Source organism: Ptychodera flava, chromosome 18, assembly GCF_041260155.1.
Source record: "Ptychodera flava strain L36383 chromosome 18, AS_Pfla_20210202, whole genome shotgun sequence".
Taxonomy (NCBI): domain Eukaryota; kingdom Metazoa; phylum Hemichordata; class Enteropneusta; family Ptychoderidae; genus Ptychodera; species Ptychodera flava.
In genome coordinates this window covers 12728974-12855100 of record NC_091945.1, presented here as the reverse complement: position 1 = coordinate 12855100, position 126127 = coordinate 12728974, and the positions used below count along the sequence as shown (strand labels likewise).

Genomic DNA, 126127 nt, shown 5'->3' with positions numbered 1-126127 from the left:
AGGTCGCAAGTCGCGTTGCATGTGAATAAAAATGCAATGTTGATGAACGTAATGCGAATGTTATTATAGAAATAACGGGCGACGCGCTAGAGCGAGAGGAAAGCCAAAAATTAACGGGGTCGGCAAGCCTCGCTCGTTAATTTGGCTTTCCTCGAGCCCACGCCCATAAATAAACGTTAATGGTCAGAGCGGAGCCTGTTATTTCCATTATATTATCAACGAACCGAAGAAAACCGTCAAAATTTGCGAAAATTTCCGGAGCGAACGACAACTGGGCCCCAGAACTGAGCAATACGCGACAAAATGTCACGCGCGCTGTAAAAAATTGGCAAATCCGGAGATATTTTCAGAAAAAAGTATCTCCACTTGGCCCACAAGTGCTTCATTTTATTTTGTGATTGATTATGATTTACGTTTGAGCTGTAAAGTTGCGATACTTTGAGTTGTTAATCTTATTATTCATATTCACGGGCATGTAAACAGACCATTACTGTGTATTTGTGGTCAGTCACGTGGTTCAACTCGACCAATCAAAATGCGACAGCCAGGGCATGGTAATATAACGTAGGATACTGTGTGCGTCTGTTGTCAACGTAATCCAAACTTATAAAAATGCTCGGTCTCGGGCGCTGAATTTCCGACGTTCGATCTCTCATACGTCCGTTTTCTGCATTTGGGACTTAAAGTGACAAAAATACCCAAGCAAGACAACAAAGACACACAAGTTGATATAATATAATAGCAATAACCCCGTCGCAGTCGGGTATACATTCGATTTTGGTACAATTCGCTCCATATAGCACTCGCCTATCGGCTCGTGCTATATGTCGCGCATTATACCAAAATATCGTGTACCCCTGCGGCGGGGGGTTATTGCTTAATTTTAGCCGTAAGGCGAGCATATATAATTTATAATTTGTAAATGAATAAAGGGATTGGAATTTAATAACGAGGTAAAGTAGGGACTAAACCCTGTTTTACATATTAAAAATATAAATTTGATAACAGTGCACAATTAATAATGCCTTCTGTACTTATCAAAATTTTTAAGTCATCCGGATTTATTTTTAATCCATAATAAAATTTGTCGTCAGCTCAGTCTGGCTTGCGCTCACAGTCCCTGTCCGATATGCTGCCGTGTCCAGTACTGCGTTGTCAACAATATGACTCCCTTCGTTGATGTAGGTGAAACAGAACTCAGTACTTGCAAATAGATGATGCTGGGTTTGACACACGGCCTATTATGTACGTCAGCGGCCATGTAAACGAGGCACGAGGCAAGCGTGAAAGCTACTCAAATTAGTCATCAACGGGTCAAAACAGCAGCTGTCATCAACCTTGTCGGTAGCGTCGACGGAAACTTTAGTGACTCCTGAGTAATTCGAATCTCGGTCCTAAGGTCAGCTACCACCAACAATCATTACGATGTTGGCTCTCCGTTGATATGATATCTCGGCTACCTATTTCTGATGCATCGGTTGTAAATCGCGACCACTTTATTTTTCCCGACATAGCCTCACCAGTATGTTTGTCAACTGTACCTTCAAGCACCCGTTTACGTCGAGTTGTCCATCTCGTTAAATTACAATCGCTCTTCTCAAGAAGCCATCGAAAATTGACTTTATAGACGCAATTTTTAATGAACTTTAGACATTACGCAATTTTTAATGAACTTTAGACATTTGAATGACATTGTTTAACTCTATTAATATTGTTCGTAATTGAATGTTGTACTACCAGCAACATATACTGATTGTATCGCTCAGCTGATGCCTAACTCACTGCAATCGGCGTTAAAGGCGATGCATGAACATTCGTTTATGCTTGGCATTTCGTGTTTTACCTTTTGAATGTTGTGATATTGAAAGTTCTTGTTTCAAGTTTGATATAACTGTAGGGATGCAATTACTTCTGAATTCTTTTGTTTCTTATTTCCCAATCGAACAAAATGCTTCGCAGAACCCTGTTGAATTAAATAGTTCCCGATTATGTATTGGCGGTGTTTGTGTAAGAGGTTTGTGAGCTGTCAAAATGATTGACTAGCGTCAGATCCAAAATTACTGAAGTGCCTTGACATGATGGGATAAAAGGTGAAATTCATCGCGAACATCGATATCCGAAAAGAAAATGGACATACTTTCACAGTTTCTTCTTGTAAATTGTAAAGTTGGTTCGCAAGTCATTTTATCAGCAACATATCACACATACTGGATATCCAGCCCGAAATAAGCTTGTATATACAGTAAATTGACTGCAAAGTTGCAGATTCCCAAAACAGCAATATAAGGATAAATCGTTTTGCAGAATTGGCGAGGCAATGACATGATTAAGCCATTTATGATTGTTGTGCATTATTAATATTTTGCTTTTAATTTACAGAAATAGACAATTCAATTTTCCCCGCGCGGCATCTTGTGTCTGATGTGTCTGTGGTCATGGGTGGAGCTCATATTAACCGCACCCCGATTTTATTCATTCTTCTGCACCAGTTTTGCAATAAACATACTTATATCTAGGTACTCTAAATATTCAAGTAGATGAAAAATTTATTTACACTATATATGTAAACTTGGTATTTCTGGATACACTAGCATATTCAAAAAACTGATTTCTTGGAAGCCGTTTCTTTCTTTCTTTCGTACATATCGTACTTCTTCGACAGATTACGGTCCCTCAGGACAGATGCAGCTGGCAATGTGCGATTTTCACGCACGCTTTTGCGAAAGTTCTTTGACCTTAATGGGAGGATGTCGTCGGAACTGCGCGTGAGCGACTTTCTTGTTTACCGACAATGTATTTCATGCATGACATCTAGATGCATCACGTCAACATAGCGGCAACATTATATTTAAATTTACGATATTCATTGTTAACAAACATGTTTTAGCTTTCATAAATCGCGAATGTGTTCCACGAGAGTTGCATTGAGGTTGGCTCAGGGCAAATGTATTTCACTCAGAATATTAGGTGCTAATTTTTCGCTGATAACTGCGTCTCACGTGACGAGCGAAGCAGCACGTATTAAGACGCAGATACAGGCAAACCGCCATTTCGAAATGTGCTAGTTTTGGTCTCCCGGAAGTTGTTAATTGCGCATGTCCGCACATATTGCATCATTTTTTGTCGCGTACTTTTTAGTCTAGTCTGGTAGCTGCCTATATTTCAAAACTTGTATGGTTATTAAATCCTTGGTCGAATTCTAGCAACGTTCGCATCATGAAACTGTGATAATTTTAGCTTTACTTCAAAATAAAATGAACAGCCAATGACAGCGCCCCATGGTTCAACCAATAAGATTTCGTCATTCGATATATGGTGGTTTCCCATTACCTGCCTCTTTTGCTTGTCACTGAGGCGGGGACCAGCCTAGTGCTAATTTTGGACTATGAACCATAGTGCGTGCACCAATGCTATGTGGAGCATGTGGAATGTGTGTAAATGTATATAGTATACAGATTCAGGGCCAGTCATGCCGGATAACGATCACCTTCTTCATAATCAGTTTACATTTTCTTTTATATTCGTTTTCTACATCTACAAAGTCAATTGCATTGCCAAACTATATAGTAATGGCAATTATGTACCCCTTCTGGCCTATAATGGGACTCAAGCAAACTTTGCACTCCATAATGTAAATATGACGTGCAAAGTTTGCTTGAATTCATTATGGGCCTATGAGCATATTATTGCTTAAATATCCGATACATTCATCAATATCGGCTTACTTCCAGGCTTTAGTCTTATATGAGAAGGGAAGATGTGACAGATGTTGGACACGTATTTTATCTGATAATTATATATAATCCCATGGTATTTTTCTCTGTTTGACGTCATCGTATACGAGTGTTTTTCGCAGAACCATACAACTTCGAGCCGAAGGTAAATGCAACGACACGATCAAAACAGAAACAGGAATTCTCATTCTCAGAGATGCCGTCGCTTTTGAAAATACCACACATGTTTACGACCTTGGCGAGTGCGAAATATTCCGTTCGATGACACACAGAGTGTACCTCATTGCATGTTTACGTTTGTGCCCACAACCGTGCCGTCACCGGTCTCTGCTAGTGTCAACTCGTCAATCCCGATCTCGATCGTCATTGTTTTCGTCTTACGGACTTTGATGTTTGCAGTGACATATATTACTGATACATACTAATTTAATTGACGGAAACTCTGTTTTGAGTGTTTGTCTAGAGTCGACTTTCGAAGTACATCGGATTCCACAGCGCTGCACTGCATATACCGCTCAACAGCTGATGTCTTCGCTACAGCCTTACGCCGCGCTGTAGGTTTGATTCCGAGCGAGAATCGAATTTACAGAATTTTTTGTGTGATATAGGGAAATTTATCGTTGTTAGTCAAATGACTTTATGCTTGTGCCTCCTATGTCGCTTTTCCAAGATTATACTGTACTCATTTATTCAGTTGAACTGTGACGTTGAGGTGTAGATTTTGGGTTTATAGCCAACCGGGATCGCCAGGTACGACGTCCACATTGAGCCTCAGGCCACAGACAAATAGAAGAAACAGACTAGCAACGCGGCATGGCTTTTGTTCCATTGTCGTCTCGGTAGACTATGGCCTTTTCATATTAAAATGAGCTTCACAGGTGTTAGATTTTTTTGAGACCTTTGTTCGTGGTTGATAATTGCACGAGATTATGCAAAAAGTACGACGAGATGGCATCGTGCCGCCAGTCGCGTAGCAACCATACTTACTTTGTGAGCTCTCAGGGCAGAAACACTGCTTCACGCCAATCAAAACATAACACGCCCGCAGTTTCATAAACACGTCCTTCAATGACCAACTTTTAATAGACGATATGACTGAAAACCAGACAGTATCGATAGAAAATTTTCAAATTTGGTTGAAACACACTCATTATATATTCATAAAAATGTGAGAGGAATTTTTAAAATAGTAAAATTCACTTTCCCGAAGCTCAAAACTTTCCCGTGTTCGCCAGCATGCCGATGCCACTCAGCACCACATGACAACAATAACACAAACTTTGCCGAACATACTTTCGCTGAAACATTGGCGAAAATCCGGAAACTACCGAAGTGCATGGTCGACACTCTTCGGAAAGCGAGGCGAGAGCTACCTGAGGCAAGGCGAACATGGATGACTTAGGTAACCGCTTCACGCCTTGAACAATACCCGTTGCCAGTCTGTTTCTATTTGTCTATGCTAAGGCCTACTACTCGTCTGGCGCCGCGACGTTACTGAGCCATTAAAATAAAACGATCGACGGTATCCCCATTCGATTCTTGGGAAAAGCTATAGTTTTAGCGACTCGAAATTTCGTTGGACATGCCTTCTATTTTTCCATGTCTGGATTTATCGAGTCACCTTTTTGTAAAAATGTCATGAGAGCTAGCACGGCATCGATCACGACAAATCGGTCTGTGTCGCGACGTGCATGTATGAACGGTACCATGCAGGAAAAAAGTTCCGGTTGATGACGTACAACAGGGGTAATTCGGATTTCTTATCCGTCCTGTTCTACGTTACACGGTGGCGATTCGGTCCAGTTCATGTGATACTACACGATATTATCCTATAAATCGATAATATTGTCCTTGTTAGACTGCAAGAATCTTATGCTACTGACACTCCAGTTCGTACAACTTAAACGAAATTATTCTGTATTAAATATATTGCGAATAAACACTCTTCATACCCTTGCAAACCTCAGATAGGCTAGTTCCATGCATGGTTTCATTGAATATGTCAAACTGAGCTCAACATAGAATTTGTTTGCAAAAATACACATTAAGGCAAGAAAGGAAAAATAAATTTTTTATCGGAATCACCGCTTCTGCTTTGCCCGGTTTGGATTTTTTCGATTTCGGCAAATTTATACTTCTGCATTGCAAATACTTTAGTATCGCCACTGGCGGCGCCCTACACTTCGTCGGGTTTTCGGCAGGCATGTGGGATTCTGAATGTGACTTCCGACGTGCGTGCTCTGAGCTCTGTCAACTGTTGAACAGGTTGTTGCGATGTCTGACTTTTGGAAATCATGACACAAACTGGGTCAATTTTTGGTTGAAATTTCTCCGTTTTGTCAAATTTAGTACATGATTAAAACAAAATTCGCTCGCCGCTCCTGATTCTTGATCCAAAAAATCCGATTAACACTTGAGATTTTTCTCTGGCCTAAGTGTTAAAGGGGTTAATCTCTGTAATAATAAAAGAAGTTCCTGAGTTTTACCTAACTTTTGATCTGAAAAAAAAATCATGATCAAAGATTCACCTAAATGTATTATTTCCAAGAATGTGCATTAAACATCGCATTTAATTCTTTACGATAAAAAGGGAAATTCGAGGAAACTAAATAGCATGACATTATTATAACTGAGCGAACTTGTGTGGTCTCATTCACTATTTTGACATACGAAGTCCAGTACAAACGTATTGCACAATGACAGATTCTATCATTGCTACACAATCACAAAGGAAAGTTATAGGTTGCCAAACAGCATTCATCTGTTGGAACATAACGGCTTGTTTGGGCACCAGTTGGTTTTTGACATATGGAGCAAGTAAGTTATGGTATTCATGCAACGTGAGGAGGGATTGAGTGTTAATAATTAAGAAAAGCAAATTTCTTTGCTTCGAATTCACAATTAAAACAATTGAGGCCAAACAAACCAACCAAAAGTTTAAACCAGTCGAGTTACGAGAGGGGCCCGACACGTAATTCCAGAACAAAAACGTCCAAAATCACTTCAAAAAGGAACCGGTTTATTTCGCTCCACTTTGCTTCATTCTATATATTATAGGCAAATTATTAGGCTATTCAGAAATCAAAAAATATTGCAAGAAAGGAGCTACCTTTACTTTTCATAAAAAATCAGTAATTTTAGTGTTTCTTCATGCTGTAGTGAACAGACTAGAAAGATGTGAGACATAAAATTAAAAAAAACAAAGCTGCTGTAGACAGTTTTCTGAGATGAATGATCAGGCAGATATCAAATTTCCTAGATACGTCTGCGAGCAGGTATACAGTTGTAAACACGATTGGAACTAATTTGGGATAATTGGATGGAGAAATACGGCCATTTTAACCTGTAATGTAAGCTCATCTGCTTTTCTTTTAAGTTACACACTTGTTTTATGAGGAATTTGTAACATTGCAACATTCAGCTATTGGCACCTAATAATTTTGAGAAATTTGAAAAATATGAAGATCCAATTATCCCAAATTAGTTCCAATCTTGTTATTACTACAATGGCGAATTTCACGAACCACATTATAGCATCTACGAAAGGTGCTACACGTGTGCGATAACAGGATCTACAGGCAAACATCTTACACAAAACGATCAATGGGAGATTAATTGATGCAAGATGGCAAATCTCTGTGTTGGGGAAAACTTGAATGACAAATTTTGATTTCAACAGAGTTTCCACGGTCATTGCATATGTGTGAGTGACAAGCATAGCTTAAAACGTTGAAAAGTTCACTCCAATGAGAAAAATCTACTAAGGATACATGCATTGACCATTCCTGGTTGTCTGCCGCTGCAACTTTTACTGAGATGGTAGCACGATTTTCTGATTAGTTCAAGTGCATTAGCCCATATATCATATATATATATATATATATATATATATATATATATATATATATATATATATATATATATATATATATATATATATATATTCCATGCCCAATTCTCTCAAAAGGAATCCGTTATATGGCCTTTCTTTCGTATGTTTAGATACATTTCTTAGTAGTATCAGAAACCAGTGTAGCGGGATCTCTATGAAAGCGTAGGGCAACATGAAAGAACTCATGTTGCAGTTTTAGAACCTTGATGGATAATATCGTCAAGGAATTCACCTGCATATTTGGCTCAAGCATCGGATTTAATGCAAACTGTTTTTGTTGCAGCATTTTCCAGACGCTCCACTACAAAGTGGATGAGCAACCACGTGGTCAGTGTCTCTTTATAGGATTTGATCTTGTGAATGCACCCGTTATCTTCGACATTGACTGTGCAGTGTCCTCGTTCTTTAACAGCCCTTCTCAGCGTCATGTGACAATGCTTGGCCATTTCATGCTTTGTCGATAGGACACATTCCCTTATATATATATAACTACTTAGTATCTTCGATCTACAAATGTGACTGGTTTCTGAACACTGTCTGATGCAACTTGGCCTTTATGATTAAAAAAATTCCTGTGGGTCTCTCCCAAAATTGTCTACTCCTGTCATTCATCTTTCCAAGTTCTTATGAATATTTAACAAATCATTTATGAGCAAAGTCCGTATGATGCTGTCTGTCACCCGCTATACTGAAAGCACTGTTGTCTATACAGGTGCAATCTGATGGAGTGAGTCTGGCTATTGGTTTGCAGGGTGCCCTCTGGTGTTAAGCATAGTCAATATCAATATCGTCGACATTATGAAGGCCATACGGAAGTATTTGCCATGATTTAACGATTGGCACACATAAGTAACAGTAAGGTTTGCGATGAAAATAATTATTTTGAATATAATTACTAAACAAAATCGCTCGGCCAAATCGCCATTCTTATAAAATAATGGTTCAATAACCGAGCTAAGTTGTTGCAATTTTTCTGACTGCGACCCTTTCACACGCTGTCGAGTTCATGAAGTACTCGCACTCACATACTCGCTATCACACATCACACACAGAGAATTTTTTATATATTTCAAAATACTGTATTTACACCGTATCCTACAATATGGTACAACTCACGTGTAAACAATATCATCAGATCAGAATGACAGAATGTTTAAAATATAACTAAAATTTATATAACTATATCTACATATATATAACTATATATATCAGTCTATACATGTAACTATACATAGTGTATTCAGGTTGTAACACTGAATTCTCTTCGCAGAGGTGGCAGGTGCAATTGTTTCAGCCTATCGTTCACGTTTGCAATATACCCTTCAATTTGTAGATGCATATCTGCCGTAAAAGGGTCATCGGGGACGGACTTTTGGCCTTCTCTGTGAAACGATCCCGACATATCCTTCAACAGACATTGTCTTCTGGTGTCCGTCATCCCAGTTTTTAGGAATTCAGTTATCTTTGACATTTCACCTATGGTATCTTCCTTCAAGCTCAAATAATCAATAACAAGTAAGGGCTTCTCGATGCTCAGCCAATGCAGAACGTGCGTCTCCCAAACTGGCGCTCTTTCGTTCAAATATTGGTTCCACCCTGAATAAAAGGAAAATACATGATTGGAATTATCCTGTACAGCAAATTTTATTATATAATCTTCTCCATAGCATGCTTCTTTATTATGTCCGCGAAAGGAAATATTGATACGCTGCTTGTTAGGTAAAAGCTTTTTCTCTCAGTAGCTTATCTAAACTATTTGTAAAATATTTGGGTAAATATTTCAATATTTGAAATTGTTTTACATGGCTTTTAGAAGAGGTTACTAAATTATTTGTAGCAGATTAGTTGATAATTAGGATCTTGTCAGTGTTACCAGGGGTAAATTAGTGTGATTCAGACTCAGAAAGAGGTGTTTTAGGACAATATCGTTAGTCGCTATCAGGCAATCAGTATACATTATTAGAATTACGCATGCGTATAAAGTGATTGTATACATCCTGCGACAGTGCGGTACTCTGTTGATTCCCACTTTTTCACTGAAACATTATACGACAAAATAATTATCGATATATGAAAAACTAGGGAACATCATGAAAAATATGGCTCGGCGACTTTGATATAATTGATGTGCTTTCCGGGTTTAATGTTTGGGAATCCCCATATGTTATGAGAAATGTCACCTTAACAAAACAAAAAGTCCCGAATTCTGCGGTATCATTGGTTTGGCATCGTTACACTGCCCGAATGGTAACTTTTGACAATGTGATAGCATTATCACAAGTGCATTCTTTTTCAGATGAATGTTATGATTAGCGATGGCTATTTCAGTAAAATTTGCTGCCAGCCAATGATAACTTTCTTACATCATGATTCTATTGTATTGCATCCTATTACATATTGTATCAATTTATTGACGGCCATTAATATGAACATTAGATAATGAATGGTACGCGGGATTCGGTGTCGTTATCATTCCTCAAGTGAACAGACTATACAACTTTTCCACATATAGGGTGCTTAAAACATTCGTTGTGAATGCGTGCTTATTACGTTACCTTCACTAAAGAAGTCTGACATGGATGCTGTTCCTGTCTTTCCCGCCATTCGACGGTTGTATTCGGCTATAAGTGATTTGTAGGGATCACGTATAAGTAATATGGCAGCTTGAAAATCCTTCATGTAGTTACCATGTATTTTTACCGTTAGCGTTGTGCCGAGAGTGTAGTCTTCATATTCTCCGATGAAACCTTCAGAAGCCAAAAAACAAAAAAAGATATTGGCAGACAAGGAAGACGTCAGAAGGTTAGAGGTCAAGAGGACTGAATTTGAAATGAGATTTGATTAGTACCTTTTACAGTGCACGTCACGACAAGGTTATAAACACGAAAGTACAATTTAGACTGGACCGGTCGAGTCGTGGTTTAAAGAGGAACTTCCCCTATAAAAGCCGGATCATCGTCAATCTATGCAAATGTCCTAAAAGCCATGCTATCGATCGGACGTGCCATGTTAGGTCCCAGAATGCTATAATTTTGTAATGCTTCACGTGTTCATTGCCATTGAATCATGCATATGATATCTATGAATATATAGCGACTAAACTTGAGTCGAAAAAAAACCTAAAAAATGTTCCGTATTTTGTCGGAGAACGCGCATGTTTCAAAATGTGTTCCCTGTACGACCATTTGACCCCTCTTTGAATATGTCACAAAAGTGTTCATCGCGATTATTCAAATTTATCATACGGTCAAAACGATGCTATGAGAATTCAAAACCTCCCGCCCAGTGTATGCAAATGGATGCATCATCAGTAATCCCCCTCTTGTGCTCCTACGGTCCTGTAACTTCTTGTTTAAGGCATATTTACTGCTCTATGCACGTCACAGTGCGCATAATCTACTGTGAGCGAAATACCACAGACCTGTGTGGTGAATACGGAATTAGTAAATTAGGTAGTTTGCGCCTCGAAATCGAAAGACTGAAACTTTTGCCAAAACTTTCCAGAGTCAAGGTAATTTTAAATTATAATTCCCTTTCGAAATCAAGAATAGCATGCACTTAGGGGTCATCGTGGAAACTTGCGTACTAGACAAACACATTACCTTAAACACGATCGGAACTTATTTGGGGTAATTGGATGGCGAGCTAATAATACGATTGGAACTAATTTTGGATAATTCGATGGTGAAGTAATGTCTATTTGATCTGCAAATGTAAGCTCATCTGCTTAATTTTTAAGTTACACACTTGTTTTTATGAGTAATTTGTAATATCGCAACTTTAAGCTATAGGGCACCTAAAAGTTTTGAGAAATTTGAAAAATATGAAAATCCAATTATCCCAAATTAGTTCCAATCGTGTTTAATGTCGAATTAATCTGCAAATGTAACCACATGAGCTTTTCTTTTTAAGTTATACACTTTTTTATGAGCAATTTGTAATATCGCAACATTCAGCTATAGCACACCAAACATTTTTGAGAAATTTGAAAAATATAAAGATCCAATTATCCCAAATTAGTTCCAATCGTGTTCTTCCATTTACAGGCACTTGAAATTACAAATTTTAAATTCGAAAAATTCATAGTCGGCAATATTTCTGTTAGTTGCTCTACTTACCATTTGTATATAGTATTTTGCTGTGGAACACAGACCCCGTGTAAATACCAGTAGACAGCTCTAAAAGATGTCTTAACCACGTGTTACCAGATCCAGGAAAACTAGCAAGGGCAACGATTGGATGGGTGTGCTCAGCAGAAAGCGAAACGCTACAGTTAAGATTATCATATTGTGTCCCTAGAGAGAAAACACATAAACAGAAAGAATCAATCTTTTAGCTACCGAAATCACTTGTCTGTCTCATATCATCTACGGGTAACATCATTCACTTTATTGGGTTTCACACTTTTTTTGAATTTAATTTCGAACCAACAGGTTGCCCCAATAACAGGTTCGTTTGAAAATAAAAATATAATACAAAAATAATAAATATATAACAGTTACAACGAAAACAAACAAACAAATTCACATAAGAAAACAGCAACACCGTGAAAGATACTCAGAAATACATCCAGATAAAAGTAATTGTTCAAAAAAAAGGATCTTACATAATCCATGACGACAATTACTTAAGTTATTGAAAATATCTAAATTTTGCTTGTTACTGATAGAATTAAAATATATCTGAGAAAAGAGCGCATCGGTGCTACAATGTGAAAACATCACTCGATACAAAATAGGTAAGAGTGTATGGGTACTCATTTGAACTTGTTAACACATAATATATTTTGCTACCCATTTTACTTTTTGGCACGGTAACCGTCATTGCAAATCACGAGTTACAATCGAAGGTTATCTAAGCACTTACTTGAGAGGTCATGACGGCGATGGATTTTTTTGAGAAAGATATTCGGTAAGGCTACCAACAGTCCCATGGGAAGAAAGAGCGACATGCACACACTTCCGACAAGGGCAACAAAACATCTTCTTCTCATTCTTCTGCTTTATTTTCTTTCAGTGTCTTGTCGATTCAAAACTAGAAAAAAAATAAAAGCTGCCTGACAGTCCGATCAGCGGTTTCTAGCCTTTGATTTGGACAATTTACAAATTTAAGGCCATTTAATGAAACGCTTGTCCTCCTTTTTTATCACAAAGTGAAATAGCCCCTTTTAGTTTTGACTATCAAAGAGTTTGCCCTTTTCATAAGATACGTTTTGTGCATTTACTACACAGGAGCTAACAAGAGGCCGAAAAGCAACAGAGAATTCAACTGAGCCCATTATTACAAGGAGCTTTGTTTTGGCAAACCTCCAAGGGAATTTAAAGCTTCTCCAAATGTCTTTATTTACATCGGATGACTTTGGAATGCCAACACTTTGAACGAACTCATTGTGAACATTCTTGCTCCTATAGAGATCGGAAAAAAAACTGCAATATTAATCTCACTGAGAGTGTCTCCCATTATCATATATTTACAATCTGCATGATATGGGATTTCGTTTTGCATCAACTCTTTCGAGATCCAAGAAATACTTTGTGTTCTTTTCCCAATATTCATACCATTTGCCAAGACCGAATAATATTTCCCCCGATAATGTAATCAAGCTCACACAGTACCCCCTTGCGAGTATTTTCAATCTCTAGTTTAAAGCCTCACTAGCTGTATCTTTTAGAATTATTTTTATGATTTTACTTTGAAGCTAAAATAAGTTTGTGATATTGTGCTAATTCAGGTGTATGTATACACTTATTATTAAGTACCCACTGGGACTGTACGTGCAATTTTCAACAAGAAAAGATTACATTGCGATTAAATTACCCTGAAAGATTCGTCGCTCGAGGGCACTCTCTACGCTCCCCGGTAAGACGGAGCATAGAGTTCCCACTCATTAAATCGGAACCCAATGCAAAAAAGCAAAACAGCAAAAACCATGGATGCTGTGCATATCTGCACTGAAATCTTCACATAAACTGCACAGAGTAGCCCAATGTAATGCATAGGAGTAAATCTTTCCAACTGTGACACTGTATTTTCTGTTTCCTTTGTAATATTACCAATTTTTGGAAATGGCTGGAAATCAAAGTAACCGTTGACATTTGAATTTACTTGTCAAATGTTTCACAAATGAATGGTTTCCTAATGCAGTAAAAGCCCATATCCCTTCAGAGGGTAGAATTCAGAGAAAACCTGGAGAGAATAGGAAGATATGCAAGAGTTACAGCTAGTGGGGCTTTAACTCCGTCTTACGAATTAAGAGCGAGCATTCCCTCAAGCTCAGTTAACTTTAATGGTAGGTTCTTAATCCTGTCTTTTCTCTCCTTTCGCCTTTTTGACCATAAGAAACGGAAACTGACTTAATTTTGTACTTAGTATTATCCCAAATTAAAATTAGATCATTTGTATTGCATTTATTTGTCCAATATATGAAGCTACTATTATAAATATGGTTAGGAAAATCACCATGAACAAGAAACCTGTTATTTTATTTCCAATACGAGCGCCCTAAGTTTTAACGATTTTATCGTATGGAAAGAATAAATACAAAAGACTATGTCAACATCTCTAACTGCCCGCTGAAGAGAACTGCTAATGAGGAAATTATCGATTCGGCTCAGAATGACCACTGATCGAAGTCTGCGCCATGTGTAGCACTTTGTCGATGGGTTGAGAAGTCTCCATAGGTCAACCAGGTCCGCTTTTGAAGAGGTGTCATGACGAATTTTCAATTCACTCATACAGATAGATAACCACCCATTCTATATAAAATTGCATACATTGTCATATAATAGTCTTTACGTAAAGAAATTTCCCATTCCGGTTCAACATGCATATCATCAATCACTCTATGATCGTTCGCTTTGTTCAGTGCATAAGATTTAATCAAAAGCACAGATTTAACGTAAATGTGAACAGCAATAATGATAATTCTGCAGTTTTTAATCAGTTTTGACCTTGTTAATCTTATAAACCAATATTGCGTTGAATTTTTAAAACCTCTCTACTATTTGAAGAACCATGAGAGAAGAAAAAAAACACTTACTTACACTTACTTACACTATGCGTTTCTGAAGAAAAATGACTTTCGACTTTTTCGTTTTTAGCCACTTAAAAATTACTGTTACTGCAAATACACTTACATATGAATGTTAGTTGTCGACACCATGTTTGAATAATGCAAAATAGTTTATGCACGGCGGAAGCCTAACCATGCTTTCTGCTTTGCTTCAATGTAATTATGTTGAGTTGAACTATTTTGGGGGGCATTTCGACGATGGTATTTGTTTTACCCGCGACATTTGGAGACTAATTTACCACATCCACCCAGCTGTTAGTGTCAGTCAGTTAAAGTTGTTTATTTTTCTGATAAACGTACGTCGGTACGTTTGGAAAACTGGTTGCTCTTAATCATAGACAGCGGATCTAGATATCTTTGCCCTACTGTCTATGTCCGCATGTAATCGACCACGTATATATATATATATATATATATATATATATATATATATATATATATATATATATATATATATATATATATATATATATATATATATATATATATATGCATTCATCGTTTCTGGGTTTCATTTTAGTATAACAATTTAACGAAGCAGCAATAAGGGCGTATCCATAACCATAGTTATGAATCATACACAACAAACCAATACTATAAGTTCTGGATCGGACATCGAAGACGATTTTTCTAGGCGGCCATTTTACAAGTACGTAAACGGTAAGCGGCTTGCGCGCATTTTGCAGCTATGCAAGAAACACCTACTCTAGAATGTGTTTTACTTTAACACAACAAAGTCTTACCTATGTCTTCAAAAGGAGGGCTCTGGACTCGTTCAAATAGTTTAAGCAGTCTTTCAACGAACGATTTCCTAGAATTCAAAAAATATCCACTTGAGCTGCAGATATGCAGGATGTTAGCAACTGGGAGATCTCCAATACCTACATGACTGCGTCATTCAGAGTATGTGACAATTGTGCATGCTGCCCGCCTGACCCTGGCACTGCCTTAACTACGTCACCATTTCATCATACGTCCTCCCGCATTTTCAAAAGAAACTAAAACTGCATCCTCTCACGGTGATATAGGGATATTTTTGTAGCCATAAAAGAAAAAAATGTTTTGATTTGCTGATATGATATGGGCGGGAATACAATACTGGTTGCTGAGCGATGTTTTGCTCTACTGGGAAAAAAAAAACTATTGGGTACGTCATCATTCGCCTCCCATATGAATGTTCTGGTACGAGCTTTTTCTACGGCTTCACTCTGCGGTTGCCGGTTTCACGATGAGTCGAAAACCATTTACCCTGTCATGGGAATATAGCGCCAATCAGGGAGTCGTCATTATTTACGGCTTGGGGGTCGGAGAATGGGAGGGGGTCACCCAAAAAACTGAAAACTTCAAGGGGTAGCTCAAAATATGGAGGGGAACAAGGGGGTGTTACTCAATTTTTGGTGCAAAACAAAGTGAAACACTTCTCTGATTGCACCATTGCACAAATCAATTTCTCAAAATTTTCGATGCGAGAGGGGGATCACCCCCTCTCGTGCTCTCCCCCTTGGGGTGTTCAAACAGTTTTACTAGTTTTACAGACTGCACCATCACACCATTGCACACTCAATTTTTCACAGGATCTAGGACAAAACTGAACTGCTGTGAATTCATCCTTTATTTATATGGCAGAAACATATTTTAATTGACATCAGGCTTTTCATTGGAAACTGGCAGCTGGAGAAATGACACAAGAAGGTCACAGATTTTCCACTCCTGTTTATTCTTTGGTCTTCAATTTCTAGCAAGCTGAGAATTGTTTTTTACAAAATGTATTGTCATTGTTTGGTTGTTGAATATTGTGACTCAAACACTGATCATGCAAATATGTCATTTATTACATGCCTCGATGTGAGTGCAAAATCAGTGCATTGATTTGAATAGGAACATCCGGGGAGTTAGCGGGCCGGTGAACGATGTACTGACCGGTTTCCATAGTTACCCGGTCCAGTGAAGCCCTTCGACGTTTTCGACGTCAAAATAGACGCTTAACGCTAGATGTAAAATATCCATGCGCGCTCTGCCATTTTGAGTTTCGTTAAAATCTGTTTGGTGCTGGTCGATAATGCTAAAATTGTTTGAGAATGTCCTGCATGTAACTAAATGTCAAAATCATCACTGTGAAGAGGCATGTAATAAAAATATTATTGCATGAATACATGGGTTTATGTGCCCTCGTAGCAGAAGACAATTTGCCCTCCTGACGTCGGGCAAATTGTCACCTGCTCTCTGGCACATAAACCCATGTATTCAGGCAATAATATATAAAAATACAGTGTTCAATATATTTTTCAAACAATTTTACCAAGTGCAAAAAATAAATTGAAACACCTCTCAGATTGCACCATTACACACACAAATTTCTATTTTCTATGCGAGAGGGGGGACACCCCTCTCGTGCTCTCATCTTAGGGTGTTCTGACAGTTTTCCTTTGTAAAAAAGTAAATTAAAAACACCTCTTAGATTGCACCACACACATCAATTTCTCAAAATATTTGCTCGCAAGATAGGGACACGCCATCTGACACTTCCCCCTTCAGCCTCTTGTGTGCTTCTCCCATGCACTTTCAAATTCTGCCCAGTCAGATATCCAAGTGAAAACCCTGTCATGATCAAAATGAAACAATATTATATGATTGGATACTGGTTTTAGTGTGAGCTTTTATGTCTGTATTTTGTTGTCACTTTGAATTTCATTTTGTTTTGTTTCACCTCTTTCCACCTCATGAGATAACCGATAATAATCTAGCAGGGTACACATCAGGATTTGAAAGGTCTTTACTATTGCTGTGGTTTTTTTTATAAATACATGTCTTGGTATTTAACTCTTCTAAGTGTGTGTGGTGTGGGGGGTCAGTCAAATTTCTGCTTTAGAGAGAGGGGGGGGGTTACCGAAATTCATCATGGTTGGCAAGAGGGGTGTACTCGAAATTTCGGAGTTTCCGATGATATTCCTCCGACCCCATCCCCGACCGTAAATAATGACGGCTCCCTTATTGAACGACAAGCCTGTGCATTACTAGAAACAAATTGCTATTCCTGCGGCAGTTGGCTGACAGCTGAAGACAACACGCCGTACATGTCGCATGACCCGACTCAGCATATTTCAGCAACTGTTCAATACAACTAACATGATTTGTTTCGGAACATTGTAACAGAGAATGGGCATGTCGAGTGATCAAAAAGCAAGCTGTTGTAATTGTTCCGCGTGCTCTATTCATTCATTGGGTGCTTACGGAAGATTAAGAACTCACTCGTCGTCCTGTGATACAAAATTGCAAGGGAAACTTCAATTGTATATACAGTTCCTGAGAACATTAATTAATTTTCAGATCTTTTGGATTATTCAGATGGTGGAGATTTGTACCGTGGCTAGGTAGTGATCGACCACCCGTTTCACCTTTAGCATTGCTTTTTCGGAAAATGCAAGGAAATGACGCTACTGGCATTTTGATTTGCTGATATGATATGGGCGGGAATACAATATTGGTAGCTGAGCAATGTTTTGCTCTACTCGCCGATTATACGACTCCCATCGTTTGCACTGAATATAGCTTTCATCAATTCTGGTAACATATGCCGCTTATTTCTTTGCCCTTTGTAAGCCTTTCATTTGTAGCAATTGGACTTAATATGTCAGAACGAAAAAAAATGAAAATATGGCAATATTTCTCTTTCGCTCAGAATGAAAAAATTAAATCCCTAACAACACACACAAAGTACTGATGACGCATCTTCTACACGAAACATTTGTGAAACATTCCGCGATTGTTAAGTTTCATAGAGCAGCCTCTTTTGTAGAAATATTTTTTTCGCTAGGGTACGAGCACAATTGATGGCAGGAGCCTGAAGAGAAAATTGAGAGAAAATATTTTGGGTATATATATATATATATATATATATATATATATATATATATATATATATATATATATATATATATATATATATATATAGTGTGTGTGTGTGTGTGTGTGTGTGTGTGTATATATATATATATATATATATATATATATATATATATATATATATATATATATATATATATATATATATTTAATCGACGAAAATAAGTGTAAAGCGTATCAGATTTCAAAACTAAGCGCTGAAATCGAGCCAGGATGTATTTCTCTTCTTGTGTTGCTTGGTCGGAGTGTAGACAGTAAAAAGACGTGTCTACGGTCGGGGCATCTCGCATAATTAGCGTCCCCGCCATCTTGCTGCTTTTTATATCTCGCCCAACCCTTAAAGGTAGTATGCGCCTCGAAAGCGAAAGACTTAAACTTTTGCTCACTCTTTCCTAAAAGGATATTTTAATAATTCTCTTTCAAAATCAAGAATAAAAATCGGGGGTCACCGTGCAAATTTCGGAACTAGAAAATCGCTCAAGATTTACCGATATTTGAAATTCAAAATGGCCGCCATCTCTATGTTAACTCTATGGAGAAATAATAAAATTTTAATTTTCGAAAAACTAAGCCGGTGAAACGTTTTCTTACACAAAGAGCTTTAAAATGAACCCCCAAAAGTGTTAGATCAGAAAAGAATTGAAAAAGTTTAAAAGTTGGAATATCTGCCCCCGAGGTGTGTTCTGCCTAAAGCTATCAGAAGAAACAAATGGTGTGAGTCGAACTCCCTCCCAGCTGAGCAGATATTTCCCATTCTATTTGAGACATGTTCTTTTTTCTTAACTATAGCTCCATACGGTAAGTTTTATCAGAAAGGCAATTAGGCTACCCTGTAATATTTTGAATGTGTCATCATCAATAAAAAAAACATTTATCGATCCTGTTAAGCGAATAATACAAGTTTTGGACTGAGGAACGTTTTCAGGTAGCTTTCCATCTTTGCAATGACTTCTTTTCAAACGTGAATTTGCCATGAAGTTGTGTATTTTTACCCAGGTATTATATATCACCTGAAAGCTATTTCCATGGTTTTTATTTGATCAAGAAAATTAATTGGCGATGAGTCTTTAGGAAGATTTTAGTGAAAGTGCGAAGAAATTGGGCAAAACTGACTTGAAAAAGTTTAAGTCAGAGCGGAAGGGGGCTATTGTCTTGGTGTCAACAAGTAATTGCACTTCAGGATACTGTCCGAAAAAGTTCCTAATTTTTTCACAATGTTGAATCAAAGTTTTTTCACAACTGATTAGTTTCACAATGCCGTCTAATTAAGCTGCGATAACTCGACTCTAAAGATTTTAATTAAAAAATGAGAACCTATTCGACAAACATCTTTGAAAATCTGGTGAACTTCCGTTCACGCGTTCTCGAGTTTTCTTTTGAGCGTGCAGCAATGTGACAAAATGCCGAACTGAGAAAAATGCGATTTAGTAAATTGGTTGTTATTTTTGTCCTTTTGAATGGCCATAAACAATTTACTCGACCGATAAAACACCAAAACAAGATAGTGACATTAACTATTCAACCGAAACAATATATTCACTCATTGAAACCAATGTTAACGGTTGAAATAAGACTAAAAAGGGTGATTTTGGGAACGATGTTTCCTTTCAGAGCACAATGTACACAGCGGTCGATGACTAATTAAACTCTGGGAGTGCCCGGGATGGGATTATGCATAATATGTTGACGGATTAGCTGTAAGATTTGGACAGAGTAGTAACTGTTCAACCTAACTGTCGGGAATGCTACGGCATCTCGATGCCGTCTACACAAGCGTAAATATAATGCAATTTTATGTAAACATTCGATCTCGGAATGGGTTCATAGTCGCGGAAGATTCTGATCAAGCGATCCTGATAACGAATGACATAGGGAATAGAATATTGGTTGACAACACAACAAAAATACCTGCATTTGTATGAGGATATAGATTGGCAGTGTCTGTGATGATGGAGGTAAAAAAACCCTCCATGCTGTGATTCAGTGAGCTACTATTTTTTCAGGCGCCTTGAAACCGATTAACACCACTCAACTGCGAGCGTTCCTTAGACAATGTTTTCATTCGCTCTTTACAACATTTCTGTCGTGAAGACCGATCCTGGAGTCATTTTTGCTAAAATAAACCAATCGCCAGTCGGTGGCAACAAAGTCAAAGAAGAAACTTTGAGAAAACATAAAGACAAGAACGTAATATAATCATCTCTGCGAAAGGTAATTGTCAATGAGATTTTTACAGCGGGTGTTGTCCGAGCGCATGCAACAATACTGTGACGCTGCCGCTTACCTAAATCCCTTGCCAATCGAGATTTAACGGTAGTCTCAAAACGTAAAAACGTGCCTCTTGTAATTTTTATCACAAAATTTCAGCCCAAAACAGAAACTTTCAGACCAAGATATTATTCACACTTGAAGATCAATATTGCAGCAATATTTTCTGAGAAAAAACTAATTTTCGTGATTTCGACATAAAATACCCCGAAACAGGTGGAAGGCCACCTTAAATTCCGCATTTAACAGAGACTACAGGTCCAGACAGTTTACATATACATTTCTATGTGTAAGCCTTTTCACCTCCGTAGTTGAATGCTGCAGTGTCACTGTTGCAGAGTTTGTCGAACTCTCGAAAAATAAATTTTAAATTAGTAAAATGCGTCTTTTAACCATAAGGATATAATGTGCCTGGCATGAGCAAACAGGTTTAGTTTTTTTTTTTGTATCGCGCGTTTCGACCCTCTGTATATCGAGAACCTTCAATTTTTTAATTTTTCCGTAATTCCAGGGGAAACGAACTCTGAAAGTGTGCAACGAACAGATTGAAAGGGCAATGGTAGAATACCTTCGCGGTAGACTAACGACATAGCCTTAATAAGGCGTCTGTGAGCAGATTAGACACGCACGCTTGAAGACTTGTAGTGCATTGCTTATAATGACGTGACAACTACTGTTTTTAAGGGGTCGTGGATATTTAAAACATGCATCAACGATGGCGCAACCAATAGAATGAAATAAAACAGTGTATCTGAAACGATTGTTACGTTGTTTTACTCGTTCACTGAACCATATATACGTTAAAAGAATGCTGGTGTAGCGTCGGTTCCACACTGGCCTGGTACACGCCAAACAATACAGCGAGATATTTTGATAAACTTGTAGCGAGATGTTGTTGTATAAAAACATGTAGTGCGATTTTTGCGCACGGTACTCGAAACACAGCCAAATCCCCCTAACATATAAAAGTTGCGTTTACCGTGCGCGTTTTTAATTATCCAAGGCCCCTTTGAAAACGCTTAAAAAACATTAATAAAATCATCAAATAATATGATAAGGTCTTTATATTTTAACAATAATTGTTTTGCACTTTTGATAAATGAATAATACCTATTTTATGATCAATGCATTTGGCGACTAAACGAGTCATATATACACATTACAAATTTACTGACGGGTTTTGATGAAAATGCTGGCTCTAATCGCATTAGGTACATGTATGTATTACATATAAATCTATGTAGATAATGCTACAATAAAATTTTCCAAGTAAGTGCAATTGTGACGAATTCTAAGGTTGTCTGACCAAAGTTAATCAGAAGAGTTCCAGCAAGAAAGATACACAATTAATAGTGTGGTATTCAGTCTGGTATTATAGTAACTACTTGACTATAGTCAGGTGGCTTAACAAAAACATCGTTACACGGATGACAAAAGTGCCAAATTTGCTACAGAGGTTCGCATATATGTGTAGATCAAAATTAGCTATTGCTCCAAAAATTTTGGCCAGCGGAAAGGCTCGATGACGTCATAAATTAAAAATGGCCGCCCAACATATGGCTTAAAAATGGTAAAATACGGCTAATTCAGCAAGTTTTCAATATTTTTTTGGATAAACAGACGCAAACATCCCAAATTACAAATACAACATAAAATTGATGCAAAAAAATTACTATGATGACGTCATAAAGCCAAATGGCCAACCAAATTCAAAATATCCCAATAATATGGTCCGATAATGTTCAAATACTGCTAATTAAGCCTGTTTTCAGCATTTTATCGCCTGAACTGAAATTAACACCCCAAATTAAGGATAAAACATAATTGATGCAAATTAATTAATGTGATGACGTCATAAAACCAAAATGACGACCGAAAATTACAAAATGGCCTATTATGAAGTTCACTATGCTTAGTACAATAGCCTATTTACGTGACAAAATGATAGTTTAAAGATAATAGGCCTATACAGTTTGTCTTGATGATCCATAAACTCAAAATAAATGATAAATGTACCAAAACTTTGTCAATAAGCTCAAGTTACTAACTATTATGAAGTTATTGATTATTTAACAATGGCCTCTGTCTGAAAAACTGAATCAATATAAAGGATATAAGGGCAACTTTACGCATCGGTTCTACCTTTGAAAGTGTTACGATTATAGTGAGTAGATCAACAGTTGTGTGTATTTCATGATAACGAAAAACATGGCGGAAACCAGTGAATAAATCATGCCTTGACCCTGGCCATGTGACCTTGGTCCCCGAAAAAAGGTTTTATATTTGTGATTTCGATCTTTTGCTTCCTTTTGTTAGAGAAGCCATTTTCGTTCGTTGAACTTTCTGTTTTTTTATGTATCGATGTGTGGTGACAGACACATACTAATGTGCTACAGCCTTAGTTATCTTTTTGGAGGATGTGCTGGCCTAAAACGACCGTTTCGTCAGGGTTTTATGAACAAAGAGACGACTTTTTTTGCCTTTTGAAGCTAGCTTACCTTGCTCTTTTGCAGCTTTCGTGAATTTTATGAAAAGCGTCTTTGCCTTTCATTTTTGGTCTAGTTTTGCTTTTTGGAACACAAAAACATAAAAACGCCAGGAAGAACATAAACAGAAATTCGAAGATCAAACAGAAACTCACAAAGATTCTCAGATTCAAAAAATATTTCAAATCAAACTTTACCAAATGTTCAAATCAAAACATTAAGCAAAGGCTTGAAATTTATGGATTCCAACTCCGAAGTGCCCGATACAGAAAAATTGTCGTATCAGATATCAACAAATTTATTCGCATCATAAGGTTGTACAATATCATGAGAAACAAACAAACAAACAATCAATCAATCAGGCATCTGTTCTAAGATAAGTCCAATGTTGACAATGTTGAGCGGAAAACCCAAAATTGTAAAACTGTCTCGAAGCAACTTAGATCGATAGAGGAAATTCCATTCGCAGCTTACATCAGAAAGAACATGACTCTAGCAGAAAAGACTGCTCTGAACAATCTGTCTAAAAACAAACAAATCACAATAAAACCCATCAATAAAGGAAGAGGCAAAGCTATTGTGAATACGAGAAAGTTATAGACAGCTGTGGAATATACACTATTACGGTACATTAAGGTAACACTTGGCGACATTAACTATACAGTGGAAATTGTATATGAAATCATTTGTCGGCGACAAGGAGATCATTGACGAGGTGATTTACAGTTTCCACATTCCCATAATAAGAATAATTTGTACACCACGATGGTATCTCCTGCCAAAAATACACAAAAACAAGCAGAAAGAACAATCATCATCCAACGTCTCAATAGAAATGGCTGCTCAAGCCCAATAAACCAAATCTCGGAATTTCTAGACTTTGTCTTAAAACCAATCGTGCAAAGACGACTTACATATGTCAGGGACACCAAAACTTCATTAACTAGTTAGAAACAATAAAAGTACAAGCAAATTCTATTCTGATAATATTAGACGTGGTATCAATGTAGAAAAACATGCAAAAATGAAGCCATAAATGCGGTGATCGTAGTGTTGGACTCTGAAACAGTATACACGCCAACTGATATGATACAAAAAACCACCAACAACGTACATGAAAGCCTTACTGTCGATTATTTTGAAACGCAACATACTTTAATTCAACTGAGAAAAATACAAACAAATCTATGAATGAAGCATGGGCTCACCAGAAATAGCTGATACCACATGCCATGAAACGGAGAAAGTTATATTTAATCCCAAACCCGGTCAAATATTCGTATGGAAACATTTAAATGGTGACATTTTCATGATTTACTCAGGGACAGAACATCAACTTATAACATTCAGAACATTTGTCGAAGAGTGCAACACCCTGTACCCTACGTTCAACTTGGAAATTCATAATTGAACATTCTATCGACAATATCTCATACCCTGACCTTGTGGTCTTCAAATGCCAGAGACGCAATAGAGAGAGATGTAAACCTAAACCTAAACAAAACAATCTGACGATATTTATCTGCCTCCACCTTCAAATGCTTCATTAAAGGTGAATTACTCAGATATGTTCGCACATGCAACAACAATATGGACTTCATAAAAAAGGTCAATTTCTCAACGCAAAAACTACAACAACGAGATTACAAAAAGAAAGGCATAGTTTGTACCAAAAAGAAGTTAATGTAACAAAACGTCAGCCATCCTTCCTCAACAAAAATAAGAGTAATGATGTAACAAAAAACTTGTCAGCACAACCTCATCAAAACCAGCCCAATCAAGCAACGTAACGGGAAAATAATAAAGGGCGATTATACGCTGGCCATGGTTTTCCAGAAAACTATAATAACGTTTAAAACGAAGAAAAGCATACAAGATATCCTCCTTCAAGCAAAATGCAAACACAGGGAGAATACAAATGAATGGTCTGAGCAACAATTCACGCAATAATCAGACCACAACATAATGATCATAGCACCTCTCTATGATGGCAACCATCAAACTACGCATGTTGGAATACAAGACCATTCAAGTGACTTAAGAAGGGACCCCACTTTGGCCCAAAACGCCGCTAGGAGGAATCACGATCATGAAACCTTTTCCTGGTACCAAGGTCACATTACCAGGGTCAAAGCACTATAGATTCACTGGTTTTTTACCATGTTTTCCTGTCACAAAACCACATTGATCTACTCAGTATACCGTATCATAAACAAGTTGCCTTCATTTCCTTTTATATCGTTTCGATTTTTCAACCATTATATAATATTTTGTTACTTGTGTTGAACTTATTGGCTAAGTTTTGGTACATTTATCTTTTACTTTGAATTTATGGAATATTAATACAAATTGTACATTATCTTGAAACTATCATTTTCTCACATAAATGGGCTATTGTACCAAGCATAATTAACTTCATAATCGGCCATTTTGTAACTTTAGGTTGCCATATTGGTTTTATGATATCATCACAATAATTAATTTGTATCAATTATATGTTTTGTCCTTAATTTGGGGTATCAATTTCAGTTCAGGCGATAAAATGCTGAAAACAGGCTTAATCAACAGTGTTTTAACATTTTTAGACAATGTTACTGCGGACACTTTGAATTTGGTCGGCCATTTTGGCTTTATGACGTCATCATAATAATTAATTTGCATCAATTTAATGTTTTCTTTATAATTGAGAATGTTTGTGTCACTTTATTCAAAAAAGTATTCAAAACTGGCTGAATAAACCATATTTTACCATTTTTAAGCAAGATAATGGCGGCCATTTGAATTTATGACGTCATAGAGCCTTTCCGGTGGCCCAAATTTTTGGAGCAATGGCTAATTTTGATCTACATACATGTGTGAACCTCTGTAGCAAATTTGGCACTTTTGTCATCCGTGTAACGATCTTGCTGTTTTTTGTTGCTAAGCCACCTGACTATAATCGCAAAACTTCACTAAACACTAGGGACTATCACACGTATACTGTCTCATAATGCAAAAACTGTTACGGTACAGCGCGCTTCGGGGACAAATATTGTGACTCTCATTTGTTTTCCAATTCCTTTCTGATTAACCACTTGTGAGGGTTCACTTTAAAGCTTTTGGCATAAGAAAACTTTTCACCGGCTTAGTTTTTCGAAAATCGAAAATTTTATTTTTTCTCCACAGAGTTAACACACGGATGCCGGCCATTTTGAATTCCAAACGTCGGTAAATCTTGAGTAGTTTATTTTCCTAGTTCAAAAATTTGCGTTTTGACCCCCGATTTTTATTCTAGACTTGATTTTGAAAGAGAATGATCGAAATATCCTTTGAGGAAAACTTGAGCAACAGTTTAAGTCTTTTACTTTCGCGGCGCATACCACCTTAAGTTACCATTCTTCTTCATTCACTCTGATTAATTGTTTCCGGTATCCAACAATTGCATCAATTGTGTGTAACGGTATGCAGGGACAATGAACAAGCATCCAGCCATAAAAAAAGCCTTATGAAGAGAAAAGACTGGGAGATCAAAAGGAACAAAACGTTTCCAAACATGTGAAATATTTGTGTAACTACCTGAAGTCCTATAGTACTTTTCAAAGTGGCTGTTATAAGAAGTCAACATGATAAAAGGTAAGACAAAGTGTTGGGAAAGATTTAGCGTATTTTCTATCTACTTGGAAACCGTATACGTTACAAACTCACATGGCAAAGAAGTCAGATACTAAAGCCAGTCTCTTGATCCCAACTTCTGAAAAACGGGCTACCACAATTACTGAGCTTATGTTGTCGCGTTCAATGTGGCATACATACAGTTTGTACACTTACGCTAGCACACATCGCACAAAAACTACATCAAAGCGTTGAAGACATCGCTAAGCTTGACTTGATATAGCCTCGATGACAATTTCGTCCACCAGCAGAGCTATCCAGTCAGTGCAGAAATACAGTAATTTCTCTCTATCGGTTCCGAACTTGAAACCTACGAGTTTCGAACATATACCGTGACTAGTAACCTGCAAAATTACTACATCGTGACACTCCCAAGTCTATATGAAGTCATGCCACAGAAACAAAGGAGAAGATATTCAATGAATTGCTCGATGGGTTTCTGGTAATTTGATTAAGTCTGAATGAGGTCATTTCAAGAGATGACCCGAGTTGAGATAATATCAATGCATTTGTTTTCAAAATTTAGGAATGGAAATAAATATATCCCGAAAACTAAAGTTTAACAAGTCATTGTCAATGACATAGTGGCCCACTTGTAATAGGAGTATTAGTCTTGATGGGGCAGGGAAATGTGGTCATTAAGAAGTATCACTGGAGCGTATATGTTGTGATCTATGGGCACATAGGTCTATGTCGTTGTTCCCAATTTGAAACACATGAGGCATGTCTAAGTTATGGTTCTAAATCGGGAAAAAAGATCAGACCTCTAGCTGTATTGGCCAGCCAAGAAATACATATGCGTATAATAATGAGGTACAAGATGTGACATCTTAAGGTCTAATATCCTATCAGAATTGGAGGGTATAGAACTTGTGGTTACTGAGTTATGCATATATATGTACAATCAAGGTCAAATGGTCATAAGGTCATGTGACATTTTGAAAAAAAATTGTATTGCTAATTAATCCCTATATGCCAAAAATCAGACCTCTAGCTCTATTCCCTTGCCCAGAATTAGATGTGTGCATAATTAACGAGGTAAAGCGTGTGTTGTCATAAGGTCTCCCACCCTACTAAATATAAAGGACATAGCACTTGTGGTTACGTATTTATCGACATAAACGTATATTTCAGGTCAAAGGTCATCGAGGTCACATGAGATTTGGTCAAAAAATTTCTATCCTATAGTTATCCCTATATACCAAAAATCAGACATCCAGCTCTATGGGTTTGCTCAGAATTAGATATACGCATAATTAATGAGGTACAGTATGAAGCATCATAAGGTCTCCTATCATACCATATATGAATGAAGGGTGTACCACTTGTGGTTACTGAGTTATGGACAAATATGTATATTTAAGGTCAAAGGTCACCGAGGTCATGTGACATTTTGTCAAAAAAAATTATGTTGCTAAGTTATCGCTATATACCAAAAATCAGACCTCTAGCTCTATTGACTCGCTCAAAATTAGATATGCACATAATGAATGAGGTACAAAATGTGGCGTCATAAGGTGTCCTATCATACCATATATGAAGGGTGTAGCACTTGTGTTTACTGAGTTATGGACAAATATGTATATTTGAGGTCAAAGGTCACAAAGGTCCCGTGACATTTTGTCAAAAAAATTGTATTGCTAAGTTATCCCTATATACCAAAAATCAGACCTCTAGCTCTATTGGCTCGCTCAAAATAAGATATGTGCATAATTAACGAGGTACAATATGTGGCGTCATAAGCTGTCCCATCATACCATATACGGTGTAGCACTTGTGGTTACTGAGTTATGGACAAATATGTATATTTGAGGTCAAAGGTCACCAAGGTTACATGACATTTTGTCAAAAAAATTGTTTTGCTAAGTTATCCCTCTATACCAAAAATCAGACCCTTAGCTCTATTGGTTCGCTCAAAATTAGATATGCACATAATTAATGAGGTACAATATATGGGGTCATAAAGTGTCCCATCATACCATACATGAAGGGTGTAGCAATTGTGTTTACTGAGTTATGGACAAATATGTATATTTGAGGTCAAAGGTCACCGAGGTCATGTGACATTTTGTCAAAAAAATTGTAGTGCTAAGTTATCCCTATATACCAAAAATCAGACCTCTAGCTCTATTAGCTTGCTCAAAATTAGATAAGTGCATATGTGGCGTCATAAGATGTCCCATTATACCATACATGAAGGGTGTAGCACTTGTGGTTACCGAGTTATGGACAAATATGTATATTTGAGGTCAAGGTCACCAAGGTCACGTGACATTTTGAAAAAAAATAGTATTGCTAAGTTATCCCTATATACCAAAAATCAGACCTCTAGCTCTATTGGCTCGCTCAGAATTAGATATGCGCATAATTAATGAGGTACAATATGTGGCGTCATAAGCTGTCCCATCATACCTATATGAAGGGTGTAGCACTTGTGGTTACTGAGTTATGGACAAATATATACATTTTAGGTCAAACGTCACCAAGGTCACATGACATTTTGTCAAAATATCTGAGATATCTGCGTGAACGGATGGACTCACGGATGGATCATGGACGGACATGACCCAATCTATAAGCCCCCTGGACTTCATCCATGGGGACTAAAAACTGTGTCACTGCATCCTTTTTGCAATATGAATACGATGAGAAACTAAATTTTTTTTCTTGGCCTTATACATGGGAGTCTATGGACTGCCTTATACATGGGAGTCTATGGAGACTGCCTCATACATGGGAGTATATGGAGGTGAAAACTAAAAAGTCCTCTAACACGGCCAAATTTGATTGAATTGTGAAACAAATCGACGTGCATCTGTATGGGGTAGGGTACTATCCTTGTGCAAAGTTTGAAAGAAATTGACCAGGGCATGTCTGAGATATCTGCGTGAACGGACGGACGGACTCACGCACGGACGCACACACGCACGGACATGACCAAACCTATAAGTTCCCCCGGACGGTGTCCGTGGGGACTAAAAAGGACTGTGTGCATACCTTGGGGTTTTGCAGAAACAAGATACCATATCATTCGCCTTAGAGACTTTGAGGAGAAGCTCTAAGCTGAAGGATGAGAAATGGAGTCGGACAAGCCGTATTGCATACTTAAAACACGGTGACTGCTGACCCTACCGTTTTCATTAAGTTCGACCAGAAAACAGTGAGACAGTTTCCCAATAAAATTTTTTTTTCAATCCCCGCCCAACCCATTCAAATAATAATATATGGTCTGTGAAGCTTGAATTATATGTACGTAGTGTCAGCTTGCACCTTCGATGTAATCAAAATACGAAACTGTCCAGTGAGGCATGAAGCATGTGTGAGTATAAGTAGCGAAGGTTGTGAGTTCGAATTCGATCAAGAAATTATGGAATTTAATACTTTTGTTGGCGTGCATGTTCCATATCATCAAAATATACAATTATAATAACAAGATATGCCATCCTCTGGCTAGAATCGCCGCATGTCGAAAAATTTATCCTGACATTGTAAAAGTTCCTTCTCACATAAACAAGGCATGACAAAACCAATCTGAATATAGAACATGCTTAAAAAGTGTTGCCAAGAGCTTTCTACTCAGTAAATAAAAAAAAACACGGCATAGGCTCTGTCTTGCTGTCTATACAATTTGTCACATAGTAAAGTTAAAACAATCGATTACCGTACGGCCGATCAACTTAATACATGGCCTACGCCATTTGTGCTTTTTAATCTTTTTCATAATATTGCAAACCCCATATTTCTTGCTCGCAAAGTAAAATTAATTGCACCATTATTATCAAAATACTAAACGTCATATTTACAAAATGTGAATGATGCTGGATAAACTTTCGTGTGATCAAAAATGGCAAAATAGTATGATCTAGTTGATCAGCCTTACTGCCCCATATATAAGCTATAGTCACACACATGTAAAAAGAAAATATTTGGCAAAAGAAAGGGTTAATCTTGCCCCGAAAATTGAAATGTACAAATTTCACCATCATTTCATTCAATATTAATGAAGTCATGCTTTGGCAATTACAAGCAGAATTTCATAGCTATTACTATTAACCTAGACTATAGTGCTTTAAAGGGGCGGGCGAGATATAATGAGCAAGATGGCGGCCACGATCATCATGCAAAATGCCTAAAGCAACAAAGGGAGAGAAGATCTACCTTTTGGAGTTTGTTTCGTTAAAAATGTCACATATACCAATGTTGTCGTCATTATAAATACACAAACGCTGTTTTGAAATCTAACATGCTTTATACCAGTCCTATTTTCCGTCGATTTATTTTGAAAAGTTAAACGAGAAACAAGTTAAGCGGTTTGTGCATAGAAAATCGCCGTGAATCAATGGTTGTGTACGTGTGAACTCCAGTGTGTATTGATTTAGGTGAGTATTAATCTTTATCCGAGTTGGTGCTGTAAATTGATCAAAACAATGCTGGGTTCTAGTTAACATTGTGAATACTTCATTTTATTGGAGTACAGTTCCTTAAATGTATAAGCGAGCTCCAGTTCGACCTTTATTGAAAAAGTCAAGCCTCGACTCTCATGTTTTCTTGAATTATAGACCCTTTTCTTATCTTTTATTTGAGCACAGATTTCTGGAGATTTCGTTTGAACTCAACTTGATGTGTATTTTAGTCAGTTTTTTGTATTCTGAACACCAATCGGCCTATACACACTATCACAGTACTGAAAGCGCCTTAATGAGAGTTCAAAATGACAATTTACGTGCACTTGACAGTCATAAAGAAGTCATTCTCCCACTGCTTGATTTGACCACAGCGTTGGACCACAGTCCCTTGAAGGACTGTGGTTCGACATTATCGATCACAAGATATTGTTGTGTCATTAAGAACATACGGACTGGACAAGTGTTCGTCCCCAGAGCTTAGGGTAAGGGTGTCTTTGTCTCAGTACCAGGTTCCTCTTGCTTTGGTTTATTTAATTTTAATACGTTTGACTATGATTTGTACTGCTAATAAAGATTTATACTACCAACCTTTGGTGTCTTGGTGTTATGTTAGCACATGGTTTTGTAACTATTTCTTTTTCTCCTTCACTGTTCGACGTATTTGTCCTTTGTGATTGGCAATCTTACCCGAAGTTTTGTCACTGTGTTGCGTCTATTATCTGATACGTTTGATTGCCTTATGCGCCAAAGCAAGCAAGGGTAAATTACTGATCTGTGGACGCTGTCACCAGATTATCACCGAACTAACTGCAACCATCTTTACTTTATGTGCTCTCAGAGAGAAACACTGCTTCATGCCAGTCAAAACATAACACGCCAGCAGTTATATAAACACTTCCTCCTATGATGAACTTGTGGAAGACGTTATGACTGACTGTAAACCATTGAGTAAAATCTAACAGTATCAATAAAAGACTTTCAAATTCTGTTCAAACACACATTATATATTCATAAAAATGTGAAAGGAATTTTTAACATGGTAAAACTTACCTCCCCGAAGCTCAAACCTTCTCCCATTTTCGCCAGCACGCCAGTTCCGCTCAGCACTACACGACAACAACAACAAGAACTTTGTCGAACATACTTTTGCTTAAAATTGGCGAAAGTCCGGAAAATAATGAAGGGTGTATGTTCGACACTCTTCGGAAAACAGAGTCGAGAGCTACCTGAGGCTAGTCGTACATGGAGGGTATACGCAACCGCTTCACACCTTGAACAATATCCGTTTCTAGTCTGTTTCACTTTGTCTGTGATGAACTCCAGTTAAATGAAAGTTCTGCTGCTCGTCTTGTCACATGTACATAATTGAATGAAAACATCACACTTGTCAGACGGGGGCTACACTGACTGTCTATCTATGCTAGAAATGACTTCAAAATTCTCCTTTTTGTTCATAAAATCTTGCACAATCGGGCACCTCCTTATCTTTCTGACCTTGTGATAGTTCGCGTTCCCAAAACAGTTCACACACTCAGCGTTCGCACCCATTTGGTAAAGGTGAGCTGGGAACAGACCAATTTGGCTATTGTTCTTTCTCGAATGCAGCTCCATAGCATAAAGTATTGTCAATTGTGTCTTTTTATCATTGCATTTTCACTATACTTTTATAATCATTGTATTTTTTATGATCTTTATATTTTTATTGCCTAGCAGTTTGATATTTTATTGATGGAAATCGCTCTAGAAAAAACTATTATTATTATCATATCTTTCCACTTACACTCAGCTGTCGATTATACCGCCAGGCTGTGACCAAATGATGCAGTTTCACACAAGTATTTGTATAAAAATACACCACAATTTCTTACCAAAAAGAAATTAGGTTGTCATTTTCTGTTGTGTCTTTTAAAACATTTCTTAAAACATACGTCTTCAGAAAGCATTGTGACTAAGTCGCTGGTTTGTTGTTCTCGTCTATTCGTATTGTATGTTTTTAGCATGGAGTACTGTCGAGTGTGTCTTTTTATCATTGCATTTTTACAATGATTTTATAATCATTGTATTTTTCATGATCTTTGTGTAATTATTGTAAAGTGGTTTGATATGTAATTGATGGAAATCGCCCTAGACAAAATAAAATAATTAATATAAGTATTATATAGGAATAATAACGCAAATAATAATAGGTCGAATTTCAATGAAAATACGGGTGTTTTGGGTCCAAAAGACCAAATATGATATCGATTTCACTGCCCCATGTTTCCATGGTAACCATTTTAGGGGTTGAAAATTCAACTTTCTAATATCCCATGAAAAGTTACTTTGATTGATATGAAAATTATCTAGTGGGGAGTTCAGGTCAGAGAATACAATAACCAGACTTATTTTAATGTTTCAAGTTGCCATGGTAACTATTTTGTGATTGAAAATATTACTTTTTCCCTAATTCCTATTAAAGAAGTATTGATCATAAGGGTTTTTCTAGTTACCACTCCAAAAAATCACACTCATTTTATTGTGAGACGTTTCCATGGCAACCATTCAGGAGTAAAATTACCAGTTATTCAAAGATTCCAACTAAATTCGAGTAATCAACAGAATGTGTTATATCAAAGGGATATTTTGGGTTTGAAAGACCAAATATCCAGTGTAAAAATCCAGCAATAGAAACATTATACCAAAGGGTTATTTTGGCTCAGAAAGACTAAATATGATATCCATCTTCACTGCCCTGTGTTTCTATATTAACCTATTAGCGTTTTAAAATTTCGATTTTTTTCCAAATTCCATTAAAAGTAATCCCAGTAACTATGCAAATGCTCTCCTAAGTGTATTTATCACAGCATGAACTCCATGTTCATTTTGTTTTATGTTGCCATGGTAACAGTTTATTTTATTTAAAAAATTATTCAGTTTTTTATTTATTTTATTGATTTCTTAGTAACAACTTTTAACATTTATTCTTGTATTTGTATTGATTCATGATAAGCAATTGTAAAGGATGAAACACAATCAATCGTTACTTGCTATATATGTTTGTACGACCACTATGTCCAGTTTACCCTCTTATGAAAACAGTTCACACACGTACACGATGCCAGAATGCAGGTGTAGATTTTCCCTTCAATGTGTAATTTGACACATGTTGATGAAGAAGGTGGAAATCTTTGATAGTTCGATGCAGTGGCCAGAAAAAAGTGGCTAAAATAAGCTGCAAAAATACACAATTGAAGATTTCATCATACTTTGAATGTATCACATAGGATCATGCCAAAGAACATGTCAACCAAAGCTATCTGATGAGTAATTTTTGTGAATAAATTTTTTGACCAAAAATGGCAACAATTGCCCCCAAAAATAAAAATTGCAGATTTCATTATAATTTCAAAAGATCAAATTTAGTTCATCTATAGAAATTTGTATACCAAATTTCAAAGGGGTTAGACAAGTGCTTTTTGAGAAACGCATTTTTTGACCAAAATTAGGAAAAATTGCCCCAAAAATTCAAAATTGCAGATTTCATCATTATTTCAATAAATATCATTTCGTTCATCTATGGAAACCTGTATACCAAATTTCAAAGCTATCAGATAAGTAGTTTTGCATATACACATTTTTGACCAAAAATGGCAAAAATTGCCCCAAAAATACAAAATTACAGATTTCATCAGAAATTCAATATATATATTACTTAGCTCATCTGTAGTAACCTATATACCAAATTTCAAAGCTATCAGACCAGTACTTTCTGAGAAACACATGTTTTGACCAAAACTGGTAAAAATTGCCCCAAAATTACAAAATTGTAGATTTCATCATAATTTCAATAACTATCATTTAGTTCATCTGTAGGAAGCTGTACACCAATTTCAAAGCTATCGGAAGAGTAGTTTTGGAAAAACACATGTTTTGACCAAAACTGGTAAAAATTGCCCCAAAATTACAAAATTGTATATTTCATCACAATTTCAATAACTATCATTTAGTTAATCTGTAGGAACCTGTACACCAAATTTCAAAGCTATCGGATGAGTCGTTTTGGAAATACACATTTTTTTACCAAAAATGGCAAAAATTGCCCCAAAAATACAAAATTACAGATTTCATCAGAAATAGTTCATCAATAGAAACATGTATACCAAATTTTCAAAACTATCAGACCAGTACTTTTTGAGAAATACATTTTTTGACCAAAAATGGCAAAAATTGCCTTAAAAATGCAAATTTGCATATTTCTGCACAATTTGAAGAATCTGAAATAGATCATCCCTAGGGACCTATGAACCAAATATCAAAGCTATCTTACTGGTAGTTTTGAAGAAGATTAGTAAAGATTTTTTTACTAAAAATGACAAAAATTGCCTTAAAAATACAAATAAGCAAATTTCACCATGATTTGAACAAATCTGACTGAAGTCACCCTTAGCAAACTGAATATAAAATTTCAAAGCAATCGGACTAGTGATTTCAGAGAAGAAGATTTTTTTACCAAAAACACCAAAAAATATCCCGAAAAATACAAATATGCAAATTACACAACGATTTGAACAAACTGAAGTGAGGTCAACTTAAGTGAACTACATACAAAATTTCAAAGCAATTGGACTTGCGGTTTCAGAGGAGAAGGCAATTGTTGACGGACGATGCAAACGACGGATGACTACGGACGACAACAGAAAATCAACCTATTTGATAAGCTCCGTGTTGCTGACAGTGGAGCTAAAAAGGTTGAACATAGATTGGCAATTTTTACCATTATAACAACAAATTGTGCATAATAATGGACGTACTGTGCCATCATTATCGTTGCAATAGTAATTGCATTGCCCAACTTCCAATTGCAAGCGGAAAGCTAACATTCCGTCTAAAACCTGACAATTTTTGCATCTAGTTATTGACACAGGGGGCGCTTTTCTAAAATTCCATCCCAGGATTCTTTGCATATGTCCTCGTTTGATATGCATGACAGTTTCCTCTCTTTTTCTATCCACATAAGGTGTGATAGTAACCATATTTTGTATCAGTGACAACGTGGATAATAATACTTGCTGGCAAATAAAAGAGATATATGCTATCAATGACAAGTTAAAATAGCGAGTGCAGCAGGAGCGGCCAAAAGCCGCTTGCGATGTGAGCATTCAGACCAACGCGTGTACATAAATGTATTGTGCTTGGAATCTCGAGATACCTACGAGTTTCAAATGAGTGCACTTCCGGTTGGTTACATGGAGACGGCTATTTTGACTACTTTATCACGGATTGCGTGACATTAAAGATGTCATCTACCAAAAATCGTACCAAACAATGTGTTTTTCTAACAAAGAATCTCTCTGTACCAAAGAAAGTGAGAAATTTAGTTAAAACTTATCATTTTTGATCACTTTTGAAAGCCGGATTCCGTTCAATCTGATTAAAATCAGATGTAGAGTACGGCAATGTCTATACTTACGCGGTATTCTCTTGCTGTCGCCTGTAGTGAGAGGCGATACCGCCCCAGTATAGACGTCATCATACTCTAAATCTGATTTTAATCAGAAAGGATTCCGTTACCCACGGTCCCTTCACACAGGGACGATGCGTTATCCCTGTATGCCACCATTATGAAACAAGCCAACTCTCACGAGAACGAACGGCCAACTCACGTGGGAATCAAAAACCATGTGGTTGAGAGCCCCCAACAGGTGGGAAAAACGAGTATTTGTTTTGCAACAGATGTTCCCTGTTCTCAGCCCTGTTAAAATATACAGATCTGAAATATATGATCAAAAATATGTAACAAATATGTAAAGCAGCATGCTATAACATCAATGATGATATCAATATACATTACGCTGCACTCGCTCTCTGGTCAGACCTATTACATATTACTTTATATGTTCAGTATTTGTTTACACCCATGGCCACTTCACTGTTGATTAAGCCCACTTGATGCAGTCAGAAATTCTGTTTGTAGCCTACAAAGGCAAAACCAGCTCTATCTGGGGTTGTAAGTGGGAGTTTACGATTGGCACTTGTGTTCAAGATACAGGGATGGACCATTCGATATCCTTTGGGGGTCTGGAAGATTTGAGAGGTTGCATTTTTTTTCTAACCTGATCCACTGTTCAAATATTTTCACTCTCAAATTACTGGTAACTTTTTTCCTGGCACTCCTTATTGGGATACTTTTTTTTTCAACAAAAATTGTACAGTCCTCTACTGTGTGCAGAGTAAAATGTTGCACATTTGATAATCAGTTGGAACACAATACTTGTACATATATTTACCATTTACCATTTGTCAGTTGGAACAAAACACTTGTACAAATATTTAGGGTAGGGAAGGGTTCTAACTTTCGAAACCGGGTGACCCCCCTGCGCACGACAAAGGTAAAACAAAAGGTGGAATATAAATTCAATAATTTAGTAAATATATATATATATATATATATATATATATATATATATATATATATATATATATATATATATATATATATATATATATATAATTGTGCTTACTGAGTTATTGACCTATTATGTACATTTGATATCAAAGGTCATCAAGGTCACGTGACAATTGTCAAAAAAATTGGATCCAAATCACATCCCTATGCACCAAAAATCAGACCTCTAGCTCTTGGCTAGCCCATAATTAGATATATGAATAATTTATGAGGTACAGGATATGTCTTCATGAGGTCTGCCATTATGCCAAATATGAAGGGTGTGGCACTTTATGTCAGACACCTATCTCTATATCTGGTAGCCGGAATCAGATATGTGCATATTAAATGAGGTGTGTGAAAAAATAATACTTTAAAAATCTTCTTCTCAAAATTGACAGGGTCTGTGGCCTTGAAATTTTGTGTAAAGGAGCCCTGCCCTTTAATCTACAAATAGTGTTATCAGAATTTTATTTGAATAAATTGTATGCAAATGCGAAGAATTTATATGGTTCAATCTAAGATGAAAACTAGGTCATGTGACCAGGTGACATGGTAACGAAAGGAAAAAATACGGTTGTTCAGTTATACCATGTGCCAAATTTCAAGTCATTTGGTACAACGTTCTTCAAATGGGAGCCATGATACAAGAAAGTAGGTCAAGGTCATCTAAAAATTGCCAAAAAATTTTGGTCCCATGCTGACTCCTATAAACCAGGAACCACATCTGTAGCCCCCCCCCCCCCCCCCCCCCCCCCCCCCCCCCGCATGCGGTGTCATGTGACCAGATTCTATAAACATGGTCACATAACAAAAATTTGAATTGACGCCATTCAACCTGTTTCTGTATGTAACTTTCTTCGCTCAATTTATAAATAAAAAATGGTCATTCAAAATTCAAATTTCATTCAAGTCTTTTCCAATGAACTTGTTTTTATGGAGAATGTTGTAATGAGACGATACACGTTTTCTCTGCTTATTTACGAGAGCTTATTTTCAAAGGTCGGCATCAGAATGTTAAAGGTCGACGTATTATTCGGCCAAAACATGCTAAATTTGCGATGCTGCATTATATATTTAACTCGTGTCTCTGTCTTGTAATACCGAAATGCATTCTTTCAACATCGACTCACTACGCATTTCCGGGTCAGTGTAAAAGGTAAACACCCTTTGTGTTACAAGCTACCGCTGAGGGGAAATTTAGCGACTGACAGTGGTTTGGGACCGTGAACATTTGACTAAAATAGTCTATAAATGCCTAGGATGCACGTATGTACTTGCTTCTGGAGCTGGCATACTGATTGCATACAGAACTCAGTATGGCCAAGTCACTGAACAGATTGTGGATAAAGTGAGACAAACAAATTCCAGTGAAGCAATCAGCTATTTATGTAACCATGGATTAGGGATTAGAGCAATAGTCCGGCTTGGTGTTTATGTGCAAACAAACGCGAACATACCTACATGTACAATGTAGGGCACAGCGGAGACAATAGTCATCACTAGTACTCCTTCTTTTGGTAGCTCCATGATGTAACCAATTTCCAAGTCTGATGACGTTGCCCGCAATGGCGCGGTTGAATATGTGAGTTCTCATCAAATTTCAAATTACAATATATACAGTCTCTCCGAATTCAAAAAAAATTGCGTCAATTACACTGTAGCTCCCATCCTGGACTATTTAGTCTTTGTTCTCTGGTCAGATATTTGAACATGTGTGAAAGGGATAAAGTGCATGAAGTGAATATACTTAAATGTAATGTACTGGAGACAGTGAAATATGTTTAATGTATTTATTCAGAATATAAAATGGAAAAAATACGAAATTAGAAATTTTGAATACTGTGATACAATCATTAACTCAAGTCATTGACAATGACATAGTTCCCACTTGTAATAGGAGTATTAGTCTTGATGGGGCAGGGAAATGTGGTCATTAAGAAGTATCACTGGAGTGTATATGTTGAGATTTATGGGCACATAGGTCTATGTCATTGTTCCCAATTTGAAACACATGAGGCATGTCTATGTTATGGTTCTAAATCGGGAAAAAAGATCAGACCTCTAGCAGTATTGGCCAGCCAAGAAATATATATGTGCATAATAAATGAGGTACAAGATGTGACATCTTAAGGTCTAATATCCTATCAAAATTGGAGGGTATAGAACTTGTGGTTACTGAGATATGCATATATATGTATAATCAAGGTCAAAGGTCATAAAATTATATTGCTAATTAATCCCTATATGCCAAAAAAATCAGACCTCTAGCTCTATTCCCTTGCCCAGAATTAGGTGTGCATAATTAATGAGGTAAAGGATGTGTTGTCATAAGGTCCTCCATCCTACTAAATACAAAGGACATACCACTTGTGATTACTTATTTATTGACATAAATATATATTTTAGGTAAAAGGTCATCGAGGTCATATGACATTTGGTCAAAAAATTTCTCGCCTATAGTTATCCCTATATACCAAAAATCAGACATCCAGCTCTATTGGCTTGCTCAGAATGAGATATGTGCATAATTAATGAGGTACAGTATGTGGTGTCATAAGGTGTCCAATCATACCAAATATGAAGGGTGAAGCACTTGTCGTTACTGAGTTATGGACAAATATGTATATTTTAGGTCAAAGGTCACTGAGGTCACGTGACATTTTGTCAAAAAAATTGTATTGCTAAGTTATCCCTATATACCAAAAATCAGACCTCTAGCTCTATTGGCTCGCTCAAAATTAGATATGCGCATAATTAATGAGGTACAATATGTGACGTCATAAGGTGTCCCATCATACTATACATGAAGGGTCTAGCACTTGTGGTTACTGAGTTATGGACAAATATGTATATTTGAGGTCAAAGGTCATTGAGGTCACATGACATTTTGTCAAAATATCCGAGATTTTTTGTTGCCTTATACATGGGAGTCTATGGAGATCTGCCTTATACATGGGAGTCTATGGATGTGTAAACTAAAATTATGCAAATTTCAACACGATTTGCCCAAATTTGGGAAAGGTCACTCCTATGCACTTCCATACAAAGTTTCAAATCAATCGGACTTGTGGTTTCAGAGAAGAAGATTTTTTGACCAAAAATGGGAGAAAATTACAAAAAAATTCATGAAAAATAGCAAGTCCAAGATACTGACCCAAGATGTGCACAATCATTTCAGGTCAGCCCAAAGTACTTACATGCTAATTTTTCATGTAATCTGCTCAGTGGTTATTGAGTTTTTTTCAATTTTGACTGTTTTTACATTTTTTCACTTAATTTGCATATTTTTGGCAATGACAACTTCATTTGAACAAAATCTCATCTACAGCCCATCATCCATGTACACACCAAATATCAAGATGAAATGTGCAGCGGTTTTGGAGTTTTTGATGTTGACGGACAGACATACAGACATACATACATACAGACAGTTCCCTAGCCTATAAGAATAGCTTCCATTGCCATGTATACATATGGCTATGGGAGCTAACAAGCAAGTGTACCCAATAAATGTCACAAAAATCATCTTTCAGCAATACCACAAGGGTTGATTGCCTACTAAGTTACAACCTTTGGCACTAGACCATCTTAAAAGCAATGAATTGCCGTGAAAAAGCACGACAGTCAAAGTTGCTCATGTACACACCATGCTGCCACCGCTGAAATGAAGCCAGTTGACTCAGACAAGTCCCCCTTCAACCTGTTGTCCAAATCATGCTTTAGGTCGCGTAAATCATATTTTTTGTGCAGCTGCATGGCACATCCATGGACGCTTGTATTTCTGTACAAGACGTAGGCGAGCAGTTATACATCAAACTCCATGTCTACTCGCGTACAACTTGTGCAGAAATACAAGTGACTGTGGGTAGGTCCTTATGATATGGCTGCCAGTTCCTTTTTGGGCATGAGGCATTTCTAAATTATGGTTTAATGTCTTCCTTAATAAACAAGGAAACCATAATGCCAAGATTTTTAATTTTATTCTTAATATGGAAATGCGCTGTTTCAGAATGTGGCTAATTTTTGTTAACAAATGTGAAACCCCAGGACAGTGGTTAGGGCACCATCAAATTTGTTTTAAATCACACGTAACCCCAATTTTATTGGTAATAAATGCAAGCTTGATGTTTCTACATAATTTTATGTGGTATGGGTTCACCAAAACAGGTCTCATTAATTAGTAAAACGCTATTTTAAACACACATAGATTTTCCCGCGATCTGAGATACCCAGGGTAGATGTCTGAGGGTGCTGTGCAACAGCAAGTCATGTATGTTTATACAATGCCACTTTTAACGGTTAAATCAGTCACATGTTCCGGCTGTGTGGTTCCTGAGATACATTGATTTTGCATAATTAATTAGTTACGGAGAAATATCAATTTAATCACTTAAAAATCTCAAAAACGACAAGGTTGATGAACATGAAATTTGGCATATGGCATCTTAGTACTATGTTTTACAAAAGTTGATCACAGTTTTTTGATTGGTCAAGTTTTATGAAAATTATGCAGAATTTGCATCAAAGATGGTAACCAGGTCACATGACCCACTGTATTGAGAGGGTCATGTGCACTAGTACTCAGTGGGCTTAATAAGGCCTGAAAGTTTGTGAAAAGGCTGCAGGCAACGGTTTTGAAGATCTAGGAGAGCAAAAAAGTGACGGAAGAAGAAGTTACTGCAGAAAAGGAATAAAGTTGAACTCCAGTAAAACCAATAGGGCCCCATTTGGGGCTTGGGCTCCTAAAAATTTAACCACAACTTTACCAAATCTAACAGATTTTTTGACCAAAAACGGGAAAAATTGTCACAAAATTACAAACTATCAAAATTTCACCACAAATTTAAGAAATCTAACGCAAGTCACCATGAACAACCTGCATACCAAGTTTCAACCAAATCTAGCATGCGGTTACATAGTTTTAGCGATTTGCTTGATTGCCTCTTTTTTTACCTCATTTGCATATTTTTTACACTGACATGTTCATTTGAACAAATTTACATCTCCACCCCTGGGTGCACCTGTACACCAAATACTAAGATGGTAGGTCCTGCAGTTTTGGAGTTTTTGATGTGAACGGACATAGGTCTGCACATACTAACATGCATACCTGGTACATACACATGTACATATGTACAGACGCCACGGACCTACCATATAAGCTCTCTTTGGTATACATACCTATACCAGATGTGAGCTAAAAACTGAAAAAATTTCACATGCTAATTATTTTTTAATTGAACCAAGCAGCACTTTACTGGGCTTAATAAGGAGTAGCAAATATCAAGTAATTAGGTTAAGTAGTTCTTGAGTTGTGTGTTTTAATCATTTTCTTAATTATTTACCTCATTAGTGTTATTTGAAATTACCTCAACCATTTGTATAAAATCACAGTATGTTTTGTTTTATTTAAATAATAACACATGATCACGAGGGCAATATCACAATTTGTTGCCTGCCCAAGGGATGGTGTCCATGATGGTAATATTGATAATGCCCGAGCCAAAGGCAAGGGCATTTATCAACACTACCGTCATGGGCACCAGCCCAAGGGCAGGCAACAATTTGTGATATCGCGGTAACTATTATGTGTTATTAATTTTATTACACCAAACAAACACTTACATACATAATTGATAACACTGACACTTATAAATATTCTTGTAACATAACGTTTGATTTAATTCACTTGCTAAGAGAAATAGGCTGAAATACAAATCATTAGGGATTTGAAATGTTGACAGAATTTTCAAATTTGTAAATTTAACAAATTAATTGGTTTTAATGTATCAATTCTTGCGATATTTAAATATGTATATCATTTATTAAAACAATTATGATAGGTGACTCCGTTGAAAAACCGTTTCTTTTCGAAAATGTAATATTTAAATATGATAGATAAATATATCAGTCACAGGTGAGTAAAACAGGAAATATTAAATTTGGTATAGTTTTAGGTTCGAATAATTTTAAAAATCAAGCACTGTGAAGAAAATTTCATTGCTAAATCATCCCGTCTTATACGTTGCTTTCAATTGCAATTCAAGCGTCTACCGCTTCTCTCCTAAGAAAATATTGAAATGTCCACCTGTTATCGTGGTGTTGGAAAATAGCGATGCAGCTGCTGATCTCTGCATGTCGATCTTTATACGCTGAGATTGTGGATAGTTACTGCTTTCCACGCGGTTTTCTTGTGATGAAGCTTGAGACATCAGGGGTGACAATGGTACACGAGTTGAAGTTGGAAGGTGACTGGGGTGTTGCATGGATGGCAGAGTTGAATGATTGGCTAGAAGTGAAGTAGTTAGTGCTGCAGCTCGGGCTTTGGTCAGAGATTGCTGTTGCCAGGGTTGCAGTCACAAGCGTCTCGGCCATTTGCTGCTTTTGTTTGATGTCTCTCACTTAGCTACTAATACTACGTTCATTACGATGGCGGCTAACACTCATTATATGTCGATTGTTAAACCCGGCTTTGTTGAGGAGAGTGATGGATGTCGCTCAAATGCTGTGATTTGTGTAGTGCTGACTCAGATTTGCAGCTGTTGAAATGGTTGACATTATCATAGATAGGGTATTCTTGCCAATCGGTTTGTTTTTATACCAAACACATTTATCACGTGGACGTTGGAAAAGCACATCACATTTCTGGTTCATCTTGGTCACATACAGTTCGAAAACACATACTGGACAGTGAAGTGTGTTGGCAGCATTGATGTACATGATACCACCTGATACATCGTCATCCTCCGATTGATGATTCTTCGTTAAATCACTTCCGACTTGAATAACGTAATTTCTACCGCGATCGTCCGCCTTTACTTGAAAATTTTCGGTGCAAAGGTCTAGTTTACCCTCTCTTCTACTGCGGCAAAATACCGGTATAGAGCATGATATTGAACAATACTTTATTAGTGGGAGCATTACGGAAGTGTCAACATCAGAGCGTGAGAAATAGCTGGAGAGTTTCTTGAGGTTCGAGGTCGCTTAGAAGTATCGCCGGCTAATGCACGATGTTTCCCTTTCCCTGGCTCTTCGATCAGCTGCTTAGATACTGCAGTAAACATCTCCTGACTAGTAGTGAAATCATCACCATTGACCAGGTGAAAGTTGCGGCACAGTGGCGGTTGGCAGCAGAAATGCTGGATGCCATGGCGAAGCGACTGCAGTGATTTTTTGGTGTGCATCTCTCTCTTCTTTGTACGTACTTTGGCGTAGAATGTTGTCAAAGCAGAGTAGAGCATCGCTGCTGTGAAACGCTTCAACTCCTGGTTACTGTACCCAAACTTGCTAGTTAAACAATGTCTGAAAACAGAGACAGCGTTGTTCGTTGCAGCTCTCGTGTACTTACTGTCCATTTGAACTGCTTTCCTTAAAGCTTATTGGGAATAATTTTTGTGTTTGTGAGTTTTAGTTTTCTTGTCAAATTGTTTTTGTCGTCTAATGTGATTGTGCATTTATTTTCTCTTGTGTGCAGGTTCACTCCTGGCCACTTTTTTCTGTGCATTGTATTGTGCTAGCTTTGTTTGTCATGTTTCATGTTGTTCTGCTTTGTATCAGTTTGTATGTTCATCTGAGGGCCCTGGGGAAGATAAGCATCTTTACTGAAGCTTACCAGGCTACCCTCGTTAAACAAGGTTTAATAAAATAAAATATAATAAAAATGTCATCTAACTGGGCCGGCGATAAGAATATATCTCTCTCTTTAATGAACCATTCTTTTTTAAGGATAGGGATTTGGCCGAGCAGTTTTCACTGTGATGTCTTCACTAGGTGACTGGTGGGTGCTGTATGTTGTGAGTTCGAATCTGATCAAAAATCTACTGTATTTCATAGGAATACCTTTATTTGCTGTTTATATGTTTTTACATTGTTTTAGTATTTTGTCGTTTTCTTTTATTTGGTTTACGTGAGTACTTAAATACATACACCAATTATTTAAATTTAACTATTTATTGAAACTGCTAATATAGTAACGCCGTGACCTCATGACTCAGATATACCGTTACATGTACTAGGTTCTGTCAAATTTGGTGCAGTTCAGTGATTATACCGATACAGATATGGTGCTCTCCATAGACAGTCATCATCATGGAAAGTAAACCTTTAGTTTGATAACCTTATTATCACACATTGTCAAGCTGAACTCACTGAAAAGCCAGTATTTGCCATTAAAGTCCCAATAGCTGCGAATGTGTCATAAACCAATCTCAAAATATTCTGAGGCTCAGTTTTCGAAAATCAGAATCTGCTACAAAGTTTACAATTTTTAAAGCTGCAGCCCATCCCTGGTTTTTGCATTATCTTTTGTTTTACATCGACAATGAACAAGTTGTCGGTCTTTTGTTGGTCCCTTACAGTTATTTCTCTAACAGTTTACTAAAATATATCAATCTATTTTGAGATAGATTGCAAAACCTCTATGGATCTTTGAAAAACCTATGGAGAGCAGACTGTGGATGCAGTATTCAACTGATTGCACATTTGGTCAAAAGATTCTTTAGATTTGGTACCTTCATACAGTGTTTTCTACCACAAGCTTTATCACCGTACCACTTAGAATATCACCGCAAATTCATACGGTGGCATGATAATGTTACTTCACTTCTTAGCTGGTATTGACACTTGCATCAGATCTTCAGCAGCTATCAAATCTTTGTTGATGAACACTCTCTTTGCCTGCTCCAAAAGTTTGGTGACTGACTCCTCCCCTTCCTACCGATGAAATATAATATAACAGTGGAGTTGATTCCATTACAAAGCCTGTTAATGTAATTCAGTTACTTGTATACATGAAAGCAGAATCATAGCCAATATGACTTTGAGTTTTGTTTTTGTTCTACGAAATTTGTCTTTTATTTCGATGCGAAAAATTGCTATCATAAAAAGGAATAACTTGTTTGCTTTTGGACCCATTGTATCCATTTAACCCCCCTCCCCTCGCATGAGTCACCTATTACCGGTAGTGTAAGTATAACATTGTGGACGCTAAGGTTATCAATAAACTTCGTTTACTGAGTGCACTCTGTGCATTTGCTCCAGGCAAAAGCAACAGCAACAGCAATGCTACACACAATCACCTTAATCACCTTGGCAGTGGACAGAGGTTGTTTGACAGACATACAGTAGCTGACAAATTTATGGAAGTGGTTTGTCATACAAAATCGGACTCAGACCAACAGCAGTGGCTTCCAAAGTACAGTGAAATCCATTGAGCTTTTTTGTAGTCTGCAGACTTAGTATCAGATTGAGTGTTGTGATTCACAAACTCAGCTTTGTATATATAGCAATGCAATGGACTGGTTTCTCATTCATTTCCAGTGGCACCTTTACTGTTTTTGTAATCTCACTGGCCTGACATGACATGGCTCATATGATAAAATATGTGAAAGCACTTCGACATGGGTTTGGCCATGGCCTAGTTTTGATGTTGTAATCGCAAAAAAAAAAAGAAATTTTCCACTTTTTCTGAGAGCAGTTTTGACCGAACAGTCACTGACGTACACATTACATTATGATAATCATAACACAAACACATATTAAGAAGAATGGAGATATACTGCTTTTCCGAGTTTAATAATGTCTTCAATTGAAGAAATTAGGGAGGAAAGATTGTCATTGCTTGTTTTGATAAAAAATTATGAAAATTCTTCACATATCAAGTGTGGATATCACACAACATACCTTAAGTTCATGTGCTGCAGGTCTATATCGCTGGCTAAAGTGTGTTAATATCAACTTCCTGGCATTAATGTCATTGGCAAACTCTGCAGCCATTTCTATGTGGTGAGAAGAGAAAGAACAAAATGTTTGGTAAATGTAATAGCCTTAGGTCATCGAGTATAATTATTCCCTTGAAGAAGTGGATTTGCTTTTTTTGGTGAACTGATTGGAATGTCATGATCTAATACACATTGTATGAAAGTTAGTTCTCAATATCATTAAAATATGGCTAATTGATAATTATACCCTTCTTATAAATGCTGGCCTACTGCTGCAGCCATCGGTATTAATTGCACAATTGTCATCATTGCCATCACCATTACCAAAAGCAATATTATCATAATTATAATCATCATCATCATCATTACAATTATCAGAACACTTTCATTATCTATGACAACCTAATTATACATGTAGATCCCATTCTTAGAAATTTGAAATTGGCAGAGTACAATATTTGTGATAGACTTTGACATGTTTCTTCATAATTCTTTTTAAAAATATACCAGGGTTAAAAGAAAATGTTCCTAAAAAAGAGTTCACACAGGGTTGGCATCCATTTTGAATTTCAAGTATCTGTAAATCAAAGGTTTTTTGTTTCAATAGTACCTATGTTTGCTTGATGACCCCTAATTTTCATTCTTGAGTTCGAAAGAGAATGGTTAAAAGTTTTGTTGAGGAAAAATTTTAGCGAAGTTTTTTGATTTTGAGTCATATACTACCTTTAAGTTAATGTCTAGGAGTAACTTTCCTAGATCTGTTGATAAGAGTCTTTGTTTTTTGCTTCTGGCTGTTCATGCTCTGTAGGCATGTACAGTATGTAATTATAGAAATAATTGGCGACTCCTTGACGATTAACATTTATTTACTGGCAAGGGTGAGAGAAAGCCAAAAATAAGCCTCACCCGTTAATTTGGCTTTCCTATCATCTGCACCCATAAATAAACGTTAATGATCAGCGCAGAGTCTGTTATCATTATATTATCAACGAACCACAGAAAATCATCAAAATTTATGAAAATTCCCAACGTAAAAGTCAACAGGGCCCCAGAACTTGTATTACACAAATTTTGTATTCACTGAATACTGACATGCTGCGCTGTATGTGAGCTCAGCATTTTTGTGAGTAGTGCAGTACACAACGCAGTGTCATGCATATTGTAAACATTTTGCAATTAGTTTTAGTTTTACAACCTCTATCTCTGTGTAAAGAGAACCATAGTATATAGTAGTAATATACCGGTATATCTTTTTTGCTGACAAGTTGCAAATTTTCCTACACAAAATCAACACTACCTGTGTGGAACATAGATTGTGTATCTGTGTATTTTGAAACCTAGCTGATATGTGAAACTGTCTTACAGACGCTTCCAAATGACTGCCCTACAAATGTTTCAAAAATTAACAAAGATTCCTGGAAAATGAAACATGTTAAAGGCCTAGTAACTATAACTTTTGATGATTTCTTCACAGTGACTGTTTTTGTTCATAATGTCAACCATAATTTCTTGTTCTACTCCCAAAAGCATGTTGAGATATCGGTACACAGCATTCAGCTTGTCAACTCAGCCTGCACATGTGTAAGACTGCATTGCCATTGTTGACATATGAATTCTGGTCTGGACTAACATTCAAATGTAAGTAATAACAATGCATTTTACACATATACATGCTATGTTGACAAGCTAAATACTGGGTATTTCAACATAACTTTTAGAGTGGAACAAGAACTTGCAATTGACATAGTAGTATGTACATTATGTAGTATGTAGTATATACGATAGTATTACAAAAATAAAAATAATGAAAAAACCTCAAAGGTTAGAGTTACTGGCCCTTCAAAAAAGATCTAGAGTAAGATAGTTGGTCAGCTAATTACCTGGAGTTGAATGCCCATTTCCCACACATTTTTCCCTGAGTTCATTTTCCAATGTAGCTTCATGTACCAGAACATCTGCATTCCTAGAGATGGCGGCTATCTTGGAATTGCATGAGGTGTCGCCCAGTATGACTGGCATATGAAAATACAGTATGAAGTCTGCTGGCATCTATACACACTGTGAGCTAGGATATTCAAATACTACCAAGTCAAGCAAAATGCACAACAGTAAAAAACTGTCTTGAAACTGTTTTTGATCAGCTATTAAGGAAGCTGACTGACTTTGTGGTGCATGTTTTGAAATAATGCATTAACACGATGGCTAGTATTATAATCCCCCCTTATATCACAGGGAAAAGACGTCAGTCCCCTTGGGTGGGGGAGGGTGGGGGTCTTTGTGCAACGGTTTATTTTATTAATTAGTTCCAGAGACCAGCTCTGGAACTGTTAGTTTTTGCTCACTTTCCTTCTTTCTTTCTTTCTTTCTTTCTTTCTTTCTTTCTTTCTTTCTCTATTTCCGGTATTACTACCATAGAACATGCTATACACAAATTTTACCTTAATTACCCAGAATGCATTGCGACACGCTTATGACATCATCGCTCAGCTCGGACGGGTTTTACGGGCATTTCTTGTTTGTTTATTTATTTATTTTTTATTTGGCATTGCTCAACTATCATATTGCGTTCAGTTATTAATAATTCTAGCTTTCTTTCGCTTTGTTTTTTGTTGCTTTTTGATTTTATTTTTCTCTAAATACTCGCCGTACGTGGCGCTATACTGTTTCGCCCGAATGCTCATGAGACAACAATGGCGGCGTATTGATCGCTTCGCTCGCACAGAGAGAGAAAAGTAGGGTTTTCGAAAGTTTACAAGCACGGCTTGGCATATCGTGTACCTAGGCGAGGTGGGTGTGCTCGAAAACGATGATCAATGCAAAATTTGGACTCAAAATCGGCTGTTTTGGCGGAGAAACTGCCCGCCGTATTTCTGAGGAGCCACCAGCGGTTTTTCCTATATCAGTCTGCGGGGCTGTGGTGGGAGGGCCGGTAACACACAGCCCTGCCATGCAGAGCTAGCAATTCATAGTGAACGTACTGTCTGTCTCGCACCGGCATGCGTTGGCTGCATGTAAAAGCAACTCAACTTTCCAAGATCAAACGGTCAGTATCTTGTGAAAACAGCGACATAGCAATGAAAATTGTTTTAGTCTGTGCTTTTAATCAAATGAAAATGCATGTGGCTCAATTTCAACGGCCTAGGTCCGATGTTTCCTCTCGTCTGATCATCGTCGTAAATCACACGCCTCTTTACGGCAACAACTCAGCGCTACCCGTCAAGCGATTGATTTTTGCGTAGGTCAGCGGAGCAAAAATTATTGCTCTGGCTCGCGAGAATGTCGTCTGATAAACATTTCCGTGCGTTGTCGCCCCCGTATGTATCTGTTGCGTTTTTACCGTACATGTAGGCATTTGTAATCTGTGTACTGTAATTCCCCGGACTGCCTTGCTTTTAGTTGTATTATCGTGTTCACTGCTATCAGCCCTGAATATTAAAATCCAAAGCACTCTTTCATTCTGCACCTATCTTTGTCACACATTCTCTCGTTTCTTCCGCTGCTCTGGTCTCTGGAACTTCGCTTTTGCTTGCAAATGCTTTCTAGTTTTGACTTTGGTATTTCAAATAAAGATTTGACTCAAAATTGCAGACTGCTGTCTTCATTACCTACAAGTCCTTATCTCCTCTGCAACTAGTGTACACAAATTGTTGGCTGTCCTATCAGCGGATTAATCGCATAAGTCAACACCACAGCTGTCTCACTTGTAGTTAAACAAGTCTTATTTTACTACAAGTGGGACAGCTGTGGTATTGACGTAGTTAATCCGCTGATACAGACAGCTGATTAGGTACACAGATTGGAAAGGAGGTAAGGACTTGTAGGTAATAAAGAAAGCAGTCTGCAATTTGGAGTCAAATCTTTATTTGAAATATCAAAGTCAAAATTAATAAAATAAGATAGAACAAACTGTGGCACAAATAACCTCACCCTCCCTCACACCAGGGGACTGACATCCTTTCCCTGTGCTCTCATGGAGTAAACAATTTTCAAGAAACATTTTACAAAAGCAGACCACACAATGCCAAACTATATCATACCATGGTTTCTGCATTTTAGGTCACCAAATGAAAAATAACAACCTTAAAGTATGGAAACGATATATGCCTTTCAGGCGGCTGACAATTCGTCCTGTAAATTGATAATCATCTGTTCTTATCAAGCCAATCTCTATGCATTTTAACCTAATTACAAAGATGCATTTAGTGATCATACATACTATTTTTCTACCGGGTCTCTTGGGGCCAAGCACATCATCGGGCCTGATTGTCTCACCAGCCTCCGTTATAATAGCTTCACCATTTTTTATTTTAGCATACAGTGGTCCAGGGGGGACACCCCTGTCTTTAAGTTTCTGGGGATCCAGTCTTGAGAGAGAGAGAGAGAGAGAGAGAGAGAGAGAGAGAGAGAGAGAGGGGGAGATTTTCAGTTTATTAATCAAACTCGTCACCACAAACGTAAACACATATTTTTAGCAATATTAAAGGAAAGAAATGTTATATTTTCACTCCTCTGGTATAATGCAAGTATGAGAACATTAATGTTTTGCATGTACTCTGTGTTATTGTGTGAGTGAAATATGTTGTTGTTTGATAAATTATCATTGGTTATTTGCTGGCACCATGCTCAAGGCGTGCACATTCTTTGGCGAATAGGAGGTTGTGTTCTGTAAAGTCAGAACTATAGTGGGCAGACGACACACTTAAACATGGTTTTTGTGTACTTATCACCAGATGGAAAAAGATTTACTTAACAAAATCAAAAACAACCATCTAGATTCTGATTCTTTTTCACAAAATGCAAAGGTTACATATTAACTATTCCGGTTTGCAGTACATGTATGCCATCACAGTTTTTACTGTAAGTATGGATTTATTTTTGACACGGAAACAAAATGATTGATTTGACAGGAATTCTTCAAATTTTTGATAGCCAAATTTGTGTGATTCTAGCTACTTGAGTTATGCAGCTGCTACACTCAGCAGTCAATGTGTTTGAAAATTCCTCTTTTATGCACTGCTCAGAACACACAGTACTGGAGGCATCCCAGGGTTCATTAAAAATCTGCACTCTTTGTGGTCCCTCTGTGAAGTACAACATGTTTCTAATACGCAGACAAATTTGTACCCTAGTTTTATGAATTTTGAAAATGTTCTTTTGAGCATAAATTTCTTCTCATTGCCCATTTTAGGTTCAGGAGATACATGTATACAAAGAATTTTCCACTGATAATGTCCTCAGCCAAATCTGATTAAAATAAGACATGAAGATGGCACAGTTTCAATTTGCTTGCTCTTTGACTCCAGCACAATTAATTAACAGCTGAAATACATTGATTTCTTTGAAGTTCAAACTGCTAACGGGATTTTGAGTATTGAACATTTGAAGACCAAGTTGTTGCAACATGGTGTAGTTCTATACAGTAGAATGCCTACATGAAAAATATTGCACAAACCTGAAAACATAGCATCAATGACATGTCGACACTTGGCTCACATTTGGTTTGATGTGGCAGGCCAGAGTGAGTGTACTGGATGTGGAAAATAGCTAGCAGCTGGCAAAAACACCGGTGTAAGCTAAAATTGTTTCATTATATATTGAAGTTACGGTATGTGTAAATTTGAACCTTTGCCACATGTTTGCAACTTCATTGAAATTATTATGATCAACATAATGAACAATAATCACCGCTGATTAATTCTAAAAGGTCATGAAGTATACAAATATGTAATTAGCTGAAATAAAAATATTAAAGTTATTTGACTGCTCTTATTGTATCACCACTTTATCTAGCAAGTGTAATTAACTTTGGCTAAGTCCTTCAAGCCATATATGCCAAACTGTGAAAGCTCATTAGATATGCAAATTATAAATTAGCTGACATGAAAATGTGAAATGACTTTCGATATTGTTTTGACCTAGTACCTGGTATAATAATCAATGTACATAGCATGTTTTGCCAACTTTGATCAAGTAAATCCCGGTATATACGTAATAAGCAAAGTTAATTAAATATGTTAATTTGGAATTGGCTTAAGTAAAATGCTTAATGTTTGTCAATAATGTTGTATCATGGTATCTGCAATATGTGTAGCAAATTTGTCAACTTTGGTCGAGTCAATTTAGACATTTGTCTCTTATTAGGAAAGATCATTAAATATGCAAATTAGGATTGGCTGAAGAGAAAATGCTTAAAGACTTTCAATAATATTGTATTATAGTATCTTTAATGTACATAGTAAGTTTCATCAATTTTGATCAAGTCGATTCAGATAAATATCCCTAATTATGAAAATTCATTTAATATTAAAATTAGGTTTTGGTTGAAGTAAAAATGTCTTTTGACTTTTATCTTTGATGTATATAGCAAGTTTCAACAATACAATCAAGTTAACTCAGATATACATCCCTAATTGGGAAAGTTCATTAAATATGCAAATTCGGAATGGGCTGAAGTAAAAATGCTTAATGACTTTCAAAAATGTTGTATCATAGTGGCTTCAATACATGTAGCAAGTTTCATCAACTTTGGTCCAGTCATTTCAAATATATATTCCTAATTAACAAAGTTCATGAAATATGCAAATTAGGAATTGGCTGAAGTTAAAACGCTTAATGACTTTCAATAATGTTAAATCATAGTATCTTTAATATACATACCAAGTTTGGTTAATTTTGATCGAGTCCAATCAGACATATATCCCTAGTTAGGAAAGTTCATTAAATATGCAAATTAGCATTTATCTTTCATGTCACCCCTTAATGGTTCCCACTGCTGATATGTCTTGGTGTGATCAACATTTGTAGCAAATCTCATCAAATTGTGTGTAGTCGTTTTATGTATATCCGTTTTTTCTAAAATCATTAATTATGCAAATGAGCAAAAAGTATGCAAGCCACACCCACCAAAACTAATCCGTTCAGTTATTGCCATTTGCTAAGTGAATATATGTACCAGATTTGATTCTGATCTGATTAGCCGTTTTTGAGATATCGGACCAACAGACAGACAGACAGACAGGCACACAGACGGACAGACAGACAGACAGACAGCCATCGCTGCGACATGTGCTCACGTGTGTAAACACGTGAGCAAAAAATTGCATGTTTAGTTACAATTTGAGCACATTCAACCAAGCTCACTCCTAAAAACATGCATACCAAGTTTCAAAGCAATTGGACAAGCGATTTCAGAGAAAATAATTTTTTAACCAAAAAGTGGGAAAATTGCCTAAAAAAATACAAATATGAAAATTTCACCACAATTTGAAGACACTCCACTAAGGATACCCCTAGGTACCTGCATACTCAGTCTCAAAGCAATCAGAAAAGTACATTTCGAGAAAAAGATTTTTTGACCAAAAATATGAAAAATATCGTCAAGGACACTATGTGCTCACATTCGGTTTGAATTGGTCCATTCAAGAAATATTTAAACCAGGAAAAACAAGAATGACACAAGCAAATAAGGTCTGCAACTTAGGTACTGGAGGTAATCTTTAGGAACATGCATATCAACTTCTATAGCAATGGGACGAGCAGATCCTAAATACATAAGCAAATGTCAACAACAAAAAACAGACAGAGAAGGTTTGATAAAAAGAAAGGTGGGAGTGGGCAAAAAACATGTACAAGGGATCTGGTATAAAAGTAATGCTACCTCATCAATCTTCTAGACCCTACCCCCATCTCTAGACCCTACCCCTCCTGAATATCAAATGTTCCACCCTTGGTATTACATAATGCCAAGATGACAGGAAATATATTTACAACCTTGGGAGTTTTTAATTAATGCATTCTAATGTAAACAGCACTTAAGTTAGTTACAGATAGTGAAATGCCTTCCACTGTGGACGGTGATTGCAACATCTGGAATTATCCTGGATCAAAATTTCTCATCAGTTCTTGTGTGTCTTACATAGAAAAGTTGCAAAAATTGGTCTGCAATGAAAAAATTCACCTCAGCTTTGTTTTCTGGATCAAATTTTCCTACAAATTGATACCAAATATGACAAAATTATGTTCACAGCCTTTGAAACTGTCTCACAACATATCCTGGGTTGGTGTAGGTCATTTAAGGTCACAAACTGAGAAAATTACCTAAAATATACAAATTTGGGGGTTTCCCAACACTTTGAGCAGAAAATTTATCTAATAATATCCCTCAGGACTTTATACCAAATTACAAAGCTATCAAACAAGTAATTTTGAGCACATACTTTCCTGGCTGTGGTTTTTCATGAAGAACAAATCCAAATGATGGTATTCTGTGTGTGATTGGTGCTGCCATCACCTTCATCTGGTTGGTTTCACAACTGGCAAATCAAACAAAAAGCATATGTATAATATACAAAAGTATGCATACGGGATCGGATTGGAAGGTACCGGCAGATGCAAAAATCAAGTTGATTGCATGCTAGGAAGTGGTTTTCTGAGAGCAACCATTGACCACTCTGATGTGATTACTGCCTGGTGCTGCACATGATCTAAAACTATCCATGATTCTCTCTGGTTTGTACATTCTGACTTGGTTGCAACGTAAAGCTCCTTCTGGTAACCTCATTTGAGATTTGAATTTTAATTGTCATTGAATGAGTATTTACTGGTGAAATATAATAATTTTGGCAAGCAAGCAGAGGAATCTGAATCTGATTCTGAAATCCTATGCTACAAATACTACAAATAACATGAATGTTTTCACAGTAGATTTGCCCGTGACTGATTTATGCTAGCTAAAAAATGCACAAATGTCTTATGCTTAACATGTAGCTTTCTGTCAAGAAATGTCAGCATCCTTTTCTTGGGCAACACAGGTGCAATAAAATTCCCTATTCCAGTGAAAAACATTTCAGATAACTTAAAAAGACGTTTGATCAAATTTTGCACAAAAGTTAGTAATTCCTTAATGCAGACATATTTTTAAATTGGTTTTCTAGATAAAGTTTCAAACTGAACAACATGTTTAATTGTCTTGGAAGAGATTTGCCACATTTAACCTGTTCACCCCGATTCCCTGTGAACAGATCCATATCACCACTGAAAGCAATGGATTTGGGCTAAACCATGGTGTTGAAAGGGTTAAGGGCATGATCTCTCAGTACCAGTCAGAGTGAATCATGTATGGTGTGTTTCACTTTCAGTATGCTGTGGCTGCAAAAAGTTAATCTCATTCAATATAATACAGTGACTCACGAGATACGTATAGGTACACAGCCTTAACTTTGTTGGACATACCGGTGTAGTGCACTTGAATTACAGTAGTCAATCTTCATCATGATGGAAACATGCTTGTCTAAGAGAATGCTTCATGAAGGACAGAGCGAAAACCATATGCACAAATGCTTGAGCAGCAAAGTTACAGAAACAATGTTACATCCATTTAAGAATGGACTTCATTAACACGTACAGGTATATACATGAAACCAGATTCAAGCGCCAAAGAAAGATATACAAAATTTTAATAGACGAAACTCGGAAGTACAACAAATCTTACCAATGCCAGACTCCATTTTCATCTGGTTTGATAAGCCTTCCTTCTTTTTCATTTGGATGTACAGGACCAGTATCGGCAGTGTGCTTCGGATGCCATGTCTACTGAAATGAAGCAATAGTACAAATATTGACCAAAGAGCTACTACAAACATTTTGACAGCCATATGTGTAAAAATATTTCATGTAAATGTTATCAGACTAATAGAAGTGTTTTGCCACTTTTCCATAATTTACTGTTAAAGCTCTTGAGGCTGCAGATGTGGAAATATTAAAAGGGATGGCGTCTTAAGTTCTCACATAACAGAAAGGGTAAGTAGGTGTTACTAGACTGCCAAGTTATGAGCATGGAGCTCACAAACAGTTCCTATTGTACTATTTGAAAATAAATACTATTAAGGCCAGAGAAAAAAAAATCTTATTCATCAGATTTTTTGGACCAAGGTTCAGGATCGGCGAGCGAAATTTTTTTATATTTGTTTTTTAGGCCAAAGGTAACCACGGTCCCTCAGACTTTTTTGCCGGGATGCAGACAGGGCAAAATAATCTTTTACCCTTTTAGGCTAACCAGAAATATCTCAGACAAGATACACTGATACTGGTTATTGAATTCAACACTACCGGTATATTTCTCAACAATAACCTAGAGAATTATATATACAGTCCGTGTTTGCACAAGTATTCTGAGCGCCGCCAGCAGCAGTACTAAAGTATTTGCAATGCGGAAGTATGAATTTGCCAAAATAAAAAAAAATTTCGAATCGGGAAGAAGCCGCGATTACATTGAACAATTTATTTTTTCTTTCTGGCCTCACTTTTATCTATTTGAATCCTGCAAATGATCAAGCAGCAGCTGTTCCCTCTATGTTCAATTTTGGAATGATTGCATTCAAGATTGCAAAAGCAGCTGTGGCAGTCTGAAAACAATTCTACATACCACTTTATTTAGTGGAAAGGAAAAATATACCAGAGTATATATTTTATGCCTACTCATGTACACACTTGCAGCACAGGTTGAGACTATAGAAGAAGCTTTGTAATCTAAATCACTTTTGTATCTTTTGATCATTTAATATCGCTCTGTTTCCCTGTGGTACACATCCACTGATTAAATCAATGGGAATCTATCAAAGATTTTTAGGACTAATGAGTAAAGTGTACTATATTGAACATAGGCACAATGTAATTTCTGTGCGTGATGGTAGTTTTCCTCTAGCTTGACCCAAGTATACGTGTGGGATCACTTGTCAGACATTGTGCTGAACAGTCAGATACAAAGCTGACCGTACTTTTCTTTACATGGATGCGCCGTGTGGAACATTAACAAAAATACAAAGATTGAAAATGACATCATATTTCCTGCATCACCTGGTGGCATTTACAGAAAAGACAAGACTGTACTAGAAAGGCATCTACAATGTGTGTATGTTCATATCTTGGTATTATGGCAAGACTACCGGTACAATGAAATTGGTTGTCCCTTGTGATTATTTTACTTGTGTCTCCACATATATCCATGTTGTGCATGTATAGTCTCTTGGCTGTTTGATACTATGAAGACATTTAACAGAGTCAACTGCGCTTTAAGGTCTGCAAAAGTGAAGGTAAAATGTGCCTCAGGGACAGATAGTTGGATCCTCCAAATTTTCCAATGCTTTTCTGATCTACCACTTATGGGGTTTCATTTTAAAGCTCTAAATGTGAGAAAACTTTTTACTGTTTTAGTTTTTCCAAAATGAAAAATTGTATTTTCCCCTATAGAGTTAACACAGGGATGGTGGCAATTTAGAATTTCAAATATCACTAACTGTGAATCTTGGGTAATTTGTTTCTCCAGTACCACAATTTGCACAGTAACTCTGATTTTTGTTCTTAATTTTGAAAGAGAATTGTCGAAAAAAACCCTTGCAGAAAGTTTGAGCAAAAGTCTTTCACTTTTGAGGTGCATACTACGGAAAATCATGACAAGAGTGAGAAAGATGTAAATGTGATTCATGCTTTAGCATATTAATTTCATCATAAAAGGTATCGTGGCATAATATGCAGATCATCAAAACATCCAGTACTTGCAAGACAGACGTATGAAAGATGACAAAACCATCAAGAGGTAAAACATGGTGTAAGAAGAAGGTACCCACCTCCCAGTCTTCAGGTAATTCCTCCTCCGGAACTGACAACTCATGAACAACGTAGTCAAATCCAAGCATTGACCGTGACAGTTCCAGACTCACACGGATATACTTTCGTAGTCCAGTTGGTCCGTACAGCTCTAATGGTAACTCCTTTTCACTGGATGTTTGTCCAATCGTACACATCAGCCCTGGTAAACCAAATAACTGACATGAAAAGAGACAAACATTTTATCTGACATGTTTACCACTTTGAATACCAGATATTTCCAGTATCACTATGACAGTGTTTTTGCTAAGGTTTGGGAACACTGGTAAATGGTTTGGGAACCCAGGTAACATTTCTTCTGTCCCTTAATCTGATTGTATTGATATACCAAGGGGAACCCCAGTAAAATGACTGGGGAACCCAGTAACATTTACCTGCTTATCGCCCTTAGCAAAAACCACGGTCCCTCCACAAACCGTGCAAAAATACTGTATGAATTACTGTATACATGTACCTTGAGAGATGGAAAATTCCTGCAACTTGCAAGGCTCTATACTCATTCACAGTTTGATGTGGTTATGCTGACAAGTATTGAAATTGTGTACATCAATGTTTGTAGCAAATATGCTGTGAAATTCATAGCACACTACATGTACCTTGACACTTTTGAACAGAAAACATCCATGGCAAGTAAATTAGGAGTCTGAGCAGCAAGTAGCAGCTCAATGTAAAATTTGGGGTGAAATGGGGTAACCAAATGGAGGTGATGTTGTTGTTTTTCAAAAATGAGGAGAGGCCAAGAAAGGCATCACTTTCTGTGAAAAAGCGCCTTCTATGGTCCTGAATAGATGCATGAGTCTCCATTGACCAATGATAGTATTTATTCCCAAAACCAGCAACCTTGGGTTTCAAATTGCATCTATGAAGGAAAACAGGCGTGGCACCCAAATATCTTTCCAACTCTAAAAAGAACACTACTTTCTGGTTATTTATCATAAATTAATATTCTGTAATATTTTGAGGAATCTTTTGCACACTGATATTAAAACACTGTTTCAAAATTTAGTTTGAAAGGTCAATTTTGGTGTAAAGTTTTGAAATGCGGAGACAGTCATTAATAATGTAATATGTGCATGCAGTATCACAACAAAACGATGATTATCATATCAATTGATGCACCATGTAAGATAATCCACATGAAAAATAGAATTTTTCTCCAAAACTTTGCAAAGAGCAAGGAACTCTACAAAACTGGAAAATACATCAACAGTCTCATGTAATGCAGTGTTTTGGCTAGGGTTAATGAACATTGGTAAATGATTTGAGAACCCAGTAATATAATAGCAATTTAGCCATTTGGTTTTGTCACAGACAGCAGAGAGGAAAGCCGGGGTTTATAATTTTGCGATCTCAGTGGGTCAGTGTTGGCTGTGTTAATTGAGGTAAAGCAAGTCTGATTCCGGCAAAGCATACCGGTACATAGTATCATAGACAGTAGATGATATGTATGTATGGATGATAGTATGTATGGATGAATAAACTATACCTTGGGTACATATTAATTAAAAGTACAAAAAAACTTTGGAGGAGCTGTGTTAATAGTAACAGAGGCAGGTATAATTTGCTTTACACTGGCAGTAACACATACATGTACAACTACAAAATCTTCAAACATTTGCTAATAATTAATAAAGTGTTTTTTTCCTACTGGTACTGTGATTTTTGGTTTTAGAGGTCCATGAGATACTGCTGGCTGCATCGTTTTTAAATTTGACAAACTCAAAATATCTTACTCTTCCTCATTGTTCTTTGAATTCTACCCAATAAGGGCCAGTAGCTGTAACGTTTGATGATTTTTTCACTATTTTGTTTTTTTATGTTAATAAGAGTTTCTTGTTCTACTCCCCAAAGTGTGTTGAGATACACTGTATTCAGCTTGTCAACTCAGCCTGTACATGTACAGACCACGTTGATATTGTTGACATGTGAGTTCTATTGTCCGGACTTAAATTCAAATGTAAACAATTAGACTGCATTTTACACGTACATTATAGACACTGTGTGATAAGCCAAATAGTCGGTCTTTGAATGTGCTTCCAGAGAGTAGAACAAGAAGTTGCAATTTACATACAAAAAAAATGGAAAAAATCATCAAGTTACAATTGCTAGCCCTGTGAGTGAAGCATCAAAATATCGCTTACATGATCACCATGGAGATGAGTAATAAATATTTTAGTCAGTTTTCCTGGCTTTATGTTGCTCTCATGTATTTGAATCTGACTTCCCTCTCCACAGTCAAACATCCAACATTCTCCATCTGTAACCAAACGTAAATATACAAGATGACAGTTAATGCATGGAGCTACCGTAGACTAGCTCCATGGTTAATGTAGCAATTGATATGACAAATAAGGGGCTGGTTTTGACTTTTATGATTTTGACCCCGGAGAGTTAAAATCATAAAAGTCAAAACCAGCCCGTAAAATAAAGGCAGGAATCCCGTCTGAAAACACCACAGCTATGGACCCACGGCTACCCACCACCGTATCTGGGTACACACATACAGCTTCGTACGCGGGGCTATAACGTGATCACAAGATTAGTCTATTTTATCAGAAACGTTTACCTCGACGAAACACTATGCACGACACCCCACGGCTTGGCAACGGAAAACATGACGCTGTTCCAAGGAAAGTTAAATCCATGTTGCCTTCGTCATGTTTGCGTTACTGATCAAGGTACACATGCATACCTCCACATACATAGGAGACAGCACGGCGGTTGCGACCCCTCAACCTCTGACCTCTTATAACTCCCTAGCTGTCTAATTAATTTTACTGCTTGCTACATCATGCACATTGAAACTGTAGACAGTATAGAGAATTGTGCCGTGCAGTGCTGGCTATCTGCCACAGGCACTCGTTACTGGGTAGTCTGCTAGATCGGTCGATCCCGTAGTCGATATGCCACTGCACTTAGGGCTGCGTTCAACAAACAATGGTGGGGGGAGGGGGTTGGAGGAATTGCGATTTAAATCTTATCTTTTTTAGATCCCCCCTCAATACCCTCAAAAATTTTCAAGTCCCCCCTCAATACCTCAAAAATTTCCAAGTCCACTCCCCCTAAATTACCATATACCCGCATATTTTTAGGAATGCACGTAGAGTAAAATAAACATGTAATGTGTAGTTCTGCACGCAAATGTTCAACACTACCTCTTATCAGCAGGTTGTAGAGCCATATACCTTGAACAAGTCCTTAAATTGATTTATTTTTAAATGCATCAGTTGACTCTTTTAATTTCCCAGTCTAAGCCGACTTGAGTTTATCCAACTCTGGCCAGGTCAATGGCACCAGTTGAAAAGCACACACAATGACAATCATGAGAGACTATGAAATTTATATATTCCCGGCTATATTTTACCAAATTGTTAATAAAATTAGTAAAGTGACCCACCAATTTTTTTTTTTCAAAAGTACACGAAGACATATACAACTTAGATGCCACTTATAAATGTTTTTACCAAAATTGACAATACTGGAATCTCAACAATTTTTGGTGTAATAATGGCAAATTTGATAAAAAATAAATGATTCAATTTAGTTACACATTTTTCTATTTAAATTACTGTTATAAGTTTTACTTTTGTGTTATTGTACAATGAGATGTGAAAATTTGAATCACTGCATGAACTTGAAATGAATGGTTTTATATATTGACTTTAAGTGAGTTTAGAAAAACTGACTTTTCATTGTACGTTTGTATAAGGTCAAGTATGGTGACTCCTTCTTTTTTCTCTAATATTGTTCTCATATGCCATAATTTAAAAATCCATGGTAACTGTTTGTCCCCTAGTCTTCTACGGTATGTGTTTTGTCTGGCTGGATCTTGTGTTCAAGTAGATGTATGTTTCACTGTCAATGGAGTGTCCTATGACCGAAACTCTTCTTAAACTACATCAGAGTCAGAGCTATATGTATCACTGTCACTGCCAGTATGTAGTAGCAGAGTAGTAGTTTGTTATATTGACGATATTTTTGTTCAGTTTATACAATTGTGTTCTGGTTCTACTCCCTACAGCATGTTGAGCTGTCCAGCATTCAGCTTGCCAACACAGCCTACGTGTACCGTGCATTTGTATCATTCAATTATCACCAATATTTAGACAAACGGACTTTGTTGACAAACTGAATATTGTGTTTGTCAGCATGCTGTGGAGAGAAACTGTGTTTGATGCATTGCATAGAAATATTGAAAAAAAATATCAACAGTTGCAGCTCCTGCCCCATTACAAGGCAACTTGTTTTACGAAAATTTAATGGCATTCATACATTTTTAGATTTTTTCGAGATTAAAGACATAAAATGTGACCAAACGGTGCTAGATTTTGTTTAATTATTACTAACATTAGAACAATTGGACGACATCAAGATATTGGGAGTCAAAATATTTTCAGCCCCCCCCCCCCCACTATAGGCAGATCAAAACTTTCAAGTCCCCCTCTCGACTACCCCAAAAATTTTCGAATCCCCCCTGAATTCCTCCAGGCCCCCATCACCATTTTTTGAATGCGGCCTTAGGTTACGGGCTAGAGCAGAAAATCGATCGATCTGGCAGACTACCCAGCTAACGAGCGCCCGTACTATCTGCGCTATGTCCACTCACGTTGCAAGCTGTGCAAGGTCCGTCCACCGATGTATTAACGGTCAAATATGCTTACAAATTATGATATCGGAGAAAATTATGCGAATAAAGATGGCATATTTTGAAACCATTATTTTTTCTCTCGGCTGTGGGAGTCATGAAAAAGTTGTTTGTAATAAATATTAAAGGAGGGGGTGGGTGTCTGGAAGATTTTCGGGGGAGAATATTTCAAAGACGTTTCTTTTGAAAAAGTACAGCAGAGGATTGAACAATAAACGAAGAAATATTGCATGCGCAAGCAGACACTAGGTGAAAAAATGCACTGACTCATACTTTCCCTGTTGCCTTCTGCTAGAGTCACTAGTCCTTATCCTAAAACATTCTGAAATACTCAATTTAGCTCTTCCACAACTTGAAGACTGCGCCGTGACTGGATATCTGATGTCTGTTGTTTATGGGCCAATATTATCATGGCTTGTCACACAAGTTTTTGACTGTTTCCAGAACTTCCTTTTTCAGCACATCATTTGTAATGCAATTGGGCTAGGCTGCCTTTAACCTGACCTACGTAAATATCTTATTATAGGCCTATAGAGGTATTGTCTTTCAAAGCACGTTACTGGATATAAGCTTACCTGTTAGTTTCCAAAATGAATAGCCACTGATACCCTGAATTTGAACCCATTTATCACTTAAACCATGTTGAAATTTTAGAAATCCGACGAATTTTTGTAGCATACTCAGAAGCTGCCTTTTGATTTCTTCAAGTTATCTTAAACAATGGGGCCTGAATACGTTTACTTATTTAAGCTGTAGCTTCAAATAGACGTTTTCCCCGATCGGGATATATACAGTATACTCTGTTGACAATTTAATAATGGGAAAACATACTGTGTATGATATAATTTTAAGTCTTAGTGAATACTGCATGTTTAAAACGCTCTAGAATGGCCATCAAATAACTCAATCTTAATTTCTAATGTTCAAATTTTTTTTAACCGACTGAGCCTTCGATGACTTCTATTGCAATCACCTTGTTCTCCATCCGAAATCTCGCTGTGGTACAGGCTGCTCTATTCGAATTCTCTTTCCAACTTTCCAGCTTCCTGAAGCAGGTACTGTGCGCCTTAGTTACAGGTCAACTTTGTGCTGCTTTAAATTTCATTCCCGGTTCACTTTTGTTTTGTCATCCATAAAAAGAAAACATTTCAACAAAGAGAAGAGGGACTATTGGAATTCAGGCTCGCGCGTGCAAAAAAAAAGATTTCTCTGGGAGGGAAAAACTCAAAGACTTACTAGAATTAGCTAAGTTCTTTGTTTAAAAAAATTTGAAGCAGGGCGAAAAAATATTGCTATCCAGTCAATCCGCCAGAACCCTCCCCATCAATGTAAAACTGTCCACCCCTAAGCTGTAAAATATTCATGTTTTATACTATTTGTTTCTTTCATTGAAGTAAATCAAAGAGTTAATTTGGTTTTGGCCTAATTTGGTTTAGTTTATATCAATGTTATGTTTCTTTAAAGTTTGTTTGTTTGTTTGTTTTTTTGCTTCCATACTCATTATCGTTTCAAATACACGATATCTGAAGGGGCAACATTTGATCCTGACAGTTTTGGAAAGAAAACACAGATTATTTAAGAAACAATGTGTCATTCTCTCGATATCATCCTCTCGATAGTTGAAATTTTTGTTAATTAAAAGCCATTTCTAATCTTATACGCACGGCTTTGAAAGAATACAAATATTAAAACGTGTATAGTATTAATTCAATTAACGCGCATGCGCATCCACTTTGCCTGAACTGTCGGAAGACAAAGCGGGCGCTTTGCAAACCACTGAGGTCAACTGCGAAGGGTCAACTTTTAACCTCTGGACTCCTCAGTGGGCGCGAGGGTCGTGCGCTTGTGAGTATTTTTGTGGGAGTTTGCCCGTCAAAGAAAACGTGCTGTGAGTATCAAACAGTTTTTAAAGTTTCGATGCACCTGCATACACAATGCGATAATCTGCATGCATGATGGATTGATGCTGTTATTATAGTTCCAGTACCGTCAAAACCACGGGCCGTGCTGAAACAGCCAATGCACAATACTCTTTGACCCCACAAGGGAGGTAAAAAACCCAACAACAGACAAAAACGGCCATGACCTTACTGACTGAACGTCCAGGGTCTACAGTGTTCTGAATCATAGCCCCTCCCTGAATGGTGAGGCTGTGGCTGAACGTTATTGTTCTGGAGCGAGAGGTCTATGGCAAACAGTCCAACCATGGATGTAAACACAGGCTCTAGAGTCAATGCAGGCGAACCGCTAGCCGCCATTGATTTTTATTGTATCAGTGGCGGCTAGCGGTTCGCCTGCATTGACTCTAGAGCCTGTGGATGTAAATTTTACATCCATGGTCCAACCAGCTTACAAAACGGCCGCAATATCGTAACGTTGGATAGCATTCGCCGTAACTATGCTTTCCATACTTGAAGTCGGCTCGTATTAGAGCTGTCATCTTTTTAAGGTGTTGGGATCAGAGGCAAGGTGCATCTTTCGATTCATATCTTACCCTAACCATAAATCCATTTTAAACGTTGATTTAACGAAGAAGAAAAGCTACCCAGTTGACACTTTGATTTGTGAGCTTAGTTTTCACCTTCTTGCTGATTTATTTGTTTATGCCACACAGATTCCAGGTTGTGGTCCTTTCAAAAATTCAATAAGACCATGGAAACGAGAGTATCTGAGAATGGTAAAGATGTCATTACGTTATTCCGTGAACTGGCTTATGACTACTTTGACCGGACAGGTATGTCACTTGATTAGCAGTCACTCTATCAGTGCACGCTCCAAATTAGGGGTATTGTACTATAATACTGAGAATGGCTTACACCACAATCCAAAAAATTACACAACTTGAAAAGGACAAAGTCGGCCATTTTTTCGTGAAATTTGTTGATACGAGATACTACTTATATTGTTTGACATACAGTTAAAAGATACCAAATGAATGGGTGACCATGCATATATTTGACCACGGTTTTACACACGATAAATGAAACCATTGCAAAAATGAATTAATGGTAGAAGAAGAAAAAATGTGCTCGACCAGTGTTTCTGTCTTCAAAGAAGATTTCTTTATTTAAACCAACATTTTGGCAGTACACAGACTACCTTCTTCAGGTTACACTTATGGAAAAAAACATATGAATATTCAACCTAGATCAGGAATATTGGATAAAATAGGTGTCAAAAGAAATTAGATAATGAAAATTATATATTAAAATCCGAGATTAAATTGACTGAGTAGAAAGTACTCTCCAAGTTTAAAAATAGCATTCCATTGCAGGAAATTCAAAATGAAGTGGCAAATGTTGAATTTAGCAGCTTGTTCTGTCAAAAAGAAACAAACATTATTTTTTAGTGAGAGGTATTTTATTTCAATCGATAGAATTCAAAGAATATTGGATAAATTGTAAAATCTGTTAATGTCAACAAATTAACCCTTTCACTACCATGGTTTGTCCCAAATCCATTGTTTCCTATGGTAAAGTTGGACCTGTATACAGGGAACTGGGGGTGAAAGGGTTAAAGAGAGATGCACTTTATAGGCCCCTACTAAAGGGCCAGTAATTCTTGCTTTTGATGATTTTGTACTGTTTTTGTTGTGAATGTCAAACATAATTTCTCATTCTACCCCAAAGGGCATGTTGAGATACACAGTATTCAGGTTGTCAACTGAACCTGTACACATGTAAACTGCATTGTTGTTGTTGAAGAGTGCATTCTGGTCTCGCCATCAATTCCAATGTAAACACCAATGCTGCATTTCACATATATAGAGACTGTGTCAACAAGCTAAATAGCAGGTGTATCAAAATTCTTTTAGGAGCAGAACAAGAAATATCAATCAACGTATAAAAAATAAAAATAAAGGAAAAAAAATTAAAAGTTAAAGTTACTGCTCTTTAAATGACCTGTCAGTACCAATTGCATTTGTTTGCTCCCAATGGTCACTGGTTCCTCCAGAATAAAATACTTACATGAACTATAAATAGCTTTGCACAATACAATATCACCAATGAATATTTCACTTTTTCAATAGGGACATTATGCATCTGGAAGATATCCTACTTGTGCCAGGTTTTAAGGATGGTAAGCATTAGGTCTGGTCTACAGCATAACTTTTTGTATCGAAGCAGAGATGCAAGGGAAGAGACTTCACAGGGTCCTGATCCGAGCAAGAAATTCTCGTATTCCGGTCGTTTGGTTTTTGTCAAGACACAAGAAATGACAGTGTATCCAGCCCTTTATGGCAAGGTGAAACGCGACACGCAGCTGAAAGGCACCTGCGCGATTCAATACATCGGGAAGTCTTCATACTGTTTTCTACAGGAGCTTCAACTTGCCAGTACTGGTGAACTGGTGTGCGTTTGTTCGACTCTAATGGTGTTAATTGATAAAGCTACCAGAAGGCCTGTTCACTTTGAACCTAAATTTGTCGAACAAAGCTTACCCTTTGTAAAGGGTGGCACAGTCAGTTTCATGAGGCCAATAGTGGATCAACCGCCTTCATATTCATATCGTTATTCCATCTCAGTGCCTGCAAGCGACATGGATTCAAATTATCATGTGAACCAATCAAACTACATCAAATACTGTATGGACTGTGCGGCATTTGGTGCCAGGGACCATGCATACTCACTTTTCACCCAGGACATTGCCTCATACCCCATAAAATCACTGTCAGTGTTGTATATCGGTGAAAGTAGGTCCGGGCAAATCTTGGACGTAATTTCATGGGAAGATAGAGAGAAACCATACATCATTTACTTCATCATTAGAAGAGGTAAAGATGACATCTATCAAAGCATCGTGAGGTTTAATGTAGACAAGTCTAAACTGTGATCATTTTCCAATAATATCTTCCACTATCAATCATCAAATCAAGCATAAATGTGACTGTTGTAGAGTGTACCCACTTATGTTTGTCAATTAATAGATTAAGGATTTCATTGGAATTTCTGTGCGTAATCCCTGTACCAGTTCAAGTAATATGTCAAAATTCCAAGCATCAAAGAGAAATTTCTTGCATAAATACCGTGTAAATATAGTGTATAGGGTACATTATTCATGTGTTTAATTGTTCTGTGAAACCTTACCGTCTTTTGACAAACATATCATTTGTTTGTCATTTTATTATGTCTTCACAAACAACATTATGTAAGTCAGAGAACACCTCACCTTTACAGCGGTGTGCCTTGAAAGTGACAGACTTAAACTTTTGCTCAAGGAAACTTTCAACCATACTCTTTCAAATTCAAGAATAAAAAACAGAGGTCACCGTGCAAATTAACAGATTACTGTAATCTACTTGACATTAACCCTTTGAGTGATTTAATTTTCCCACCGAAATTTTACCGCCACATTTTACCAATTTTTATGATTTTCTCTGAAATTCTGCTAATATTTGACCAAACTGACGTCATATTTCACTGACTACAGTTTTTATCAAAATTTTGGCAAAAAATTGAGAAAAATTGACTGGGGTATATTTTATAAAGACGACAAAAATTGACGTTGGCGCTCAAAGGGTTAAAAATGGCGGCCATCCGTCTTTTTACTCTATGTGAAGAAATATTTTTTGATTTTCACAAACCTAGGATGATGAAAATTTTACATGTTTCAAGAGCTTCAAACTGAGCCCACACAAGCGATAGATCAAAAAAGTATTGTAAAAATTTGAGAGGCCAATATCTGTCACAAGACACATTCTACCTCAATTCATAGATCGATAGATCCAATCTGGTAAATTGTTGACTCCTTGACTCACATTTAGTCGTAAAGTGTGCCAACATTTCACCAAAATATAATGGTTGAATCACAGCATTGGCAGTGAAGGGGCCAACATGATTTCCAGGTATGTAAAACATTTGTATAACTTTGTAGAGCCACTTTCCTCTTCTTAATTAAGCCATACATCAAGACCACTGAGTTACTGTATTTTAAGGACAAGTTGAAAACTTTGAGCACATGTAAGAAATACTGCACAAATATGTGTTTGGCCAACAGGCCAAGATTAAGTGTTTTCGACAGATCATGGAAATACATACTTATAGCAAAGTCTTCGCTGTGAGGTTTACACTGATAGGTGTAGAAGTTATTGTTCAAAATGGAGGCTTTACATACAGCCTCCAATCTCTGAATAGCGGCTTTACAGAGTCGTGCAATGGCATGTGAAATAGTTAAGGGTGCATCGCGGTTTTACAGAGCATGGCTCGCATATTCAAAGCTACCAAAAAGACTTTTTTTGTTTTGTTTTGTATTTTTTGCTCTTGATTCATGTAATTACTTGAAGTAGGCCTAATTTATGTAATAAATTTCTTTGATTAACGCCCCTTGTCTCACTTTGTCATTCTCTCCATAAACACAAATATGATAATAAGTGGTTTAAAGTACTGATGAATACTTTTATTTTTCAAAATGTTCAAGGATACCTTTGTCATCATGTGGCAGTAACGAAGAATGAGACAGTTTGAAGTCATAGTTTGTCGCCATAGCATGTGCCATGCATGCTGTAACATTGATAGCATATCTTTTGACAATATATGTGCTAAACAACTGTCCTAACATGCATGATTTGTTAGCTACAGTATCTAATATTTACAGACACCCAAAATCAAAAATGTTATCCCCGTGTCAACTAAATGGGGAGAAATTAAAGTTTCGATTTTAAAAACAAAAAGAGGCCCGCCAAAAATCATTCACTCCACGAGCTTGCCGTAGACCAGGATACTGTAGTATTTAAAAGTTGTAGAGTCTGAACGTCTATCTCCGAGGCACAATCTACCTCAAAATTAAGGAACTGTCGATAATAGCAGCTGGCGCACTACCGGTATAATTCCTTCGTTGGATTTTTTGGGAGGGATGGGGAAGCTCGTGTCGACTTGCGTTCACAAAATCGCATCAGGACTTCCGTACTGTTTTTTGAACTCTGACCAAGGAGCAATAAAAGTAGGAGATACGCATTACCAAGAAGCGACTTTGATACAGAGTTGGAAAGAGCGAATTACAAATGAAACGCTATGCCGCGACTTTATCTTTAGATCAAAGTTGATACAATATGCGATCTTCTTGTTCATCAAGAAAAGACAGACCACAATATACAGATTCTGAAGCAGAAAGCACAGAACTACCGAAAAACATATATCTGAAGTGAAACCTGGCATGCTTTTTCGCCGTTGAAATGTGTTCCTACACGAGAAAGATATAAAGTGTGCTATCACCTGAAAGGGAATTCATCGTAAGTAATAGATTTGATCAATGTGTAGCATTGGTTCTTGTATGGCTTTGTACATTATCTGGGATCCATTGATGTCATTGATATTTCCATTTCACATAAAAAATTTCATTTGGAGGGGCGGAGAAGATTTCAACCCCTAAAATGAAGGAATTTTGTTTGTCGCGCGTACGCATCATGTCAGGAGACACCGGAATGGTCACAGATATGAACATAGGGGAAAGCGTACATGTCCGTACAACAATGGCATGACACGTCACGGTATTTATTGTCAATCAATATACTCTCCAAAGTAGTATGATACGTAGTTGTTTATCGGCTTTGGGAAACCTCGCTGATTAATAGAAATATTTTGTATGACATGCTGATACATGTGATAAGCTTCCCACTTTTGTAATCCTTGGACGTCAGGGAGCCGTCATTATTTACGGTCTGGGGATCGGAGGAATTTCATCGGAAACTCCAAAATTTTCGAGTAACCCCCCCCCCTGCCAACCATGATGAATTTGAGTATCCCCTCTGACACAGAAATCTGGACTGACCCCTACTTACAAAAGTTAAGTATTAGTACAATTATTATTAAATTGACGAAAGTACAGAGATAGTAAAAACGTTTCAAATGTTTAACCTGCTAGATATTGTCATCGGTTATCCCACGGTTGTAAAAATGGGAAACAAACAAAATGAAATTCAAAAGTCACAACAACATGTAGATATAAAAGCTTACACTATTACCAGTACCCAACCATGAAATATACTGTTGAATTTGGATGGGTATCACACAGGGTTTGCACTAGGATATCTGACTGGGAAGATTTTCAAAGTACAGGGTGAGAACACGCGAGTGGCTGAGGAGGGGGGTCGGAGGGGATTGCCCCCTATCTTGTGTGAAATTTTTTTGAGAAATAAATGTGTGCAATTTTTGTAGCCTGGTGCAATCCGAGAGGTGTTTTTGATTTGTTTTATTTCACTTAGTAAAACTTTTATAACACTCAAAGGGGAGAGCGCGAGGGGGGTCCCCCTCGCGCATCGAAAAAAAAATAGAAATTGATGTGTGCAATGGTGCAGTTTGGTGCAATCTGAGAGATGTTTTCAAATTGGTTTTTTATTAGGAAAACTGTTAGAACATTCCACTGGGAAGAGCGCGAGAGTGGGATGTCCCCCTCTAGCATCGCAAAGTTTGAGAAATTGTTGTGTGCAATGGTGCAGTCTGAGAGGTGTTTTAATTTATTCGCGCCAAAAACTGAGTAACATCTTTCGGCTGACTCGCAGCGTGTTTGCAAGGTTATATCTGATTGGTCGATTGTCACATCTTTCATTGTCTCCTTATTTAAAGCAACCCCCTCTCTTGTAGCTTTCAATTTTTGAGTGACTCCCTTACATTACTGCGACCCCTAGGCCTTAAATAATGGCGGCTCCCTTATGGCAAGCCATTACGTGCTTTTGCTTGGAGAAAGTGACACTATTGAATCGGCGTGAGACTGAAACATGCAGGCTGTGTATGCTATGGCCTGTGTATACTGATTCAAGGAAGAAATAATATGAGATACCTCAACGTGAGGAAGATCACGCCTTGGTTCTGGAGGTTGACTGTTTTCATGAATTGACACAGCGATAGATCTAGTAGAAATATTGCAGTTTTCAGAAATTCTGGAGTATTGGAATCAAGTGGGAAAGAAACAGAAACAAATAGCGTATAAATCTGATCTAACACCTCTGTTTGATAGCTCACAATTAAATATAACATGAAAGAAAACACTACTTTATGAATTTGTCAAACGTCAATAAGACATACTGGGTTGTGGAGTCATTCCCGATCCAATGATTCTTAACTGAACCATAACAAAATTATGAATGATAACGAGATTAACAACTCAGACTAGCCAAAATGACTTCACTTTTTATACATGTTTTGTTATGATGGTGAATGAGGAAATGTAGCTAACTTAGCCAGATGTAGGCAGATGTTTTGCCGGTTTTTTGTCGGTGCAGATGTTTGCTCTTACCTTCATCTTTGTTGAACAAGAGCAACATTCCTGAGCCTTCAATGTTTAACCTTTAAGATACAGATGGCTTGGGTAGTGAAATGGCATCTCTGTAACTACTTCTCATCTTGCGTCGCCTGGTCACACTAATCTGGGCAAAACTTAACATTTCTCCACTTTTCTAACTAAAGAGCAAGAAGCTTACTTCAAAATGATCGTTCTCCAAGAAATGCTTTCTCCACTACACAAAGCGCCTGCTATTTGTTTTATTTGTAATTTTCTGGCTCATAATGTGACATGTTACGTCAACGTGTTATACTAACAATACAACCTGTGAGACGAGTGCTTCATAAAAGTGCCTAAATTATGAAAATTCTCCTTGAGAGGGCGCCTTGCACGTTTAGTGGGGTAAACATCATGACCCTTAACTGCCTGTGGTAAACTTTTCAACCTGGCGTCACTTCTATAATGGCAGACAAGAAGCAAACGTTCGACTTTGTAATAATTGGAGCTGGTAGCGCTGGCTGTGTACTCGCAAACCGTTTGACAGAAGATGAGGGTATCAGTGTATTGTTACTGGAAGCAGGTCCCGAGGATACGAAACATGAAATCCATATTCCAGTTGCAGGGCATTTACCCTTGGTACTGAAATAGATTGGCAGTATAAGGTAATATCTACCCCCGGTATCTACCTCCTTTGCAGGACAAGAAATGACTTCCTTAATGCAAGAAGATCTTTAGAAACATAAAATTTTGATCTTCACTTCTGCGCTAATCTTCTGAGCCAAGTTACCATAATCAGATGACCCGACTATGCCTACATCAAGAGATAAAATATAGTGAAAATGTTTTACACTGCACGTTCCTTCCATGTCTTAATGTTTGACAGGTTTGACAAGTTGTTTGTTTGACTGTCAGTAATTGTTTACTGACCATAGAACATTTTCGACGGATACAAATGACCTTTGTCAGGCACGGATAAATGGTAGTAATAAGACCATCTTTGAAGTTAATATTAACTGTATTGAACTGAAGCTGCTATTCCTTATGGTCTCTTACAGACAGTTCCACAGAAGCATGCATGTTTCGCCATGAAAGATAATCGCGCTATGTGGAGCAAGGGAAAGGTCAGGAAGAAAACGGTTCAATTTCTAAAATCTGCTGTACAGGTGGCAAAGACATAAATTGGTATAGTGTGAAATATAAAAATCATTCATATAACACAAAGGACGGGTTCATGCGAGCAATGACGATAGCAATAATGAGCATGTTTGATCAGAGCTCATGTTCAAAGTTATCATGAAATATTTTCCACCAATACGCAAGACAAAGTAATGAGGTATAAGTGATAAAAAAGTCCGGGAAATATGTTAGATAAATTTGCATATTTGACAGAGTGGCTAGAGATTTAATGGATGATTACGGCTTAAAATCAAGTAACGCAGAGAAAGAGACCTGCCAGTCCACTATCTTGCACTGACTTCCCAACAATGGTCTCATATCCATAACCTTGTCCACTTGTAAAATGCAGAATTATAACCCTTTGCCGACCAAGCCGCTGTTGCTTCACGTTCATTGTCACTATATATGACCGATCAAATATGAATGCCACGCATGACACCCGACCTAGCAATTGAGTATTCTTGCATCAATCTCCATTGGCTAATGGTGTGCGTATCGTCTCAGCCAACGCCAATTGCCACCATTTTAACTCCTGCTACATGTACACTAATGTCCTCATCATATCACAGCGGGAGAATCAATTAAATGTTATAAGAGGCCATGGATAATTAAAACATGCGCACGGTAAACAACTAATTGCGTTTGGCCTCAACCCCCTTCCCTAAACGAAAGTTTGGAAGTGTGAAAATCCAACCAAGCCCCACTCTGTATCTGCATACCAACAATCGGTAGTTACCTCGCTATGAAATCACGCATACGCTACGACCCCCTCCCCGCGCATACTCCCACTAAAATCAATCTCTATTCAGCGCTAACTCAACAATGAAGCAACCAATAGACGTTATTATTCACACATATGTCAAAAGAATGCTGGTGTAGCGCCGGTGCCATACTGGTCTGATACATACCAAGCAATATAGCGATAATTTGCGATACATAAAAAACGTGTAGAGAGATGTTGCGATATGAAAACTTGTAGTGCGATTTTTTCGCACGGTAATTGATATACAGCCAAACCACCTCCCCACCTAAACAAAGAAGTTACGTTTGGCGTGCGCGTGTTTTAATAATCCAAGGCCCCTTTAATGCAGGTTCTTGGTGGATCCAGCAGTATCAATAGTATGCAGTATGTTAGAGGATGCAAAGAAGACTACGATTCCTGGGCAAGACTTTGAGCCGAAGGATGGAGTTACGACGAAGTACTGCCATATTTTCTAAAATCGGAAAACAATACAAAGTAAGTAATACTAAGGAAATCAGTATATTTTGACTAAATAATAACCTGGCTATTAGCGTCTGATTTAACACAGGCAACTTGAAAAAACCTCTATTTATGGGACCCTATGACGTTATTGTCAATAGTCGTTCCGATTACTCATAATTTCTCTCGCCGTTGGGATTATTATTATCCTGTAGAGGTAAGAAGAAGTTAAAGTGATTGTTGAATTCCATCGGCAACATAACAAGACCACATGGATCTCTTCAGAAATTGTTATTTATTTTTTATCGGACCATTTCAATTCTATTAAGGTAATTTTAATGAAAAAGCGTCAAATATACCTTGCACTTAACACGAGCGTAATTGTTACACGTCACGATTGCCCCTTTTTACTTGTAGTGCATACCTCTAGCTAGAAGGCAAAAATAATAATAAAAAGGTAATTCTTGAAGAACTTCAGCACCGAAATCATGCCTTTTAAATATAAATCACTTTTCTCTATTTTCCCGTTGTAATTTTCATTTTTTCCAGTGAGGAGTACTTAAAAACTGAATATCATAACAAAGGTTGACCTCTAACCGTGTCTGACGTAACACCAACATGCAAATTCAGCCAAGTTGTTATGGAAGGAGGTGTGTAATATTAATCTATTTATTTGTCTCGATATGTCCTTGAATGTGTCATTGTTTATCGTCATTAGTTTGTCACAAAACAGCAAAATCTTTAACTGTTGTTTGATAAGATATATTTGTTTCTGAAAGTATATTGTAGACCAGAGGGTGACGACCTTGAAAAGATGTTCATACTTTTTCTCCCTTTCTATCAATTGTAGCTAAAGAACTTGGATTAGACGTAACGGATGTTAACAATGGCATTTATCAGGTGAGAATGAAAGACCTATGACCTCGAATAACACTTATAAGAACTCGGTGTCAATGGAAGTTGGTCACCATTGTTTTCAGTTCACTTAAGTTCAGTTCAGATCAGTTCTGTTCAATTCATTTCAAATAAGATATCCTGTCGGATAACTGCACGTCCCTCTCGGGTAATTGGAAGGAAATCGAAGGTTCCATAGTAAGTTCGTAGCGATCATACCTGTTCTTGAAGGAGTTCACAATCCCAGCATTGATCTAGGCGTAAGGTACAGTACGGTCATAAATTTCTGCAAGAGGTCACACTTTCAGTGATCTGTTTGGTAAAGTGCACAGGACGTATACTTTTAATATGTATCCCTACAGTGCGCGCAAGATAACCATTCACAGTATAACCATATGCACACTTTTGCGACAAAATATGTAAAAGAAAATAAATGCGTTGATCAGTAAAGGTACCGGTGCCACTATTCTAATCTATTTTAGCGCTATTTGAAACTGGTATCAGATTCATTATTCGCCAGCACATCTCGCAACGAAGTACGTCTTTTGGATACTATGGCAATATTGACATGAGAGTGTCTCGATACACTTTCCCATACCAACCAATTGATCATACAACTTCATTTGACTACACATTGTTTTCGCATGAGACAATAAATATATAAGCCCACTTGTTGATACTAGTATCTTGAAGTGACAAACGAGCTATAATATTGATTTAACATATATACTCGCGTGGGTTGTTAAAGCCTTTATGTTCGAGCTGTATAACTCTTGCAGTGTTTATCAGTCAACTCTCACCTTTATGTTGACATAAATCGTATCGAGAGTCCTACACTCTTGCTACGTTTTTGGTTAGACTCTCTCACAGTCCCTCCTCTACATTACGCACTCTATCCTCAACCATATGGTGATGCGCCCTCAACGGTGTTTCTGGCAAGCGAAGCTCACCGAGCCAACAGGGTTTATAGCGTAGCGGAACCCCGGCGGTGGCAGTCCCCGGGTTGGTGGGTACCCATGCTTGTTACCCAAGTTTGAAAAGTACCCCCTTTCCTAGAATATTTCTGAGAAAAACACCCCCTATTTGTGGCAAATCTGGGAGAAATTAGCTGTAAAAAAACATACCCTTATTTTCGAAATCTAGGAGGTTAGTATGTTGACTTCCAGGGTTGACGCTGGAGGTATAAGCTTACATGTACATACATCACAAATGTTGTCCTCACCTGATTTTAGGTGATTTTAGATTTTAGATGGACCCTAAGTGATGGGCATGTATACGTCATATGTACATACAAACGTACGGTACTGTTTTTCATTTTCTTTGTGAGTGAGACTAGACCAGATTTAGTGTCCTAGGGAGATTATGAAAGGACTACCCCTAATCTCGGAGGTTACTCTGAAAAAGTACCCCTTTTTCTCGATTTCACGGACCTAGAATCTCCGAGATGACTGAAGAAAAACACCCCTTTTTCCGTGAATTTGGTAACGCGCATGGGTACCCACCAACCCGGGGACTGCCACCACCGGGAGCGGAACTTTGCGGCTCCGACGGCTCCCTGAGGCTAGCTTTGCTCAGCTCAACTGCTGAGGGCGGTATTATGGTCTGAGGTGAAGCCGATAGCCGGCGAGGTGCTTTGAGAGAGTCTTCGTTTTTGGTGTACTCAACTTCCTGTTCCGTTTTGTTTTATTCAGATTGCTTTCAACTATTTCCAAGCAACTATCAAGGATGGCAGACGATGCAGTACAGCCGTCGCTTTTCTGAACCCGGTAAAGATGAGGACTAATCTGACGATTTGGACAGAGACGCTAGCAACTAAGGTAAAAAAACTTTCCACTTGCAATTGGTACATGTATCTCATCTCATTTCTTCAAAACTCGCCTTGTTGCTTCGCCTACATTTTACGTATGAGAATATATAATTATACAGTGTTCATGAGGTGTGTTTTACACGGTTTCTTTCCTTCAAATATAACTTTTCGACGTAACTTTTGCCGTTTTGTCACTTTGACTTCGCTTTAAGAAGGGACGCAAAGTCAAAGAAAGTATTTAGGACCCGGCTAGGCTTCCTGAGATTCCATGATGAACGACTTCCGGTTACATCGAATATAACCATAACAGTATAGTGACGATGCGATCGGTAAGGAACGAATGATATGTAGATTGAAACTCATTGTTTTATCTTTGTGGTATGCTTACAGATTGTATTCGAGGAGAAGAAGGCAACTGCTGTAGAATTTTTAAAAAGTGGAGAAAATGGTGTTTTGTATGTGAATAAGGAAGTGATCTTATCGGCTGGTCCCGTAGCTTCTCCTCAGGTATTGTGCAGCACATAGTGAGAGTCTTGATCATTTGTAAATCGTAGCCAGCGTGGTAAAGTTTCGGAGATTCTAAAGGTTAACGGTTCCCGCGATTTCATAGTTGTCTGACGTCGCTTAAGATATTGTTAATTTGTCAATTAAGGCTGCATCAGTGTATTTACCGTTCGTATTGAATAAGTAAATTGAGTAAATGACGATATTAACTGATTTCTCATCTATACATAGCTCTTAATGTTGTCTGGTGTTGGGCCAAAGGCTCATCTGGAAGCATTAGGAATACCTGTGCTGTGCGATCTACCAGTTGGTGAAAACATGCAGGTGAATATCAAAGTTGATGTTACGTTATGCTAACGGAGGTACAGAACTTACGTTTCGTGGATAAGGTCACCCTAAGAGAACTACAACTTGCATTTTATTATGGTAATATTCTTCTTAGGAAAAATCGGTGCATTTATATTGCGCGTGCGTATATATATATATAATATATATATATATATATATATATATATATATATATATATATATATATATTATACATATATACATATATACATATATATATATATATATATATATATATATATATATATATATATATATATATATATATATATATATATCCTAATCCTAATGACAGGAATACATATGTATGCACTTGAACTACTAATCAGAAGATCGTGCTACTATCTCTGTAAAGGTTGCAGGGGCAGTCAACCAGGAATGGTCAATGTATGTATCCTTAGTAGTTTTTTCTCATTAATATAGGACCACGTCATGATGAATATGAGAAACCGTGGAAATGGAGGCGGGATTTCTAAGGTTGGTATTTTTTAACAAATAAATGTCAATGGTAATTGACAATGGGTTTCCTTAAAACTTCGCGAATCAGGATAAAAAGCGCCTATTACGCCTACTTTAGAGATTGACGTATTACAAGTGTATATATTTTGAAATCTCATTTCGAGCGTACGCAAAACTTACACCCCAAAGTCTTGTAGTCGTTCATTGTAGAAAATGTGTCATTAGATTGTAGACCACTAAAGCCAACGCACGTTACAGCAGGGCAATGAAAAGTAATAACCATCGAACATTAGACAAATGTAGTGAATATTATTAAAAAAAGCTGGCGATTTTGTTCCTTTGGAAGAGAATATCAAGCGCTTCTCGTCGTTTTTATCGGTTCAAGTACAAGTCTCAGAATTTTATCATGTGGAGCCTGATATTAAAGATTCAATTCCATTGCGTAATATGTGCCAAGAATAAGACGCAGATCATAACATTATAAATGACTTTAAATGCCAGGTACTTGATCCCCGGGAAAAAAGTTTGTTCTAGTCTGTAAGAGAATTGTAGAGGTGTCATAGCCTTTTGTCGATCCATTGAAATTGTCATCTAGTAAGTAAATTTCCTTGCAAAACAATCTGACGCCTGACACAGACCTTTAACGAGAAGGTTAATAAACAGTCGACGACACGTAAATCGACGACGTCAAAAGTTGTCAACTTTTTGTGGGCAGAATTGTTCTCGAGGCCTCATAGTCCAGGTTCGCGATGTATTGATTGCGCCGATAAAGTATGTGTGCGATATATGATAACGCTTCATGAACTCCACATGTAGAGGGGTAGCGGTCATAAAAATTCTTACAATTTAGCTCGGTTCTACTGAACCATTTCTTTTCAAGGGTGGGATTTAGCCAAGCGTGTTTACTCTGATGTCTTCGCTAGGTGACTGGGTGCCATACATTTTGAGTTCAAATTCGATCGAAAATCTACTGAATTCCGGTAAATACTAAAAGTACTGTGAAACGTCTCTGCTGAAGCAATGGTTTCCGATTTACAGCAGATTTGTTTTCTAAAGAACATACAAAACTTCATAATTCTTCTTTGCAGGATATCCTAACTTCAAATGGCATCGAAGTCGCCGGGTTTATCAAGATCAAGGTAGTTTTCTCATTCATGTTCAGGACAAAGCTTAAGAGGCACAAGCGTCGAAACAGAAAAATTAAAAAAACTTTGAACGTTTCCTCGACAATCAAACGTAAATCAAGGTCACTATACGAAGTACTTCAAGTATGTACTTCTATCCCTGGAAAAGAGTATTTAAATTTAAGTAAGAATGCCCTTAAAAGAGATTAAATATTCAGACTCTCACACTTACTGTTTTTGTCTACCACTTGCTGGAGCTCATTTCAAAGTTCACACATAAAGTTTTCAACAGCGTGTGAACATCTATTTCCCCATATAGTCAACACATGGATTGCAGCCATATTGAAATTTTAGTGTTGGTAAATATTGGGTAATTTGTTTCTCTACTACCAAATATCAAAAATTGCCCCTCGACCCGTGATTTTAATTGTTAGTTTTGAGGGGCAGTAGTTTAAATTTTTTTAGATTGAAAATTTGTGCAAAGTTGAAACCTTTGGATTTCGAGGCGTGTACTACTCTAGGTAAAACTGGTATCGAACAGTTTTCCCTGCAAAAGCAGTGTTCAAAGGAATTTTCAGTAAATATTATAGCATGAAAAACGTAAACAAAGTAATAAACAGAAAAAGTTCAAATTTTATGAAAACACAACAGAATCAGACTTCCACCTGTAAGAAAGATTACATCCTACATAGACATCAAAATATATAAATAATGAGATTGGCCAAGTGATCGTCACATTCTCGAAAACTGCAGCCATAAAAGGTAATAACACCACCATTGACATGCACCTTTCTTATGGTTGATTGTATTACAACAGGAAGATATCCCCTGGCCAGATATACAGGTTTTCTACTCCCCTTTTTACCATCACTATGGACCCAATGAGAAAGAACTCTGTAACTTCGAGGACAAGTAAGTACAATATATGATCAATGCAAGGATAGACATACAATTTGCAAATTATGCTATTAAAATAATACAAGAGTAATCGTTTAATAAACAGTGACTCAACACCGCTTGCGGAATTTAGAATTAATCTTAAAATTGCACGGAATGACGTGAAGGGTATTATATTTACGTGCATACAGTTATAGTTATAACAGGCGTTATATGCATACAAAGTGTACCATCAGCGAATCAAGGCTAAACAAGGCCCGTGGAAACCTATATAATCATTAACATAAGCACTACGTTTTAAGCACAACATGTCACACAATAAGATCACAATTTCTGAGCAATACAATTACTGAGCTACAATTTGTTACTCTTCAATAATTTGTAAATCAACCAATTCATTAATGATAAAAATTGCACCATTTTCAGCTGTCATTACCCGATTCTGATTGCGATTAATACTTTTGGAAGAAATGAGCGAACGGCATTATGAAAGCTATTACAAGTGCATGCATATCGCAACAGTCATAACAGGAGTTGCGTACAGGATGTCAACATTAAATCACAGGCATATAAAAGCCCCTGAAACCATCGTGATCATAACCAATAATTGTACCCTAATCAGTACTAGTAATGATAGTATTCCGTTTACCCTTAAAAATAACATATATCTATTTTGTCCCTTGGCCATATAATATTTTCAATCAAGCATGTTACACACGACAAATAAACAAGACACAATTTTTCATTTTTGTGCATACATTAAAGTTCGGTTTCAAGTTTCGAAATACGGATGAGATGCGTAGTATACAAACATAATTAATCTTTTCTGATCTCAACATTATAAAAAGACGACTTTATGACAGGAGTATGCTTTCAATATTTGATAAAGGTTCGATGAAGCTCTAGAATTCACAGAAATTAAAGAAAAGATTGCTGAAAGAGAAGGACTGAGTTTCTATCCCGGTCTGCTACATCCAAAGAGTGTTGGTGACTTGAAGCTTAAGAGCAGAAACCGCTTGATGATCCACTAATAGATCCGCACTACCTGGAAGACCCTGATGACGTAAAAACTATAATAAGGGTAAGTGAAAACACTAATTTTACCAAGATAACCAACTGTAATGTATTGATGAGCAAAATACAATGATCTTCACTTTAATTTTATCTTCTTGCAGGGAATACGTTTTATTCAGAAGCTTACGGGCACAAAGGCTTTTAGAGATTTTGGGTAAGGCACATTGATATGTGTTATGAAGAGAGAGAGAGAGAGAGGAGAGAGAGAGAGAGAGAGAGAGAGAGAGAGAGAGAGAGAGAGAGAGAGAGAGAGAGAGAGAGAGAGAGAGAGAGTGTGACGGATATGAGTACTACAGCAGCAATGCTTTATTGAATCTATCTTTGAGGTATGTAAGTAATGCTTTAGTTGAGAGTTTAATTCTCTGTCTTGTCATTTTTGTAATAAAACAGAATTACACCTACCTATTTCAAGTTTGACAACTGCCCTCATGAGGTTGATAGTGACCAGTATTGGGAACACGTCGTTCGCCACCTGACATTGACAATTTGGCACGTTTGTGGCACGTGTAAAATGGGAGCCAAGGATGACCCAAAAGCTGTGGTTGATCCATCTCTCAAGTAAGAATTTCAATTGTCGTCTAGTGCATCGTTCTGTGAGCACATTTGCGATGTTTTAGCGATTCACATACTGTATATATCATGCAAAAGTATGTCATAGTCAAAATAGATTAACCATGTGGCGAGCAAGAAATAAGTCGCAAAGTCATCTTTTAAAAATGTGACTTTACCCTGGCATTTTCGTCTAGTTTTCTTGCTCTTATTGACGTTATGTTTCTTGTCAAACCTCACGAAATAATCACGATGAAAACAGAAAACAGAATAGTCAAATTTTATGTCAGTAAATTACTGTAAGCACAATAATTCCATTATAAATGAAAAATTACTAGATGTACGACTTTTTCAAGTTTAATGATCGATACACCCCTCCATTACAAGGAGAGTGTGAATCCAGTATGACAAACGCGTGACTTTTAATTCTCATTGCACAGAACTATACACCGAAATTCGAAAATTTCGTTCTTCTCCATAGAGTTAACGCAGTGGAGGCGGCCATTTTGAATTTTAATTATTGGTTAATCTTGGGTTATTAGTTTCTCCAGTACCAAGGTTTACACCCGATTTTTATTCTTGATTTTGAAAGAGAATGGTTGTAAAAGATTCCTTAAGGACAGGTTGAACAAAATTTTAAATCTTTCACTTCGAGGTGCATACTAACTTGAGGTAGTATGCGCCTCGAAAGAAGCCTCGAAAGTGAAAGACTTAAACTTTCGCTCAAACTTTGCTGAATGAAACTTTCAACCATTCTCTTACCGATTCAAGAATAAAAATCGAGGATCATTGTGCAAAGTTTGGAACTAGCGAAGCAAATTACCCGACATTTTGTGAGATTTGAAATTCAAAATGGCCGCCATTCCTGCCTATGTTAACTGTATGGGGAAAAATTAAAATTTGATATTAAAAAGACTAAGACGGTAAAAGTTATTCTTTCTCCAAGAAATTTAAAATGAGTCCCACAAGTGGTATTTAAGAAAAAAATTGTACTTATTTGAGAGTCCGACTGTCTGTCACCGAAGCGCGTTCAGGCTGTTTCCCAGGTCTGATTCTCTGGTAAAAATTTGTCCAATATTTGAACCTTATGGCTGTTGTAATACTTCAATATCCATTGATTCGTCTTTAAACTTCAACAAAGATTTCCTTCTTTGCAATGTCATCTTTGTGAAAATCGATAATTAAATTCTACGTTATACCATTTATCAAATAAAAAGTAGATAAATCTAAGGATATTTGTTCAATATTAATAAGAGTATAGGGAGAACGATGGGATATCCAACCTTCTGAGGTAAATAACAATTAACAGACACAATTTTATATCTGCAAATACAGTTACAATGCTTTCTTCAAATTGTTCCGAGATTCGTCTGATGATTTCTACGAAAATGTTGGCATTGATAAGCAGCAACACTATCATTTTATTTCAGAGTGCGAGGTCTGGACAATGTTCGTGTTGTGGACGCATCTGTTATGCCTCATATAACCTCTGGTAACACCAATGCACCAGTCATCATGATTGGAGAGAAGGGAGCCGATCTGATCAAACAAGATCTGTAGTGCTAATCTCAATCGTGAGCTGAGAATGTACAGCCCAGATTCCTTATTATCACTACTGCATATGCCTTGCGTGTTCTTTTTGTGTAGTTTTTGTAGTTTCCTTTTGGACAAATCAATACGACTAAACGAAACTCTTAAATAACCATCGCAGGATTTTGTTACACTTTGATGATTTTGTTGATGTTTTTTAAACTTCTGCTCTTGTACTGCATACCGAATCATTATGATATTTTTATTGTCAAAATCGTTTTTTAAGTATTCTTCTGAAAAGCATAATTGGTTATGTAAAGGAAATGTAAAGCAAACAATATACCAATATATTCATTATATAACTAATATACTACCATATACAATATATAAAATCATCCAAACAATATACCAGTATCTCCAAACAAGTATACTCTAAACAATTATAAGGGACAGTTCATTTCATTTGCAGCATGTTGATGTAGATATAAATAACTTTAAGTATTAAAATGGCAATCATCTTCATGTTATTTATATTTAGATCTTTTTTTAATTTAATCATTCAGGTTTATTTGAGAATCAGATTCTCAGCGTGATACATACATACATACATACATACATACATACATACATACATACATACATACATACATACATACATACATACATACATACATACATACATGCATGCATGCATGCATGTACGCACGCACGCACGCACGCACACGCACGCACGCGCACACACATACATATACATACATACATACATACATACATACATACATACATACATACATACATACATACATACATACATACATACATACATACATACATACATACATACATACATACATACATACATACATACATACATACATACATACATACATACATACATACATTTTTCTGCCCCTCGATGAGGCAATTGGGCCCACCCTAATAATCATTCGCTGGGTAAGTAACGGCAAACTTTGTGACTGGTCTCTTGTAAATTGCTGTGGCTATTTTGACCTGCTGCACATTACGTACTTTACCATCTTGTTTAGAGTTAACTTCAAGAATATGCCATTTACCTCGGATTGCAAGTCAGATACTATTATAAGGTCGTTGACTTGTACATTGCGTCTTTCTACTCTCCATTTCTGCGTGGTACCAAATTCGGTATTACATCTCTACACCATCGCTTCCAAAATGAATCTATGATCTTCTGCACAAACTCTACACGGTGTCTTGGGTTCTTTGTCTCTCGAAATGGTCCTTGCGGTACTGCTGTCGATGCTCGACCTAACAGGATGTCATCGTCCGTATATAGTCGATGCCACAACAGTTACTGTGAACAGAAATGGAGGCAAAGCCAGTAGCATTAAACAAAATAATTATACTGTGTGAACATGAGGGCGGGATTCATGTCCCAACATGTCTATTTCTCAGAGTATCACTATCTATCCCCCGGGGGGGGGGTCACTTCCATTACTTGCCAATATGTATACGTGCCGCCATATGGGGTGGGTATTTCAGCAACTTGGTCTAAAATGGGGGCATCAATTCCACTGTAAACCAAGGTCTAAAATGGGGTGATTTTGAGTGTCACACAAGAACAAATTCAACTGTCTGTTTCCATCTCGCTAGCAGGGTTCTGAGCTGCACTCTATAAGCATCGATATCTTTTCTGTGACAGGGGAACAATTAAAGAGACCCCCTGGCTTAAGCTAAAGTAAATATCGACTTTATTGTCACTGACTGGTCAGAACTCTATATATGGCAGAGTTTTGCCTAATAGAAAATACCCAAACAAAGTGGCTCTACTGATCCTATCTATCTATCTATCTATCTATCTATCTATCTATCTATCTATCTATCTATCTATCTATCTTCTATCTATCTATCTATCTATCTATCTATCTATCTATCTATCTATCTATCTATGTGTGTATGTAACTATCTATGTATACACGTACGTACGGACGGACAAACGAACGGGCCGAGATAAGGTTGGATTGTTGAGTACGGTGCGGGATTGCTAGATAGCTTATAGCCTCCTAGATAGCTAGGTAAGGTCAAAAACGAAATATTGTTTTTGGTTCAGAGTGCGCGTCATTCAGAACCTGCGCGTCATGTGTGTGGTTTTTTTTGCTGTGTACATACTCATCAGTACAGCTATCCCTGATATCCCTGCTTGCATGTCCAAAAATGCTTAAAAGAAAACGGAAGTACTGTGCAGCTAGTGATAATTCCTCCGATTCTAAAACCCCGCCCGTTTATAACGCCCCCCCAGGATTATTTTATCGATTCGTAATTGGCCGTTAGTTCGTTTATAACGCCCCCAGGGGGTACACCCAGATTCTGACTGGAACAATAGAGCCATTGTCATGTAATGACACAAGGATATCCGCGACACCTACGTCGCTAATCAAAGTCACAAACAAGTGCCAAAGTGAAGTATCAAACCTCAAAACAAGCACACTATTGTTTGGTGTTGGAACATGTCAATCGGGAACGGTTCTATCGTTCCTGGCGATACAATTCCACTTGGATTTCGCTACGTAAATGAACATTAAAAGAGTTGAATTTTTGAGCGTCTCGATCTAGTACAATGCCGTCTTTTCGTCACTGTCATTTTGCTAACGTCAAAATAAGCAGATTTTTGAACATCTTGATCAAGTACGAATCGAATATTTCGATGCCATTTGGCTACCATAACATGAACATTACGATAGTCAGGTAATAACTGTTGTCGCACGATCGGTATAATTCCTTGGTTTAATTTTTTTCTTTTCTTTTTTTTTTTGGGGGGGGGGAGCTCATGTCGACTTGCGTTCATCGCATCAGGATTTCCGTACTGTTTTCTAAACTCTGACCAAGTGGCAATAAAATTGGGAGATATGCAGGACAGGAAGCGACTTTGATACAGAGTTGTAAAGAACGAATTACAAATTAAACGCTATGCAGCGACTATCTTTGGATCAAAGTTGACACAATATGCGATCTTCGTGTTCATCAAGAAAAGACAGACCACAATATACAGAAGCAGAAAGCACGGAACTACTGAAAAACATATCTGAAGTGAAACCTGGCATGCTTTATTTTTCGCCTTTGAAATGTGTTAAACATTTTCCTACATGAGAAAGATAATAAAATGTGCTATCACTTGGAAGTGATTTCATCGTGAGTTTAGTTTTGATCAATGTGTAGCATTGGTTCTTGTATGGCTTCATACAGTATCTGGGATCCATAGGTGCGTGTGTGAGTAAAGGCATTACGTTGATGTCATTGATATTTCCATTTCACATAAGAACTTTCATTTGGAGGAGCGGGGAGGATTTCAACCCCTAAAATGAAGGAATTTCGTTTGTTGCGCGTACGCATCATGTCAGGAGACGCCGGAATTTTCACAGATATGAACATAGGGGAAGCGTTCATGTCCGTACAAAAATGGCATGACACGTCACGGTATTTATTGTTGCAGGACTCTACAATAAGAATCAATATACTCTACAAAGTTAGTATGATACGTAGTTATTTATCAGCTTTGGGAAACCTCGCTGATTAATAGAAATATTTTGTCTGACATGCTGATGCATGTGATAAGCTACCCACTTTCGTAATCCTTAGACGTCAGGGAGCCGTCATTATTTACGGTCTGGGGATCGGAGGAATTTCATCGGAAACTCCAAAATTTTGAGTAACCCCGCCCCCTGCCAACCTTGATGAATTTGATTATCCCCCTCTAACACAGTAATTTTGACTGACCCCCCTACATAGAAAAGTTAAATACCAATACAATTATTTGTAAGATTGACGAAAATACAGTGATAGTAAAGACCTTCCAAATTCTTGTTTAACCTGCAAGATTGTCATCGGTTATCCCATGGTTGTAAAACGGGGAACAAACAAAATTAACACGTAGACAAAAGAAGATTATTAGAGGCCATACTCATTAATGTAAACAATCCACCACTTAACGCCAATGTTGGAAAATATGAGATACCATCCATCTATGGTGACATCCTGAAAGTCAGTGGACAGTTCAATGTCCACACTTAACACATTTTCTGTGACAATGAAACGTTTTCACGCCTCGAGTTTGCTCACACCTCCAGCTGTTTAAATGCCTGCATTTGGATCTTTCTGTCAGATCAAGTGTGGACACTGATGAAGGACAAGTGATTTGTTCGAAACATGTCTGTTTTGCTGATTCACAGTGGAAAAAGAGAACTTTTCTGTACTTCAATGTTAATGCTTCCATGATGAAGATACACAGTATCAAACAAAATTAAATTCAAAGTCACAACAGAATACAGACATAAAAGCTCACACTAAAACCAATATCCAACCATATAATATTTGTATGGCTTCATACATAAAATTCATTGAATAATTGTTTCATTTGATGGGTATCATGACAGGGTTTTCACTAAGAGATCTGACTGGGCAGAATTTGAAAGTGCAGGGAGAACACGCAGTTGGCTGAGGGGGAAGAATCAAGTGTGTGCAATGATGCAGTCTGGTGCAATCTGAGAGGTGTTTTTGATTTATTTCATTTAGTAAAACTGTTAGAACACCGAAAGGGGAGAGCGCGAGGGGTGTCCCCACTCTCGCATAGAAAAAAAATTAGAAATTGATGTGTGCAATGGTGCAGTCTGGTGCAATCTGAGAGATGTTTTCAAATTGGTTTTTTATTAGGAAAACTGTTAGAACATCCCACTGGAGAGAGCGCGAGAGTGGGGTGTCCCTCTCTAGAATCGCAAATTTTGAGAAGTTGATGTGTGCAATGGTGCAATTTGAGAGGTGTTTTAATTTAATTCGCACCAAAAATTGAGTAACATCTTTCTTTCCCTCCGCATTTTGAGCAATCCCCTCCCTTGTAGCTTTCAATTTTTGAGTAACTCCCTTACATTCCTCCGACCCCCAGGCCGTACATAATGGCAGCTCCCTTATGGCAAACCATTACGTGCTTTTACTTGGAGAAAGTGACACTATTGAATCGGCGTGAGACTGAAACATGCAGGCGGTGTATGCTATGCTTCTGTGTACTGATTCAAGGAAGAAATAATTTAAGATTACCTCTGAGTGAGGACGATCACGCCTTGGTTCTGGAGGTTGACTGTTTTCATGAATTGACACAGCGATAGATCTAGTTGAAATATTGCAGTTTCGAAAATTCTGGAGTGTTGGGATCAACCAAATAGAATATAAAACTGATCTAACACCTCTGTTTGATAGCACAAAATTAGATATAACATTAAAGAAAACACTACTTTATGAATTTGTCAAACGTCAATAAGACATACTGGGTTGTGGGGTCATCCCCGATCCACTGATTATAAACTGAACCATAACAAAATTATGAATGATAACGAGATTAACAACTCGGACTAGCCAAAATGACTGCACTTTTTATACATGTTTTGTTATGATGGTGAATGAGGAAATGTAGCTAACTTCAAAAGTGGGGAAATCTTTTAAAATATACTGTATGTTGCACGAGGGGGTAAGGGTACTGGGTGAGCTGTTGGCTAGGGGGATGTTTCAAGTAGAAGTTTTAGGATGCGTTCTCAAAAACAAGTTACTGTAGTAGTGAATGACATCTCTGTAACTACTTCTCATCTTGCGTCGCCTGGTCACACTAATCTGGCCAAACTTAACATTTCTCCACTTTATAACTAAAGAGCAAGGAGCTTACTTCAAAAGGATCGTTCTCCAAGAAATGCTTTCTCCACTACACAAAGCGCCTGCTATTTGTTTTATTTGTAATTTTCTGGCTCATAATGTGACATGTTACGTCAACGTGTTATACTAACAATACAACCTGTGAGACGAGTGCTTCATAAAAGTGCCTAAATTATGAAAATTCTCCTTGAGAGGGCGCCTTGCACGTTTAGTGGGGTAAACATCATGACCCTTAACTGCCTGTGGTAAACTTTTCAACCTGGCGTCACTTCTATAATGGCAGACAAGAAGCAAACGTTCGACTTTGTAATAATTGGAGCTGGTAGCGCTGGCTGTGTACTCGCAAACCGTTTGACAGAAGATGAGGGTATCAGTGTATTGTTACTGGAAGCAGGTCCCGAGGATACGAAACCAGAAATCCATATTCCCATGGCACAGGGGTTTAACCTTGGTACTGAATTAGATTGGCAGTATAAGGTAATATCTACCATGTGCCTCTGAAGGATTGACTGACATTTTGAGGAATGATTTCTTTAATGTTAGAAGGATCATTAGAAACATAAAATTTGATATTTACTTCAGTGCGAAACGTTTGAGCCAAGCTACCATAATCAGATGGCCAAGACTATCACTACATCAAAGGATTAAATGTCGTGAAAATGTTTTACACTCGCACGTTTCTTACATGTCTAAATATTTGACAGGCTGTTTGCTCGACTTCCAGTAATTGTTCACGGCCATTGAACATTTAGGACAGACACAAATGACCTTTCACTGGCATTGGTATATGGTAATAAGGTCATCCTTACGTTGCTATAGAACACAGAGGGACTGTGTATAGAATTACATTGCATTGAATTGCATTTAACTGAAGCTGCTATTTCTTATGGTCTCTTACAGACAGTTCCGCAGAAGCATGCATGTTTCGCCATGAAAGATAATCGCGCTATCTGGAACAAGGGAAAGGTCAGGAAGGAAACGGTTCAATTTATGAAATCTGCTGTACACGTTGCATAGACATAAATTTGCATGAAATCATAAAAGACATGTCATATTTTACTATATATTATTGCCTGAATACATGGGTTTATGTGCCCGAGACCAGGTGACAATTTACCCGACGTCAGGAGGGCAAATTGTCTCCTGCTGCGAGGGCACATAAAACCATGTATTCAGGCAAAAATATTTTCATTACATGTCTTTGTCAATGCTATATGACATTTGGTTACACGCAGGGCATTTTCAAACAATTTTACCATTATCAACCATCATCAAACAGATTTAACGAAAATCAAAATAGAAGTTCACGCATGGATCATTTACATCTAGGGTTAAGCGTCTTCGTTATTACATGCCTCGATGTGAGTGCAAATCAGTGCATTGATTTGAATAGGAACATCCGGGATGTTAGCGGGCCGGTGAACGATGTACTGACCGGTTTCCATGGTTACCCGGTCCAGTGAAGCCTTTCGACGTTTTCGACGTCAAAGTAGACGCTTAACGCTAGATGTAAAATATCCATGCGCGCACTGCTATTTTAACTTTCGTTAAAATCTGTTTGATGCTGGTCGATAATGGTAAACTTGTTTGAAAATGCCCTGCATGTAACTAAATGTCATATAGCATTAACTGTGAAGAGGCATGTAATAAAAATATTATTGCCTGAATACATGGGTTTATGTGCCCTCGCAGCAGGAGACAATTTGCCCTCTTGGCGTCGGGCAAATTGTCACCTGCTCTCGGGCACATAAACCCATGTATTCAGGCAATAATATATAATACTTTGAAGTCGAAAACGTCGAAGAGCTGCACTTAACCGGGTGACCATGGGAACCGGTCAGTACATCGTTCACCGGCCCGCTAACTCCCCGGATGTTCCTATTAAAATCAATGCGCTGATTTGCACTCACTTCGAGCTGGTAATAAAAAGGACAGGTTCATGCGAGCAAATGACGATAGGAATAATAAGCATTTTTGATCAGAGTAACTATGATTCCGCAATAGTTACTTTACTTATGATAATAGAAATGCTCAAGTTCAAAGTTATCACTTTTGATTAATATCTTCCACCAGTTCGCGAGACAAAGTAATAAGGACGTTATACTGTGGCATTAATGATAAAAAATCCTGGTAATGTGTTAATTTTTGCACATTTAACAGTTAGGCTAGAGATTTAATGGATGATTATGGCTTAAAATCAAGTAACTCGGAGAAATAGACCTCCAGTAAACTATCTTGCACGGACTATTCAACGATGGCCTCGTATCAATAACCTTCGAACTCTCTACTTGTAAAATGCACAATATTAATCTTTGGTTGCTTGACGTTCATTGTCACTATATATGACCTATCAAATGTGACACCCGAGCTAGAAATTGACTGTGCTTGCACCAATGTCGACTGTCGACAGTCCTTTCTGCCTTTGCTGTCTCTTATTGTTGTACATGTAGTCTCTCACGCACACGACGGTGTGGGGAATCACAAGCGTAGGGCCTAAGGCGCGAGCTGGGCATTCCAAGAGCAGCTGCGAGTTCCAAAAGCACGAGAGACCCTTGTGTCTATGTATCCTTTCGCTTGCGATTCCCCCGACCATCATAAATATGATAAACTGCACCAATGAGAGACAGAAAAGGCATAAGTGACTGTCGACTGTCGAGCATCAACGCCCAACGGCTATCAGGGCACTTATCCTCCGTGGACCTGTCAGCGCCCCTAATTGCCACCATGCCATTTCAACTCCTGCTACATGTACACTGACTTCCCCATCATATCACAGCGAGAGACTTAATCAAATATTATGAAATGTAGGTTCTTGGTGGATCCAGCAGTATCAATGGAATGCAGTATGTTAGAGGATGCAAAGAAGACTACGATTCATGGGCAAGACTTGGAGCTGAAGGATGGAGTTACGACGAAGTACTGCCATACTTTCTAAAATCTGAAAACAATACAAAGTAAGTAATACTAAGGAAATCAGTACATTTCAACTGAATAATGAATAACGGATGGGGATTATTATACCCGGTAGGAGTAAGAAGACGTTAATCTGATTGTTGAATTGGCATAGGATAACAGACCGCAAGGATCTCTTCAAAATATGTAATTTATTTTTGTATTGGACCATTTCAATTCTATGAAGATAATTTCCAAAAAAAAGCGTATGCAAATATACCTTTGCACTTCACGCGAGCGTAATTATTACACACGATTGCCCGTGACAATTTTATTTGTACTGCATGCCTCCCGCCCGAAGGCCAAAATAATGAAAGGTAAATCTTCTTGAAATTCACCACGTTTGCGAAGGGCATCGAAATCATGTCTAATGCACATAAATCACTTTTTTCAATTTTTCCATGGTAATTTTCATTTTATCCAGTGAGGAGTACTTAAAAACTGAATACCATAACAAAGGGGGCCCTCTAACCGTGTCTGACGTAACACCAACATGCAAATTTAGCCAAGTGGTTATGGAAGCAGGTATGCAATTATATTATATTAAATATTTATTAAATCGTATCACCTGCTTATGGGTTATACATTTCCCAGCTTATTCGATATGCAAGAGCATGCAGTTTATATGGTGATTTTGTAGAGAGACATGGCCATCTCTCTTTCAACTGTTAAATCAAGGTTACACCAGAGAAAGACTTGTCTCTACATTCAAACGCTTTTTTGGCAGGTAACGCAAGCTGGTTGATAAATACGATATCTCTCTTCGACAAATGATCACTGATGGCATCGGTGACATGGGGCCTTAGTTAGTGACCACTACCTATCTGACTTACAGATTGATATTTGGCGAGTGCCACATGTGGGGCAGGATGCGCTTACTATTTTCGAAACACCTGAAATCACTTCTTGGTCTTTTGGCCAGAGGTCCATATATTCTTCTTTCATGAATTTGACTTTGTTTGTGACCGTCTATTTACTGTCTGTTCTGTGCTGTTTTGTGTCTATGTTACAACTATTGTCTTACAAATTTTGACCTAGTGTTATTGGATTATGGATTGGTATGATTGCGATTATTTGAATAAGTCGTTGTTTTTCATCATTAGCCTGTGACACAACAGCAAAATCTTTAACTGTTGTGCAACAAGACATATTTGTTTCCGAAACTGTATTGTAGACCGGAGGGTGACAATCTTGAAAAGACGTTCATACTTTTCTCCATTGTAATTAATTGTAGCTAAAGAACTTGGATTGCCGGTTAAGGATGTTAACAATGGCATTGATCAGGTGAGAATGAAAGACGTATGACCTTGAATAACTTTTGCAAGAACTTGGTGTAATTGGAAGTTGGTCACCAATATTTGTAGTTCAGTTCAGTTCAGTTCAAATAAGGAAATAGATATCATGTCCGATAATGGCACATCCCTCTCGGGCAATTAGCAACATTATGTGCTGGTGACGGTCGAAGGTTCCATATTAAGTTGATAGCGATCATGCGTCTTCTTCAAGGAGTTCGCATAACTAGCGTTGACCTAGTGTAAGGTACAGTACGGTAAGGTCATCAGTACGGTTTCTGCAAGAGGTCACACTTTCAGCGATCCGTTTGGTAAAGTACACAGTACGTACACGTCACTTTCTATATGTAGGCTCAAAGTGCGCGCAACATGACCATTCGCAGTATACCCTCATGCACACTTTTGAGAAATTATATACAAGAAAATAAAAGCGTTGATCTATTTTAGCGCTATTTGAATCTGGTATCAGATTCTGAATATTCCTCAGCACGTTGAGCAACGAAGTATGCCTTTTTAATACTCAGGCAATATTGACATGAGAGTGCCGGGGTGCACTTTCCTGTACCAACCAATGATCATACTCCTTCATTTGACTAGGCCTCGAAACCAATTGATATCTGATTTCTGAGATAATAAATATAGAAATCCACTTGATGATACAACAATATTAACGATGAAAAGAAGGGCATCCTGAAGTACCAAACCAACTATAGAGATGGAATTAACATATACACTCGCGTGGGTTGTTAAGGCCTTATGTTCTGTAACTGTATTATAACTCCTGCAATGTGTACTCAAGTCAACTTTCACCTTTGTGCCGACATGAAGTGTATCGAGAGTCCTATACTCCCCTACGTTTTTGATATACTCAACTTTCTTTTCCATTTCGTTATATTCAGATTGCTTTCAACTATTTCCAAGCAACTATCAAGGACGGCAAACGATGCAGTACAGCCGTCGCTTTTCTGAACCCGGCAAAGATGAGGGCTAATCTGACGGTTTGGACAGAGACGCTAGCAACTATCATACGGGTATCTCATCTCATTTCTTCAAAACTCGCCTTGTTGCTTCGCCTACATTTTACGTATGAGAATATATAATTATACAGTGTTCATGAGGTGTGTTTTACACGGTTTCTTTCCTTCAAATATAACTTTTCGACATAACTTTTGCCGTTTTGTCACTTTGACTTCGCTGAGAGTAGCGACGCAAAGTCAGAGAAAATGAATGAGACCTGGCTACCTGAGAGTCCATTATGAACGAATTCCGATGACAGTAAATATAACCATACGGCTATAGTTACGATGCGATCGGTAAGGAACGAATGATATGTAGATCGAAACTCGTTGTTTTATCTTTGTGGTATGCTTACAGATTGTATTCGAGGAGAAGAAGGCAACTGCTGTAGAATTCCTAAAAAGTGGAGAAAATGATATTGTGTATGTGAATAAGGAAGTGATCGTATCGGCTGGTTCCGTAGCTTCTCCTCAGGTTTGTGCAGGGCATACTGAATGTCTGCGAGGTATAGTTTCAGAAATTCTTGAGTTTGTTTTGGCAATGCTTATTTTGGGGATTCAAGGTTGTCACTTTGAGTGACGTACATGACTACCTAGGAGTTAGCCGGAAATTAGCAGTCGCATAGGATTGCGTGTTGAAATGTCAGAAAACATACGAGGAATATCGTAAATTTCGTCACGGTGAAATTTTCACAGGTGGTTAATTTAAAGATGTCCCAATGAAAAAAGAAATACAAGTACTAAGTCACCGAGCTTGATTTTTAAGGAACGTCATAATTGTAGGTTTTTCTTTGAAAAACCTCTGATTCAAAAATACTTTCTTCAGCACTTTTTCAACAAATTTTGAAATATTAAATATGTGACATCTATGTTATAATTAGATCAGTTACTTCTTTTTTAGTTATCTGTTGTTTATATCGGAAATAATACATGTAGCAGACGTTTTAGAATCACAGGTGTAATAAAATAAAAATTTTATCAACCATGATTATTGTATCGGTTGAAAGGGTCAAATTTGTAAAAAAAGTTGTGTTTGGTGCTCAAAATCGTGGAGTAATGGGTGATTGGATGTAAATTATCTCAAAAAGCAGAATGGCAACATCCATTTTTCTGGTAATATTTTAATCCTCACCCTTCCAGCTAAAACATATATGATTTATTGGTATTAGGTAGTCCTCCACCTTAAGATATTGTTATGTGTCAATTTAGGCTGCATCGGTGTTTTTACCGTAATGAATATAAATTGATTGATTGACGATATTAATCGATTTTTTGTCTATACGTAGCTTTTAATGTTGTCTGGTGTTGGGCCAAAGGCCCATCTCGAAGAAATGGGAATACCTGTGTTGTGCGACCTACCAGTCGGTGAAAACATGCAGGTGAATATCAGAATTGATGTAAAGTTATGGTAACAGTGACGTAGAACTTTAATGGTGCGCTGTCATGGGTGTAAATAAGTTCATCCTAAGAAAGCTACAACTTTGTGTTTTCTTTGTTCGCAGTCAGTCCGAGAACTCACCCAATCAAATAAATATGTCCACGTGACAAATATTTACCAGATAAGGATTTTTTCCGAACAGAGGCTAAACATCGAATGCCAATCTTGGCGCATTTTTTGACTATATGCTTCAAAACAAGAATTATACATATGAATCCAAGGCTGTAAACTTCAGAGCAAAATATATATACTGTTGGTTTACCATTTTTTTGATACAGATCAACAAACATTCAGGCTTAGCATGTTTGAAAGCTGTTTAGTTCTTGTCACTTAGCAACAGTTGATGTTGAGCTCATAACAGGTGACTCTCATACATTTTCCAAATAAGGTAATTTTTACCAAGGGGAGGTGCTGACTGCAAACGGCAATTTTAGCCTCTATACGCGCTAAAATATTAATAATGTAAATAATGTAAAGTTCATAGCAAAACGAATCCAAACCTTAAGTATGCTGTAGGTCTATCATTTTGTAAATTTTTTTTTACAGAAAATCAGGTTTAGATGGCATTGCGAGGTTTGATATACACTAGGTGTCATACTGAGCAACCCTCTAGGTACAGCTGGTAGCATAGGTGATATTGATCAAAAGTGAACTACATATAGAAATCAAACTAAGACTCAAGTCAGACCGTGTGCCAAACGGAATGCTTTACAAATATAGTAAAAGAAGAGGAAGTAACCAAAGTACAAGTTTGTTTATGCTATACACAACCTTATTTGGATGTAAGCACTGGCCGTTCATGAATGTTTTACTAGTCCAACGTCGTTGCATTCAGATTTTGCTTTGTGTCCGATTACTGAAAGCATAGACAGTAGAGGGGGGTCTACTGTCTATGCTGTAAGGCACTTAATGTGCAAATGAGCAAATAGTGATAGGTCATACTAAATCCAACTTCAAGCATTATTAAATATAAATATAACCAATGTACATTAAAAGTAAAATTAAATTCAGTGCATTCACTTATTCTGAGATAATCACATGAGCTTATAACCGCACTTTACTAAATAGGCAAAGAATGAGCATGTCGTACAAAGCAACGTTTCGGCATAATTAAGCAGTATGATCAATCTCAGTGCATTTTTTTCCATGTATGGCCTAATAATACAAACATTAAAATTGCGAAATGAGCTTATTATTATATGTCGCACTCATCTAATTTTTGACACAACTTAATTTAAGAGTAAACGATGTACCCGAGAAATCGGATCAAACTTAGTAAGTTCAGTCTTACCATGTAGCCCCATTACAGAAAGTTATTGCATTTGCAAATGAGCGAATAAAAAGAATGTCATGTGCATGAAATTCAGTAAATTCACCCAGTCACCTTATGAAGACATCACGGTCAACACAGCTTGGTTAAATCTCCACCTTTAATTAAGTGTGGTTCAATAAACGAGTTCTAGTAGTTACAATTTTTCAGACTGCGATGCCATCACATACTGTAGAGTTCATAAAGCGCCCACGCGCACATATAAGCTATCACGCAACACTTAAAAACTTTATCAAGGCAATGATTACATCGCTTCACTGATAGAGGTAGACGTAAGTATGATCGCTGAATTGTACAAGTCCCGTCAATATCGGTGCATTCAGTACTGACATATAGCAGGATTACAGAGATTCATTGAATATGCAAACAAGTTAATAATCACAACGTTACAAACACCAAATTCCCTGTAAAACTATACTTAAGTGTATGATCAATTGATTTTTTTGCAATATTTTAGGACCATATCATGATAATCATGAGAAATCATGGAAGTGGAGGCGGGATTGCAAAGGTTAGTATGACTTCAATAAATAATTGCCAATGATCTAATATCGTGCATACACAAAAATTTACTTCTAAAGTTTTGTATTCGTTGATTTTAGAAAATGTGGCAGGAGATTGTAGACCACAAATGACAACGGACGTTAAAGCATGGCAATGAAAAGTAAATATATTGAACATAAGAAAACATGTAGTCAATAGTATAACAAAAGCTGGCGATTTTTGTTCTCTCTAAAGAAATTATTACCAAAAGCTTCTCGTAAATTTTATCTCTTCACATAAAAGTCTCAGAATTGTATGATGTTGTGCCAGATATTAAAGATTCCATTACGCACTGTATACTAAGAATATGATGCAGACGCTTGTGTTTCAAAAGAGGCCTCATGAACAAAATACTAGGAACATTAAATATACGTAAAGTGTTGACTTGTTCGACCCTTTTGTAATTGAGGACAGAATTGCTCCCGAAGCTGCCTGAACTCAGTTCAACGTAGCCATTGCTCTGATTAAATCCCTGTGCAGTGTATGATTGCGAGTATATATGAGAGTGTTTCCTGAACGAATCTGATTGAAATTTTCTGAATTCTGTGCCCTGCTGAAAGTACTACAAAAGATTTCTGTTGAAACAATGGTTTCCGATTTATGTCAGATTTATTTTCGTAAGAACGTAAGCAAAACTTCTCCATTGTTCCTTGCAGGATTGCCTAACTACAAATGCCATCGAAGTCGCCGGATTTATCAAGACTAAGGTAGTTTTCACATTCGGGCACACAAACCTTCAGAATGCTCACTACTCGACACAGAAAGTTTGTAAACTCTTGCTGACGCTTTTCTTTTAAGAACGTGCTGACGCTTTTCTTTCACAATTAAGCATATAAATCAGGGTCACTATAAAAAGTACTTCAAAGTATGCAATTCGATCCAGAAAAAAAGAGAACTTAAATTTGGCATAGGATGCGTCTAAGGGTTAAATATTCGGACTCTCAAACTTATACGATATTGTCTACCAATTGATAGGACTCATTTGGAGGCTCGGAAATAAAGATTTTAACAGCATGGGAAAGGTTTTTTACCCCACATAGTTAACACATGGATGGCAACCATATTGAATTTCTAGTGTGTTGGTAAAATATTGGGTAATTTGTTTCTCTTCTACCAAATATTGCCCTATGACCAGTGAATTTTATTCTTGTTTGTGAGGGGAAATGGTTTAATTTTTTTCGAACGGAAGGTCTGTGCAAAGTTTCAATCTTTTGATTTCGAGGCATTTGTTGACATAAAAATATTAAAATAATGAGAGTTGCCAAATGATCGTCGAGCTGTTTTAACACTGTATCTATAAAAGGTAATAACCCTATTAACTGACATTTACCTTCCTTACAACAGGAAGATATCCCCTGGCCAGATATACAGGTTTTCTACTCCCCCTTTTACAATTTTGGACCTAATGAGAAAGAAATCAGTAACTATGCAGACGAGTAAGTACGATAATTAATCCATTACAATAGTAATAACAGGATTTGTATTCAGGATGTCAGCAGGATATCGCAGGCATACAATGAAACCCCATGAAACCCCTGTGATCTTAACCAATAATTGAACACTAATCAGTACTAGTAATGGTAGTATTTAGGTTAGCCTTGAAATTTAACATATCTATTTTGTCCCTTGGCCATATGATATTTTCAAAACAAACATGTTACACATGACAGAATTTTTCATTTTTTTTGCACACGTAAACGTTCGATTTTAAGATAAATAGGCTGTGACGAATTTACGAAGTACGGATGAGATGATTTGTAAACAAACATAATTTATCTTTTCCGATCTCAACACTATGAAAAGACGACTTTATGACAGGAGTATACCTTTAAATTCGATAAAGGTTCGATGAAGCTCTAGAGTTCACAGAAAGCAAAGAAAAGATTGCTGAAAGAGAAGGATTGCATTTCATGCCTGGTCTGCTACATCCAAAGAGTGTTGGTGACTTGAAGCTAAAGAGCAGAAACCCGCTTGACGATCCGCTAATAGATCCGCACTACCTGGAAGACCCCGATGACGTAAAAACTATGATAGGGGTAAGTGAAAACATTATGATTTAACCTTGGTAACCAAGTGTAATGTATTGATGAGCGAAATACAATGGTCTTCACTTTAATTTCATCTTCTTGCAGGGAGTACGTTTTATTCAGAAGCTTACGGGCACAAAGGCTTTTAGAGATTTTGGGTAAGGCAAATTGATATAATGTAATGAAAAGACAGACAGACAGACAGACAGACAGACAGACAGACAGACAGACAGCGAGTGATGGATATGAGTACTAAAGTAGTATTACCTTATTGAAGTAGAAATCTACCTTTCAGACGTGTATTTACTGCTGCAGTTGATAGTTTAATTCTCTGTCCTGTCATTTTTGTAATAAAACAGAATTACACCTACCTATTTCAAGTTTGACAACTGCCCTTATGAGGTTGATAGTGACCAGTATTGGGAACACGTCGTTCGCCACCTGACATTGACTATTTGGCACGTTTGTGGCACGTGTAAAATGGGAGCCAAGGATGACCGAAAAGCTGTGGTTGATCCATCTCTAAGGTAAGAGTTGTAATTGTCCATTTGTACATCGTGCTGTAAGCAATTTGCGATTGTTTTAGCAATTGGCATGTTGTATATATCAAGTAAAATGTATGTCAAAGTCGAAGAATTAAATTTTCGTTTTTCGAAAAACTAAGACAGTAAAAGTTTTTTCTTTCTTCAAGAACTTTAAAATGGGCCCCGCAAGTGGTAGATTAGAAACGAAGACTGTGTAAAATTTGAGACTCCGACTATCTTCCTGGAGGCGCGTTCTACCTTAAAGCTTGGCTGGATCCTAGGTCTGATTCTCTTGTAAAAAGTTTTATCAATATTTGAACCTTATCGTTGTTGTAATACTTCAATATGTAATTATTCACCTTGAAACTTGAGGAAAGATTTCCTTCTTAGCAATACCATTATTTTGAAAATCGAAGACTAAATTCTACGTTATACCATTTACTATATCAACAGTACATAAAACTCAAGATACTTATTCAATGTTAATGTGGGTATAGCAAGAGCGAAGGGATGGTTAAATCTTCGGGGGTAAATTGTGCAAAAACTTAGATTAACTTTGACATGGTTTTGATTCAAAGTCCAATGGAAAGGGTACAACATCTTTTAGTGTGTACTTTGAAATTAAAATAAGTTTCTGAGATAACAGTTAACAGACACAATGTTGTGTCTTCAAATACAGTCATAGGGCAAAGGTGTTTGTTCAATGTGTTCCGATATTTATGTGATGATTCTAACGAAAATGTTCGCATTGATAAGCAGCAACATTATCATTTCATTTCAGAGTGCGAGGTTTGGACAATGTTCGTGTTGTAGACGCATCTGTTATGCCTCATATAACTTCTGGTAACATCAACGCACCAGTCATCATGATTGGAGAGAAGGGAGCCGATCTGATCAAACAAGATCTGTGGAGCTAGTTTCAATTATGAGCTGAGAATGTACAACCCAATATCACTACCGCATATGCCTTGCGTGTTCCTTTTGTGTATTTTTGTAGTTTCTTTTAGGACAAATCAATACAACTAAAACGAAACTCTAAAATGACCATGGCAGGATTTTTTAACAGTTTGATGATTGTTATCGATGTTTTTTAAACTTCTGCTCCTGTACTGCATACCGAATTATTGTGATAGTTTTATTGTCAAAATCGTTTTTAAGTATTCTTCTGAAAAGCATAATTGGTTATGTAAAGGAAAATGTAAAGCAAACAATATACCAATATATTCAATATATAACTAATATACTACCATATACAATATAAAAAATCATCCAAACAATATACCAGTATTTCCAAACAAGCATACTCTAAACAATTATGAGGGAAAATTCATTTAAACATAGTGTCATAGATACTAAAAGTAAGGCAGGGGAAAATATAAACTGGAACCTGTAAAGATTCATAGCGAACTTCTGCTCCTTTACTGCATACCGAATCATTGTGATAGATTTTTATCAAAATCGTTTTTTATGTTAATCTTCTCAAAAGCATATTTCATTGTGTAAAGGAATCCTAAAGTAAACAATATACCAATATATTCAATATATAATCATAAATACTAATATTTACAATATATAAAATTACCAAAACAATATACAAGCATCTTCAAACAAGTATACCCTAGACAATTTTAAAGGACAGTCCATTCCTCGGCAAACTTTAAGATATGTTGCTGACATTTTTGTGACCGCAAGCTGTCCAAAGGATCTTCCAAAGTGTGTCTCAGATTGTTTTAAACCTTCTAAAACCATTTATATGCCAGAAAACGTCCAGAAGAGTTACTTAAGCCCTAGTTGATTTCTTTGAAATTATGCTCATAAAAATTAAGCAATATATTAAAAAACATGAAACACGCTTTAACAGAACATTGTGACACCTTGCATTCCAGAGAGTTTTAGTAAGATATTTTGAAGTATTGAAACACAACATAGGAAAAACCGATTTTTAAAAGGTTATGCAAATTACCTTTCACGTGATAGTTATGTAAACAATTTTGACACTCTGGTAACCAAAATGTTCCCCTATATTTAGGCTGTCCTAAAATGTATAATTTACGGGGGGTTCTGAGCATATTAACACTGGAGCATTGTTAGCTAAAGAAGTCAATTTTCTAAAGTTGTAAAATTGAGTTGGGGCCTTTTGTATAAATAACAAAAACGTAAATAACATACTTGTCTCAGCGTTTATGTATGTATGTATGTATGCATGTATGTGTATGTATGTATGTATGTATGTATGTATGTATGTATGTATGTATGTATGTATGTATGTATGTATGTATGCATGCATGCATGCATGCATGCATGCATGTATGTATGTATGTATGTATGTATGTATTATATTTAAATTACTTATCCAATTTTTTAGCAGTAAGGACTATATCCTTTAAATTTGTTGAATTTAAAGAAAACGAGGGAAAATAGAAAGCCTTTCTTAAATTAAAACTTACTGCCACAGAGGTTTTGAATACTTTGCATCTACAAATTTGTTCATTGTCTTAACAAATGAGTAGGGACTTCCGTTGGAAAGTCCATATCACATTTAGTAGCTTATTAAAAGATAGTTTTAGAGAAGTACATCTTTAAAGAAACAACTATGAAAAACGAGGAGAACATGTCAAAAATGAGAAGTAAATTGCAAATGAGATTTTATACTAATTTTGAAAGTCTAAATAAGGACAATATCAGAAAATACAAATCAGATTTAAAAACTTTTAGACAATCGGTATGAGAGATAATTTTTCAAAATGAGAAAATTTGGCAAAAATGTTGGCATACGTACATTCCATTATTATATTCGAACAAACGTAAATGTGATCCGGTGTTGCGTTGTCAGAAAGTACTCATTTGGGCAATCCAAATTTAAATTTCACAACATAATCGTGGTATCTAAACGTAACACAATGGTACCACTTTGACGTGAGTTTAAACAACCCTTGATGTGTAACTTCCGAGAAATATAGCATTTATCTATACACTCATAGCTATTATATCCTTAGAGCGCCCTCCATGTATGTTTTTGTGATTTAGCGTCCACGATGTGGCCTCTCTTGAACCTTGAACGGAGTAGAACGTCACTGCAATGGCGGACGAGAAGACATCGTTCGACTTCGTAATAATTGGAGCTGGTAGTGCGGGCTGTGTAGTCGCAAACCGTTTGACAGAAGATGAGGGTATCAGTGTACTGTTACTGGAAGCAGGTCCCGAGGATACGAAACCTGAAATCCATATTCCCATGGCAATGCCCACTCACCTTGGTACTGAAATAGATTGGCAGTATAAGGTAATACAATTTACTTGTGTGAAAATTACATGTAATTTTAGGATTAAGGATTTTAGAATAACTTATTCGAAAGAAAAGCCATTGGGGATGCAATGGGGTTTATTTTTATATTACATCAGATATTGCTGTAGTGGATGTGTATGTTTGTGAGTATTTTTAAATTCATCAAATCCACATTAGCACGACTTTATCTCAGGAATAAGACGCGTACTTCACATTCAGGAGGTTCAATCAACTCATTTTCCACTGCTCAGAAATCAAGTATCACTGACGACCACTTTTTAATTTTTTACTCTTTGGGATTATAAAGTTGTTTTAAATTTTGACCGCTTTCTTGTTGTGTTATTGATCATTCAGGGTGGAGTAAAATTCTTGGCAAGCAAAACGAGTAGCGTTCAAATTGTACTTCTTTTTTCCTTGAACCTTTGGATGGACGGACTGACCTTTGTGACGCGTTGAATGGACACTGTAGTGTTAAGTTACCGTCAAGGTTACGATGGTTTAAATAACTGTACAGCTAGACAAAAGTAAGGTCATCTTCCTTTTGACTTGAACGTAAACTGCTATGGTCGTTGTCCTTTTCAGACTGTCCCTCAGAAGCATGCATGTTTTGCTATGAAAGATAACATACTTACGTGGAACAAGGGAAAGGTCAGTGAGGACAGATTGTATTCATAAAATTATCATTTACACACCGAACAAACGATTACAGGTTGACGAGAACTAAAAAAGATATCTTCATCCCACACGCTGTAATTTTTTACCATGATTTAAAATGAATCTAGGTTCTTGGTGGATCTAGCAGTATCAATGGTATGCAGTATGTTAGAGGATGCAAAGAAGACTACGATTCCTGGGCAAGACTTGGAGCCGAAGGATGGAGTTACGACGAAGTACTGCCATATTTTCTAAAATCTGAAAACAACACAAAGTAAGCTAAATTCAGACATTTTTTTTACATCGGAGGAATGGTCGACCTGAAGAAGCCTACAAATCGATGGGTAGTCTTAAGAACTAAATATTGTGTTTGTAAAATCAGATTGATGTCAAATCTTGTAGCTTGGTTCAAACATCACAGCGATGTGAGCAATGCACCCGCTAGTCAGGAGAAACACATTTCAAATGTGGCATAACCGATCGGTTTTTATGAAATATGACCTCAACGGTTTTCGTGTTCACCTAATATTCTGTCAGTAATGTCACGGTATCCCTTCGGTCAAAACAAGGAGTATCAAAACTGCGTGCAAGGTGCTCAACAAAAACAGCAGAGCTGTTCCATAATTTGTAATGTTATTGCTCTTTTCAGAAAATAGTTCTGAATAAACTTACGCCATGAGATGTCGAACATGCTCGACAGAGGGTAATCTGTTATTGTCCCTCATAAGGTTACCCATAATTCATTCTTTACCCTTAATAATATCTGGCAGGACAGGGCTACTCAGACTACAACAGATCAATAATGTTCAATGACTTTTGAAACACAACGGACACATTATCCACAATCACGAGTAAACCCATGTTATGTTTGTGTGATTCGTTTTTGGAATCCAGTGACCAATATTTGAAAACTGAATATCATAACAAAGGAGGACCTCTAACGGTGTCTGACGTAACGCCAACATGTGAATACAGTCAAGTACTCATTGACGGAGGTCAGTGTCAATTTGAGAATATTGATAATGTATGGGGTTCAATTATTGATAAGTTTTCCTACATGTGTATCTAACTCTATTTAGAAATATCATTAATTAGTTAAAGTCTTTAGTCAGTGTAGGGTAACTGAAACGTGACTGACCTTCAGTGAAGCAATAGAGGGAGAGAAGCACATGGTTAACGTTCGGGCAAGGGCAAGAAGAAAGACAAAATTAGAAGGACGAGATGTACGACCGAGCATATCAATCAGAATGGTCAGCCGGGAATCTCAGCCCTTACCCATCAACATAAATGAACGCAAATTGTTAATGTATCGCCCTTTTATTCGTTCAATAAGGACAATAAATGATTGTCATAACTTTTCATTTTTTTCAATTACTGAAGCAAAAGAACTTGGACTAAAGATAAGTGACGTCAATAACTGCATTGATACGGTAAGAAAAGAATACATTTTATGTGTTCAATTCAAAATACAGTTTCCCCCAGGGCATTTAGTAGCTTACATCCCCCTCTCTCTCTCTCTCTCTCTCTCTCTCTCTCTCTCTCTCTCTCTCTCTCTCTCTCTCTCTCTCTCAGCTCCGAAAACTTTGAGCGATCTAAATAAGGTTGCATAATTTCTCTTTACATCCAGGTTGGTTTTGACTATATTCAAGCCACAATCAAAGATGGTAAGCGATGCAGTACGGCCGTTGCTTTTCTTCACCCGGCGAAAAATAGGAAAAATTTGACGGTCTGGACAGAGACACTGGCAACCAAGGTAGAGACTCTGGGCTTTTAATCATTCAGCTACTGCTAGTCATTTCAATAATAACTGAAGAACCAGTTTGATGCTAAACACTCTTATTTATATGACACTTTCATAGAAAATACGATTTGAACTACTTTAAAATGTGTGGATGGTAAAGTGATTTCTGTTTAATCTAAACATGTAAGCTTATTTGCTTTTCTTTTTAAGCTATACACTTGATTTTTATGAGTAATTTGCAATATTGCAACATTCAGCTATATGTCTACTAACATTTAATGAGAAATTTGAAAACTATGAAGATCCAATTCTCCAAAATTAGTTCCAATCGTGTTACAATAAATATAGACAGAATATAACTATTACCTGAATGGGCCGTGCATTAGGAAAAATACCTCGACATTCCCTGAGGCTGAATTTCTCGAAACGCACGTCCACAAAGGGTAATAAACAATTACAGCCCGAATAAGGACGAGGCTATATGTGTTTTATAACACATCACATGGTCAAATTGTTTTATGCTATTGTTTTTATTATGCTTGAATGTATATGCACTGCAAACATTCAATGTGTGGATTTTTTTGGCGATTCACTGTGGGGGTAACATAGTGCCTATTTCTCACTTACAGAAGCAAACATGCCCTTAGCATACCGCACAGCGTCACTGATTATATTTTAATATTTCTTGTTGATGAGCTCTTCAAGTTCCTACGCTTTTGGAATGAGGTCTTGCTATTTAAATCAACGTCTCACCACGAAATGAATCACTCGCCATAGTTTTCAATCATGCTAATGACACTAAGTATACGGTCAAAATTGTTAAAATACTATTTCACTGTCAAAATAGTGTTTAAAAATACCTTCTGTATGTATTTATGTATGTATGTATGTATTTATGTATGTATGTATGTATGTATGTATGTATGTAGGTATATATATATATATATATATATATATATATATATATATATATATATATATATATATTGTCTACATGATAGATTTTAATGTATATATGGGTGCCTGATCAATTACTTCAGAATCGCTTTAAGTTTATACTTCAACCTACGGTTGCAAATACATGGTATGTTTATAGATTGTATTCGACGAAAATAAGGCAACTGCCGTAGAGATCCTGAAAAATGGAGAAACTGGCGTTGTGTGTGTGAATAAGGAAGTAATCTTATCTGCTGGTTCCGTAGCTTCTCCACAGGTTTGTAACATTTTATTTATTTCTACGGATAATGTAGTAGGTAGGGAAATTCGTTTGACATACATCACGCAAGTGAAGTGCCAAGACATGTTAAGGAAATGGCCATGAAAGCTTTTAAAGAAAATTCTGTATTTCAGGAGATTGTTATATTTCTACAAATGCAAATCGTGGGATACAAAAATGCCAAAATGCAGCTGAGAAATTTACAGGTATCATAATGGTGAATACGTCTGCAACGAACCGAATCTCTTTATTGTCTACATGATAGATTTTAATGTTGTCTGGTGTTGGACCAAAGGATCATCTGGAAGAGTTGGGAATACCTGTGTTGTGTGACCTTCCAGTTGGTGAAAATATGCAGGTAATAAGTCCAATACAGCACAGATCTTTCCTGGTATGTCATGGTCGTGAGGCACAAACGTTTTGATTGGCGAAATATGTACTCCAGGGATTATATTAATTCTTCGTTGGTAGCTAGGAGTAAATGCATTTTATGTAACATTTTTAGCACAGAAGTAAACAAATAAGATTAAAGTAACGGTCTGTCTTGATTTGTTACGTAGGATCATCTCATGACATTTGATAGGCACCATGCAAGTGGAGGCGGCATTTCTAAAGTGAGTCTCTTCTATGTATTCCAACGCATTCTCTTTCATAAACACGAATACAAAACAGAAAAGTTTGCAAAGTATACTAGTAGGATGACGGAAAAATTACCTGAAAATTTTACTGATGCTTGAAATTTAAAATTGTGATTATCTCTGTTTAAATCAATGAGAAAAACACAGATTTCTGATTTTCACAATGACGACAATTTGAAAACGTCATATTATTAAGAGGCTGAAAATAGGTGTGACTAACAGTAGACGAAAAGGTATCGTAAATTTTCGATAATTACGACTGAAAAAGTGTTCCTAGGCGTATCCTACGTTATCGCATTCTACGACAACCAAATTATTGAGTGTCAAGTAGAGTCATTTCTGTGACATTGGACACGCTGCACCAAACGTAACGTCAGTTTTAGACTCGGTGAGACATAACGCTTAAAGGATTAACAAGGATGCTTTGTAGTTTGATTTTGTCTCAAAAGTAATCAAAGACATTTTATATATCATATAACAGGATTGCTTGTCTTCAAACTCTCTCGAATCTGGCGGTTTCATAAAAACCAAGGTAAGTTAAGCTTAATGTGGACATCTGATAAATAATAGAAGATACAATTGTTGATATTAGGCCAAAAAAGATAATTTCCGGTCACCGCGCGCGTTATTTCAGAACCTGCGCATCATGGCTTTTTAGGGAGGGTGGGGTTACATACTCATAAGTATAGCTATCTTTGATATTCCTGTTGCATGCCGAAAATGACAAAACAGAAAACTGAAGTATTATGGAGCCAGTGATAAAAGACAACAACAGTTGCATCAATAGTGCTAATAGGAATAAAAAAGAAAGGAAAAAAAAAACAAAAAATAAAAACAAAACCGCGTCGCGGCATCACTTTTGCTGAATGTCAAGGACCAGGAGCAATTTCTTCTCTTGTGGCCTTAGAAAGTGGGATTAAAAAAACTTAGATATGTCGCAGGTGCCAAATGTGAAGCAGGATGTGCTTTTCGACTCCGAAACAGCTGATTAATCCACCTTTTAAAAGGAAAGGTTTAAGACCTTTCTCTTGATTTGGCTACCTATCTTGTGTTGTCCAGGGCTTTGTTGTGGTTATTTGTTATCTGCTGTACGTCTTCCTGAATGTGTCATCATTTTAATAGTGACGATGAATTTTTGGGATCACGTATCGATAACACTTGCGATGCGTCATCAATAGTCTAACAGTTAGTTTTTGGAGAGAAATATCACAGAAAATACACTCCGAACTATTAGTTGTCTTAAAACGTTAAAAAGACTCTATTCGGGAAGGCATCGTATTGACACATTTCTACGATATATGTATAACTGTTCTGAAATGGAAAACTAAAGAGAGTGTACTGTAATTGTGATTATGACGGACATAGTTGCAGTGTTTGAATGTGCAATAGTCATTTGCCAAGTGCATTACAATGCAAACCAACGGTGACATTAAACATCGGTAGAACATGTCATAAAATTTAAATTGTATTGAATCCTTTGCTGACTCTATTAAACTCGTTTACAACAGGATGGCATTCCCTGGCCCGATATACAAATTGCCTATTTGCCTGTTTACTACAGTTTCGGACCCAAAGAGAAGGAATTCTTGAATATTCGTGACGAGTAAGTACTCCGTGTCCTTTCATTAAGTGGTTGCAATTAATCTCTGCTGGTAATGGTAATGTAAGAATTCGAATATTTTGTAGAAGGATACACGAATCGAAAGCCATTAGAACACATCCGGGGACAATATTGAAAATGCAAATAAAAGAGAAAGTCATCATATTGTCATAGGCTAGTCAGGTTTATTTTCTTCGGATAGTAAGACTGTACGACTGCTGGCTGTGATCTGTTAATTTTAATACAGGTTCGATGAAACATTGGAGTATGGAGTCAGCGACGAGAAAATAGCCACCAAAGAAGGCCTGTGCATCTTCGCAGCTCTATTACATCCAAAAAGCATCGGCAACTTGAAACTGAAGAGTAAAAATCCACTCGATAAACCACTGATAGATCCGCGCTACCTGGAAGACGCGGATGACGTGCAAACGATGATAAGGGTGAGTAACAGCTACTGCAGGGAATACAAGAATACTAATACCTAGCTGATGATGGCAATAGTAATGTGTATAATTTATCTTGCAGGCTCAACGATTTATCCAGAAGCTAGCAGATACTAAGGCCTTCAAGGATTATGGGTAATCTATTGATTTATATAAGAGAGAGAGAGAGAGAGAGAGAGAGAGAGAGAGAGAGAGAGAGAGAGAGAGAGAGAGAGAGAGAGAGAGACAGACAGGCAACTTGAAAGAGACAGAGAGACAGAGACAAACAGAAAGCCATGGAGAAAGACAAAGAAAAAGACAGAGCGACATAGAAAGACAGAGGTAGAGACAGAGACAGACAGAGACTGTGGGACAGAAGTTCGAATGGACGGACACAGTCAAAAAGATTAAGGCTGGTTGATATATCTGAATGAGTATAGCATGGTTTACATTTGACTGACAGATCCGTCGCTCCAGGACGCTCCCAACGCTCCCACCAGAGCGCCCTCGGGCGACGGATCTTCCAGTCTTGGTCTACATGTTAAAATACACGATCGTTTACAGTAAAATTATTTTAAATTAATTTCGTCTGTGGGTTATTTTCTATGATAAACAGAATAACGCCATCCCATTTAAAGTTCGACAACTGCCCTCATGAGTTTGATAGCGACAAGTATTGGGAGCACTATATTCGTCACCTGACGTTAACTGCTTGGCACGTGTGCGGCACGTGCAAATGGGAGCCAAGGATGATCAAACAACTGTCGTGGATCCATCTCTTAGGTGAGGATTTACATGATCATTATTTTTCCCAAAACTTTTAAAGTACCACTAATGGCACTATTGGATATACAAGAACGAGAGGTATAGAATGACCTCAAAGTATGAATAATAGGCATCGTTTGTTTAAAGTTTCTACATGATTAAATTTTCTACAAAAGTAAATATTTTGATTTAGATATAACGTGTTTATAGGATTTTGCTGTGACATGTTCTAATTTAATTCGTTGGATAAAAGCTCTTCTTCTTATAAAATTTCAGAGTGCGGGGTTTGAAGAATGTTCGTGTCGTCGACGCCAGTGTTATGCCTCATTTGACCTCTGGAAACACCAACGCACCAGTCATTATGATAGGAGAGAAAGGAGCAGATTTAATCAAACAAGAATTAGTGTGACCAGGATATTTAGAACGTAGTCCGTAGGAGAATTCAGTGCAGTGTTCAATTACAATGACCAAGGTAAAGCAAGATCGAAACCCTTTATGTGAGGAAAAAATGAAAAAAGAAATTAGTTGTGATTACTTTGTTGCATTGAACCTAATCTCTACCTGTAATATTATTCCTTTCTTTATATCTGCAAGACAGGTCCCCTCGATGAACATCTTAAATAATTTTTCTCCTAACTAATTATTTAGTTATCTACGCTTCAGTAACATTAATTTTATTATCACAATGTCAAATATTTACGCAATAAAGCACCCTAGCTACGGCATACCAAGGGATTTTGACCAGTTCACTTCACATATGCATTCGCTATTGCTTAAACATTTTCCTGGGTCTGAATATGGAAGATTGTATCATTGTAATGGTGTTTTCAATTGTTCTAACATTCCTGTGTGACTTTAAGATAGTCGTGCACCTCTAACCTTTATTATTTCTGTTATGTAATTCAGGACAACTGATGCAAATAAAAGTATAAAACAATAAGCAATCGGTTTCTTAGTATGCAAGACGCACACTTAGAATTTGGATCGCAGATTTTTGCATACACTTTTTAAGTGAAAAGCAATCTGGAACTTTTGCAGTAGTTATAGATTAGCAACCTACCCGTGCTTGCTTTGACGCAGTCGGCACAGTCCCTCATTCACTTTGCATGGGGCAATCAAATAGATCAGATAATAGACGCAACATAACCTTGGTACAACTTATTGTAAGATTATCAAATGACAGGTGCATGACACAGTGAAGAAAGAGATAAAATCTTTACAAAGTTAGGAGCAAGACATCCAAGGTTATGATATAAAAAATAGAAACAAGGAACCTATGCACAGACCAGGAAAGATCAACCAAGCGCAACTGCTCTGTGTGTGTGTGTGTGTGTGTGTGTGTGTGTGTGTGTGTGTGTGTGTGGTGTGTGTGTTTTATGGAATCCCTGGGAACCTACACGCGGCAAAGAATTTACTTTGGCCTAATCAGTGACTGAAGTATAAAAAATTGTTGTGAAAACAAAGCCCATACCGGATAGAAAATCACATACAAAATATAATACATTATCTACCATTCAGACCAGAAGACCAGTGCAGTCGGGATAAATTCCATTTTGTAATCGTTGATTTCAACGCCAAACTATATTAATGGTATCCCATGGCGTTACCGACAGAATTATTACCGTCGTGTTTACATGTTATTTTACATTAAAACATACATTATATTAATTATTTTTTATATTATTATATTTACTTTTAGCGGGCTTTACAATCATAACCACCGTCGAGCTTTCGAAATTGCAATTAAAACAGTAATAAGCTTATGTGTATATGTAAACCTGAAACATTGTATAGAGATGAATACTGTCAGCCAGTCTAGGGAAGGTCTGTGACGATGACACATTGTCAGAAGAGGACAAAACACTGCAAGCCAACTGATGGGGGTTAGGGTGGAGCGTTTTACTTGGCTGGCATTGAGCTAGGGACGGTGTCGAACGTTAACAGGTTACGCTGGTAACCCTGAGAAAAATGCACAATGTTATCGAGATGAACAGGGCGAAATATGATCGAAGGTTTCAGAGCGTGATAATCAGAAGCAAAATATAAACGTTACAGGGAAGGGAGAGCATACATACCGTATCCAAAGCAAAACGTGGGAAATACGGTTCCAATGTAAACGTGGTGTGATCTGACTGAAGTAGGCACTGGCAGAAACCGGCTGCGACTGAATTGAAATCAACCGACCCTGCAAAGTTTGTTATATCACGGTCCCTCCACAAGAGGAGGGACCGTGCATATATAATGGCTACGTATGATTTATGATGGAACTCCGAGCCCACTTCAAAGGAGTGTCGTTAGCTTCGGCACTGGAAGTTGTTACCACTGCAACTGTCTATCGTAAACGGTTTTAACTCCATCAAATATTCATGTTTTATTACCCTGTGGTCATCGTGCTTAGGGGAGAACCATTTGATTTTTTTAGGGGTCGGGGGGGGGGTATGGAGGAAGTTGGTATGGGAGCAATTGTTTTTCCTGTCAGAGTGACAGCAATTTTTTTCTGCTGTCAGACCTGCATCATTTTTTTTCAAATGGAGTTGCAGTGCAATTTTTTAAAATTGGTCATCAAGTTTGTAATGCCGCGTTGTCTGTAAGGAGCAGTCATTATTTACGGCCTGAAACTCCGAAATTTCGAGTGAACCCCCGCCAACCCTGATGAATTTGAGTAACCTCCCTGTCTAACTCTGAAATTTTGACTTACCCCCCCCCCCACCACTTAGAAAAGTTAAATACCACCCATGTAATTGTATAATTTACAAAATACAGCAACAGTAAAGACCTTTTAAATCCTGATGTACTCTGCTAGACTATCGTCAGTTATCTCATGATGGTTCAAAAAAGGTGAACCCATCAAATGAAATTAAAAATCACAATAAAATAAAGATATAAAAGCTTACGCTATAACCAGTATCTAACCATATGGTATATTGTTTAATTTGGATGGGTATTATGACAGGGTTTTCACTAGGACATCTGACCGGGGAGGATTTGAAAGAACAGGGGGGGGGGGGAACACGCGAGAGGCTTAGGGGAAAAAATGTTACATTGGCTTTCCCCTATCTTGCATGGAAATTTTTAAGATATTGTTACGTGCAGAGAAAACGAACAAAAGGGTGAACTCAGCAGTTAACGTTTAAACAAAATTTATTACGAAAATAAAACTAATTGCTAAGTCAGGGATAGAGTACAAGCTTAAAAGTGTACAGACTACTTATCTCAGCTGGGACGGCAAAGCTCCAGTCTCAGAGTTGTAACAGTCAGTCGGATGAATGAACAGTCCTTTGGCTTGCAGGCTTGAAGCTGTACAAAGTCCACAGTATAAATCCAGCGTTGACAGTGAAGGTCTTGAAAAGTCTTGAGAATGACTACTGCTGGAGTTTAGTAACACACAAGAGACACGATCCCAAAGTTCTGACTGGAAGCAGTGCACGTCCCTTTTATAAAGGCATATAAGAACAATCTAGAACTTTTATTGACATGCTAATTACTGTTCTAAAATTATCTCCCTTACACAACTAATCAACTTTCCAGAACATTCCAAACATGACTAATTGAATTCAAGGTTGTGAGGTCATTAAGGGCAGTGACCTTGAGAATGTTCTAGACTAATTGAACTCAGGTCATGATGAGTGTGGGGGAAATGACCTACATAACACACCCCCTCTTCAAAAAAAGAAAATTTTTCAAAGAAAAATCTTTCTTTTACAAATGTAATCTTGAAAAGGATTTAAGTACTCAAATTTTGTTTTACTCTAAAGTAAAATTTCTTGAAAGTGAACAACAATAAACTCTACATACGAGAGAGACAGTCTGCAATTAAAATTGTCTCTGCCTTTGATATGTCTAATGTCAAGATTAACTCCTGTAACATTAAACTCCATCTTAGCAATCTCTGATTTTTGCCTTTAAATTTCTGCAGAAAAACAAGAGGGTTGTGATCAATATAAACCACTATTGGCTGATTTGAAGAAGTAACATAAACTTCAAAATGCTGTAAAGCTAATATCAAAGATAAACACTCTTTTTCAATTGTAGAGTAGTTTCTCTGGGATTTGTTAAATTTGCGTGAAAAATAGCAAACAGGATGTCCCATGACTATCTTCTTGCAATTTGTTGTTGGAAAACTTGAAATGGCACTGAACTTGGCATAAAGTATGCATGGCAAAGTCCGGTTATTTTTATTGAGTTCGATAAAGTCATTGTTCGGCAAATACTTGGCTTCCTCCTGGAGATATTCCGCTTTCGCAGGATTCAGTCCGTCTGGATGTTGTTCCACTGGATTACTGTCGCAGACATCTTCGGTGTGATAGATGATGTTTGTCCTCGTTGAAATATCTTGGAACAAATGTTCATGGATTGGTTCTTTCAGCTGTTGTTGGTGTTCTGGCTGGAGGTGTGCCAACTTTGTAGACTCCAGCTTCTCCAGGATTTGTGAGTTCTGAAGCTTGACCGAGCCCAGCTTTGAGTTTAGAGTATTTTCACTCAAGTCAGTTTCAGTATCACTATCTTCATAATGGTTTGAACTGACTGCACTGACAGGCTGAGTTATAGTAGGATTATCCCTATCCAAATATGGCTTAAGCATATTTATGTGACATAGCTGTTTTTGTTTCGCCTGTCAGGTGTTATTATGATGTAATTTAAATCACTCAATTTCTTATCAATTAGGTATGGCCCAAAGTAACGAGCATGGAGTGGTTTGTCAGGAATTGAAGTAGAACAAGAACTTTTTGACCTGGTTCAAACTTCCGTTTTGAGGTGCTTTTATCATATTTGGTTTTCATTGACTGCTGAGATGACTCAAGATTTTCTCTGGCTAATTCACATGCTTTAGAGAGTTTCGTACGAAAATCTGACACATATTGCAAAATATTCAGACAATCATCATCGTCTGATAGGAATTTCTCTTTAACGAGCTTAAGTGGGCCACGGACTGTATGTCCAAATACAAGCTCAAATGGGCTAAAACCAAGAGACTCTTGAATTGACTCTCTAACAGCAAAGAGCAGAAAATGATTCCTTCATCCCACTGCTTCTCTGTGTCAAAACAGTAGGTCCTAATCATGTTTTTCAAAGTTTGATGAAATCGCTCAAGAGCACCCTGACTTTCTGGATGATAGGCGGATGACCTATACTGTTTAATGCCTAGCTGATCCATTACTTGTTGAAAAATTCCAGACATAAAGTTGGAGCCTTGATCGGACTGGACACATTTAGGGAGGCCAAATAAAGTGAAAAATTTGACTAAAGCTCTCACTATAGTCTTTGTCTTTATATTTCTCAGTGGTATGGCTTCTGGGAACCGAGTTGATGTACACATAATGTCAGCATGTACTCATTTCCTGATCTTGTTTTTGGTAGGGGCCCAACACAGTCTATTAGTATCCTACTAAATGGTTCTTGAAATGCAGGAATTGGCTGTAAGGGGCCTTTGGAATGGTCTGATTCGGCTTTCCTACCATTTGACATGTGTGACAAGTTTTACAGAAATGTGCTACATCCTGCCTGAGATTAGGCCAATAAAAGTGACTGAGAATTTTATGATAAGTTTTCCTGACTCCTAAGTGACCAGCCCAGGGCGTTTCATGGGCCAGGCGCAATATTTCAGCACGGTAGGGCTTTGGAACCACAATTTGATGTTTTATAGCCCAATCGTCATCAACCAAAACATCTGGAGGTCTCCATTTACGCATGAGAATACCAGATTTTGTATAATAGGAAACAGAGCTATCTGAAGTTTTACCTTCATCATCTACCCTGTCAACAAAGACAAAATATCTGGGTCTTTGTGTTGTTCTGCAATGAGATTTGATCTAGAAAATGTCTGACTTTGGTCAGCAGAAGTTTTACTGGAAGTTTCAAATCCAAAGGGATAACGGAATGATCCGTGTCAAACACCTGACTGAGAAAGGTGTCATTTAAGTCAACATCTGTGACATTATTTTTGAGAGTATTTTGATTCTCGGAAGTTTTCTTTGACATGGCTCGAGTAATGGCACATGAAGGAAATAAATCGGGTATCTCTTGTTCAATTGGCTCTGGATCCTGATCTAAACTAGGATTATCAGTCACAAGTGGATTAGTGATGACCTTGTCCCCAGCAAGGTCGTTTCCAAGAAGAAGGTGAATCCCTTCAAAAGGCAAAAAAGGCCTAATACCTAAAGTCACAGGTCCAGAAACAAAGTCCGAAGACAAATAGACATTATGGAGAGGAACAGGATGTAGTCATTACAATCTACCCCCTTAATAAGAACTTTAGAACCTGAAAATGACTTTTCAGAAAACGGCAGGGTATCTGCCAACAAAAGAGACTGGGAAGCCCGGTATCTCTTAAAATTTTGACAGGGGTAGCGGAAGAAAAATCACTAGAAAGTGATATAAAACCATCATGAATAAATGGTTCGAAAATACCCATAATGCTATCTTGAGAAGAATTGACCTTGACCTCATTAATTGGGGATAAGAGGGTTTAACCTCAGAAAATGTGTTGCACACATTATTAGACTCTAATTGAGTTGATGAAGAAATAAAGCCGGTGGGCTTAGATCCACTTTGACCACTTTGACCTTCACGTTTTCTTTTCAATTTGAAACAATCTGACATTAAATGGCCGTCTTTCTTACAATAATTACAAGAAAGTGTACCGAACTGTTTGTCAGAAGGAGATTGAGACTTGGGATCTGATGATGTGGAAGTGTTACTTGAATTTTGTGAACTGTTGTCATTTGATTTCCTACTCTCCTTTGAAAAATTCTTGGATGAAAAGGAGGAGTTAAATTTGCCTGCATTGTTTCTGTAGGAAAAGGACTGGGATGGTTTGCTGAGAAAATGAAGATTTGTGGGTCAATGAATAATCATCGGCCAAACGTGCAGCAACCTCTAATGTATCTGCCTTTTGTTCATTGATAAACGTCTTGATGTCACTCCGGATGCACCTTTTAAATTCCTCAATCAAAACAAGCTGTCGTAATTTGTCATAATTCTGACTGACCTTTTCAGAAGAACACCAACGATCAAACAGTTGTTCTTTTGTTCGAGCAAATTCAACATAAGTTTGATCCTTCACCTTCTCACAATCCCTAAATTTCTGACGGTAAGCTTCAGGCACCAACTCATAGCCCTTGAGAATTAATTCCTTCACAGAATCATAATTTGAAGCCTGCTCTACTGACAACTGAATGTAAATTTCTCTGGCTTTACCCACCAAAGCACTCTGCAAAAGCATAGACCAGGATCCTTAGGCCAATTCAGACTCTGAGCAATTTCTCAAAATGTAGGAAATATTTATCAACATCCTTTTCTTGGAAAGGGGGAACTAACCTGAAATGCTTAGTGATGTCAAACTTGTCTGAAGGGAAGAATTTTCCTGACTGTCCAAGCTCTAAACGTTTTATTTCTACCTGCAATCGCTGTTCTTCTAATCGCAATTCTTTTTCTCTCTGTCTTTCTTCCATTTCTAATCTTTCCTGCCTTTCTTTTTCTTTCATTTGTAATTCCATTTTCTTAATTTCCAAATCTGCCTGTATTTCTAGTTTTCTTAGTTCAAAAGTAGACTCGGGCTCATAATCTTTCAAGGTGGATTCCTCAAATTGGCCTAAATCAACTAAATGTTTTGCAATACGGTACTGTATTTCCCTCTTGCGCATGGATCTTTTGACTTCTACTTTAAGGAAATTGGCCAGTGCTATGAGGTCGTCTTTTCTGAGGGAATCAAATGTGTCCTGATCAAGGTCATCCATTTCCTCTGGTTTAAATTCCGCCATGATTAAATTTCGCTGAGTTCACAGTATACAGTAGTTTTGAAAGGCTGGCAAAATGTTGTCAAACGGCCTCAAAATGTTCGTATCCCGGACGAGCCCCCAATTTGTTACGTGCAGAGAAACGAACAAAAGGGTGAACTCAGCAGTTAACGTTTAAACAAAATTTATTACGAAAATAAAACTAATTGCTAAGTCAGGGATAGAGTACAAGCTTTAAAAGTGTACAGACTACTTATCTCAGCTGGGACGGCAAAGCTCCAGTCTCAGAGTTGTAACAGTCAGTCGGATGAATGAACAGTCCTTTGGCTTGCAGGCTTGAAGCTGTACAAAGTCCACAGTATAAATCCAGCGTTGACAGTGAAGGTCTTGAAAAGTCTTGAGAATGACTACTGCTGGAGTTTAGTAACACACAAGAGACACGATCCCAAAAGTCTGACTGGAAGCAGTGCACGTCCCTTTTATAAAGGCATATAAGAACAATCTAGAACTTTTATTGACATGCTAATTACTGTTCTAAAATTATCTCTCTTACACAACTAATCAACTTTCCAGAACATTCCAAACTGACTAATTGAATTCAAGGTTGTGAGGTCATTAAGGGCAGTGACCTTGAGAATGTTCTAGACTAATTGAACTCAGGTCATGATGAGTGTGGGGGAAATGACCTACATAACAATATTGATGTGTGCAATGGTGCAACCTGGTGCTATGTGAGAGGTGTTTTAATTTTTTTTACTAAGTGAAACAGTTAGAACACCCCAAGGGGGAGAGCACGAGAGTGGGGTCCCTCCTCTGGTATTGGAAATTTTGAGAAATTGATGTGTTTAATGGTGCAATCTCAGTTTATTTTGCACTCTGTAAAACTGTTTGAAAATGACATTGAACACTGATATTCTTACATTTTTTGCATGATCAGTGTATGAGTCACAATATTCAACAACCAAACAATGACAATACATTTTGTGAAAAACAGTTCTGTTTGCCAGAGACTGAAGACAAATGAATATACAGGAACGGAAAATTTATATCGCGAGAATAAGATATTAGTTTAACACTAGTTTATTGACTCCTGTCTAGTGTTTTAAATTTTCACAATTTACAGAAGTCAAATAGTCCCCTTTAGATAGTGCCTATTCCATTGGGATGTTGCAACAGAAATCCTGAAATATGATTTCTTGGGTCAGAAAAGGGAAGGAAAACATTGAGTGCACTGAGGTGTAAAGTAGACCTATGTAGTGCATGCTTATATCATAAATGCTGGGAAAAACATAAGAATTGCTTGAGGTAAAAACATTTGCGCCGCTTATGGCGGCGCGCCGGCAAAGAATATATGAGAATAAGGTTTTCAAATTTTGCTCATTTCTGGTGCATTGTGACATTTTTTTTCACTTCTGTCTGTTACGACAATTTTTTTTCTCAGACCATGACAGGATAATTTTCTTCTATTGCACCTGGTGACAATTTTTTTCTCCAAATCCTCCATATCCCCCCCCCCCCCAGAAATCAAGTGGTTCTCCTCTTAGTGAGAAGGCCGTTCCATAGTACTAAATTGCTTTTTGTTCATATAAAAAGAAGTGAGATCGCGCATGCGGCTCCAGGAAAACATATATATTTTTCTACGCATTTTTCTACTCATTTACAATAGTCCTATGCACACGTGCATAGATATACATATATAAATAGAACAGATACATAAATACATACATAGATGTAGATACATAGATGCATACATATATGTTGATATATAGATACATAGATACATACATAGATACATACATAGATACAAACATAGATACATATACAATATACACACAACATGCTACATACATACATACATACATACATACATACATACATACATACATACATACATACATACATACATACATACATACATACATACATACAGACAGACAGACAGACAGACAGACAGACAGACACGGATAAACGAACATAAAGACAGTAATAAACAGATAAGTAGTACATATCTCATATACGCACATATCCTCTGTGCACTGATGTGATACCATCAAAGTATCATCATTGCCCTTGTCATCGTCATCGCCGTCTTAATTAGATTACAGAAACAGAGCAATCCATTGTGTATGATATTACATGCCACTGTAACGAATGAAACCCGCCTGTTAAGGGACATTAATCGGTCCAGGTGCTGTTTCAATAACCAATACTTTCAAACAGTCGTCTGTGAAAGGATCAATCGAACGATGAAACACTTCAGCGAGTCGAAAGGCAGCAGTACTGAAACACATACAAAAATAAGTCTCGAAAAGTATAACAAATATAAGGTGAAGAATTATCCCAGGGTGCATTTGTTTTGTAATATAGCTAAGTGATGCAGAGGTATTTCATTTCCCATTGATATCCAATTGAAATTTTCGTCGAAAAACAGTTAAGTTTTATAAATGATCACGCCTTGCTAAAGGAAACGCTCTGGGTAAACAAAAAATTACGGAGTAAATGGTATATGAAAATAGAGTCATTATGTATAAACATAATTGAATCCCATGTAGTAAATCTTGATGAAATAATCACGACCTCCAGTTTCAATATAATATATGATAAACTAAAAGAGAAGTTCAATGAAAATGGAAGCTAGAAATAATTTATAATGACAATAGAGCAAAACCAAATGCAAAAATAAACTGAGAACTTATAGAATCTTCAAAGGACGAATTGAATTCGAAAATTATATCACTGAAATAAAAAATGTGAAGTTACGTACTTGCCTGACAAAATTTAGGATAAGTAACCACTGTCTTAAATAGAAACCGGGCGCCATAGCAAAACACCCGTGTATGAAAGAATTTGTGACCTGTGTCAAACTAATGAAATTGAAGATGAATTTCACTTTATTATTACATGTCCTGCTTTCAAGGAACAAAGGATTCATTTTTTTTTGCAGCAGCTTTGAAAAGCTCTTCGCGAATTTCAAATCTTTGACAAATAAGTTCAAATTTATTATGGAAAAGGGACCTATGGAATCAATGTGGCAAAATATATATTGACATGTATGGAGTTACGGCAAAAATATTGTAACAATAACCACAGACTGTATTCTGTATCTTTCTATTTTTGCGATAACTATGTAGTGTCTTCGTTAAGAATTGTTCCTGTATGTTGTTTTGCATGAGATTTCTAAGACTCTATATTTTTTTCTATTCTGAGTTCATGTTACCCTTTTCATCCCCATCATTGAATGATGTGTATTAATAAAGTATTCCCATGTTCGTCTTTTTTTAAAAAAATTGTTTTTTCTTTTCTCAATTGAATGAAATGTTAGTGGGCTTTGTCTTCGCCTGAATAGATGGTATGTTGATTTGTCGTTTTGTTTCCAATCGATAGTGCTCATTCACCGATGCTGTTTTTCAAATAAACGATGGCCGTGAATTGCGAATTTTCCGTTCACAATCGGCCGATATTTTCTCACAATAAAATTTTCTATCAGACTATTGTACATTTTATTTGATAAAATGCTCCGCTTAGAATTCATCGCAGCTTGAGCTGGGGCTTTGGATCGAGTTAGGAGAATTGTCGAGTCGGTTAACCCTTTAGGCGCCGAAGTCAATTTTTGCCACCTTTGGAAAATATATTTCAGTCATTTTTTTCCAGATTTTTTGATAAGAAAATGTTCCTAATGAAATGTATTGTCCACTGGGTCCAAGATTATCAAATTATCACAGAAAAATTCATAATTATTGATTAAAATGTTGCACTAAAATTTTGATGGGAAACACTCAAATGGTTAAATAGCCAGAGATAGATGCATTAGAACTTTAAACAGAATGAAGTAGAGAATAAAAATGGCAATTTGTGACGACAAGCTTTTCCTTCATTGGCTTTGAAAGAAACACGCATGGCAATATGTATTTATTGGGCATATGTGTGTTTGGTTGCCTTACCTGCACAGATGTATGTCCACAGTACGACAACAACAGAACACTGTATTCAGACTGGATGAGTATAGCCCCTTTACCGACAAATTTAGAAATAACTCTTTTTCTAGTACTTCATTTATCTACATGTAGGCTTGGGAATAATGACTCGCACGACACCAGACCATGTCAAGCAAAGCGGTTCGCTGCACAATAGAAAATCATGAACAGTTTAACATTGCTGCCACTAAACCTTGTATCCAGCCCTTTCAAAAGACAATAGGAAGTTAATTAAAGGTATCCAGTTACCTGTAATCTAAATGTGCCTGTATATGGTCAAAGGGTGTTCGTTGGTATTCAAAATGCGCACGTAAGGGCGCTGTTTTTAATAAGCGGCCACCCGCTTAAAATCTGTGATTGGTTAGATTTTCTCTTTCCATGGTAACTGTGGCAAAATTGAAACAGGTGACAGTATACCTTTAACGGCAAATTTCTCATATTGATTGCAACATCTGCTATCTTTATATACTGTAAACTTTATCTAAAATTAGTCTTCGGCTACGACCGCATCCAGATTTCGCAAACTTCGAAAAACTTTTGGGCTTCAAGAGTCTGCTACGAGAGCTTAAGCATCGCTGACTGGACTGAAGTAAACTCCTGTATGATAGCATCGTATGAGTGACAATAAGAGCTTGTGTATTTGATACGCCATTGCGACCGTCGGGCTCGGCCGTGCATTCAGCAACATCTACGCGATCCACCAATATTGAGCATCTTTTAATGAATCATGTTATGGAGCATGGTTCATGTTTTCAGCAACGAAATTTCCCAAGATCTTTCATAGTTCTTTTATAGACCATATACGAAGGTTCACTTCCTTCGTGCACTGTGTGCAGCCAGGAGGTACAGGTGTTCGCAGCGTACTCTGTTTGTGGAATTAGCTCAAGTGCCAAACGGTTGCAATCGACGTGTGTGTTGCTGAACGGTGACAGCTTATCAAATATTGAAACCGAGCTGTTGTTTGACCGGGAGGGAAACTTACTGAATGCGAGTAGCGGGAATCGATTCCTGCCTTTTTATATAATACACGTGGGACGGAGAACATTTCTTTCGACGAATCAATCTATGCGCGTTGGCCTCTGCTTGTGAAGTCGCAAGCGAAATTGACGAAACATGTTAAATTTGAATATTTAAATATTGGAAAGTAAGTTTAAATTTTAATCGTTATTTTGATTTCCAGCCATTTTTTAAAAATGGTAATTTTACAAAGAAAACATAGCATATGGTGTCCAGTGGAAAACATTCAGCACTATACATTATCTTGGACTACTCTGTTGTTTCTGTGAAGATTCCATTGCATATATGCACTGTGTACTGTGTTTTAGCTTTATTTAATTGCATGAGGGCGCCATTTTATGTTTAGGCAAACATTTATTATTTATCTTGCTCAAATTGCACATGTAGTTCCAGTGGACAGTTTATATTACCTGTATAAACACCCTCTAAATGAGTACATTTCCATGAGCTTGCTTTAGTTTGGAAATAAAATCATAAAAATAATGCGAAAAAGATACAAATATCGGGCCTTTAACTTTATCCAGGCCCTAATTACACAGGCGTAAAACCGATCATGTGAATTCACCTGTAAATATCAACAATATGTTTGCAGTGTGCCAAGTACTGCCTGAACCGATACACAGTAAACTAATTTCACTTTAGGTAATAAAAACTCCCTGTCTAAAACATTTATTTACTGCACCATGATAAACACTTAAAATGTATGGCACTACTGTACACAACCTTCCTGGAGTGGTGACCACTAATGAACTATTTCGCGGTATGAAACTTTACGAGAAGTTCTTTTTCACTTTCTGTAGGAGGACCCTACAGCAACACTACACAAGAATAAACGAGTATGGACCGTAAATGGAACAAAGCTATGTACCGACTGTCCGTTGTAGTATGATCCACATCCGTTCAGTGAGTTTCCAAGTATTGCAGAGCGGGAAGTAAGCTCAACCGGGCTGAAAAACTAAAAATATTTCAATATTTAATTCATATTTATTGTTATGATATCAATACAATATTTTGAGACTATTCACGTCTAATCCACCCCTGTGAGAATGTACTTGCTCAAAAAAGGTGTCATGAGCGACAGCTGTTTAGGCCAGCTCTGACAGTGAGCCGTGACCCCCTTGATGACCCCTGTTCAACGAAACTCGTCGCATTTGACCTCAAATGCCCCTACATCCTGAACGAAAGTTTAGAAGAGCAAAAATCTGATGAATACATCATGACTGGAACTACGTCCTTCCGCCTCTCACTGCCTCATAGCACAGGGCTGATAACTAGAGCATGTACGAGGTACTCATTCTAGAGAATTGTGGGATTTTGACCGGGGATTTTGATCAGCAAAGAGGTCTATTCAATTTTTCGTCGAGTGAACGAGAGATTACAAGACTGGTCGATGAATTGAGACCTATACATACTTTGATTAAGGCACTATCATTTCGTGAGTTTTTTCCTCACTATGCCCCATTCCTTTCGTATTAGGTATCAACCATTTGATGTTAGTGATAATGGGTTACATAATTTTCTAACCATATCGCAATATTCATATTACTACTATTATTACTAACGTTAGAACCATTGGATGACATCAAAATGTTGGCAACCAAAATATTTTCAGGTTCCCATATAGGCAGAGCAAAACTTTCAAG

General features: G+C 37.2%; 6 protein-coding genes across 6 annotated transcripts; 4 read left to right on the top strand and 2 right to left on the bottom strand.

Moving 5' to 3' along the window:
* Nucleotides 1–8690: 8690 nt before the first annotated feature.
* Nucleotides 8691–15607, bottom strand: LOC139116883 (sialate:O-sulfotransferase 2-like). Its single transcript, XM_070679615.1, has 5 exons — nt 15442–15607; nt 12493–12660; nt 11745–11921; nt 10182–10373; nt 8691–9222 (listed from the first exon to the last, which is right to left on the bottom strand). Exons 2-5 carry the CDS (start codon nt 12617–12619, stop codon nt 8867–8869), a joined length of 852 nt encoding a protein of 283 aa, XP_070535716.1. The 5' UTR covers nt 12620–12660; nt 15442–15607; the 3' UTR covers nt 8691–8866.
* A 27890-nt stretch (nt 15608–43497) lies between these two features.
* Nucleotides 43498–61941, bottom strand: LOC139116882 (zinc phosphodiesterase ELAC protein 1-like). The gene is made up of 9 exons (XM_070679614.1): nt 61789–61941; nt 61364–61479; nt 59183–59380; nt 57049–57146; nt 55775–55870; nt 51776–51922; nt 49439–49572; nt 47521–47615; nt 43498–46551 (listed from the first exon to the last, which is right to left on the bottom strand). Exons 1-9 carry the CDS (start codon nt 61865–61867, stop codon nt 46438–46440), a joined length of 1077 nt encoding a protein of 358 aa, XP_070535715.1. The 5' UTR covers nt 61868–61941; the 3' UTR covers nt 43498–46437.
* Nucleotides 61942–65659: 3718 nt separating this feature from the next.
* LOC139116881 (uncharacterized) lies at nt 65660–70186 on the top strand. The gene is made up of 3 exons (XM_070679613.1): nt 65660–65712; nt 66482–66601; nt 67898–70186. The coding sequence occupies exons 2-3, from the start codon at nt 66520–66522 to the stop codon at nt 68698–68700; spliced, it is 885 nt and encodes a 294-aa protein (XP_070535714.1). The 5' UTR covers nt 65660–65712; nt 66482–66519; the 3' UTR covers nt 68701–70186.
* A 3311-nt stretch (nt 70187–73497) lies between these two features.
* LOC139116879 (choline dehydrogenase, mitochondrial-like) lies at nt 73498–85124 on the top strand. The gene is made up of 15 exons (XM_070679611.1): nt 73498–73745; nt 74139–74204; nt 75351–75496; nt 76010–76110; nt 76311–76360; nt 78046–78171; nt 78552–78668; nt 78897–78989; nt 79437–79490; nt 80561–80611; nt 81414–81508; nt 82383–82574; nt 82669–82721; nt 82958–83125; nt 84547–85124. Exons 4-12 carry the CDS (start codon nt 76101–76103, stop codon nt 82522–82524), a joined length of 738 nt encoding a protein of 245 aa, XP_070535712.1. The 5' UTR covers nt 73498–73745; nt 74139–74204; nt 75351–75496; nt 76010–76100; the 3' UTR covers nt 82525–82574; nt 82669–82721; nt 82958–83125; nt 84547–85124.
* Nucleotides 85125–90527: 5403 nt separating this feature from the next.
* Nucleotides 90528–103600, top strand: LOC139116876 (alcohol dehydrogenase [acceptor]-like). Its single transcript, XM_070679605.1, has 15 exons — nt 90528–90793; nt 91217–91282; nt 93125–93270; nt 93693–93793; nt 94503–94552; nt 95460–95591; nt 95935–96051; nt 96863–96955; nt 98802–98855; nt 99544–99594; nt 100232–100323; nt 100731–100923; nt 101020–101072; nt 101274–101441; nt 102220–103600. Exons 1-15 carry the CDS (start codon nt 90593–90595, stop codon nt 102353–102355), a joined length of 1653 nt encoding a protein of 550 aa, XP_070535706.1. The 5' UTR covers nt 90528–90592; the 3' UTR covers nt 102356–103600.
* An 877-nt stretch (nt 103601–104477) lies between these two features.
* On the top strand, nt 104478–112697 carry LOC139116878 (choline dehydrogenase, mitochondrial-like). The gene is made up of 15 exons (XM_070679610.1): nt 104478–104718; nt 105304–105369; nt 105504–105649; nt 106270–106370; nt 106756–106805; nt 107003–107128; nt 108213–108329; nt 108598–108690; nt 108893–108946; nt 109452–109502; nt 110479–110573; nt 110818–111010; nt 111096–111148; nt 111609–111775; nt 112034–112697. Exons 1-15 carry the CDS (start codon nt 104518–104520, stop codon nt 112045–112047), a joined length of 1527 nt encoding a protein of 508 aa, XP_070535711.1. The 5' UTR covers nt 104478–104517; the 3' UTR covers nt 112048–112697.
* Nucleotides 112698–126127: the final 13430 nt, after the last annotated feature.

What these genes read in the sequence shown, in the direction of transcription:
- LOC139116879 (XM_070679611.1), top strand. An exon ending in TTAACAATGGCATTTATCAG is followed by an intron (nt 76,361 to 78,045) that starts GTGAGAATGAAA and finishes TGTTTTATTCAG; the next exon opens with ATTGCTTTCAACTATTTCCA. An exon ending in CAGTTGGTGAAAACATGCAG is followed by an intron (nt 78,990 to 79,436) that starts GTGAATATCAAA and finishes TCATTAATATAG; the next exon opens with GACCACGTCATGATGAATAT.
- LOC139116883 (XM_070679615.1), bottom strand. Translation starts at nt 12,619, where the DNA reads ATGAGAAGAAGATGTTTTGTTGCCCTTGTCGGAAGTGTGTGCATGTCG. An exon ending in TCGCCGTCATGACCTCTCAA is followed by an intron (nt 11,922 to 12,492) that starts GTAAGTGCTTAG and finishes TTTTCTCTCTAG; the next exon opens with GGACACAATATGATAATCTT. An exon ending in CAAAATACTATATACAAATG is followed by an intron (nt 10,374 to 11,744) that starts GTAAGTAGAGCA and finishes TGGCTTCTGAAG; the next exon opens with GTTTCATCGGAGAATATGAA.
- LOC139116882 (XM_070679614.1), bottom strand. Translation starts at nt 61,867, where the DNA reads ATGGATTTAACTTTCCTTGGAACAGCGTCATGTTTTCCGTTGCCAAGC. An exon ending in AAGAGACCCGGTAGAAAAAT is followed by an intron (nt 49,573 to 51,775) that starts AGTATGTATGAT and finishes TTTTCATATGCC; the next exon opens with AGTCATACTGGGCGACACCT. An exon ending in AAATGGGCATTCAACTCCAG is followed by an intron (nt 47,616 to 49,438) that starts GTAATTAGCTGA and finishes CTCACCACATAG; the next exon opens with AAATGGCTGCAGAGTTTGCC.
- LOC139116878 (XM_070679610.1), top strand. Translation starts at nt 104,518, where the DNA reads ATGGCGGACGAGAAGACATCGTTCGACTTCGTAATAATTGGAGCTGGT. An exon ending in GTTCCGTAGCTTCTCCACAG is followed by an intron (nt 108,330 to 108,597) that starts GTTTGTAACATT and finishes TCTACATGATAG; the next exon opens with ATTTTAATGTTGTCTGGTGT. An exon ending in TTCTTGAATATTCGTGACGA is followed by an intron (nt 110,574 to 110,817) that starts GTAAGTACTCCG and finishes ATTTTAATACAG; the next exon opens with GTTCGATGAAACATTGGAGT.
- LOC139116881 (XM_070679613.1), top strand. Translation starts at nt 66,520, where the DNA reads ATGGAAACGAGAGTATCTGAGAATGGTAAAGATGTCATTACGTTATTC. An exon ending in TGACTACTTTGACCGGACAG is followed by an intron (nt 66,602 to 67,897) that starts GTATGTCACTTG and finishes CTTTTTCAATAG; the next exon opens with GGACATTATGCATCTGGAAG.
- LOC139116876 (XM_070679605.1), top strand. Translation starts at nt 90,593, where the DNA reads ATGGCAGACAAGAAGCAAACGTTCGACTTTGTAATAATTGGAGCTGGT. An exon ending in ATCAGTAACTATGCAGACGA is followed by an intron (nt 100,324 to 100,730) that starts GTAAGTACGATA and finishes AATTCGATAAAG; the next exon opens with GTTCGATGAAGCTCTAGAGT. An exon ending in GTGGTTGATCCATCTCTAAG is followed by an intron (nt 101,442 to 102,219) that starts GTAAGAGTTGTA and finishes ATTTCATTTCAG; the next exon opens with AGTGCGAGGTTTGGACAATG.